A 144,179-nucleotide genomic window follows, 5' to 3' on the forward strand; every position below is an offset into this window, starting at 1 on the left:
GTTTGGAATGTGGGACCCACGCTCCAGAACACTGAGGTCTGGGGCTGACAGTAGTTAGAAAAGTCTAGGAGGTCAGCTCGGTACTTCCTCATCTGCTGAGCCTGGAAGTGGTTAGACAACTCCACTGAAATGGTGGTCAGCCAGGGCTAAGGCAGGGTGCTTCCTCATGGACATTCCTCAAGGCCACCACCCAGTGAAGTCTATGCTATTTTCCCAAACCATGTGGTAGCAAAGGACAGAGCACCAATAGTTTCTTCAAATAGTCTCTCAAGAAGACTAGGAGAGACTTGGTCTACTCCAGATAGAAACTGCTAGCAGGACTGAAAAGAAATGGCCATCCATCAGAGGAGCAGCAGGGGAGAAATATGGTAGCATAGTAATTTAGTCCACATTTTTGTTTGTTTGTGATACCCTTTTGCCACATTAATGGTGGCAGTTTTACAGCTGAGGAAACTGAGGCCTTTAGTGGAGATTTCCTTTCTGCTTTCTCTGCCTCCCCTCAAAATCGGATCACTGAGCTCGTGAGGTTTTGAATTTGCCGCTTTGATCTGCCCCTCCCACCACCGGTACCAAAGTGTCTGACCCCGGAAGGACACACCAGGCCTCTGCAGGGAAAGCAGATAACTTAAAGGAAGCCAAGGCCCACGCTGATTGGCTGAAGCTAATAATCTGTCATAGCCAGCCAATCCCGAAGTTCTGCCGAACAAGGCCGGGTCCCTGCCGCCGGCGGAGGCTGTCCGGAGGCCATCGCAGCAGTCACCTGGTCCCCGCGCGTGTCGCCCGCGCTCGGTGAGTGAGCGCGGCCGCCCGCGGGCGGGGAGGGACAGTCACGCGCTGCGTTGGCTGCGGCCGCTTCGGGCCGAGATGGAGAGGTCGCATCGGGCCCCGGGCGCTGTCCTCGCGAGCGCATGGCCCTTGGCTCGCCCACTGCCCCTGCTGACCGGTGGCCAGTTTCGTGGTCGTGTGATCTCTGTTTCATCATCGAGTTGGGAAAAGTCAGGATACCACTATGGGCAATGCTTAACACTGTAATTGGGGCCAAAGAGCGAGAGATTGGAGATAATTACGGGAACCCTTTTGTGGGATTCAGGCTGAAATTTGCAGGGTTGGGGGAGGTATTGAGAATGACTGTGATTATGCGACTAGTCGTAAATTCAGAAAATGTATTCTCTATTGGGAAATAAATCAGTGCAGAAATCTGACTGTCAGAATCCATGGACTTCTCTAATCTACGTTCCCAGGGGTGACCAGAGGAAAACTATTTGGAATTTGTACAGCCAGCTCTTCTCCAGAAACACACCTTTCTATAGTAATCTGTAGCTCAGCCGAAGCAGAGCTGGAGCATTAAAGACCTTTTGCCAAGATTTAGGACAATCAAAGGAAAAATGAAAACAGAAGGGACTCAAACCAACTTTGTTCGTCCTTTGAGACACATTAGTGTCTAAAGTTGTATAAATAGAAACACGTTTGTTACCCATGATAAAGTGTTGGATTTTTGACGGACTTACCTTATACAAATGAGTGAAGTCAAAGTTATTCTTACTGTGAAGTCACTTTTGTTTATCTGCTGATAAATATTTTGTGGGTGGGAGAGAGAAATCTGAGAATATTCTGAACACCTTAAAGAATGGTGTGAAAGCGACTTCTTAAAGGGTAGGGAAAGAGAGGAGGTTGAAAGTACTGAATTCCATTGAGGGTGAAGGTTATAAGGTGTGGTGAACTCATTTTCAGGCGTGGCCTCCCGGAGGGAAGCTCTTCTTCCTGTGTGGTTTCCATCATTAACCTTTCTACCAGGGAGCATTCCCTAACACATCCAAAGTTCAAGTCCAGACCCAAGACAGCAAGGTTCAGAAAGAGGTAAGTCTGAATTTCAACTTTGCAGAATTTTTCCTTTTCTCTAGATGATTGACATGAAGACTGTCTCTGTGTTTCCGGGAAGATCCCACCCTCTTACAGGGTGCATGGACACTAGAGGACAGTTGTTTACTTTATAAATGTTTGCAGCATATGTAGAAATTCAGTTATCCACTCATATACAGAACAAAAATAAGGAATGGCAAGTGGCCTGAGCCAAAGCTTTTCTTGTATTATATCATTCCTGCTTTGTGCAAACATTTGTGGAGAGTATATGCCATGGAAACTGTCAACATGGATAATGTATTTCTCCTGCAAGTTCTAGTCTGCTGCTGAAGATGACTTACATGGGTCTGTCAAAACTTAGAGAAAGGAGAGAACTGCTAGATCTCTGTATCTCAATGTGACCTCTATCTTTGGTCACCAGGTACTGGAGTGGGATAGTGGCCGATAAAGAGGGAATCCTCATGACCTCCCAGGCCTCTTCTCCCCAGAAAGTAGTCCAGCCTCCTATGCCCAGTTTTGAGGCAATGACTGACCCTGTAATTCCAGGGTATGGCCTTGACCAGAATACAAGGAAGCCACTCAAGAAGCAAGTGTACAATGCATTTATTTAAAAAGTACATTTCCAAGGGTAAAAGTATCCTTTTGAGAACTTTACTACCAACATGGAGAGAGCAAAGGTGAAACTGGAGGAGGGTGACTAAGGGATGTCAGCAGTGGATGGGTGGCAACAAAGGCTATGTAGAAGAGGCACAGGGATCATGATGGGATCGCGGGAAAAATATTGCTATACCAACCTTGAGATGCCCAAATCTTCTTAAAATACAAATGCATGAAGCACAGAGAAATGTGTTCTCAAGATGCACTGGGCGTCTTCTGAATTGTTCCTCCTCAGATACAAGGTTTTATTGTCTACCTGTACAGAAGGTAAGATGGTATCCACCTGGTTCTCAAGACTTATAGTGGGAAGAAAAAATCAGGAAACACCGCACCATATGCTTATAGAGCAGGGAGAGACTTTGGAAATTATATAGTTCAGCCAGCTGGTCTTAGCTGAATAAATGATGGCCAGGCTGATTAAGTATCCTGTAGGTTCTAGCTAGTCAGGATTCACATTGTGTTCCTAGGTCAGAAATATTTTTCATGGTAGCCTACAGCAGTGCATACAAAGATGCACATAGTATATTACTTAATGTCTCCTTACGTTTCTCTACTTTAGGTCAAGATGGGGTTTATATTTTCAAAATCCATTAATGAAAACATGAAAAATCAAAAAGAGTTCATGCTTATGAATGCTAAACTTCAGGTATGTTTTGAAATAATTAAGCTGTTATGTTATTGCAGTGGTTAAAGTTCTACTACATGTACTTTAGCAGTATGTTCTCTGTAACACCCCCACCCCCAAATGAAATGCCTCATCTTTAAAGACAAGATGAAATGAATTACTAATTATCTGGTGAATGGTCTTGTTTAAGTATCCAATCCAGATACTCATCAAAATTTCCACCCTACGGGAAGAGATAATTGCTTAAAGTATATTATAGACAGAATAATACTCCCCCGATACATTCATGTCTTAATTCATAGGACCTGAGAATATGTTAAAAATGTTCTCTTACCCAGTAAAAGGGATCTTAAGATGCAATTATTTAAGGAGTTTGAGATGCAAGGATTATCCTAGATTACTCAGATGGACCATTGTAATTGTAATTGTAATTGTAATCGTAATCGTAATCGTAATCGTAATCGTAATCGTAATTGTAATTGTAAGGGTATTTATAAGGTAAAGAGGGAAGCAAGTGTGTGTGTGTGTGTGTGTGTGTGTGTGTGAATGTGTTAAAGGGGGGAGGGAGGGAGGGAGGGACAGAGAGAGAGAGACTGAAGATGGAGTCAGTCAGGGCCACAAACTAAGGACTGTGGGTAGCCTTTAGAAGGTGGAAAAGGCAAGGAAACAGATTCTCTTCTACATCTTCCAGAGGGGCACAGAACTGCCAGCCTCTTTTGGAGAATAAATTCGTGTTATTTTGAGTCATTAAGGTCCTGATAATTTGTTACAGCAGCAATAGGAAACTAATACAGATTGTGAAAGCTTGACATTGGATTATACAATGGATGGATAGAAGATCAAAGCACAGTAGATTGTTGAATTGCCTAACACAAGTTGAAAAGTATTTTAAAATGTTGTAGGTCAAAATTTAGTGTTAAATCCTTATCAATAAAGGAAATGAAAATCAAAATGACACTAAGATTCCATCTCACCTCAGTCAGAATGGCAACCACCAAGGAAAAAAACAACAACCAATATTGGTGAGAATAGGAATTCTTATACTGTTGGTAGGAATGTAAATTAGTGCAACCACTATAGAAATCAATATGGAGGTTACTCAAAAAACTAAAAATAGCCTGGTGCCAGCAGCTCACACCTATAAACCTAAATACTCAGGAGGATCGAAGTTTGAAGCCAGCCCAGGCAAATAGTTCGAGAGACTCTATCTCAGAAAAAAAAAAAAGAAAAGCAAAAACTCATTACAAAAAAAGGCTGATGAAGTGTCTCAAGGTGCTGCAAAAAAAAAAAAAAATCCAAAAACTAAAAATAGAACCGTCATGTGATTCTGCTATACAATTCCAAAGAAATGTAAGTCTGTACACAATAGAGATACCTACACATAGCAGCACTATTCACAATAGCCAAGCTTTGTAATCAGCTCAGGTGTCCATCAGTTGATGAATGGGTAAAGAAAGTACTATATATTTCTATCTCTGTCTCTATCTGTATCTTTCTATCTATCCATCTACAGCACATGTTCTTTCTTACATGTAGAATCTAGACCTAAAAAAAAAAAATGACAGAAGTGTAAAATGGGAGAATTGTTTTGGAGGGGTGGGAACCATTGGGAGGGTAAAAAGAAAGAATAATGAAACCTATTAAAGTTGTTTGAAAATGGGGTCAATTTGAGGGATAAGGAGGAGCAACAGAAGGGGCCAATTTGATCAAAGTACATTATATGCATAGATGGAAATTTCACAACAAAACCCTTTTGTACAATTACCATACACTAATAAAAAGAGGAAAAAAAACAACAAAAAAATTAAGTGTTAAAAGTTTAACCCAAATTATTTTGCTAAGATTTCAGACAGAGATCACTAGGCCCCTATGGCCCATTATGCCTCTGGGAGTAGAAGTCCTACTCTTGGGCAGTGTACCTAGTGGTTACAAATGAAGACCAAAGTCAAACTGCCTGGATAAATCCCTGCTCCACCCCTGACTAACTGTATGATTTGTGCCTCAGTCTCCTGGTCTGTACACTAGATAATAATATCACCTTCAGAGAAATGTTTTAAGGAGTAAATATACATATTATGTAGAACAAAGTCTGTAGTCTTTAGGAAAACACTTCTCATGGACTGGGGATGTAGCTGAGTGGTGGAGTGCTTGCCCTGGGTTTGATTCCTGGCCAAAACAAAGAAGCCTCTTTTTTTTTTTTTTTTCTTATTTTGTATTAGGTGTTGCTGTTACTGCAATTAAAGACTGATACAAGTGTCCTGTGTGGGGCAAAGATTTTTTCCACATTTTTCATTAGCACATGTTAACTGTACAGTGTGTGGGGTTTCATTGTGATATCTCCTTACATGCGTATAATATACTTTGGTGGTATTCAACTCTTCTGTTACTCTTTCTGAGGATAAAGATTTCTTTTGGGGGAATGGAACAATTTAAAAAATGGGCAACTGAATTATTGTAATAGCAAATATTAGGTACAGGAATCTGCCAAGAATATCACATATTTAAAACATCCTTGTCAAAGATCTTCAGAAACTAGAGGAGTTTTACATCTGTTCCAAATGACCTCAGGGTCTGTGAAGGGTCAGGGATTACTCTACTTTCGAAGCTAACAAGTTAGTCTGTTATAGAGGGTCAGAAGCACCTACACCAGAGACAGATGATTTTATCACTCATAGCACAGCAAACAGTGTGAGCATGGTGTTGATTTAATTCCCCATATCTTCGGAGACTCATGGAGGTGACAAAGACAGGTATGAGCTTAAATGGATGCTATATACTCAGTGGACTTATATTACATTTGAGGAACATTGAGATTGGGGAGTCCCCTGCTTTTGTAGTAAGCTATGAGCAAGGGAAGGAAAGGAGGAGAGAGGGAGTTCCTTTATCTTATCTCTCAAGGATGTTCACTGAAGTACAAGTAAGAAATAGTCCAAGTAAAGATCATTCAGGGCTTTGCATTCTTGACCTACCCAGCAAGAATGTTTGGGGACATTCAAGGACCCTGGTAATAACCTGACTGACCAGAGCCCTAAAAACAGCTTAGAGTTCTGCCCACTGATCGCAGTGACTAGGTTTTACATAGCTGGCACTGAGGTCAAACAGCAGCCGTAACTATTGGTTTTTGGCTTAGATACCAAAGGTGAGCCCACGTATTTAGGGGAATATCTGTGAATCCAGAGCCCTAATGAGTCAGTAGCTTTGTCTTGGATGGGATAAGGTTTTCCCAAGAGGGGCAACTATTGTTCCTTTGTGCAAGACTGAGATGAGGCTTAGGTATGGCCATGCTAGCCATCCACTCAAACACCTTATTTTCAGTTGACCAGCAAATGAGTCTTCTCTTTATAGTTTTTGTGTATTAGACAGCCCATCCCAAAATGGGTACATCATGCCTTGGAGCCACAAGGTCTCCATGGGGCAAACATTTGTTTTTTAGCATGCACTCAGCAACAGGTCAATAACTGATTCCCCTTTTTGGAAGGGATATGTCATTGGTTGAATTGTGTCACCTCAAAATTCATATATTGAAACGCTTAACACGTAGTACCTCAGAATGTTACCTTATCTGGAGATAGGGTCCTTTCAGAGGCAATCAAATTCATATGATTCATTAGGCTGGTTCCTAATCTGATAAGACTGGTGGTGGCCTTAGGAGAAGAAATTTGGACACAGATACATGCATACTGGAAGAATGTACTCTGAATATGGAGGCACTCATCTACAAGCCAAAGAAATAAGCCTGAAACAGAGGGCTCCCTCACAGCAAGGAGCTAACCTTGATTCCAGATTTCTAACCTCCAGAACAGAGACAATACATTTCTGTTTCTTAAACTAGCCAGTTCCTGGTTTCATGTGACTGCCCTTGAACTAATACAGGGAGTATTTAGAGGCTATGTCCAGCAGGTGGTGCCGTTGTACTGGGCAATGACCTCTGCAGGTCAGTTGTGATTTTTCTTCTTTCCTCCTGAGACTTAATAATGTTTTTACAAGACCACCTAGGAGGAGGTCAGGGAATTCATGAGTGGAAGTGATCCTCTTGTCACTATGAGTTTATAATGCAAACATATCACTCATAAATTTCATTATACATTGACATGCAGTGTGGGAGTGTGTGTATGTATGTATGTACATATGTATGTGTACATCCAACAGTATCTTGAATTGGATCAAGGTCCCTATAATTTCCCTTCTCACTGTGAATTTTGCTCAAATTCTGGCAGTTGAATTCAGGTACTCCTTGCCTCATTAGACCAGGAGAACCAAAGAGCTGGAGGACTTTGTGTCTTATGTCATTTGACTCATCCCAGAAAGGACACTGCTTCCTCTTATGTACCCTTGGCTTCTGGAGAAGGGGTCATTCTTTCAAGTTTATCATCTCTTTAAAGATAGATAGAACTGGAGTAAAGCATAGAACAGATTCTGCCTGGAAGCAAGGGGGAAGGGGGGGAGGGTGGAGGCAGGGACAGGAGGGAGAAATGACCCAAACAATGTATGCACATGTGAATAAATGAATAATAAATAAATAAAAATAAAAACAGCATAGAATAGTTGTACAGGGGGTATACATTGTGATGTTTATATACATGCTTACAATATATCTTAATTAGATCCACCCTTTCCATTGTTCTCCCTCATCCTCCTCCCCACTTCTTAGAACAATTTAAACAGGTTTCAATGTTCTATTTTCATACATGAATACAAAATATATCCAACATATTCCATTCCTTCACTCTCTCCTTATGCCCTCTGCCCTCCCACAGGACCCACCCTCAAACAAGACCTTTTTACCTTCCTGTTTTTCAGATTTTCAAAAGTGTGTATTGATAGTTCAAAGTGGTCTTGCCTTGGCACTTCAGACATGTATATTTCATGCTTTAATCAGATTAACCTAGGGAATTATTCTTTTAGTGTTCACTGGTGCCGCCGAGCTGCCCTGCAGTCCTTAGAACCTTGGGCCATTTTTCCTCTTAGCATACCTTTTCTCCATGAGACCAAGTAGTCTTTGGCACCTGTATCCAACAGCGCCATAAATGTTGGAAGCTTCAGAAATAAACCCACACAGCTATAGCCACCCGATTCTTGACACAGGTGCCAAAAATACACATTGGAGAAAAGGCAGGCTGTTTAACAAATGGTGCTGGGAAAACTGGATATCTGCTTCAGAGGACTGAATGTTGACCCCTATCTCTCACCCTGTGCAAAAAAACCAATTCAAAATAAACCAATGACCTTAATGTAAGACCTGAAATTTGAAAACACTAGAGGAAAACAGGGAAAACACTTCAGAAACTATGCATAGGCAATGACTTTTTTGAATAGAATTCCAATTGCTCAGAAAATAAGAGCAAGAATCAACAAATGGGACTGAATCAAATTAAAAATCTTCTGGACATTAAAGGAAATTATTACTACAGTGAAGAGGCAGCTTACAGAATTGGAGGAAATCTTTGCCAGCTGTCCAGCTGACAGGGGATTAATATCCATAAACACCATATTAAACACCAAAAGAACAAATAATCCAATCCTTATTATGAATAGTTTGAAAAGAAGTATAAATGACTAATAAATAGATGAAAAAAAATTCAACATCTTTAGCCCTATAGAAAAATCTGAATCAAAATGACATTGAGAGTCCGTCTCACCCCCAGTTAGAAAGACTACCTCAAGGGAACAACAAATGCAGGGGTGAATAGGGAAGGAACTCTTACACACTGTTGGTAGGAATGTAAATTAGTATAGTCACTATAAAAATCAGTGTGGAGTTTCCTCAAAACACTAAAAAACAGAAGTACCATATGATCCAGCCTATACTATTCCTGGAAATATACCTGAAGGAATCAAAGGCAGCAAACAATAGAGATGCTTGTATACCTGTGTTTATTATGGCACTGCCACAAAGCCCAGTTATAGAATCAGCACTTCAACAGATGAATGGATAAAGAAAATGTGATATAGACACACAATGGAGTTTTATTCAACCATAGAAAAGAACAAATTGTGTCATTGGCTGGACAAAGGATGGAACTGGCGATCATCACATAAAGTGAAATAAGCCAGACTCAGAAAGACAAATATTGCATGTATTCTTTTATATATGGGATCTAGATTTAAAATAAAAAATCATGGAAGTAGAAAGGGGAATATTTGGGAAGAAGAAGGGGACCAGAAGCAGGGGGACAAGAAAGGGTAATGGGATGAGTATGATCAAATATATAAACATGTATGAAAATGTCATGATAAAACCCATTATAATACATAAATAAATCAATAAACACTTCAAAGCAGGAATTTGGCAATTTTGGACTATTATAAAACTACTTATATCATGGCATCACTGTGCTGGAAACAAGGAGATGTATATAACTAAAAATCTCTGTTGTGATTTCCAATGTATTTCTGTAATAAAATGAACATGACACCTTATTCATTTAATAATATTGAGTTCAAAATTAAATGTTGCAAGAAATACCAAAAAAAAAAAAAAAGAAGTTTAGGTCCTTCTTCAGAGTTCCCCAGCACATTCAGATTTCTTCCCTAAATAAGCTGAAGTTGGGATGGGGGAGCAGGGAGAGGGTTCCATTGGCAAGAAATGAGAAAGCACCTTGGTCCCAGTGAGCCAGGCTTTGTATCTATTTTTAGTTTCAAGTGGTCTCCTGTCACTGGACTCAACAAATAAATTTCTAACAGAGCCCAAAGTTCTGTATCCTCATTGCTGACACTGTTTATTTTAGCTTTAGGGACCCCTTGACTCAGCAGCTACCTACACTGCATTGCCTTTGGCTGGCACTGTAGGACTTGCCATTGTCATTCTATCCTTCCCTTCTGCCCCAGAGAACATAACCAAAGCACCATTTGGGCAACTTGTTTCAACCCTACCTTTGTTGCTCAACCTCACTTAACACATAGGACTATGAGGGATCCCCTACTTCACCTTCCCACTTTTACCTCTACCCTGTAGAGAACATCTTCTACCAGATCTCAGGGAGTTTTCTCATATCCACTAACCAAATCGGTGAAGAACGTGTCTTCTTTCCAGAAGACACCTGGTCACCAAACTTTTAGGCTCTGTGAAGCACCTGGGATTTTGCCCTATCTCCAAATTAACAAATTAGCTTGTTACTATTTGACAGATACTGGCGGAAGAGCTTATGACTCACAGCACAGAGCAGCATGCAGCATGTGCCTGATGGTGGCACCAGTTATCCATGCATCCCAAGTTCCGTGGAGGGGATATAGGGAAACCTAGTTGGATGCTGAGATGGATACAATGCTTTGTGGTTTCCTTCCTGCTTACCGAGTGAGTCCACATTGTTGAGGCTAGATTGGACTTCACCTCCTGTCCCAGAAATCCCTAGGACAGAGGAGGATCTTTCAAATGGGATGGGCCATTGGGATAGAGGATGACATGTCTTTGTAAGGGCTCAAAGAAGTTATTTTAAAATGGTGATTGAAGCACCACGTGTAAATGATATATTTAGCTTGTGATGGCATGCCTTTGGGCTATTTTCCTATTTAGTGACATCTCAATGAAAATGGTAAATGAAGAAATGAAGCAAAAAACAAAGGAAAACATTTACTAAAGAAAAATCTAGTAACTAAGATTCTTATCCCAGTGGGTTTTATTTAATTGTTGTTTTTTTATGGTTAAAAAAAGAAAAAAAGTGCTGTAGTCCCAGCATTCAAGAGACCGAGATTGGGAGGATCCCTTGAATCCATATATATGTACATCTATCTATCTATCTATCTATCTATCTATCTATCTATCTATCTATCATCTATCATCTATCTATCTATCTATCTATCTATATGTGTGTGTGTGTCTATAAACAAACTTCAAAACAATAGCAACAACCAAAAAACACAATTCAATAATTCCTTATTATTTTTTTTCCTTTTTCAGGAAAGGGCTAAAATTAAGAATTCAGCTACAACTCTTATACCAGTGGCCAGGTTCTCAAAACTGGTTGTTTATTTTGTTCATCCGTTGAATTTTAATTACTAAAGTCCTTCCCCAAACCAATCTGATCCCTTCCTGGCTGTGTGTGGACACTGTTATTGTTGTTACTTTAAGCTCTGCATGGTCTGGGTTGAGAAACTTTGTCCTTTCCTTCTTTTTCTGTAATGCTCATAATCATAATTGGTGATTGGCAGTGATTTAATGAAATCAATGCAGGAGACAGAACCAAATAAGTTTTCACTTAATAGGAAGTTAATCATGAAATGAATCATTGATCAATCAAATGTTATTAAAGACCTGAAATCAAAAACTTTTATTCTTTAAAAGATGGAGTACAAGCTATAATGATATTTTAAAATACCATTCACACTACTAGCTATAATGATATTTTAAAATCATCAATAATCTTTAATTTCCCAATAGAAATTGCTTTTTTTTAGGCTCTTACTGAGAATGATAGTAAACTGTCAATCCTGCAAAAATGAACACCTTCTTAAACGACTGCTAGATGGCACCCCTGCACTAATTTTGTATCATCTGCATGGCCAGAAAAGCATTTGGATGTCATAAAGTAGAAAGGAAACTGGAAGTGCAAAGTGGAGAGAATAAGAGTACAGATTCCATAGGTCCGTGCTACGCTATGGTGCTATATAAACATAGCAATATGGTCACTGTAAAGACTAGTTGGGCAGTGAGTAAATATTTGTTGTTGGCTGTGTTGAAGCAACAAAATGACAAAAATGAAACAAAGAAAAATATGAGAACCAGACTTTGACCTGTATATATGGTGAGAAAATGATGGCAGACTATATAGCCTCCCTTCATTTTCTGTGAAATCTAACCATAAAGATGAAAGATATGAAGAATTCCAAATGTAATAATAAAAAAGGAACACTTTCAGAACATACTGGGAAGTTTTCTCAGACATTAAAACATTCATTTATCCATTTATATAAATTTCTATGGAGTGCCTCTCAAGTGCTAGATGAATTAGGAGATAAGATACTTTGGTGAATGGCATGATTTCTTCCTTCAAGAAACTCACTCTTGAGCAGGGTGGATAGAGCAACCAACAATTTCAACTCTGTATTAAGAACTGAGAATGCAGTGTTTTGTGAATTAATATTGGCCTAGCTTCAAATGCCACATGACTATGGAGTATCATAGTAAAAAACTCAAGAGTTTTGAGAAAAATACCCCCAAATTTTATGTTACACTAAATTTTACATATACATTGATAACAAGAAAGGTCCAAATATGCAACTATTCAGAAAGTAAGTCAACCAGATGTCATTCAAAATTAACTAAGTATATAATCTTGTCCATTAATAAAAAAATATTAAGACTCACCAGCAAAATCTAACTTGCTAGTATGCATGTAGAGGAGAGGAAAAGGTACAACTTTAAACCAACATTTAAGCAATCTTGTTTCTTCAACCTGATCTTCCTTTGCCTTTTATTCTTTTTGTTGGAAGGTACTTCAAGGCAAATTTTAACTTATCTGTAAATATTTCATTATAAATCTTTAATAGATGTGGACATAACCACATTTTACTAAGTTAATTATCACATAATTCCTCATCTATAATTTCTACCATATAATACTTCACCTCAGTTGCCTCATAATGTCTTTTTACAATTATGTTTGAAATAAGATTCCAAGTGAAGTTTTCACACTATACTTGGTTATTAGGACTCATAAATCTTTCTTAATTTGTAACAATGTCCCTTGCTTTTTACCTGTCAAGCCATTTATTTGTTGAAGAAACCAGGTCATTTGTCCTATGGAAAGTCCCATAGTTTGGATTTGGCTGAAAGAAGAATATTTTTCTTTCCTACATTCTTCTTATAAACTGATAAAATCTAGGGGTTTGATTAAACTCAGGTTCAGCAGTTTTAGTAAGAATCTTTGGTAAATGGTACTGTGTAGTTCCTAATGCATCGTATCATGATGCATCAGGTCTGGCTGTTTTACTGTGAGTGATGTCAACCCAACCCATCCATTAAAAGTTGCAGATTAACCTGTCCATTTTAGGACTTTACTGTTCACTCATGAACATTGCTTAGATCTATTATTTCATTAAAAAATTGGACATACAGATGTAGAAGACTAAAACTAGACCCCTATTGCTCGTCATGCACTAAAATCAATTCAAAATAAATCAGAGATCTTTATGAGACCGGAAACTTTGAAATTGCTACGGGAAAACTCTTGAAGATATAGGCATAGGCAATTAATTCCGGAATAGGATTCTAATGGCCTAGGAAATAAGAGCAAGTATTGACAAATGGGACTTCAGGAAATTAAAAAAACTTTTGCACATTAAAAGAAAAGATTATCAGAATGAAGAGACAGCCTACAGATTAGAAGAAAATATTTGCCAGCTATTCATTAGATAAAGGATTAATATCCAGAATATACAAAGAGCTCAAACAATTAAAACACCAAAAAAAACCAAATAATCCAGTTAATAAACGGGCAAATGAATTGAACAGACAGTTCTCAGGAGTACAAATTGCTAATAAGTATGTGAAGAAATGTTCAACATCCTTAGGTATAAAGAAAATACATATCAAAATGATACTGAGATTTCATCTCACCCCAGTGAGAATAGCAATCATCAAGAAAACAAACAACAAACAATGCTCGTTAGAATGCAAGAAAAAAGAAACCCTCAAACACTGTTGATGGGAATGTAAACTAGTGCAGCCACTATGGAAATCAATATGGAGATTCATAAAAAAACACTGAAAATTGATCTATTGTATGGCCAGCCCTGCCATACCACTACAAAGTAGTGTGAATCAATGTACAAGAGAGGTATCTGCACACCTATGTTTATTGCAGCCCTAGTCACAATAGCCAAGCTGTGGAATCAACCAATGAATGGGTAAAGAAAATGTGGTATATATTCACAATAGAGTGTTATTCAGCCATAAAGAAGAATGAAATTATGCTGTTTGTAGGAAAATGGATGGAATTGGAGATCATCATGTTGAGTGTAATAAGCCAAGCTCAAATAGCCAAACAGCACACATTGTCACTTATGAGTAGAATCTAGACCTTAAGTGATAGCAATACCACTACATCAGTGTATATAGGGTTATTATTAAGCTCTGAGTTTCAAATGAGACAACTCAGACACAGGATACCCAAATTTAGTACAAAGCACCTGCCCCACATAAGCACTCAGCAGTCAGTAATGTGAGCAAACATTCTTTTTGTGTGTGTGGCGGTATTGGAGTTTGAACTCAGGGTTTTTACCCCTTGAGCTTTACCCCCTGCCTTGTGAACAAAACTACTTTTGCTAGAAGTGCCATTCATTTGCTAAATATTTATGGAGCCCCTGATGTATACTAGGATAATTTAGATGAGGAGATATAACACAAACAAAGCTGGCAAAACTCCTCCCTGATGGAGCTACACTCTAGTGGGCCACAGGTAACAAACCAACAAGCCACAGTGTGTTAGTGGTGACAAGTTCTGTGGGGGAACAAAGCAGGGTGGGAGGTTAATCAGAGGAGAATGTGGGTGGGTGAGTGAGAAATGCCATTTTTGGTAAATGGATAGTGAGGGCCTCTCAAGAGGTGACATTTGATCAGAACTTTAACAGAACCGAAAAAAACGAGCCATGTAAAAGTCTAGGAAAGAGTTTCAGGCAGAAGGAAAGTGAGGACAAGAGACTAGGAGTGAGGGAGAACCTGAGGAGAGTTGGAGGAACAGCAGGGGTGGCTGGAGCTCTGGAATGGGGGGAGATGGGAGGAAGAGGAGGCCAGACGCTGCACAGGCTGGTATCCATCATTTCTGTTTTGAAATGGATTCTGAAGTCTGTGGGAAGCCATTAAAGAGTTTTGTGCAGAGGAGTGATGTGACCTGTTTTTTTTTTTTTTTAACAACATAAAATATAATGTGTGTTCATTATATGCTTTTTAAAAAATACATAAAAATCAAAATGGCAAGTTACTATTATGAGAAAGAACATATTAAAGTTGCTTAAACCCTTGTAACTCCCAAAGTCTGTCCTTCTTGTGCCCTCCCATCTGTTTTATTTTGCTTAGATGGAAGCTGTTGCCAACATCTTGAACTAGGAAGGGCTTTGTGTTCTCAGGAAAGCAAAACAGCACAGCACGCGCTTTGTAAGAGGTTTGTGGTGACAAGAAACCCAAAATAGAGCGTAGGTGGTGACATGGCTGGGAGTGCAGCCTGATCTTTTGCTGAAAGCAAAGATGAGGTAGGAAGTGAGAGTTGGCATAGAGCCTAGAGGTGCCTTGAGTGAAAAGAGTGGCATGACTGATCACAAGTTAACGGACGGCATCTGGGCTGCAGGGAGGCGTAGTCTAACTCCAGCAGTTGGATTCCCAGCTGTCATCAACTTACCCTTCTGGGACTCATTTCTGCTGATGACCCACACCCTCCCTATCTGTTCTTAGTCTTTCCATGTTCCACACCCGTAATCATGCTCCTGAGGTTTGTTGTTTTATTGTAGCAAAGTACACACCATGTAAAATTCATCAACCAATAAAGAAATGGGCATGTGAACTAAACAGAACTTTCTCAAAAGAAGAAATTCAAATGGCCAGAAAACACATGAAAAAATGCTCACCATCTCTAGCAATAAAGGAAATGCAAATTAAAACCACACTAAGATTCCACCTCACCCCTGTTAGAATAGCCATCATCAGCAACACCACCAACAACAGGTGTTGGCGAGGATGTGGGGAAAAAGGAACCCTCTTACACTGTTGGTGGAAATGTAGACTAGTACAACCACTCTGGAAAAAAATTTGGAGGCTACTTAAAAAGATGGACATCGATCTACCATTTGATCCAGCAATACCACTCTTGGGGATATACCCAAAAGACTGTTACTCCAGAGGCACCTGCACATCCATGTTTATTGCGGCACTATTCACAATAGCCAAGTTATGGAAACAGCCAAGATGTCCCAGCACTGACGAATGGATTAAGAAAATGTGGTATCTATACACAATGGAATTTTATGCAGCCATGAAGAAGAACGAAATGTTATCATTCGCTGGTAAATGGATGGAATTGGAGAACATCAATCTGAGTGAGGTTAGCCTGGCTCAAAAGACCAAAAATCGTATGTTCTCCCTCATATGTGGACATTAGATCAAGGGCAAACACAACAAGGGGATTGGACTATGAGCACATGATAAAAGCGAGAGCACACAAGGGAGGGGTGAGGATAGGTAAGACACCTAAAAAACTAGCTAGCATTTGTTGCCCTTAACGCAGAGAAACTAAAGCAGATACCTTAAAGCAACTGAGGCCAATAGGAAAAGGAGACCAGGAACTAGAGAAAAGGTTAGATCAAAAAGAATTAACCTAGAAGGTAACACCCACACACAGGAAATCAATGTGAGTCAATGCCCTGTATAGCTATCCTTATCTCAACCAGCAAAAACCCTTGTTCCTTCCTATTATTGCTTATACTCTCTCTACAACAAAATTAGAGATAAGGGCAAAATAGTTTCTGCTGGGTATTGAGGGGGGGAGCGGGAGGGGGTGGAGTGGGTGGTAAGGGAGGGGGTGGGGGCAGGGGGGAGAAATGAACCAAGCCTTGTATGCACATATGAATAATAAAAGAAAAATGAAAAAAAAAAAAAAAAAAAAAAAAAATTCATCATTCTAAAGTGCACTTTAGCATTTGCTACATTTACAATATTGTGCAATCATCACTATTATTTAATTCCATAACATTTGCATCAGCTCCCAAAGGGTCACTCCAAATCCTTCCCTGCCCACCCCAGCCCTTGGTAACCACTAATTTTTTTCTATCTTTATAGATTTCTCTTTATGGACATTTCATACAAATGGAATCATACATGATCTTTTTTTTAACGACTGAATAGCATTCCATTGTATGGATAGATTTCATTTTGTTTTTCTATTGTACTGGTAGGTATTTGGATTGTTTCTGCTATTTGGCTATTGTGAATAGTGCTGCTAAAAACATCCTTGCACAAGCTTTTCTTTGAAAACTTGTTTTTAATTCTTTAGAGTATATGTTTTATACACACACACACACACACACACCTCTAGGAATAGAATTGCCGAGTCATATGAAAATTTTACAATTAGATTAACTTGCTGAAGAATCACCAAATTGTTTTCCACAGTGGCCATTACAGTCGCACCATACATGTAAAAAAGGTTATGATTTCTCCTATCCCCAGCAATAGTTGTTATTCTCTCTTTCGCTTCTGTCCTCTTCCTCCTTCTTCTTTCTCTCCCTTCTCCCTCTCCCTCCTTCCTTTTCTCTTTCCCTCCCTCTCTTCTCCTTCTCCTTCCTCTTATGTTCTAGCCATCTAGTGGATCTGAAGTGGTAGCTTATTGTGGTTAGGTTTAGAATTACCATAATGATTAGAACATTGGTTGTGGGCCATTTCTGTATCTTCTTTGTGGAAATGTCTATTCTCATTCTTTGCCTATTTTTAAATTAGGTTGTCTTTTCATTGTTGAGTTATAAGAGTTTTTTAAAGAATAATATACATTTTTATTTTTATTTATCATACATTAATAACATGAGGGGATTTCATTGTGACAATTCTATACATTGTACCTTGAATGAGTTCATCCCCTCCATTACATTCCTATTCCTCTGTATAACCAGGCTAGCCTTGAACTTACTTTGTAGCCATGCTGGTCTTGAATTTGTGATTCTCCTGCCTCAACCTCCCTAGTCCTGGGACTACATGCCTGGCTCAACTCTTCACCATTTTTAATCCTTTCTTATCCCTATATCTTGAATTCTGGGGTAAACATATGCTTTTCTAGATTTCTCTCCCCACAGCCTTGCAGGATGCTTAGTATTTTAAATGGTTAATCTTGGTGATGGGGCTAGGGAACTAATTTCTCTTTTAGCTCACAGCCATTAATAGGGTTTCCAGATTCCAGTGGGCAGGCTTAGCCCTGAAACACTAGGAAACATCTGTGAGTGTCCCCTACAGAGCAACAGAAGACCAGAGTCATTCTAGAAGGCTCCTGTGAGCTGACCTAAAGGACCTAGGTATATTTCTATATGCCTACCTGTACAAAAAAGATTTGTTTCTCTTTATTCCTTTTGTACTTATGATATTGCAGGATTCTTATGATTTTTACAGAACAAAAATTCCCCATTTAAAATGAGTTTCATAAGTAGCAAGTTGACTTGGAATATGTGGAATATTCCAAAAGAATGAGCACAAATGTAATACGTTACTGAATAGACATTTACTAGAGAAGCAGAGTAATTAGGAGAAAATAGTTCCTTTCTCTAAAGAACTATGCATTAAATCTGATTGACTATAATCTTAAAGTATGTTTTTATTATAATCATTGCATGAAAGTATTTCCTGTTTCCAGTTTATTTTTTTCCAGAGATTTGACATATAATCCAATACTTGGCACTTACTTTACAACTTTTTCCAACTTGTATGCAACCATTATTTTTCTTACTAGAATTTTCAAAAAGTTAAAGATTTAAATAAAACTTTTTGCCCACTTTTAATATATTCTAAGACTGAATCTGATGCAAACCAGAACTCTGAAAATATTCTCTCATGCTGATTCAAATAATGATTTCATATCAATCAGATGACGACTTTGCTGGTTATTTTGTTTTACCCCTCTTACCCCAGCCTAATTCCATCCCCTGCCCTCTACCCTGGTGTGTGTGGGGGTCTGACTCCCAGCACTGCATTTCCCAGGCTTTCTTCCCTCTGGGAGGGACTCAGCCAGTGGAGGCATCTGTAGGAGACTGGAAGACAGGAGAACACTGAGGTTCCCATAGTTTCTAATGCCACTCACTGCTGCTTTCAGGCCTGTCTCTTTCACAGCTCCACCTCTCACGGGGCCCTACTTAATAATATCTCTTCCCCTTTTGTCTTGGATGGTCAAAGTGATAATGACTTCCCATTCTTGTCAGCTGCTGAGTTCCTACCCATCCTTTGTGGTTACCTAAGTCTTGATCACAGTCGTACATGGTTTCTCATTAATTTCTTTTTAGTTAAACTGTTCTCAAACCTACTGTAGTGTACTCTCTATTTTCTGTTGATACCACTCAAAGAAGATAATGAGTGTGTTCATGTTTTTGTATAAACTATTATTTGAAATTTCAAAGGTACTTACATGTATCATGATCACTAGTAGTGTACAATTTTAAGTTAATATGTACTAAATTGCAATTAGGCTTCTGGCAATTGCAGATTTAACATGGAGCCCACAAAACTGCTTCAAATAAATGATAAAATTTTAAATTAACTTTGCTGTAACTGTGGCCTCAATTTAGCTCTCTAAATTAGTAATTTGTTTTTGACTCCGACATTGGGTGTGTGCATGAAATGAAATGAATAGTGTCTATGCTGAACACAGGGAGGAGACCTTGAACTCAAAAATGTTATACAAAGTTTACAACAAACCAGCTGCTTCTTTCAGAAAACTGATGTCCCCTTTCAAATATACACACACACATGTATACACATGGAACCACAGAGAAGGTATAGAACTACAACTCCTGTACATTCCTAGAGAATAAGTGAAGCTAAATACTGTCTTTCAAATGTCATTTTCTCCAGTCATGTAACAATTAACAATATTATATCGAGCCAAAGTAAGTAATGCTGATTTATTGCATTTAAAAGCAGTGAATTACCAGTCTCTAGGTGAAAGCCTCTGCTTAGAAAAAAGAGACAAAATTTTTGTGTTTATTTTTGAAATTTATTTGATATACGAGCCATTTTTAATCTTTCTCTGGGGCACAAACCATAGAACTAGAAGCAAACCATCTCATTTTTCCACTGTGGATCTGCCTTATTCCAAATGCCTTGCAGCAGACAATAGCACTAGAAAAAGTTTCGGTGTGAACAAATTGATACATTTTTGTTTATAGAGAAGCACAATCTAAACCAGCATAGTGTTACATGCTTGTAATTCCACCTACTCAAGGGTCAGAGACAAGAGGATCACAAGTTCGAGGCCAGTCTAGGAAAATGTTAGTGAGACCCTATCTTAAAACAAAATAAAAATACAAGGGCTGAGGCCATAGCTTAAGTGGTAGAATGTCTTGCCTAGCAGGTACAAGGCTCTGGGTTCAATCCAGTACCATAAAAAAGAGAAGCACAATTTGAAACACATTTTTTTCTAGACTTTCCTGTACGTAAGACAGTTATTGCTTTAATTATGATATTTGTATGTCTTTGGTGATATCTGTTAATTTCTGTGTATTAGAGAAGTACTGAATGTACAGACTGAGTAGTGAAATGTAATCATTTATACTTGAAAATGGTAGCCTTGCATGTTAATTTCTGTCACCCAAAAAATAATGAATGAATAAAAATTAACAGGCACAATTAAAGCCAGTAATAATGAGTTTTCTTGTTTTAAAATAAAGTTTTAAAGTAAGAATATTATTATTTTAAAGTCAATTACTACCTTTGTCAACTTAGTTTCTGGGGTTTTGAGGGTAAAGTCTCTCCATATCTCATTTCTTCTATACTTGTCCTTGAACTTACACAGGAATTTGAAAAGCAGTACTTCAAAATGTTTCTGAAGGATGTCAGTAGTACATTATACTGCTTCTGTGTAATTAAGCATGCTGGCATTTTCAATTTCATTTTCTTATTAATTCTTGTGTTAAGGATGAAACCCCAAATAATATTCTGAAACTAATTTATTTACTCAGCATTGACAATATGCCAGGCCCTGTGCTAATGAGGATATAAAGATGAGAAGACAAGGCCAAGAACTTTTGTATTTTCATGTTCTGAAGTACATCAAGTTATTCTATATAGTGCTTTTCTTGGAAGAAATATTTGGATCGTGTTCAGCAACCAAAAACTGCATTCTTCTTGAATCTATTTGGTGAATTAATGACGTTGGTTTATGGTTTACAGGTATAGTTTAAATTTTTTTTCTTTTTTTTTCATTTTTCATTGGCATTGGGGTTTGTTCTCAGAGCCTCACACTTGCCAGGCAGGTGTTCTACCACTTGAGCCATGTCCCCAGCCCTTCAAATATTTACTGAAGAAAATTATTAGGAATATGCAAACCATTATGTTAGGGATTTATTGCATTATTGAAATATGAATATATATATATATGTATATATACATAAAATTTAGGATCTGAACTTTTGTCATATGGACATATCCACTTGATTTTTAAATTATTGTCCATAGCTCAGATGCCAATTTATATTATAATTCTTTTCAGCTGTATATCACAAAATGTATTATACTGAAGACATATTTGTTTTGAAGAAATTTTGAACATGAAGACCTCAAGGTTTTAAAAACCAGATGCAATGGGATTATGGGTGATTTTCTTCTCTTAAAGAACTCTACAATTCTATGTTATAAAATTTGTATTGTATATAAGGAAGCAAAAGCACAGTAAGAGCTGCATACACCATACCTGGTAACTGCTAATCAGCCCACAGGATTTTGATGAACTATTCGTTGCATATATTATAATAAAAACCCAAAGCTCCATAAGGTCTGTTTGGCCCTGGATATTTTAATTTATTTTCTGTTCTGTTGCATATGTTTAGACTTTAGGACATTAAAAAGCAAAGGAAATCTTGTTCAAAGTTTTTAAAACCTTTTAATGTTATTTCCTTTTCAAATAGTGCTTCATTTATATGCCTCTTTAATAATTACAGCACTTAGAACTTTCATTTTTAAAAGCTGTCACAAGTGCTTTTTAAAAATAATACATTAAAACATGATATAATTTCTCCTAAAGTTTTATGGTATAAAATAGGGTGTTTCTGATGCAAACCTCTCTACTGAGAGGCACATGTACTTGCTTTATGCTAGCCATATACTGTCACGGGCTGGGGAGGAGTTGGGGAGAAATGCCAGCATTTTCGTGGTTTCATCAAGACTTTTACGAAAAGTTACAGCATCTAAAGATTAACCACTTAAAAGTCAAATTGTTGTTTGTGGACTTCCTTTACCAAGGGGGCTCAAAGTAGTTCTTGTAAGGAGGGAAGATCATCACTCACTTCATTCAGTTTTCCTTTCTCCAGTAGAAGACTTGAGCTAATTTTGTGGGTTAACAGAATTAATTTTCCCCCTGGATGACTGGATGTGGTCTCTTTAGACAGTTTTGGTATCCCTTCTGTGACTAATGCTTGCTAGTCCTGGAGGGTCTTTGGCATGCTGGAGTTCTGTGACTGTGCTTTGATTTTTCTTTCTCCCTAAATTTGAGCAGCAAGACATTTCTGATGCATTCCCTGTCCCTGGTGTTTCCCCTTTTGATGGCTGTGATCTGGAAATGGGGGAGGATGCAGTTGCTCCCCTATCAGCTTGCCTAAAGTCATAGAGAGAATCTCAGTCTTGGAAGGGACTTTACTATCTGCTCTCATTTTGCTGTCCATCCACTAAATAATCGAATCTCCCTGCTACATGTTCTCTTATGTGGCCCAGGCTCAACTTTAATGCATCCATTCAGATTTTGATTCTTCTGCTACAAAGTTCTTATTTGCGTAGATCTCAACTGTGCCCTCCAGTTATGCCTTGAGTTCTATACCTTCCAGGTTAGTCTTTTTAAAAAAATGTGGAAATAAGAGAAAATAAGAGAGAAGAGGAAGTGCCAAGTGCCTCAGAACTAAGGATAAAGATGGGGAGGAAGCTCATAAACCTTAGCAGCTATGCCAAGTACCACCAACACCAGAAGCAGGCAACATTCTCTGTCTTTGTGCCCCATGAATTCAGTGACAGCAGGGCAGCACCTTGGGCAAATACCTGTAGCTACTGCGCTCCTCCTACTCCTGCCATAGTGGACTTGGTTAAGGAGATACAAGTCCTGTGACTGCCTGACATTACTTCATACCTTCCTTTTTTCATTCACTCATTTACTCATTCAACAGATATTTATTAGCCATCTATTTAGAATGATGAGGATATTGCCATAAACAAACATATTCACTGCCCATACAGGGCCTCCATTTAATAAGGAACACAGACAATGCAAAAATATATAATATTAAGGGAGAACCAGAGCTTTGAAGAAAATTAAAGCTGGTTATGGGGATCAGGAAAGAGCTGTCTCTGAGGAAGAACTGTCTAAGGAGAGACTGTCACCTGAAGTTTTTATCTAATAAAACCATGTGCCAGGTGAAGTAGTGACCAGCCTGGCTGCTTTATTTATCTTACTTGTTGCCACTAATCAGAAGACCATAATTTTGTTTGGTAGCCTTCACATTCATACTTACAACTAAAATATTTATTGTCTAGGTGAAAGTTTACTCATAAAAGAAAATAAGAATGAAATTAAAAATTAAACTTTGACTAAAATAGTGGGTTTTTTGTTTATTCAGAAGAAAAATTCTTATTTTTGCCTTTATTCTTATGAACCACATATCAATTCAGATTTGCAACTTTAAGAATGAGAACCATTCTTTGATCCCTCAACTCCATCTAATATCAAATTCCTGATTTTGATGGGACAAATTATTTCCAATATGTCACTAAAAATTACTCATAGTTGGTTTCCATCTGTACATTAAGATAAATAATGATATGGGTGCAACAAAATAATACTTATGTATTATTTCAGCACTGATTACTCTAAGGCAAAAAAATACTTTCCCTAGGTTTAGCCTTCCTAAAAAGTTCTTTATTTAATATTTTTAGTACCATTTGGAGAGTTGCTATGTCCATTTTTTTAATCAAGAGATTTGGCATCTCTCTAGTACTTAGCACTTACTTTACAACCAATTCTGATTTGTATATAACCATAATTTCTTACTAAAGTGAAAGATGAAAACAGTTAACAACTTAAAATTTGCTATCCACATTTTATCCATTTGAAGATTTTTGGGTTAACCTAAACCAGAATTCTGAAAATATTCTCTCAGTCTGAATCAAATCATCTTTTCATGTAAGTTGGGGAACCACTCTGTTAGTTATTATCTACTTGACACCTTTCCACATCCCCACTTTCTGTTTTTTTATAATTTTTTTTATTAGGAAGTATTCATTACATGGGAGGGATTCATAGTGACAATTCCAATCATGCTTATATTGTACATTAGTTACACCACCTCCATCACCTCTTCCCCTCAACCCCCTTCCCACGCAACTTAAAGCAATTCCAAGAGATTTCTTTGTTCTATTTCCTGTAAGCATATGAAGTCCATCAACCACAGACCCTCATCTTTTTTTTATTCATTTATGCACATGTGCATACATTGTTTGGGTCATTTCTCCCCTCTGCTCCCCCCACCCCCCCTCCCCTCCTCAGTTCCACTCAGGTCCTGTTCTGCCTTTATCACTAGTTTTGTTGAAGAAAAGAGACAAGCATAATAAGGAAGACAAAGTGTTTTTGCTAGTTGAGTTAAGGATAGCTATCCAGAAATATTCCTACATTGCTTTCGTGTACACATGTTATGACCCATGTTGATTCATCTCTAACTGAACTTTACCCTGGTTTCTGATCCCCTTCTCATAATAACCTCTGTTGCTTTAAGGTTTCTGTATTAGTTCCTCTCGAGTGGGGACATCAAACACTTTCATGTTTTGGGTTTTTTACCCATTTCTATATCACCCGTAGTATGTGCTGTCCCCTTGGTCCCAGTCCAGTCACATTGCTGCATTTGCCCTAGATCTAGTGTCCACATATGAGGGAGAACATGATTTTTGGTCTTCTGAGCTTGGCTGACCTCACTCAGAATGATGTTCTCTAGTTCCATCCATTTACCTGCAAGTGATTAGATTTCATTCTTCATGGCTGAGTAAAATTCCATTGTGTACAAGTACCACATTTTCTTGATCCATTCATCAATAGTGGGGCATCTTGGTTGTTTCCAAATTTGGCTATTGTGAATAGTGCTGCAAGAAACATGGGTGTGCAGGTGCCTCTGGAGTAACCTATGTTGTATTCCATTGGGTTTATCCCCAGGAGTGGGATTGCTGGATCATATGGCAGGTCTATGTTTAGATTTTAAGAAGTCTCCAAATTTTTTTCCAGAATAGTTGTACCAGCTTGCATTCCCACCAGCAGTGTATGAGGGTTCCTTTTTCCCCACATTCTTGCCAACACTTGGTGGTGGTGGTGTTTTTGATGATGGCTATTCTAACAGGGGTGAGGTGGAATCTTAGTGTGGTTTGAATTTGCATTTCCTTTGTGGCTAGAGATGGTGAGCATTTTTTCATGTGCTTTTTTGCCATTTGAATTTCTTCTTTTTTTTTTTTTGGGTTTCTTAAAGCATGTCATTTTTTTTTTCCTTTTTCTTTTATTATTCATATGTGCATACAAGGCTTGATTCATTTCTCCCCCCTGCCCCCACCCCCTCCCTTACCACCCACTCCGCCCCCTCCCTCTCCCCCCCCAATACCCAGCAGAAACTATTTTGCCCATATTTCTAATTTTGTTGTAGAGAGAGTATAAGCAATAATAGGAAGGAACAAGGGTTTTTGCTGGTTGAGATAAGGATAGCTATACAGGGCATTGACTCACATTGATTTCCTGTGCGTGGGTGTTACCTTCTAGGTTAATTCTTCTTGAACTAACCTTTTCTCTAGTACCTGTTCCCCTTTTCCTATTGGCTTCAGTTGCTTTTATTGAATTTCTTCTTTTGAGAAAGTTCTATTAAGTTCAGTTGCCCATTTCTTAATTGGTTCACTGTTTTTAGGAGAGTTTAGTTTCTTAAGTTCCCTGTATATTCTGGTTATCAGTCCCTTGTCTGATGTATAGCTGGCGCTCTGTGGGTGGTCTCTTCAGTTTATTTATTTATTTATTTATTTCATTTTTCTTTTATTATTCATATGTGCATACAAGGATTGGTTCATTTCTCCCCACTGCCCCCACCCCCTCCCTTACCACCCACTCGGCCCCCTCCCTCTCCCCCCCCAATACCCAGCAGAAACTATTTTGCCCTTATTTCTAATTTTGTTGTAGAGAGAATATCAGCAATGATAGGAAGGAACAAGGGTTTTTGCTGGTTGAGATAAGGATAGCTATACAGGGCATTGACTCACATTGATTTCCTGTGCGTGGGTGTTACCTTCTAGGTTAATTCTTTTTGATCTAACCTTTTCTCTAGTACCTGTTCCCCTTTTCCTATTGGCCTCAGTTGCTTTAAGGTATCTGCTTTAGTTTCTCTGCGTTAAGGGCAACAAACGCTAGCTAATTTTTTAGGTGTCTTACCTATCCTCACCCCTCCCTTGTGTGCTCTCGCTTTTATCATGTGCTCATAGTCCAATCCCCTTGTTGTGTTTAGAGACCATTTCTTTTTTTGTGCAGAAGCCTTTTAATTTTATGAAGTCCCATTTGTCCATCCTTTTTCTTAGTTGCTGGGCTGCTGGGGTTGTATTGAGGAAGTCTTTGCCTATATCTATTAGTTCCAGAGTGTTTTCTGCTCCTTCCTGTAATAACTTCAGAGTTTCAGGTCTGATATTTAGGTCCTTAATTCATTTTGAGTTAATACTAGTACAGGGTGATAAACATGGATCTAGTTTCAGTTTCTTGCAAATGGATAACCACTTTTCCCAGCAACATTTGTTGAAGAGGCTATCTTTTCTCCATCATATATTTTTGGCACCTTTGTCAAAAATGAGGTAGGTATAGTTGTGTGGATTCATATCTGGATCTTCTATTCTGTTCCACTGGTCTTCATGTCTGTTTTTATGCCAGTATCATGCTGTTTTTATTGCTATTGCTTTGTAATATAGTTTGAAGTCGGGTATTGTGATACCTCCAGCATTGCTTTTTTTGCTGAATATTGCCTTGGCTATTTGTTGTCTCTTGTGTTTCCAAATGAACTTTAGAGTAGATTTTTCAATCTCTGTGATGAAAGTCATTGGGATTTTGATGGGAATTGCATTAAACATGTAGATTGCTTTCGGTAGTATAGCCATTTTTACTGTGTTGATTCTACCGATCCATGAGTACGAGAGGTCTTTCCACCTTCTGTAGTCTTCCTTGATCTCTTTCTTCAGGAGTTTGTAATTCTCCTTGTAAAATTCATTCACATCTTTCATTAAGTTTACTCCTAGGTATTTGATTTTTTTGAGGCTATTGTGAATGGAATTGTTTCCATATATTCCTTCTCAGTTTGTTCGTTATTGGTGTATAGAAAAGCTAATGATTTTTGTAAGTTGATTTTATATCCTGTCACCTTACTGTAGCTGTTTATGGTGTTCATGAGTTTTTGAGTAGAGTTTTTTGGGTCTTTAAGGTATAGGATCATATCATCTGCAAATAAGGATAGTTTGACAGTTTCTTTACCTATTTGTATTCCTTTTGTTTCTTCTTCTTGTCTAATTGCTCTGGCTAGAAATTCCAGTACTATGTTGAATAGGAGTGCGGATAGTGGGCACCCTTGTCTTGTTATTGATTTTAGGGAGAATGGTTTCAGTTTTTCACTGTTAAGTATGATGTTGGCTGTAGGTTTGTCATATATAGCCTTTACAATGTTGAGGTACATTCCTTCTATTCCTAGTTTTCTTAGAGCTTTTATCATGAAGTAGTATTAGATCTTGTCAAAGGCGTTTTCTGCATCTACTGAGATGATCAAGTGGTTTTTGTCTTTGCTTCTATTAATGTGCTGTATTACAGTTACAGATTTGCGTATGTTGAACCATCCCTGCATCCCGGGGATGAAGCCTACTTGGCCATGGTGGATGATCTTTTTGATGTTTTGTTGGATTCAGTTTACCATTATTTTATTAAGGATTTTTGCATCGATATTCATTAAGGAATTGGCCTATAATTCTCTTTTTTGGAGGTGTCTTTGTCTGGTTTTGGGATGAGAGTAATATTGGCTTCATAGAATGAGTTAGGCAGTGTTCCTTCCCTTTCTATTTCATGGAACAGTTTAAGGAGGGTTGGTATTAGTTTTTCTTTGAATGTCTAATAGAATTCAGCAGAGAATCCATCAGGTCCTGGACTTTTCTTTTTTGGGAGACTCTTGATTGCTGCTTCAATTTCTTTTTGTGTTATAGATCTATTCTGGTAATTAATATCTTCTTGGTTCGGTTTTGGTTGGTTGTAAGTTTCTAGAAATCTGTCCATTTTTTCAAGATTTTCAAATTTATTAGAGTATAGGTGCTCAAAGTAGTCTCATGATTTCTTGGATTTCTGTGGTGTACTTGTTGTTATCTCCCTTTTTGCATTTCTGATTTTACTGATTTGGGTTTTTTCTTTCCTCATTTTAGTCAGATTTTCCAGGGGTCTGTCAATCTTGTTTATTTTTTCAAAGAACCAGCTTTTTGTTTCATTGATTCTTTGTATGGTTTTTTATGGTTTCTATTTCATTGATTTCAGCCCTTATTTTAATTATTTCTTTCCTTCTGCTTGTTTTGAGATTTGCTTGTTTTTGTTTTTCTAGGAGTTTGAGCTGTAGTATTAGGTCATTGATTTGAGATCTTTCTGTCCTTTTAATATAAACACTCATGGCTATAAACTTGCCTCTCGGGACCGCCTTTGTTGTGTCCCATGTAGGTTGTGTTTTCATTTTCATTGACTTTCAGGAGCCTTTTAATTTCCTCTTGTATTTCATCAATGACCCATTCATCACTGAGCAACGTGTTGTTCAGTTTCCAATTGTTTGCCTGTTTTTTACTGCTGTCTTTGTTGTTGATTTCTAGTTTTAATGCATTGTGGTTAGATAGAATGCATGGGATTATTTCTGTTTTCTTATATTTGCTGAGGCTTGCTTTGTGTCTAGGATATGATCTATTTTGGAGAAGGTTCCATGGGCTGCTGAGAAGAATGTGTATTGTGCAGAAGTTGGATGAAATATTCTGTAGACATCAGCTAGGTCCATTTGATCTCTGGTATGATTTAGTTCTACGATTTCTTTATTGATTTTTTGTTTGGATGACCTATCTATTGGTGATACGGGAGTATTAATTGTCCTACTATCACTGTGTTGGAGCTTATATATGTTTTTAGGTCCTTCAGAGTACGTTTGATGAAATTGGGTGCATTGACGTTGGGTGCATATAGGTTGATAGTTGTTATTTCCTTTTGGTATATTTCCCCTTTTATTAGTATGGAATGTCCTTCTTTGTCTTGTTTGATCAATGTAGGTTTGAAGTCTACTTTGTCCGAGATAAGTATTGCTACTCCTCCTGTTTTCGGGGACCATTGGCTTAGTAAATCTTCTTCCAGCCTTTCACTTTCAACCAGTGCTTATTTCTGTCAATGAGGTGAGTCTTCTGTAGGCAGCAGATTGTTGGCTCTTTCTTTTTAATCCAGTTTGTCAGACAGTGTCTTTTGATGGGGGAATTGAGTCCATTAACATTCAGTGTTGGTATTGATAAATATGTGGTGATCCCTGTCATATAGTTGTCTTTGTTGATTAAGAGTTTGATTGTGTGCAGCTGAATCAGTGTTACTCTTTACTTTCTTGCCTTTTCTTCTCCCATGGTTTGGTATTGCCTGCTCTTTCATGTTTTGTTTGCTTTCATTTTCTGTGTGCTGATTTCCTTGGAGAATCTTTTGTAGTGGTGGCTTGGTGGTCATATATTGTTTTAATTTCTGCTTATCACGGAAGACTTACTGTTCCATCTATTTTGAATGATAGTTTTGCTGGGTAAAGTATCCTAGAATTGAAGTTTTTATTCAGTGCTTGGAAGATCTCACCCCATGCTCTTCTTGCTTTTAGTGTTTCTGTTGAGAAGTCTGCTGTGATTTTGATGGGTTTACTTTTGTATATTATTTGTTTTTTCTCTCTTACAGCTTTCAATATTCTTTCTGTAGTCTCTGTACTTGTTTTAATGATAATATGTTGTGGGGTAGTTCTATTTTGGTCAGGTCTGTTTGGTGTTCTGGAGGCTTCCTATACCTGAATGGGCATAGTTTTCTCTAGATTTGGGAAATTTTCTATTATTCTTTTGTTGAATGTATTACGCATTCCTTTTGTTTGTGCCTCTTCTCCTTCTTCAATGCCCATGATTCTCAGGTTTGGTTTTTTGATAGAGTTAGTGAGTTCTTGCATTTTCTTTTCACAGGTCTTGAGTCATTTAACTAATAGTTCTTCAGTTTTTCATTTAATTGCCATTTCATCTTCAAGTTCTGAGATTCTGTCTTCTGTTTGTTCTATTCTGCTGGAATGGCCCTCCATTTTGTTTTGTATTTCATCCTGGTGGTCGTGGATCTGGTGGCGCGGCCGAGGGTCAGGTATTCTGGCATGGTGTGGGTCTGGAGGCTGGAGGCTGGTGTGGCTGAGGGGCGGGGATCCTGGTGGTATGTGGATCTGATGCAGCCCAAGAGGCGGGAATCCTGCTGTGCCTGGGTCTGGTGTGGGGCTGTGGCCTGGCGCAGCCCGAGGGGCAGAGAGTCGGGCAGAATGGAACAGCGGCTCTGCAGCCATATGGGGTGAGGATTTGGCAGGCTGGCTGTTCTTTTGTTAGATTGTGGTGTGGAGAAAAGTTCCACAATCTAAGTGTTTAGAGTGCCATGTTTTTGACTCTCCCTGGTGCTTTACCTCAACCAGGTGTGTCTCCAGCTTCTCAGCAGGGTCTCTGGGTCAGGAGCTCATGAGGTCTGTGGCTCTGTCTCCATCACCATCTTGGATCTCCTATATTGAGTTCTCAGACCCTCATCTTTTTTTTTTTCTTTTTTTCTTTTATTATTCATATGTGCATACAAGGCTTGGGTCATTTCTCCCCCCTGCCCCCACCCCCTCCCTTACCACCCACTCCACCCCCTCCCTCTCTCCCCCACCCCCTCAATACCCAGCAGAAACTATTTTGCCCTTATTTCTAATTTTGTTGTAGAGAGAGTATAAGCCATAATAGGAAGGAACAAGGGTTTTTGCTGGTTGAGATAAGGATAGCTATACAGGGCATTGACTCACATTGATTTCCTGTGCGTGGGTGTTACCTTCTAGGTTAATTCTTTTTAATCTAACCTTTTCTCTAGTACCTGTTCCCCTTTTCCTATTGGCCTCAGTTGCTTTAAGGTATCTGCTTTAGTTTCTCTGCATTAAGGGCAACAAATGCTAGCTAGTTTTTTAGGTGTCTTACCTATCCTCACCCCTCCCTTGTGTGCTCTCGCTTTTATCATGTGCTCAAAGTCCAATCCCATTGTTGTGTTTGCCCTTGATCTAATGTCCACGTATGAGGGAGAACATACGATTTTTGGTCTTTTGGGCCAGGCTAACCTCACTCAGAATGATGTTCTCCAATTCCATCCATTTACCAGCGAATGATAACATTTCATTCTTCTTCATGGCTGCATAAAGTTCCATTGTGTATAGATACCACATTTTCTTCATCCATTCGCCAGACCCTCATCTTAATCTCCTTCATTCACCCTCCCCTCTCTCACTAGTAACTCCCCATACCACATGCACACACTGTACCTGTTCTACTTTCATTCTCTATCCTTCCCTGCCCTGTACATACACTGTGGTCCAACCCTCAGCCACTACCTTTCCCAGGTTTTCTTGCCTTCTGGCGTCTGACTGGGCTCAGTCAGTTGGAGGCATTAGCAGGAGACTGGAAGGTCGTAGGATAATGAGGTCAGGTGATGGATCCAGCTGTGGTAGTGGGTTCCTAAGCCATTGCTCTTTTAAGGTTTTCTATAACTCCATTCTTTGCTAGGTCTAGTTAACACTGTTTCCTCTTCTTTCAAACTCTAGCCTATGAGTGTTAGTGGCTTCCTGGTACTGTCACCACTTTAAGTGAAAGTAAAAATGCTGGTTTATTTTATCCATAAGTGGTACATATTGGTCCCTAGATGAAAGCCTCTGATTTAAAAAAAAATTGAGAAACTTTTTATTCATTTGTGAGTCTTATTTGTAGTACTAGAGACATATCTAATCCCTCTCTGGGGTGCAGATCATAAACGTACTATAGATGAACCATTTTAATTACTAGTTCTCTCTATTTCCTAATTGGGCTTCCTTGTTTGATTTATTGTGGATCTATTCTATTTTAATGTCATGCAAAAGACAATAATGTTAGGAAAATTTGAGTGTGAATAAGCTAAGGTAGCTTGATAGCAAAGTATCTAAAACATATTTTTAGCTCCTCTACATTTAAACTTTTATTATCTCAATTATGATTTGCATGTCTTTAGTGGGCTTCTGTTAAATTCCATAACTTGAGCACATAAAGATGTCTGTTGCACAGATTATAAAATGATACATTGAACTTTTGTTCTTGGAAATTACATTTCTAAATGCTCATATCAGACACACACATACACACACACACCATTTAACAGGTACAAGTAAGGGCAGTGACACCAATGTCCCTTCCTTTGAAAATTGTAGTTTTAAAATAAAATGCTACTTTTTAAGCCAATTATTTCAAGATCTTTAACCTGATTTCTGAGATTTTTTTCATGGTAAAGTTTCCCTATTTTCTCTCTTCTCTTATATTTGTCCTTAAACTTAGGCAAGAATTTCAAAAGCAGTACCTTAGAATAGTGCTGGAAAAATATGTTGGAATTACATTACTGTTGCTTGGAAGTGTAATTGAACAGTTAACATTTTCATTTGCTTCTTCTGTTAATATTTCTGTTAAGGATAAAACTCCAAAAAGAATTTTCTAATACTTATTTATTCAGGGCAATATAACAGGCCCTGTGCCAGTTAACTGGAATATAAAAATGAAAAGATAAGATTGAGAAGTTTCATAATATTTATGTGTTCTAACATGGTTCAGGCAATTTTATGTAGTGCTTTTCTTGGAAGAAAAAAATTTGGATCATGTTCAGTAAACAAAATTTTGAATCTACTGGGAAAATTAATGATGTTAGTTTTAGGTTCATGGTTAGGTTTGGTTCAAGTATATTTACTGAATGCAAATAAGAAATAGGGTTTATTATTATGGTAGGATATTATGTTATTTAGGATCCAAATTTTTGTTACATGTGGGCACATTTTGTTTTTTTAATCATTCTACATTGTTTGGATGCCAAAATACAGTGTAAAATAGTTATTTTATGTTATATACTCCATAAGAAAAAAGATTAATTTGAAGACATGTTTGTTTTAAGGAAAATTTGAACATGAAGACCTTAAAGTTTTAAAAGCTATAATGGGGTAAGAGATTATGGGTGACTTCCTTTTCCTGAGAAACTATAATTTTATTTTATGATGTATACAAACAAGCAAACAGCACAGTGAGCTGCAATAATAGACTTCAAACCTTAACATTAACAAATTAACAATTGCTAATTTGTCCACAATGTTTTGCTAAATTTTTCTCTATAGGTATTATAATATTTTATACCACCTTAAGAGCTGATTAGGAATATATTTTTAGTTTTTAAGTAATTATATATTTAAGACTTTCATTTGCCTTTAAGGCTGAGAGTTTTTAAAGACTTCTCAAAGTTTAATTAATTTATAAGTAATATTTTGTTGCTATGTTCTTTTTAATAAACATGCCAATTAGAAATTTCATAATCAAGAACTGTCATTTATAGATGCTGGATACTCAAAACACACAAAGTATGAAGAAAGGAAAAAAAACAACTGCTTTGCCTGTTGTGACAGATAAAAGCAAGAACAAGTAATCCCAAAAACATGGGATATAAAATAAAATGATGATGGCAGTGGTTTTCTCCCTTTCATATGCTTTGTTAGGGAAAAACAACTTAGGGGTAAAATGCCACCCAGCATCATATTGCCACATGGTGCTTCTTTTTTGAAAAATCATATCTAAATATGATATAATTTCCTCCAACACTTTCCAGGGAGAGGGTCCCAAAAGGCACATCAACCTGCTTTATGCTCCTAATATTCTATCATGTGCTGGGTGCAGCTGGGGAGAAGTGTCAGCATGTCCATAGTGTCACCAAAACTCTTATGAAAAGTGAGGTCATCTGAACAGTAATCACTTAAAAATCAAATTGTCCTTCATCAAGGTGACTCAAAGCAGTTGCTGTAAGGAGAGACCAGTGCTTACTTCTCTCAGTTTTCCTTTCCCCAGGTGAAACCTTGTGCTGTTTTCTTGGCTTAACAGAATTAACCTTCTCCTTGGATCACTTTACCTGGTTTTTGGAAATTTCAGTGTCTATATCTTTCTGCAGTAAAAACTGCATTTCTTTTGGAGGGTTTCTGGCATGCTGAAGTTCTGTTCTTCCTAAATGTGAGCCACAAGGCATCTCTGGAGCATTATCTTTGATGTTGCCTGTTTGGGAAGCATCATTGAGGGTGAGGATGCAGCTGGTGTCCTGTTAGTCCACCCAGAGTCAGAGAACCTCACACCTAGGAGGGACCCATTCGCCGTCTGCTCCTGTTTGCTCCCAGTCCACTGGATAGTCAAATCTCATTGCCTGTCCTCAGGTGATATGGTACACGCTCTACTTTATCTCATCCATTCAGAATTTGGTTACTCTGTTACAACATTCCTATTTATACCAATTTCAACTTTGTTATCCTTAAGTTCTATGTTTTCCAGTTCTTTTCTGTATATAAAATTAAATAGAACTGAGAAAGGAGTGACTGAAATCCCTCAGGGGCTTCAGAGCTAGGGATAGAGAGGGAAGAAGCTCACATATCTCAGTGTGTAGGCAGGCACAGCTGACACCAGGGCCAGCCAACACTGCCTGTGTCTTTATTTCCCATAAACTCAGTGAACTTCAGGGTTGCACCTGGGACAGCTAACTGTAGCCACAGTTAGCCACCTCAGCAACAGCAGCTTTTTTAGGGGAATACCTCCAAGTCCCCTCTATTCTGATCCCCCTTTTCATTCTTTTCTTCATTTCTTCATTCAACAAATAGTTGTTGAACATCTATCTAAGCTGGTGAGATACAGAATTGAACTAAGTCACTGATCAAATAGAGCCTACTTTTAATAGGAAAAATAGGAATAAACAAAGAAATATATAATGGGTTCAGATAGATGCTATGATGAACACTGGGGTATGATGTGAGGTTCAAGGAAAAGCATTACTAAAATAGAAGGATTTGGACAAAGACTTGAGTAAAGCAAAGGAGAAGCTATTAACCAGGTGGAAAGAAAAGAGCTAGAATTTCTTTTTTATTCTTACATGCAAGAAAGTACATCACTTCATTCCCTGATGATTGGCTCATCTGTCACCACTAATAGTAAATCCAGAATTGTGTGTCATAGCCCTTGCATTCATTTAACACTAAAATATTTGTGTCCCAGAGTACAGTTTATTCAATAGAGAGCATAAAAATGGAATTAAAATGTAGACTTCTGGTTAAAATTGTGATTTTATTTTATTTTGCTTTAGTAGAAGAATAATCTTATTTTTGCCTTTATTCTTATTGTGAATTATCAATCACTTCAGAATTTATACCACCAAAATTGAGAATTAGTATGTGGTTCCTCAATTCATTTGTAAACAAAGTGTCCAATTTGGCTGAGAAAAATTGTTCCAGTGTTTCTTTTCTGTTTAGAATAATACAATGCTCTCTTCTATGTGTTTCATAGAGACCAGTAATGATAAAAATGCAAGAAAATAATACTTATTTCTACCTAGCCTTCTAGTACAGAGTTACCCAGAGGGGGAAACTATTTTTCTGCTAGGTTTTTGTCTTTCCTATAAATTTATTTCTTTAATATTCTTCATGTTCCTTGGGTAGTTCCTATTTCTAATTTTTCTTGTTAAGAGTTTTGATCTCTATTCTAATACTTAGCATTCACTCTACAACTAATTCAGATTTGTAAATAATCACCATCTCACTTAAAGTTTGAAAAGTTAAGGTTTTAATTTTATTGCCATTCCTTTATACTTTATAAGAATTTTGGAACTGATATAAACAAGAATTGTGAAAATACTCTGTCTTGTTTAATCAAATCATTATTTCACATAAATCAGTTGGGTGACATTGTTATTCTGTGTGACGCCCTCCACATTTCCCTGCCAGATCCATTCCCTGCCCTTCCCTTCCTGTGTCCTGAGCTAACCTTCAGCACTGCATTTCCCAGGCCACCGCCCTCTGGCTTCTGGTTGGGCTCAACTAGTGGAGGCCCCAGTAGGAGACTGGAGATTGGAAGGACAGTGAAGTTCAGTGTGTAGTTCTAGCTGTGGCACTTAGTTCCTACAGCCACAAATCCATATAGACAGGGACACTTTCATAGCTCAGCCCTCACTGGTCCCTGGTTAACACAGTTTTCTTCCCTTTTGCCTTCTAGGCAAGAAAAGTTAGTGGTTTCCTGCTAGCACCCTCCCCTGGGTGCCTCACCATTCTTATGGTTACCTTGAACCCTGTCCACGGACAGTGAATAGTCGCTCCATTAAATTACTCTTGGTTAAACTCTTGAGGGAGTGTTCTCTACTTCTGGGGTTCTCTATTTGCTCAAACAAAATATTGGGTATGTTCATGCTTTTGTTATAAACAATTATGTAAAAATTAACAGGAACCCACTGTCAACTTTCAGTGTCAAAAACATGAAAAAGTTCACTTTTAAGTAAAAGTGAATTAAACTGTAATAAGTCTTCTGACAACTGTAAATTTAGCTTGATGCTCCCCAAAGTGCTTCAAATGCATGCTAATATTACAAATTAAATTCTTAGATCAAACTTTGAATAACTCTGGACTCTGGCTCTTTGAACTACTTGGTAATTAAAAAAAATTCCACATTCAAATAAAATGAGAAGGTTGTATGCTGACCAAAAATAACTGTCAAGAATGTTATGTGGATTTTACAGTATAACATCTGTTTCCATAATAAAATTAATTTCCTCTTTCAGATATAGCTATTGGAACTATAAAGAAATGATAGAACTACAACTCTTGTCAATAGTTGCAGGGTAAATTAAAGTAATAATGTATTTCCAATATCCATTTCTTTTAGCTATATAACAACTGACAAATTTTCATCAAGCTGAAGTAAATAATGGTGATTTATTTCATCCATTGGCAATGTATATTAATTCTTAGGTGAAAGATTCTGCTTTAAAAAACTTGGGTACAATATTTTCTTGTTCATCTGTGAAGTTTATTTGGTATACTGGAGCCATTTCTAATCTTTCTCTAGTGTACAGATCATAGAACAATACTGGAGGCAAACCATCTTAAATTACTAATTCTATTGCTTTATTATGTGTCCTTGTTTGTTCTATAGTGTATTTACCTCATTCCAAATGCCACACAACACATGGTAGTGTTAGACAGCATTTCAGTGTAAACAAATTTATGCAGTTTTCCAAAGAAGCATAAAATAATTGTTTTCCACCTTCTCTATTTATAAATTTATTATCTATTATTTCTTCATGTCTTTGGTGGGCTTCCATTAACTCTCATGACGTGAACTTATAGTGATGTCTTTTTCACAGATTAGCTATTGGAGCAGTAAGCTTGTATACGCAAATGATAGTCTTAAATGCTCAGATCAGTTACCAGCTCCTCTCCCCCATAAAATTAATAGTAATAATTAAAGGCCATCAATAGCAGTTTTCCTTTCCTTAAAAATGAAAATTTAAAGTAAAAATGATATTTTATTCTTTTAAGCAAGTATTTCACACTATTATCTTACTTGGTTTCTAGATTTTTGAAGGTGAAATCTCCAAATACCCCCAATTCTCCTATCCTTGTCCTTACACTGAAGCACAAATTTACAAAGCAATATCTCACAATGTTTCTGGAAAATTGCATTATACTGATGATTATTAAACATGTTGATATTTTCATTTGCTTCTTCATGTTCGTGTTTATGTTAAGGATAGAACTCCAAAGAGAATATTTTAATAGTGACTTATGTACTCAGTGCTTACTAACTAGTTAAAATCTACCAGCTCTTGCACTAGTTATTGACATAAAGATGAAAAGACAAGGTTGGGTGCTTTTATAATATTTATTTATATGTTTTTGTGGTTCAAATAATTTCACATATTTTTCTTGGAAGAAGAATTATTTGGATCATGCTTAACAAACAAAAATTTTGTGTTTTCTTTGTATCTATTTCGTAACTTAGCAATGTTAGTTTTAAGATCATGAGTAGGATCAGTTCAAGTATATGTACCAAAGGCAAGTTACAAATATGGGAGCCACAGGCGAGGGATTTATTTTGTTATGATGATAAAATTATATCACTGTCTGAATTTTTGTTACAGATGGACACATCACTTGATTTTTAAAATCATTGTATGTGACTTGGATGTCAAATTATAGTATAAAATAATTATTTTTAGTTATGCATCCCCAAATTTGCAGCCATATTTGTTTTGAAGAAATTTTGAACACGGAAACCTCAAAACAATTATACTGAGTGAGTGATTATGGAGTTTTTTTCTTCTCTTGGGAAATCTTTCTCAAATTATGTGTTCTTTTCAGTATGTACAAACAAATAAACAACAAGCACAATGAGAAATATAGCTGTAATACCCATGCTTTAAGATTAGCAACTTCTAATCTACCCTAAATTCTATGTCATTCATATTCTATTGTGGGGTGGGTACAGTGAGGGAGAAATGCCAGCACATTCAGATCTTTATCAAACTGAAAACATAGTGCACCTTAATATTAAGTACTTAAAAATTAAATTGTTGTCTGTGAACTTCCTTCATGAGAAGCCTGGTGCCATTTCCTTGGCTTAACAGAGCTGTAAAGCGTTACTTCTGATATATCCCCTTTGCAAATGGTGATGGTGGTGGTGGTGATGGTGGAAAGTGAGAATGCAGCTATTGGCCTATCAGGTCAGAGTCAGAGAATGCCACACTTCCTTCTTGTCTACTCTTTCTCTCCTATTCTCCCTCCCTTCCTTCCTAGGAAGAAGTTGAGACCTAAGTCAAGTAAGGGGAGAGTCTTGTGCAAGATGGAAGGCAGCAAGTGTAGTTACTTTTATCATCTTACATGGAATAAAATACACTAACTCATTCCCTGATGGGTTGGTACATCTGTTACCACTAATAGGAAGCCCTCAGTTTTGTATTATAGCCTTCACATCCATACTTAGCCTAAAATATTTGATTCCAGTGTAGAAGTTTCATAGAGAAAATAAAATTAGGACTTAATTTTAAATTTTAATTTTTTATTATTAAAATTGTGATTTAGTAGAATATCTTTTTCCTTTGATTCTTTTGTAATGTGTGAATCACTTTGAAATGTACAGTATTAAGATGAGAATTATCTTTTCATATATGATAATTTCTTTTTCTCAATCTACACCTTCATTCACTTGCTAGTACAACATGCCCACCCTATATGAATAGAATGTTGCTTATGATACCAGAAAAACGTTACAGAAGCATTCCAACCCATGTGCTGCCATCTTCCATGGGTGTCTTGCAATATCCATTCATTCAACTCACATTTATTGAGCATTTACAGAGTGTTCAACTCCTCTAGAAGCAAGTACAGCAATTCAAACATGACAAAAGCAGCGTCCTCATTCCTCACAATGGGGCAGAATAGTCTGACATCCAAGTCACATGAGGAAAGACTACTCTTTAGGAAATGGAAGGAGGTGATTTTCTCAAGTCCTACACTGATCAGTAGAGACTGACCCTCCAAAGAATATATCGTCACAGACCCTGAGCCATACTCACACAATTAGGGTGGACTTTGGTCCCATACTGGGTCATCGAATGACTGAGCAGCCTGTTAATGCCAGTAGAGGACTTGAAACCATGTGATCATTAAGAGGAGAATGATTTTGTGATCCCTCAACTCACTGTAAAAGAAGATTTATACTTGGACAAGGTAAACTGTTTCAATCTCTGTTGTACTTGTAGTTATCCATAGTTTTTTGTTTGTTTTTATTTTTTATAGTAAAATACATATAACAAATTAGTCATCTAAAATATTTTTAAGTGTCCAGCCCAGAAACATTAAGTACATTCATATTGTTGAACAAAACAATTATCACTGCCTTCTGTTTCCAAAACTTTCATCATCCTAAGCTGAAACTCTGTATCCATTAAGCAATCATTCCCATTTCCCCCTCCCCTCAGCACCTAACAACCACCATCCCACCCTGTGTATCCATGAATTTGACTACTCTATCTCATATGAGTAAAATTCTACAGTGTTTGTCTTTTTTGTGTCTGACTTTCTCTTAGCATAATGTCCTCAAGGTGAATTCATGTTGCAGTGTATGTCAGAATTTCCTTCCTTATTGAAACCACAATGTTCCATTATGTGATATAACACATTTAGTTTATCATCCATCCATCGACGAGTATTGAATTTCTTCCACTTGTTGATTATTGTGAATAGTGTTGCTGTAACCATGAATGTAGAAATGGTCAAGCCTCTATACTTTATCTTTTTTTGGTAACTATCCAATAATGGAATTGCTGGATCATATGGCAGTTCCATTTTATTGTTGTTGTTTTGATGAATAGACATACATAGCAGTTTCACTAGCCAGTATTACACTAGTTAATATTCCCACCAGCAGAGGTCATCATAATCTCATCAACACTTGTTCTGTTTTAACAAGTTAATGATTGTGTGGTACTGGATTGACATGATATCTCACTATGGTAGATTATTGACTTTTATGTTTATTTTATATCCTGTTACACTGGTAGATCTTGGCATTTGTTTATTATCTCAGATTTTCCAGGTGGAATATCATCTACAAATACAAATAGTGTGACTTTTTCTTGTTTTGGAGGGGGAATCTCTTTAATTATATATATAATGATTTTAATAGTGCTGTGGAACAGTTACCATGCACCAAACACTGTTCTAAGAACTGCGTATGCATTGATGTAATCCTCGCAGAACTCCCGTGGGAAATGGATCCTATCATCCCATTGTACAGAGAGTTTTAAAAATGTGCCCAGAATCAGATCAAAATAAATTATAGAGTCATGATTCAAACACAGTCTGTCTGGATTCTCAGTCTGTACTCCTCAGCCACAGACCATTCTATGAAAGTGATGTTCACTTCCCTGAAGTATCGTCCCCTATTTTCCTTCTCTTTCTTCTTTGGCACTGAACTCTTGGAGTTTCTCAGCTCATGTTTCCAATGTACAAATTACCTATGCCAATTTTCACCTGAAATTTCTTTCGATTTTTAAATTCTAGTGTGAATGATTGCCATTTGAAAAAAATTTTTTTCTGTTCTTGTTTTAGGGCATTAAATCTTCAAATCTCCCTGATAGTTACTTATTTTACAAGTTTCACATGTTAATGTAACTACCGTTATTTCTTTAGTAACTAGCTAAAGTTACTAAAGTAACTTTAAGTTTGATAATCCATCTTTCAAATGTTTATGTTTATTCAAACATAGATTCAATGAAATATCTGCTTGTATGGTATATTTCCCCAATCTTTATAGAAATTACTAATTGCTCATCTCGTTTTTTCATTTTTATTAGAATATATTCATTGTACAGTGTGGTTTCATTATGACAATTTTGAATAGACTTACTTAGTACATTGGTTAGATCACCCCCACCACTAACTACTCATCTCTTTTTTTCCCTTTTATTGTTGTGCTGAGTGGGGGTACATTGTGGCATTTACACAGGTTCTTACAATGTATCAAATGTATCATACATAAATTCATCCACTCTACTGTTCTTTATTCCCCCCTCCCCAGATTCCTGGAGTAGTTTCAACAGGTACCATTTTTGCATTTGCATACATGTGTAGACATTTTTTGCATCATATTCACCCTCCTACCCTCTTTCCCCTTCACTGGTGCCAGCCCTCCACCCTGGGCAGGACTTTTTCTGCCCCCCTGTTCTCTGATTTTGTGGAAGAAAAAAGAAAAAATGACATTTTTGCTTGTTTGAGATAAAGGTAGCTACACAGGGATTTTCCTTGTGATATTTCTATGGATATATGTCTTATAACCCTAATTGGTTTATATCCTCTTATTTTCTTCATTCTACCTTAGTCCCTTTCTTATGGTAGTTTCAGTTGGTTTAAGACTTCTATATTCATTCTTGTATAGAGAGTATATCACCCATATTCAAGTTCTTAGTTTTCCTACCCCTCCTGTGTGTGACCTCCCTTTGGTGTGACCAGTGTTTCGTAATAGTGCTACATTTGTATTAGGTCTATATTCCACATATGAAGAGAGAACATGGAGCTTCTGGCCTTCTGAACCTGGCTAACTTCCCTCAAGATAAGCTTTCTGTTTATAGATGCCCTTCTTTGAATATTTGGAAATAAAGTTAACATACAAAGCTGAGCTAAGTCTATGAAGAGCTAGCACTTAGCATTTGAGAAACAGCTTATTCTTTTCTGGAACATCTTCCTTCAATTACCCTCAGCTTCATGACCATGCCAGGTAACCTAGCATCAGTTTGATTTTATGAATAAATAAAGATAAATATTTTTCCTCTTTTTCAGTCCTCTCCTATTTTAAGAAGACAAATTTTTCCTCAAAATGTTCAGTTCCAATCTTGTTCTCACTTATCCCTTAGAGATTGATTGAAAGTAAGAAAAAGGACTGTCTCACAGGATAGTCTTTTAAAAAGGAACCCAAGTTGGGGACCTGTGGCTCATGCCTGTAATCCTAGCTATTTGGGAGGATGAGATTGGGAATCATGGTTCAAGACCAGGTAGACAAAAAGTTAGCAAGACCCTATCTCAATCAATAGCTGGGTATGGTGGAGTGTACCTGTAATTCCGTGTGGACAGGAAGAGTAAAATAGGAGGAGTTTGGTTCAGGATGGCCTGGGCAAAAAGAGAGACTGTCCCCAAAATAACCAGAGCAAAAAGGGCTGGAGTCATGGCTCCAGTGGTAAAGCACCTGCCTAACAAGTGTGAAGCCCTGAGTTCAAACCACAGTACCACAAAATAAAAGCCATTGCCCTGGCCCCTGAGCCAGGCAGTGGAGTTTTCAAGGTACTCGCCTGAGCCCTTCAGCTACTCATATCTGCTGCTTCTTGCACTTTGCCTTCCTTTTCTTCATCGTCTCCAAGAGGTGGGAGGTTGGCATATGTCTTCTTAGAGGGATTTTCATTCTTATATTTCTACACTCTACATTCATTTGTGAGAACTTCTGTTTCTTCCAGGACTTTTGTTCTGATTCTCCACATTCCAGTTTCTCATTTATTTCCTGTGTGACTGAAGTGCATTTTTGCTTTGCAGGTTCTTGTACCACCTCACTGTGGTGAGTTTGCCTTTCCTTTGAGATAATTTTTCTTCCTTCACAAATCATTTTCTTGATTCCAGGGTGATTTACCATCCCTCCTAAGGGTCTCTGAGCACCTGCAGGTCATAGGCTGACAGAAGCTTGTGGAAATGCCACCTGGGTCTCTGGAGCAGAGGACATGGAGCCAGAGCTTGGTGGACAGCAGAGGCTCTGCCAGATTGCAGTTATCTATAGTTATATCTGATTATCCATAGCAGGCTTCCATCCGTTGCTTTTGGACAACAATGATGGAAATGCAGCAAAATAATACTTACTCCCACCCACTCTTCCAGTTCAGAAGTCTCACACAAAAAAGCTGGCATATGGGGCTGTACACCTGTCATCCCAGCTTCATAAGAAGCATAAGTAGGAGGACTGTAGTTTAGGCTGGCTGGGGTAAAAACATGAGATCCTATAAGACCCTACCAGAAAAACAACCAAAGCAAAACGGGCCGTGGGCATGGTTTAAGTGGTAAAACATCTGCCTAGCAAGCGTGAGGCCCTGAGCTCAAATCCCAGTACAAAACCCAAAGTGTTACATTAAAGAATGCACCCTGATGCATTTCTTGATAGTGTCTGACTGAATAGAAAGAAATCCACATCAGTCAATGTTTATGTGAAGATGCCTTGGGAAAATTAAAACTATGCAAATTAGGGCTAAGAAATCACATCTCCATTTGAGTCTTAGTACACATTCCACAAGACAGGCTTCCAAATTATAAAGCTGTTACACAGATCAGAGTACAATGTCAAGTAGTGAATAGAGATCATTATATAAATCATTATAGAGATTTAGAAATCATTATATAAAGGAATGTGTACTATTTAAAGAGGTTCTTTTTATTGTTGTGCTGGGTGGGGGTACATTGTGGCATTTACAAAAGTTCTTACAATGTATCAAATATGTCATACTTGAATTCACCCTCTCCATCATTCTCCTTTATCTTCCCCTACTCCCATTGCTGGAAGGGTTTCAACAGGTATCATTTTTGCATTTACATACATGTGTACACATTTTTGCACCATATTCACTCTTCTAGCCCCTTTCCTCATCACCTCCCCCCTCTCACTGGTACCAACCACCCCCAAGGCAGAACCTGTTCTGCCCTCCTGTCCTCCAATTTTGTAGAAGAAAAAAGAAAAAAAATTAACATTTTTGCTTGTTTGAGATAAAGATATTTCACAGGGAATTTCCTTGTGATATTTCCATGGATATATGTATTATAACCCCAATTGGTTCATCTTCTCTATTTTTCTTAATTCCATCTTAGTCCCTTTCTTATGGTGGTTTCAGCCAGTTTCTGTATTCCTTCTTGCAGAGACAGTATATCAACCATATTCATCTTAGTTTCCTTCTTTTACTCTACCCTTCTGGTATGTGACCTCCTCCTAGTGTGATAAGTTTTTCATAATATTGCTGTAATTGTATTACGTCTATATTTCACATATGAGAGAGAACATGCAGCTTTTGGCCTTCTGAGCCTGGATAACTTCACGTAAGATGCTGTTCTCCAGTTCTGTCCACTTACCCGCAGAGACAAAATTTCATTCTTCTTAGTGGCTGAGTAAAATTCCATTGTGTATAAATACCACATTTTCTTTATCCATTCTTCAGCAGTGGGGCATCTTGGCTGTTTCCACATCTTAGCTATTGTGAATAATGCTGCAATAAACATGGGCGTGCAGGTGCCTTTGTTGTAACCTGACTCACATTCCTTCAGGTATATCCCTAGGAGTGGAATTACTGGATCATATGGCATACTGGATCCTAGTTTTAGTGTTTTAAGGAGCTTCCGTGCTGTTTTCCATAGAGGTTCTTAAGTTTAATGTTTTCTTTCATCTGCTTTTATGTTATTTTCTATTATACGAGTCCATACCTCCCTAGTATGGACTAGTGAATGTTGCTCTTACGTCCTAATTAATTTTTCTCTGTGACTCTTCAAAGTTATCTACAAAGAGAGGGTCATAACTCCTGCCCTGACTTTTAGTGGCATCAGGATGAAGCAGTTGGTTTGATTATACCCTTGGGAATTATAATAAAAAGTTAATATCCAGCTTCAATGTAATGATCACATAGGGAATATTCATTTTTCAGTTTCACATTTCTATATCTTGTATCAGTAACCTTATCTAAGCTTACTAAAAGTCTATCAGCATAACATATTTGTGCTTACACTTAACTACCATTAGTTCTACTGTTTATGAAATTTGAGAAGGCATAAAAATCCCAACTATTGTATACTGTTCCTATTTGAACACAATATTTCTTTAAGTTTATTGTAACAAAATCTTTTACACAGTAAGGAAAATCTTAGTGTAATGTTTTGAGTATGATGTTTTGTTGTCACAATAGTTTATAGAACAAAAATGTCTCAGAATAGCCTTACTACAAGCCTTGTAAAAAAGTGGAGGACATATGAATATTTTTATTAGACTAGCCTTTTTGCTATCAATCTTAGAACTCTTTAAAGTGGAAATCCTTTTGGAACCTACCAATTTAAAAACCCTTAGTTTTACTTCGATTTCTTTTTTTTTTTTGGCAGTACTAGGGTTTGAACTTAGGGCCTCACACTTGCTAGGTAGGTGTGCTACTCAGCCCCAGATATGATTTTTGGAGAAGAGGAGGGGATCAGGAGGAGAGGAAGAGGAAGGCAATGGAAGGGAATGGGGGTAGATATGATCAAAATATGTTATGCACACATATGAAATTGTCACAGTGAAACCCATTACTCTGTATAATTAATATGCACTAATAATAATAAAAGAAAGGAATAGAAACATGAGCATAAACTAGTTAAAAAATCTGGATTCCAAATAAAATAGTAGATTAAAAATTGAGATCATCTATTCTATTATCTATAATTCCCTTTGAGAAAGTATGTATCACCTGTTGCTATGTAAAAGTGAGGTTAATATTGACAGACCTTATTAAAGTATAGAAGAGTGGTGGTACTAAGAGAGTAATGTTAGTGTTTAATACTCTTACCTTACTGAGATTTTGTAGATATATTATGAAACCCACACCTCTCGTGGCCTGCTTGAGCTTGTCCTAGAAACCTAACTGAGGGTGACAGGAGATGCAGAAAGGACAACAGACAGAAGACAAAACATGCATAAAGCTGGGGCCAGGTAGGCTGTGTGCTCGGATGGAGACACACCAGCATCCCCCACCTCCAGTGAATTTATTGTATACAGTAGCGACACGTGGCAGAGAGGCATTTCTCTGGGGAGGGGGCGTGACACCATGATCCTCAGGAACAGGAGGAGCCTGTGACAGCTTCTCTCTGAACATAAACGTCTTAGGAAAAACAGCTGTACTGCATCTTGCCCACTTCTGCAGCTGAGGCTGTGCCAGTCAAGCATGCAATCTATTGGGCATAACTAGGCTTGGTCCCTTCTGCGGTTTGGGGCTGTGCCAAACTCAAACATGCAGCTTATTCAGTACACCTGTCAGCTCCCACCACACACCTTTCACAGCAATTATGTTAAAAATCAGGAGATGTAAGAAATATGTAGACGTTTTCAAATTGTATTTCATACTATTGTGAGATGTCCATTGTTCAAAGCAGCGGTTCTTATTTTTATGTCAATGGAAGGAGGCGATAAAAAAGGATGTTTCCAGCTCCACTCCGCTCTCTGAGGAAGAAGAGGAAAGTTACTGAGTGAAGTCTTATATAATGCTGCAAATAATGCAGAAATTTTAATAAAAGGACATGCCCCTGATACTAATAATAGTTTTTACCGAGTGCTTATTAAATGTCACTCATTAGTCTGAACATTTTATGTATTTATTTCACTTCATGATAATCCAGTAAGGAGATCCAATTATTATTCTCATTTTATAGATAAGGTAACTGAAGGTTGCTGAAGAATCTTACAGTTGGTAGTCATCCAGCTAATCTGTAGTGGGGGCAAGACTCAAAGCAGGTGTCTGACTATAGGATTAGAATATTTGTCTGTTTCTGCTTCAAATGTTTATTCATGAAACATATACAAAAGCAGAGGCATTAACTAATATGAGAATGTGAGTTAACCTTAAATAATTTGGCTTATGAATAACCATGTTTTTATTATACAGTAAGAATAAGGTTACTAGAAAGTGTGTAGAGAAATTTTAAGATAACATATAGAATAAGATGTGAAAATAAAAAGTACTTCTTTCCAGGATTTCTTGTCAATGGCAATTCATTTATGTGAGTATATTAACCTTAAACAACTAATCAGAATTATGATAGTATCTTAGTTGAGAACATCTACTACAACTTGACAAGTATTACTTAATTTATCTTAAGAGCACATCCCTGTAATAGTCCTTAAGAGAGAAAATGATATAGCTATTACTATAATATCTTAATTTTAAGTGGAAAAAACTCAAAGGCACAGAATAATCGAGATTTTTCATGTATGACTAGCATGCTTAAGGCTTGATTTGATTAAACATTAATTCCGCAGTGAGATTTGCTGCCTCACACTTTCCCCATTTGGTTCTTAGTACAAATATCAGCCTAGGATTGTCCAGGTGAGAGTAACATGCCTTCCTCCCACCTCTACACAGTAGCAGTGGGGAAGGGGATGTTTGTCCAAATTACCTGTGGGGCTTTTGCAACCAACACTCCTTCACAGTGGACCTAGTAAGTCACCAGTTCCAGCGTATCTTGGCTTGCTAAAAGTTTGAGGATAATTGAGCTACACAAAGCATGAATAGGATTGAACATATCAGGACACCCGTGGGGCTGTGTGTTTTGTTTCTTCGTTCAACCACAGTGAAGGGACAGCCTTACTCTTTTCAAGGCCACAAAACGTACCTTTGCTTTCTGGAGGACAGTGTCCAGAATCTCTGCCACTGACCACAGGGCGAAGTGGAGAAAGCAGAGCTGCATCTACACCAGTTTATCACTGCTTCTGACCAAAGGCTCTAAGAAACGGTCAATGTGGCATCATCATCTTTGTACCCAAGCGCACAGCTCATTACACGTGACTATTAGCTTTGTGGTATCTTCTGATATGAATCCAAAGTGTGCTACACTCAGAAGAAACATTGTGATAACCTAGACGAAGCTTGTATTGCAGCAGTTTATGACTTCCTTCTCTTATCTGTTTTAACAAACCCCAGTCAATGTTTTTGAGTATCTTGCTTGTTTTCTATTCCACTCTGCAAAACAAAAATGATATAAATTGAAATTTCTTTAAAGATAAGTAATTCTGTGTTGATTTAGTGCAAATCAAAAACATATTCCATAATGGTAGCTTCAAACCAGTGATTTTAGTAATTTTTTTTCTTTTATTCATATGTGCATACAATGTTTGGGTCATTTAGTAATGTTAATGATGCTTTAAATACACACAAATACATATTCTAGGCAAGTTTTTAAGATCTGTTGTGGCCAACATCAGTTCAGCAAAGTATTTTGCTGTCTGTTGGGTTGTGCTATGTATTCTCTAATTTTTCTTCTTAGAAATTCCGCTGCATTTTTCTTTAAAAGGGAGAGACCCAACAGTACAAAAGAATAAGTGTCCCAACTGTTACAATTTTCTGACAGTTGACAATTATGTTAGTAAATAGAACTATAAAAAAGATTTAGTTACCATGTGTGTGTGTGTGTGTGTGTGTGTGTGTGTGTGTGTTTTCAAGACAGGGTATACCCTACTGGCCTTGAACTTGTGATCCTCCTTCCTCATGTTCAGAGATTCTGAGTGCTAGGATTACAGGCTTGTGCCAGCATGCTCAGCAATCTTTGCATATATTCACACCTGTCATTTTTATAACAAATTATGAGATTGGCAATATTATTATTCTCATTTTGTAGATGAGGAAAATAAAGCACAGAAAATTTAAGTAGTACTCCTGTTTCCCCAAAGAGACATTTATCACGGAATTGGGTAGTCTTTAAACTATAAAACAGGCCAAGAAAACAATTCCTCTATGAGCTTCAAGATCAGGGTGATGGAGGGCTAGGCTTGTTCCCTGAAGCTGTTCGAAATGGGGAGAAGATCCTTTCTACTTGCTCATTTTAAGCCAAAATTTCAAGGGCTGAGAAAAGGGCAAAAGAGACAGCCAGTTTGTGACCTTTTCTTTTCTTCAATGCAAAAATGTGACCTCTTGCCAAGAATCATGAGATCATGTATATTTTTATGCATATTCTGTATATATCCTGTGACTATTGAGTGCTTCTTCCTCTGTGTCAGGAGCAGCTTTAGATATTTACTAGTCAACAATAAACTTGCAATGTTTGAGAAGCTCATCTCACCTAATTTCTCAGCACTTTTTTACACAGTTGATCAGTCTTCACTTCCTCCTTGAAAAACACTCCTCAGCTGTCTCTGGGAAATCATGCTTCATGGTTGTCCTCCCACCTCCCTGACCATGCCATACAAATATTTTGTAATGGCCAATAAGCATGCTTGCCTTTTTCTCTTGAAAGAGAACTTTCTCTGTTTTCCAAGGCTTTTGCTATACAAATATCTTTGAAAATACATTCTAGAAGAAAGGTTGTCAGTGCTTTTATTTGCAAGACATACAGAAATGTGAGACACTTGGAGAACTGCCTCTCAATAACATCCGTGTACTTCAGATCACAAATTCAGGCAGCCTTCTTTTCCCTTCCACCACTTCTGTTTTGGGATTTCCTCCTTTCCTATGAGACTTATCACATAGCAGACCCTATTCTTTGTTTTCTGTAAAATAAATACATAGGTACTTCCTCTAAAAGGTCTTTTTTCAACTCAAATAAGCAAGCATATGGAAAGTAAAAGAAAGAGTAAGTTATGAAAGTTGAAGAAATTAAAAAATTCTCATAATAGTAATTTGTTGTTCTAATTTATAGACCTAAAAGCAGGTGTTAAAATGTAACTTTGTACTGTTACATAAATAACCACCATGTCATTTCTTTTCTCAAAAGCTTCTACAGGTTTTCAGTATCAATAGTAACAAGATGTGGAGTACAAAGTCCTGTAGTATCATACTTGATCTGCTCTCCCCATCACATTGCCCCCCATTTGATCTCATCTCTCCATTTGCAGCCTCATTTTTCCTTGATTTGGCTGGTACAGTTGATGTTCTTGTTAAGTAAAGATACGAGCAATGCCAAACATCAGAGGGAAAATTAATTTATATGCCCAAATCGTCATATTTTCATTTGTGAATTTTGGTACTAGGCCTTAGGGGATAGGAAAAAAAATCATATTAATTAGGCACCTTCTTTGTGCCAGGAGTTAGGGTGCATCTTCTAATTCTGTTTATTGTGTGGGTAATGATGGTTATATTTTGCATGATTAGTTAAGAGGTACCTCTAATTGTGTCTCAATTTAATTCATAATAATCTTAGATTTATTCATGACATGCTTATACATGACCAGTCTTCTTTCATAATATATCTATACAGTTTGTTTTTTCTTCCACAGATGATTCAGAATAAATACATACGTTGTCTCCATAGTGGCTAAGTTCTGATATGAATAAAAAATTTAAGTAAGCACTTAGACTTCTCCTGCTGAGTGCAAGTCCCAGACTATCATTATTGTCCTGGTGGGATTTTAGTCTTTATGGCCAATCATTTCTCATGAACGGTAGTATGCACCATTGATTTCTTCCTTTTTTGCTAATAGAACTTCTAAATAGTGGGAGTACAAATTATTTTTATCAACTTTATCTAAAATCTCATAAAGATCACTGATTTATCAGATAGAATTTAAAATTTCCCCAATGCTTTGATACCCATCTGTTGTCATGTACGCTCAGCCCCCTCTCCCAGTATCTCTAGGGCTTTCACTTTTACAGGCTCTCCCTAAATGGTCACCTTTACTTCCATCCCTTTAATCAATAGATACAGACTAGAAATTCCTAACCTACAAGCCTGAGCCTAAAAGTCATCTGCCTCACTGCCAATGAAGCCAGGACCATCAAGACTGGCTCTGCACAATGACTGGCACCTTCAGGAATGGAGCAGTGGAATGTCTCTGTGTAAATGATTGTCTCCACTTATGGACTTCCAAGATCCTAAAAAATGAGCACATCTAAAGAGGAACTCATCATCTTGTGATCACTCTTGCTCTTCCCCTATTGTCTGTCTCAGCAAATGTCACTTGTACTCACCAGCTGATCAAACTAGTATTTGAGGAGTGTATTTGTTTCCTAGGACTGCCTTAACCAACTTGTAGATTTTAAACAGCAGAAGCTTATTCTTTCACAGTTTTGGAGGCCAGAAGTCCAAAAATTAAGGTGTGCCAGCAGGACCATGTCCCCTCCAAAAGATCCAGGGAGAATCCTTTGCTTCTTCCAGCTTCTGTTCCAGGTGTTCCTAGGCTTGTGGTCACATCACTCCAGTATCTGCTCCTTTCTCATATGACTTCTCCTTTTCCCTGTAGGTCTACTCTGTATGTCTTTTTTTAAAAGGTTACTTGTCATTGGATTTAAAAATCCCTGGAATAATCCAGGATGATATCATCTCGAGATGAGCCACATTTCTCCTCCTCTTCTTCTCCTTCTCCTTCTTCCTCTTCCTCTTCTTCCTCTTCTTCTTCTTCTCCTCCTCCTCCTACCCCTCCTCCTCCTTTGACACAGGGTCTCACTGTGTGGCTCAGGCTGGCCTTAAACTCACAATCCTCCTGCATTTGCCTCCTGAGTGCTGGGATTTTAGGCATGTACCACTATACCTGCTCATCTCAAAATTCTTAGCTCAATTACATCTGCGAAGATTCCTTTTCTAAATAAAGTCACATTCTTAGGCTCCAAGGTTAGGATGTGCACATATCTTTTGGGGATGCCACCATTCACCCCATTACAGCCCTTACTCTTTTCCTTTCCTTCTTCCCCTACATTCCAAGTTCCCAACATTTCCTATTGATTGTATGCCTTTTGGAGCTGCTCATTTACTTCTTTCCTTCTCTATTATCCTGCTTCAGTGCAACATCAACTCTGCCTGTCCACTGTGTTAGTAGTTCTACCTGTATTCAGTGCTGTTTCTCTGTATTCTATTCCACACAGAGCAGCAGAGACCTTTTCAGAATGCAGATCTGATGATGTCACTGGTCTGTTTAACAGTCTCTTTGGTGGCTTCTCATGAAGTTCAACATCTTCATCATAGCCTTGAAAATCTGAAGCATCCAGCCTGCCCTCTTTTCTTTGTCACTTTTTGTGTTTTCTTTGGTAACCAACACAGAATTTATTTCATTTCATCAAATTCTCTGTGCTTTCACTTCTCTTCTGGCTTTAACCCATTATGTTCCCTCTGCCTGAAATGTTCTCTAACTGCCCATTCCTCATTTCACCTCCATTTGTCTAGCTAACTTCTCCTACAGGTCTTTTCAGGGTCAACTTCATTTCTTAATGGAGGCTTCCTAGGACCCCTATCTCTGACATGCACCCTCATAGTGCCCTCAAATGTGGCACTCCTCTGCCTCTACTAGATCTTGGTGTCTGTGAAGGAAGGAACTGTCTTCTGCCCATAGCACTCTGAGAGAGCCTAGCTTGTGGTGGGTGCTCTATAAATAAATGGCAAATAAGTAAATATATGAATTGTCTTCAAAAGTACTTTATTTTCCAGTGACATAGGAATAAATTTGAATGCCTCCATTTTGAGAGGAAAAAAAAGAAAGTTATGAAGTTAGTATTTATCCAGGTTGCACATTTTCAGAAGCTTGGAATGACTACTGAGTCTTATGACAGGGCAATTAGGCCAAGGGAGGAGAGCCTTGCACCTGGGAGCTGGTTTAGGGAAGGAGGCTGTGCCTTGGACCAAACTTTCTTTCATGATTGTTGTCGCCCTGCAATTAGGCACAATTCAAAGATCTGCTCGGAAATTTCACTTATTCACTTACTCTGATGGTTTTTTTTTTAGTTTGTATATTTTTAAAAACTACAATGTTTGTTTCAGCTTCCAAACAACAGTCCCACTACACAGGGAAAACAAGCGAGGAGTCTGCTCTCCCTCTTGACTCCAGTTTCATTCCCTTCTGAGAAGTGACCCCTTTAAGCTTGTTTTAATCTTCTCTGTATTTACAGATGTGCATATCAGGATTGGATTCAGATCATTAGAGACCCTAACCCCTGAATAGATTAAGGTATCTCGACAATCCCAAGAGAAACTAAAACTCAGAGTGATATTAGCTATAACATTGATGCAAGAAAATACATTTAAGTTTTTTCTATGATGATTACTGAAATAATTTTTAAAAAATATTAAATTACTTTCCAAATGTTTGCTTTTCTCCTTTTGGGATGTGTTCTTCTTTCTTAGTACCCCAAACATCTGCTTCTTTGCCTATGGGGCACTCTGGCCCTGTGTATTTTATGAAAAATGGGTGGGGTAGGTTTCTGTTTCATTTTTACATACATAGAATCATATAACATATCTGTTCTGCAACTTGATTTTTGTAACCTAATGGTATACAAATACATTTATATCATTGTATTCCATGGCATTACATATAGATCAAATGCCATATCAGGAAACAATCTACCCCTGTATACTTTATACCTGATGGTGTGGTGGTAGTGGTGGGGTAGGTATGTTGTTAAGAGTGTGGGTTTGAATCAGCTTCTTAGGTTTCAAATTCAAGTTCTGCTGCTCAGCGTATGTGACCACAAGAAAGTTATATAAGATGGAGATAATTCATTCAGTGCAAAGTATTTATTGTGTACCTATTTTACTGTGTCATCACTATTCTAGTATTCTAGGTTGTCAAGGTTATAGCAAGTGAACAAAAAAGAAAAATGAACCTTATTCTCGTGGAGCTTACATTCTAGAAGCAGGAGAAAGAGAAAATAAACAAATTTTAAAATTAATTATATAGTATATTTGAAGGTAAAATTCAATAAGCAGTGAAGAGAACAGAGTATATGGTGAATGGAGAACTTGCAATTTTTTAAAAGTGAGATCAAAGAAGTCCTTGTTAAGAAAATGATATTTGGTGATAACAATAACACCCAAATTGTCATAGGGGTTTGTGAGGATTAAATGAGTTAATAAACTAGTACCTGCCACATAATAACTACAACATTCTATGAATATTAGCTCTTGTTTTTTCTTATTGTTTTAAATCCTATACCCACAGCAAGAATGTATCAGAATTTATTTAACCACTCCCTTATTGGTATGCATTTAGTTAGCCTGTGTATTATAAATCTTGTTTATTTATATTGAACAGTTTTATACATGTATCTTTGATCAGATATACAAATATTTCAGTAGATAGTTTCCTCTGTATAAAATTATTGGGAATAAAAGCATGAATATTTTGTGTTGTGTTGTGTTTGTGTCAAATTTTCCTCCAAACTCCTGTCCTCATTGACTTTCTCACCTACAGTGTGTGAGTGTATTTCTCCCCATTCTCTCACCAATGGATGTTAATGATTTTTATCTACAATTTAAAACACAGGCATATTTGTTGCTTAAATTTTATTTTCCTGACTACTAATGGAGTTGAACATTATTTATGCATTTATTTTCTGTTTATATTTATTCTTCTGTTAAATTTTTTTTTTACTGGGTTAATTTATTTTATTGATTTGCATATTCCTTTTATTATTTGTTTCATGTATTTGCATATTTATATCCACATATACAATAGGCTGAAAGTCTAAATTTGTATGCATGTATATGGATGTGGAGTTTATATGTATGTACATGTTTATATATTCATCCACATACGGCTGTTAGTGCTTGAAATGTGACTAGAGCTCTGAGAAAATAAACTTTAAATGTTAGTTAATTTTAATGTAAATATCCAGATATGGCTAGGAACTAACATGTTGAACACACTTCTATAATAACTTTGGATGTACAGAAGGTAGGGCAAATGATCTTTTCTCATCTTGCATATTTTCAATTCTAAGTAGATTTTATAAAGAATTTGTCATTAAAGTAATTCCTGACGGGATTCTGATTAGGATTTATTCATGGGTATTATATTATGTAGTATTTGTAATGTTTTTAATGGTTTCTGGCATATGGGAAATCTTTAATTTTTGTATGTAGATCTTACATGTAATCATCTGTTAAATTACCTTGTTGGTTTTAATAGTATTTTTTTAGTTCATTGTCTTAATTTTTTATAGCTACAATTATTTTCCAATTGTTTAAAATTTCTACTTTTATTTCACTATAGTAAAAATGGTCTTTGTGAGTTCTACTTTGAAAAATATGTTGAGATATTTTATTGTGATATAATACAATGTTCCCTGAATTATATAAAATATTTTTTCTATGTTTATTGAACATAACACGTAAAATGATTGAACTTGTTAATTTAATTGCTCAAGTCTTCAGTATCCCTATATTTTTCTTATCAGATCTGTAAACTTCTGAAAGGGGTAGTTACAATCCTACCATTATTATTTATAGTTTATAAAATTTCCCCTATTCTTCCAACAGTTTTGCTGATAATGTTCAGTTATGTTCTCTAATGTCTAGAGATTCATAAATGTCCTATCTTCTTGATTAATCATACATGCATTTTAATCAATCAGTTTTCACAGATTGAATATATTTCTGAAATCCTGCCCCACCCCTTACAATTTTCTCTCCCACTTAAGGATAGCCACTCTTGACTTCTAACAGTTGAGTTTTGTGTTTAATTTTGTTCTGTGTATCATCAGATCCCTGTGGTTTGTACGCTTTTGTGCTTGGTTTCTTTTGTTCAGCATTGTGAGAGTCATTCATCTTGTATTCAGTGCTATCACTCACTCTGTGGGCTACAATTGTGAGCCATCTAGAGAAACTATGTGGGCAATTTCCCTTTGAGAAACATTCAGGAATGGGGAAAGTGGATTCTAATCACATGGATCACGTTATTTTTCTCTGTCCTGAATTATCCCTTTTTATCTTCCATTCCAGGTGCTCCCTTTATGCGTCTTCTCTATTATACTCCTGCTTTTCCTCAAAAGTCCAATGTCCCTTAGTTGCCTGTTCCTATGTATCATGAAGAACTAGGGGTCTGATAAAAGTAGCTGGCATGGATTTTCTCTGCAGTCTGGGCTTTATGAATGGGCAACGTGTGACAACACGAAGTTGTCCTTTAGGATGGATGAGCAAGAAGTTGTCATAAGAACCCCATAAAAAGCAAACAATTACTGGAGGTAGAGCCTGGAGTTATATTTTAGTCCTGAAAGATGCTTCCTTCTCTTTTTTCTTTCCCCTTTGCCTGTTACTGAAGTCTAGAATTACCTCAGTGGCAGATCTTCTCTCTCTGACCCCATACCTTAAAAACAGGAGCTTCCCCAAGAGATGTTTCACCTTAGGAAAAAAGATTGGCTGAGGACAAGCACAAGCACTTCAGTTCATGGTGGAGGGAGGGGAGCCAATTGTTGTTACATAGGTAGTTATTTAATTATGTACCAAGTTCAGAGCGTCTCCAGCATTCTCATGGCAGAATAGTCCTCCCTGAGTCTATTTTAGGTTGTAGGATCTTCTACTCTGGTGTCACCATTATTCTGACCACATCTGCTTTATCTCTTCTAGAAATTCTTCAAACTTCTGGCTTGTTGATATCACCCTTCCTTAATTTCCAGCACCACGATAGATTTATTCTTTTAAAAAATGTTGTTAGTTTATTTATGAATAGGTAAATACAAAGCAGGAAAAATTAATAGCATATCATCTCTCCTCCCAATAATCCCTACTTACACTTCCCCTTTTTAATATAATCCTTATTAAAAGGGAAGAAAAATTTGTAAACAAAAATATGTAATATATTTGTGTAGAAGTAAGAAAAAAATACCATAGTGTTATCCCAACACAATCATATTTAACATTTATTCTAGTCTTTTTCTATGTTATATTTTTATCTAATTTTTTATTCATTATATTTTTTAACAGTTATCATACTCTTTATAATTTTTTATTATGCTTTTTGCATTTGACACTATGTCTCAGCATTTTCTATTATTGAAGAAAGCATTTACAATGTGGATAGGCATTGTAGAAGCTGGAGATAATTCAAGTTTTGAATATTCCTCTGTTTTATCCACTGTCTTGTGCTTGGAAGTAAAACAGACATCTAACTTTCCAGGTAGGCTGGGTACAGATTCATTCTGAAGTAGAGCTTTGTTTTCTTTCTTTACAAAAAATTCGGAATTTTTGAATAGTTAGTATATGTACAAGAATCAAAATTATGAAAAGACAAGAGGGTATACAGTGAAAAGTTCCATCTACTCCTGTTCTCAGCTACCTTGCTCACCTCCTTAGAAGAATCATTATTACTAGTTTTCTTTTTCTCCCTCTCTTTCTCTTTCTCATTATGCAATCCAGGCTGGCCTCAGATTCAGTCTCTGAAGTAGTAGGATTACAGGCATGTACCACAATGCCCACACCATCTTGTTAAATAGTCTTTCAAAGATGGTCTCTACATACTTACTGCATTTGAATATGAGTGTACACGTGAACGTTGTGTGTATGCACACAAATGATAAGTGGTAGCATACCATACCATCTTCTACATCTTGCTTTTTTCCATTTAACAGTAAATTACAGACTTTTACATTACCAAAGCATATAGTTACATAAGCATGATGATGACAAAAAATAAAGAGGAAGAAGAGGGAAAAAAAGCATTAGTTTTTATTGAGCATCGATGCTAATGGAAAATGAAATTACTAGATCAAAGAGTAGGTGCATTTTAGGTTTAAAAGATGTTTATAAACTCAACTTACTACTTCGACATGCTACTCTCATTAATAATGAAGTCCCCAAAACAACCTCATGAGTTGGTTACTCTTCTGATCCATATTTCTCAGGTAAGCAAGAGTAAGGGATTTCCCCTTGATCCCAAGGGCACGAAGCTAATAAGTGGTGGTATCAGACTCAAATGCAGGCAGTGTGATTGCAAGGCCCACACTCAGCCCCTTCCCCATGCCTCCCCCCTGTGCTGCTTTGTCCAGCCTTTGCCACTCAGTATCCTCAGCATACACATGATACATATCTTATGCAACTTAAACTCTGCTCCCATTAAACACTAACTCCCTATTACCCCAGCCTCTGGAAGCTACCACTATACTTTGTCTCCACCATTTTATCTCTATCTCTATCATCTATATCTATAGTTAGGTAGGTAGGTAGATAAATAGATATCTGTTTGAGTCCCTACTTCCATTGCTTTAAAAATAACTTAGAAGTGGAATTGCTGAATCATGTTAGCTCCTCGTATAATTTTTTGAGAAATCGCTGTGCCATTTTCTACAGCAGCTGCAGTAGTTTACATTCCCACCAGCAATGCACAAGAGCTCTGAATTCTGCATATTCTCACCAACAGTTTATTCTTTTTATTATGATTTTTGCTTACTTTTTTGGGTTGTAGCCATCCTAATGAGTGTGAACTGATAGGTTTTTTTCATTTATAATGTATAAATTCTGTCACTTTTTCTTTATTTTCTTTTTGTGTTAATTGAAAAGGTCTTTGCCTCCCTAAATTTGTACAAGTAGTTTTCAAATTTTGCTCATGTTTATCATTTTACTTAGTACACTTACGGCTTTGAATCATCTGGAATTCATTTTCTATTTGAGTTGCAGTAAAGAGCTAATGGAGTTCTACACTGATAGCCAGTGACCCAGTGTGATTCCTGAAAGCTCATGCATTTTCCTTTCGACAACACTATCTTTTCTTCCACACCCAGGGCCGATAATAAACTACTGTTGTGTTCAATACTTCCTGTGTTGGTTTGCGTGTCAGTATTATCACATTAAGCTTTCAATTTCAGAAAAAGAAGACAATGAGAATAAATAGCTCATAAAATGTACCTCTTTCTTACTTTTGAAACATCTAGGAGGATTTATCTTATAAAACATCTAGGAGGATTGCAAAAGCAAACGTACAGCATAGAGTTTTAATACATTTATGTTTATGCTTCTCTATTTGACCTCTGTTATTGCTTTGGGATTTTATTTAGCCTGTATTAAAGAGGAGTGAGTGTCAGGACAGGAATTGAGCAGCAGCAAGTCTAAGGTTTAGGTTTAAAAGTCACAGGAAGCAGTGGTCATTAGAGCCTAGAAGGTGATGATATTGCCAGAAACTGAGAAGACCAAGGGGAGAAAATGTCTGAGAAGAAAATTTTTGGGCAAAATGAACAAATTCAGGTTTTGAAGGGGGACCCTCTTTAGAAAGGGCTCCAATTCTTGTCCATTCTTCCCTTGTCTCCCAGTTATGGGAAGGGAGCAAGACTTGACTGTTCAGAACTTATCTGGCTTCCTGTTTCACTCCCACTTTGAGCTTAAATGTTAATTTTCTTTTAGACCCAAAGGCTGGACTTAGTCTTTCCCAGGGCTCTTGACTTAGAGGACAGACCCATACTTGTGTAGCATGGTAGAGAAGGCCACACCTCAAGAAATGCTTAGAAAGTTGGGCCTGCAGGACATGGTTATTATTTATATGTTGTGGTTTGACCCAGTTAGTTTTCTGAGGAATTAGATATGGCAATGAAGAGAAGGTCCCATCGGCCTTTGGAGACTTAGTTTCAGAGGGGTGGTCACTGAAATAAAACAAGTGATGGGATGTGAAATGCTGGTGAGAAATTGGAGGAAGTGAGTCTATTAGGCTTTTTCAAAGAGATTTAAACAGATTCAGACCAGTCTGTTTCCCAAGTCAGAGCTCATTATGTGTATCTTTCTAAAATTCTTATATTAATTATATTGAAAGCCAAAGGCTTTTGAGATGGCAATCACATCCTGGTTCAATCTTCCTGTTTTCCATATTGACCAATTATTGCAAATTTGCACATAAAAGGCTTCAAGGTTGGGTTTGGAACAGACAAGCCTGGATTTGAGTCCCAGATCTGTCACTTATTAATTGTGATCTCAGAGAAATCACTCAAACTCTGATCCCCAGTTTCCTTAACAGTAAATGGAGATAATACTTTAGTAGCAGGTAGTATTAATTGGATTGCTCAACTTTCATTTGGCTCCAACTTCCTTATAGCATGCCTGCCTATACAACAGAGGCCAGAAAGTCAAAAGACAAATTTGTCAAACTGCCGTGCACTGACTTTCACATCTGGGTTGGTGCTGCCAAGTCAGTACCCCCGAAGGAATCTTGGGAATTGGAAGCAGTCAGTGTAAAGCTCTGAGAAGACATTGGATCTTCTCATAAGTACTGTAGTAGAGGCAATTGGCATTTTGGGAGTGGTAGATGTAGAGTGTCAGTGGTTCTGAGCATCTGTGAGAGGAGACAGAAGCTGTGGGATTCTCCTAGGAGAGTTCCATGTTCTGCCTGAGCATCTGTCCTGGCTATGTTTTTCCCAGTAGGGTAGAATGCAAACTTACTTCCATGGCTCTCCCCAGAAATTCTTAAGCTACAAAATACCGTGTAATAATTTTTGTTCTGCTCAAACCACTTGTTAAGAGTGCATTCCACTGTCTGAAAATCATAAATTAACGTTGTAGGATTCGTTTTTGGTGGGCTGAGTAGGCCAATATATATATATATATGTATGTATGTGTAACTAGTATAGAACTTAGCACATGGTCAGCCCCATTATCATTTTTATGTGTATCAGCTGCCATAATAAAGTAGAAACACGAATCCTATAATCTCTTAAGAATTTCCTGATTTTATTGCTTTGAAGTGTATTTTGATTCTAAGTGTCTTAGGTCAATAGGTCTCAGAATAGAAGCCTTGTTCTTTGTCGTGTTAGGATTGATGTAGTGGAATAATAACTTAAACAAAGAAGTATGTACTCTTTCAAATGAGTATATTCAAGATAAATGGAAATACCCTTATCGTTTTTACTCAAGTTCTGGAGTCATCTTCAACTTCAGTTAACAGTGTCTACAACATACCAAATAGTGTTAGGAGCTGCAGCTTTGAAGAATTTTTGATAAGGGTTGAGAAGTTCATGGAGTTTTGTTGTTTCTTTCTCAAGCTGTTACCTACTTAATTTGTTGGCATCTTGTGATCTTTTTGGGTAAAGTCCATACATTTTGGAACCATAATTTAGTATAAAAGGGTTTTGCCAAATTGAAATTCTTGTTTTTGCTTATGGCAAACTTCTTACTTATAACAGGATGTTTCTACCTAGGAGTAAGAATGGGTGCAATTATGTTACAACCTTTACTGAAGATATGTAACAAGATGCTGTTTCCAAAGCCTTTAACCTTTTGAATAGCTTATAATTTTGTTTATATTTAATAATTTTTATAAGTAATTGATATAAAGGTACATTTGAAATCTTCAGTTTACTACTCATGCTCTCATCTAGATTCTTCCCAAACTATTTAATGGATATTCACTATTTAAAATATGTGTAGAGCAAGTTAAGGTTAAGTGTCACTTGTCACAGTTTTCATTATGGATGCTTTATTATTTTAGCAATGTGAGTTTATGTTTTGTTTTTACCTGAAGTACTTATTTTGTGTTTTGTTTAGAAGGTAATAAAGAAGTAGACTAATGAGAAATATTCTCATTTCTGATTTTAAAAACCCAAAACTTTTGATGTAGGACATGTAGAATATTTTTTGGTCATTGCCCAATTAAGTAAACAAAAAATAATTATTTTATCACATGGGATTATATTGTACATAAATTAAAAGATAGCTGGAAGCTAAAATCATAGACGTAAACTTATTTTCACCCTTGCGGTTAGCCTAATTATTTCTCAAAGCATAGAGAAGACTACAAACAAAATTAAAACTACAGTGAGGAAAATTTATAAGACAATATATTGGCTTTCTTTGTGCTGCATAAATGTTTCATGTATCCAAGTGAAATTTAATCACTTTATTATTATATTAAGTGGTTTGTGGATCTTTATGTAATTGCCTCTTTGGAAATTCCGAAGATTAACAAATTATTGAGGTCAGTAATTTTGTGTCTATCCTTAATATTTTTTAAACAATGAAGTTGAGGAATGAAAATATGGAAGAAAAAGCAGATATGAAGTTTTATGAAGGTGGTTAAAATGTACTTACTCCTACTATGTGCAATTTTTTTCTAATAAATTAGCTCCCTTTTTATGTTTTGTTTAAAATTGTGGTCCTAATTGTTAACTAGCACCAGGTGGCCTATAGATCTTTAGAGTATTAAGTCATAAATTGTCCTATAATCCAATCTCAAAAGGAACAGAGATAAGAAAATTATTATAAAAAGGTTCTAAAGATCTTTTAAAATAGGATAAATAGTTGAATCTATGATTTGTGTTAAAAACTGTTAAGAGTACCCTCTGTATATGTTCTCATTTCCTTTTGTTTGTTGTTATTAATATCAGTATTGGAAGAGAAGGGTGAAAAAGAATGCAAAAAGAATGCACATTTAAAGAATTTAAAGACATTTAAAGAATGTCGCCAGGCATAGTAGCTCAGACTGGGTGTGGTAGTGGCTCACGCCTATAATCTCAGTTTCTTGGGAGGTGGAGATCAGGAGGATTGAAATTTGAGGCCAAGCTGGATAAAAAATTAGTGAGACCCCCATCTCAATCAACAAGTTGGGCATGGTGGCATGCATCCATCATCCCAGTTACAGAGGCATGAGTAAGAAGGATCACGTTTTGAGGCTAGTCCAGGTCAAAATAACTAAAGCAAAAAAAGGGCTGATACTATGGCCCAAGTAGCCTGGGGAGTGTGAGGCTCTGAACTCAAACCCAATCTTACCCCCCACCATCCAAAAGGATGCCTATTATTAGTAAATTAATAATTATGTTAGTGTAATTTTCCAATTATGGCTATTAAAAGATTGGTGGTCAAGTTTATTAATTTGATTTTTAAAAATATGTATGGATCTAGAACTGTGACTAGCATTTTATGAAGTATGGGGTAATGAAGAAAGTTTTAATTGAGAATTAATATTATGTCTTGATACCCTTCATCAGGACTTTGTGTTCACAGAGAGGGTCTGCATGGATTTTTTTTAACTCTAGGTTCAGAGTTTACTGCAGGTATACAACCTTGCTGATTTTCACAATTTACCTTGAATATTGGGAGACCATTGTTTCTATTCCTATCTGCAGGAGAGCAGAGAGACAGAATTGCTCATAACAATTTTTTAAAATAAACTAAGTTTGAGAGTAGTTTTAGATTTATAGAAAAGGTATACAGAGTTTCTTACTGTACTGCTGTTGCTATTGTTAACGTGTTACATTATCATGATACACTTGTTACAACTAAGAAACTAACATTGGAACATTACTGTTAAATATATATATTTTTTGTTCAAGAACCCCATTTAAGATGACATCTTACATCTTGTCTCTTTAGCTTCTCCCTCCTACCCGCCGCCCTTTCACACTCCACTCATTGAAAGGAAGTACCTAAGACAAGTCCATAAGCACAGGGTGGGAAGCCAAGCTCCACGTTTTCAAAGTGGGAAGGGGAATCTCTACATAGACAATATTAAATTTTTCTGTACAGGATCTCTGTGTCTTCTCCATTTGTATAACCTCATGAATATTTATTTGCTACTTTGTGTTATTTTGCTGGCCAAATTTTTCTAGCTTTGGCCATTGAGACCTCTTTCATATTGGCTCTTATGTCCCTTTGTATATACTCCTTAATTTTTAAAAAAGCATTTCTTTACTTTCGGTATACAATATACTCTAGGCTCATCTTGTTTATTTCCTTCCCCAGTCCTAGGTCAGCCATTTCTCTCTCCAAGGAGCCCTGGTTCCCTTTGTTGGAGAGTAATGCTAGAAACCACAGTCTGGGTGCTAGGTGTGCTTGTTTGTAAGAGGTTGTCACCACTATGTCCTCCCAATGAACAGATCTAGGAAATATATTTCCTGCCAATCTGTATCTGTATCTACAATAAGCTAAATGTGAGTTCAGACTGAGTCGACTCTAATCCAGTACCACATGGTTCATTCTAGTGATTTCCCCTTGCTTGTTTATAATTTCCTTCTCCAATATAAGAAACTTGGTGTCCTACCTTTTGCCATCAACTTACTTGTTTGTTTCTCTCTAGTAGACATGTAAAACAGTTTCAGAATTGTTAACTTGTACCCTATGAGCAACAGCTTTTCCAACTAGAGCACAGTATTTATGCCCAGTTCCCATCTTTCATTTTACAGTTTTCAGTCAAAATCCATTTTCCAGTGATAGATCTTTTCTTTCCTTCTACCCCTTCAGTGAAGTTGTCATACATTTATAATAGAGTTAGTATTTTGTCAAGTCCACTCATTCTATCTTTTGTATCCTCTGTCTTCTTAGCTGATATGTAAAGTTTTTATGTATTGAGGTTCCCTCGGGGCTATAGTTTTACACATTTGGCAAGTTCAGGGTGTCAGGTACTCATCACAACAGTACAATACTCATCAGTCCTGCCACCCTTAAAAAAACTCTCTGCTCACACTCTTTGGGAGTTTCCAGGGGATCCATTTCAAACTGATATTTCAGCTTGATTTTTAGTGTGGGGGGGGGAAGGGAACTAAGCTGTGAATTGGTTCCTTTCAGGCAGTGATTCTCAATCCTGGCTATACACTGGAGTTACCTAGAAATTTTTAAAAAAACTTATACCTGGTCCTACCTCCAAATTCTATTTAACTGATATCACCTAGTTTAATTGATTTGGGGTGTGGGTCTGGGCATTTGGGCTTTGAAAAACTCCTCAGATGGTCAGTGTGAGCTAAGGTACAGAACCACTGATCTTGGGCTCTTGTGTATCTTGTTTGGATCCAGATACCGTTCAATAAAAACACAAATGATTAATTGCTACATTTACATTACTTTGGGAGATATGATGAGTCGTCATGAAAGTTTTGTGAGTAGGTACTATAGTAAGGATGGGGTTCACACACTAAATATTTTTAATTATGTATATAAAAACACATTAATTTTTACTCTGAGCTCTACCACTGAGCTGTATTCCCCAGCCTAAAACTCACTTCTTTGGAAGATTTAATTCAGTTTTTCCCTTTCTCCTTTGCTATTCATATTTTCCTTGGAACAATCTAGGCTTGGGTATAGGCGAGCTCAGGTGGCACAGAGGAGGCATATCTGGCTGAGGGAGGCTTTTCTGCTGATGTTTCTGTTTGATCAATCTGGGCGGTGCCAGGTGATTTTTTTCTGAGGGCATCAGACCTTGTTTCAGGTGAGATTGGCCATTACGTCTGCACTTTGGGGTACTGTGAGATCCATCTGCCTTCCCCATCCACCCCCTGGCTTATGTTTGCTACCCAAGTGTCTGTTATGGGGTTGTCTGACCCTGGGATTCAGTATCTCTCTGGCATGCCACCTGCTTTCAATTTTTAGCTCTTGTGAAATTCTCCAGGTGTCATGGAAACCAACCACGCAGACAATCTCCACACCCCTTGGTCCCTAAGGGAGACTAGAGTGGCCTTTCTTAGGCCTGTTCTATGCTTAGATCTGCCTTGCAATAATTTCTTCTCAACCATTTCAACTATTGTAGATGCCCCACTCAGAATTTTTGACAGGGGGCAGGGTCTCAAATCTTCTATTTGAGAATTCCCCACATCCATCAGGATTTACTTAATATCTTTCTGTGCTTCAACAACCAAGAGGGGCTGAGCCAACTCTCATCTTTTCATCGAAACTTTCCTTCTCCTCTCCCAGGTCTTGCCCACAGTGGAAAGAGGACATGACCTAAAAACTGAGTCACGTTATTACTCTTTCATCATGAATTCTATGCTTGCTGTTTTCTAGCTTTGCTAATGATACACATTTCCTAAATTTTAGAATCTGAAAACCAAAAAGAAAACACACTTTCCTCTCTCAAGAATCAAATAATGGGCTTTCAGTCTGTTGCTTCTCTTGTGTGTTTCCTATAAATCCACTCAGATACTCACTCTCCTTTTGTGTTCTGAGCTGTTAACTGCTTTTTGCTCCAAAGAAGTGAAAGGCACTGACTACAGTGACAAAGGGCTTAACACAAGAAGAAAAAAATGTGGCAAAGAAAAATCTCTATTGGTGTCTCAAAATAACACCCCTTTATTATGTCATGGTGTGAAACAGACCTGATATTCCAAATTAATTTCAATTTGTAGTTGGATGGATCTGAAAGGGAAAATGGATGGAAGGCAAGATGATTTCCATGTAGGTGTTAAGAATAAAGTTCCCTAAAATGTAATCTGTGTTTAAAGACCTATAGATCTTTCCTCACCTGCAGTAGAAAAGCTGAACATGTGCTTGAGGTTTGGATAGACATCCCCAACCTAATGCAATCAAGACCTCAGGAGGCAAAAATAGAGTATCAATATCTATGCTGTATAGATCCCAAGGAGATTTTACTGTCAAAGTGACAGTTGTGAATAGCTGTTCAGAAGGATTTTAGCCAAAGTCTATTGAGATTTAAAAATAAAACAAAGATGAATCAAAGCAACTGAAGAATGAAATCCACTGGAAAATCAGATAATTAACTCTGTTTTCTGAATCAAAAGATGAATAACCACATGTTGTCTTTTGTTTTGTACTCAGCTGGAAAGGCAGTTAGTGATGCAGAATGAGATGAGGGAAAGACAAATGGCTATGCAGATTGCTTGGTCTCGGGAATTCCTCAAATATTTTGGAACTTTTTTTGGCATTTCAACCATCTCTTTAACAGTTGGGTATGTTTGTTATTTACTGTAAGATTTTCTTAAATAATGTGCTTCTTTTTATCTTCACCATAATTATATTGTAATAAAGTTGGCTATGACAGGACTTTGGTCCAAATAAGTACATGTAAACAAAGAAACAAAGAAACCTCTTATAGCTTAGTCCTCAGGGATAACTGTAGAACTAATAACAGTTAATTCTGCTTTTAGTTCCTCAGATTTCTGCTCTCCTCTTCTCTACTTTATAAGTTAGCAAGAGGACACACTTAAAACCAAGAAAGGAGGCCTCTATAGGCTTATCCTTACATTCAGATTTATACTCTGAGTGGTAGCTCTTGATCCTTAACCATGTTTAAAAACAAAAACAAAAACAAAACAGGCATCTGAGTCTTAAAATCAAAGATGAGCAAGTTGTAGACCTTACCCTTGAGAACTGCAGAATCTGATGAGGTGTTCTGAGTAAGGAAATCCTGTTTCCATAGAAGACTCAACTTAATTAAATAGTTTCTTAAATGGATGACATTCTTCCAAAAAGAAGGTATCTGTTCTTTAGTATAGATATATGTATTTGTAGGTTATTTCTTGATATGGGGTCTTTTTTGTTCTTGAAACAGAGCAATAAAACAAAAGAAGCCAGCCTTGCTCTTCCCTATAGTTCCATTAAGCTTTGTCTTCATCTACCAGTATGACTTGGGCTATGGAACTCTTCTGCAAAGAATGAAAAGTAAGTATTTGAAAACCAGAGTTTCTATTTCCTGATTCTTTTTCTGATTCAAGAATCCCCTCCTATGGATCCTTGATTTATTCAGATTCGGATGAATCCTTTCTCCAAGCTTCCAAAGACCATTTCTGTTCCTTCTCCCACAGTGGTATCTGGAGTCAGCTTTTATCATCTCACAAGAATTGATTGTTAAATTTTCAGAAATTTTGCAAACTAGGTGTTAAACACAGTCATTTACAAATACTCAGAACACTTCTATTTTTAATTATTTTTCTATTACACATACTCAGATTATTTGTATCAATTGTATCTGTATGATAGAAATGCAGATACTATATATAGACACAACAAAATATAGCTACAACTTCAACTTTGATGACATCACATTGGTAGGCTGAGGTTAGTCATGGCAGGAGTATTTACATCATGGAAATCTAACATCAACTCAAGGGTTGACTTTTTATTTTGTTGATTGCCTAGACCAGGGGTTAGCAAACTATGGTCTATGGGCTAGCTAGCTATTTTTGAAAATAAAGTTTTATTTGAACACATTCATGGCCATTTATTTATTCATTGTCTATGGCTGCTTTCCAATTACCATGACAGATCTGAGTCATTGAAATGGAAGTGTAAAGTCATACAAGTCTAAAATATGTACTGTATTGCCCTCTAAGAAAGTTTTCCAACTCATGTCTAGACTTAAGAAATTGATGGAAATAATTTTAATAGTGCAGATTAAGTTTATAAGCATTTGCATCTGAAGCCACTATATTCTGAATAACATAAAATTTGAGGAAATATTCCTCTAATATTTAAAAACTATTATCTGGTTTGGCAAAGATGGTTCACATTGTTTTCAAATTAATAAAGTTTCAAGATATATCATCATTGTTTCACTTATGTTCTACATCTTAATGTAAATGAAAACACCAAGCATCATTATGTTAGAATTATACCATCTCATCAACTGCAATTACAGTTTAGCTGTGAGTTCAAGAGTTGAGCAAAAATTGTGAAAGAATTCAGTGAGAATCAGCTTACTATATGGTATTTATGATTAAGAGTATTGTGTGTTTTATTATGTGCTCTATATCTTTTACATAAGTAATTTTAAACTTAGGTGCATTTGTTTTTCTGGAAAGCTGGTTGTTAAATATTCACCAAAATACCACTGCCTTCAAGGGATCCTGACTGTATTGCCCTAAAAAGATGCTGCTGCTGCCACAGAAGCCATTCCTATCCCAGGGAGTTAGGGCTGTCCATTGGTCTAAGATAACCATGTCTTTCAAATTCCTACCACTTCTCTAAGAGTTACGTTCTAAAAAGATCTCAAAGTCCTTTCTTAAGCTTTCAACCCAGAGCACATTGTAAACAGTGCTTTGCTGAACTTCATTTTTACCTTTCTGTCTTTTCCTGGGCCATGAGCCTATCATTCTTCCATCATACTGGTTTGGCATGGGGAAGGAAGAATTTCAGATCTCTCTTCCTTCCCTATTTGGAGTTAAGAAGCAGAACATTTCATTCCCAGGCCTGGGAAGGGGTTATATGTTCTTAAAAATTCTCATTTGAAAATGGAAATGCATTTTCTGCATAGAAACTATGTTAAGATGTCTATTTAGAGCTAGAATTATTGGTATCATAGTATAACCATATAGTTGGTTAAGTAGGGTTTTTTGTGTTTATAGTTTAAAAACTGATTTGCAGCATTATTACTATGGGAAAATGCATTCTGAGTTTGAAAACACTGACCTAGTGATTAACTTTGGAATAAAACTTATTTTAAGCTAGAAACTAACTGTACACACTGATTTACTAATGCTAAATCTTATTCCCATGACCTCCCAAGTCTCATGTTACTTGTCTGCTTAAGAAATTCATTAGTCTAAACTCAACTCTGTCTCATGTTTATGAGGAGATTGGCATTCTCAGTGCCTCATAAAAAACAGTATGTAGCATTAAGAAATGTCAGCTCTATTATATAGCATTTTCTTGTACATATGACTAAAGGAATGCAAGTTTATTTCCTAGGAAAGTTTGTATGTTTGGAAAGTAACTTTATTTCAGGTCTGTAAGTCTAAACATTAAAAATTCGAAGCATATTGTATGAATTTCCTGCTTAAATGCAGCTTCAAAATCCATCAGGAAACATTGCACCAGTCAATTTTAGGTTATTTTTTTCCCCAAAATTTGTAATTCCCATTTGACTGACTCTTACATGGAAAACATCTAGTTGTCCATGTATCTCATGCATTTGTCTCATATCCATGAGGTGATGGACCTGCTAAGTATTCTGATATGATCAATATACATTATATATAAACACACACAAAAATCAACATATATAAATATGTGCCATTGTAAATTGCCACCACAAATGAATACATAAACTAGTGTATTAAAGAGGAGTATTTTAGAAAGCATTTCCTAAATTTCCAAAGCAGGTTTATAAGACATCACATATATAATAATATAATTCTTTACAAAGTTGTTAGTCTTCAACAACAGAAGTTGGTGAGTGTCACTGGGCCCAAGACATTACTGGGTTTTCTAATTGTCATTTGAAAGAGGAATTGTTTATAAAAATTATTTGTAAAAATGTATATCTATGTGTACAGACTAAAGACATTTACTATTATTTTGGGTATTTATAAGTGATTTCAGGTCAAAGAGAAGCTTTCCTGAAACTTAGAATTTTAAGTAGACTTTTTTTTCTCCTATCACCTAATTTATATTAAGTGGCAATAGGAAGGACTGTGTGGACTTTCTCCATCCCCTACCCTTCCAAGAACAATTAATACTGATTATCCTGACTTTGATTCAGGGGGAAAATTACTTAATTTTGATGTTCTTTCTCTCCTAAGTTTTAAAATGCTGTCTTCTGTCAAGAAAAAATTTCTACCATCTGTTTTTTGTTTGTTTGTTTTTGAGGTGCAAAGTGACAGAGTTTTATTAGAAAAGGAAAGAAAAGCAAGAGAAAGAGTAGACTCCCAGTGGGAGTGCCTGGAGGAAAGCAGTCCATGCTCCACATCTGCTTTTTGTTGTTTATTTTTTGTTTTTGAGACAGGATCTTGCTATGTAGCCCAGGCTGGCCTTGAACTTGAGATCCTCCTGCCTTAGCCTCCTAAGTGCTGGAATTACAGTCATGCACCACCACATCCAGCTATGGCCTTGTTGTGGGAATCTCAAACTGAGATACGGACACTGAGGCAGTTTAGCAGGAAGCAATGTTTTATTGTGCTGGCACAGACTCAGTGGACTCATGTCCAAAGGCTAAGCCCAGAGAACAAAGGGGTTCCATCTTATATACTCTTACAAGCAGATTTTCAGAATTCATAGTGTGTGTCTTCTGGGAGGTGCATTACTTCTCCAGAGGAAAACGGGTGAAATGTTTGACTGTGTGACATGGGGACATGGCTCCATACAGTGTCACAGCTTGTCACTAAAAATAGTAATCAGGCTCTCTCACAAAACTTCGATGACTCCTTTGTGGCCTCTCATATTTCTGTACTTTATTTAAGGTGAAGCTGAAGACATATTGGAAACAGAGAAGAGTAAGTTGCAACTACCAAAAGGAATGATCACTTTTGAAGCCCTTGAACAAGTCAGAAGGGAACAGAGCAAATTCTTTATAGAAAAATGAAGCCATGTTTACCCACTGCATCATAAAGCACAGAATTGTTGATTTGGGTCATGGTTTTTACAGTTTTTTAAATGCTCAAGATTTTGATATAATGGATTTTATTTTAAAATGTTAAAATGCAAGATGTGTTTTATTGAACTATTTTATGATAAAATTTATAGCACAACACAAAATCATGGAGGTACTCTAAATAACTTTCGGATTTCTTGAATATACATGTATGTGCTTTGTAATTATCTAAGTGTGAAATTAATAAATTATAGTGTTTTGACATCCTGGAAGCCAATGTCCTGGTATTTGCAACTATGTCACACAAACTTCCTGCATCACATTCAGCTCTCATAGATGTTATTGTTTAGATTTGTCACTTGCATCCTATCCTCACACAATAGAAAACAACCCGTACTAATGACACCCATGTATGTTAATGACAACCATGTATACTGAACTTCCTATGTAGACACTGTTCTGAGTTTTGTGTACATATTCTTATAATCATCCCAGAAAGTTCATGAAGCAGACATCATTTTATAAGTGTGGAAACTGGGCTACAGAAAGAATGAATTACTTGCCCAAAGTCATACATAGGCAGAGCTTGGGTTTGAACCTAGAGAGTTTGGTTCCAGTGGATATACTCTAACAGGCCTTAAAAATGGTGGGCCTTAACTTATACTTACTATGCTATGAGGAGTTGTGAAAGAGAAAAGGTAATAACATTCAAACAATGACTCAGAACATAGCTGGGATAGAGGTAGTAAGTGGGTGGGGGGTTGAATAGGATGCCTACCTTTTCCTCACTGAGAAACCTGTACTCATAAAACAATCCTATTCATACCATTCCTCTAGATGCAAACCCTACATATAACACACTCATTTCAAAGATATTTATTCATACCTATTACGTGCCAGACATCAGTGAATGAGTAGAAAAGTACCCTGCAATTGGTCAGAGAAATATGTCCTAGTGAGGGCTGGGAGAAGAGGAGGGCAACAAATAAACATAGGGATAAACAAGATCACTCTTAACAGTGACAAATGCTTCAGTGAAAACAAAACAGGATAATAATAGAATGATTGAAAGGATGAGATAGGACTACTTGAGATCTGGCACTGCAAATACTGCTTTTCTGAAGAACTGATATTTGAACTGGGATCTGAAAGAAGAACAAGCCCGTTCTATGAAAAGCATGGTGTGGGAGCAGGGAAGGGATCTCTATACAAAGGGAGGAGCTAGAGAAAGGCTGTGAGACTTGGCATGGCCAAAGAATAGAAAGTAAAAAAGAACAGTAGGTGATGAAACTTAAATGTGGGATCAGACATGAATATGATGGGCTCTTACCCTCAAGGAGCTGAGAACATATCAACTTGTGACTTTAATACAATTATAGTTACAGAGAGCCTTGAGCCAAGTCTGGAAGGATGTATAGAAGTTCTGCATGAAGTCAAAGAGATGAAGAGGAAGGGTACTCTAGCAGAAAAAGCAACTTAAAGGCAAGACCATCTATGTCAAATCCACAGAGTTGCTGCTGGTCATTTAGATTGGACCAGGGATTCTTTACCTGGAGGTCTTTTAAAGAAATGAACTTAGTGGTAACAAAGCAACTCCTGAAGGGCCTCAGGTATAATACTAGGGAGGTTTGACACTTTCTTAAGGATGATGTGAACAAAGGAATCCAAATTGTTATTTTACCAAGATTTAGTAGATTAGAGGGGAATGATCCGGAGGTGAAGCAATGAGGAAATGCAACAGTCCACCCAAATTAAGGTGAAAGGCCTGAATTAAGGTTATGCTCTTGAGGATGGATTCAGGAATATAAAAAGAAAGGCTACCAGGAGCAAGAAACTAGTTTGACGACATAGAGGAAAGAGAAGAGAATGTGATTTCCTCATTTAATCTGAATGGAATTGGGTGTAGTGGTACATATCTACAATTCCAGCTACTCAGGAGGCTACTGCAGGATCTTGAACTCAAGTCCAGCCTGGACAATATAGCAATACTATCTAAAGATAAAAGAATAATTTTCATGGATTATCTGAGGCTCCTGGAGAGCATGGCAACAAAGAAGTGATTAGAAAGATTACTTGTGGACTACTTGGATGCCTAAGATTCTTTGTAGACCATGTCAGAATCTGGAGTTACATGGTTTTTTCCCTTAAATTCAATCATGGTATGCAAACTTTCCTGGCATAGTCTAGGCAGGTCTCACCATGTATAGGTTTAAGGTCCCTGCAAGGGGAGGGATTTGGCTGCTGTTCAACATGGCCAGGTCATGTGCCTCCTTTGGACTACCGGGCTCATTTATATGTATTGGCTTCTTGTCTTGGTGTTGACACTGAATTCATTAATAATTATAGTTCTAAAAGCTCTTACTGATAAACACATTCACACACACATATACACTCACTCATACTTTTGTTTGTTCGCAAATGTATAGTGAGGCAAAAATCAAAGCAAAGCTATTAAATAATGATTTTGAAGCACAACTATATTAAAATATAGTCCAATTGTCCTTGGTTATTGCTGATTATTCAAAGCTTTCCCTCTTACTATTATACTATCCTTTTATTGAAATGACAAATATTTCAGCTGTGACACTTGAGCTATCTCTTAATACTTATGTTAATTAAATACTTGTATACATTTATTGTTATTACTAAGTCCTAATTAACCACTAGACATCTGACCTTCCAAATACTTAGACTTACATGAGTTTTGTTTAGTTAGTTTACAATCATCACAAATTTTTGCATTGTTACATTATGAGGAAATAAACATGAGAAAGTATATTAGGAAAAGGATAAGAAGGTAAGGTCTCTTTATGAACAAAGACTTAGAGATTAAAATAATGGTAACTCCACCAAATGTCTTTGTTAGTGATCAGGAATAAAACTGTGGGGAAAAATCTTATACCATTCCATGTGGCTCTCTGTTTCCCAAGACACTGTTTACATAGCCAAAGAAAGCTAGGGGTATAAGGAGTCTTATTCACAATTAAAGGATATAAATATAGGTCCAGAAATTTCTGCAAACTCTCCTTGAAAATCATTTTATCGTAGCAAAAATGCAGTTATGATATTGCAGTACCATTAAAATTCACATTTTAAGGAGAGAACTATGTTCCAGGTGAAGACAAAATGATATATCAGAGTCTAAAACTGCAAAATTATCAAGTCTATATGGTGTTCCACCCAACTTGTTTTGTATTTGGGATAAAGTTGAAAGTTCCTTTACAGTGTGATACTTGTAAAGACCCTATTACCGGTGGGATTCTGAAAATTCTTTTAATGACAAAATATAATGAATGACATTATAGTCAAGAATATTGAGGAGGGAAAGGAAGATCTTTCCCTGACATTGTCAGTCTAGTCTAAGCCTCCATTCTACAGTTGAGAAAATGGAGGCCTTCCATAATTTACCAAAAGTTCTACATTGGGCAATAATAGTTTGTACTAAAAGCTTGGTGTCTTGTACCCCTGCCAAGATTCTTTTCAAGGCAGCAAGTTTCCTGACTCCAAACAGATATTGTCAAAGTCAAAATAAAAAGTGATTTAAAAAAATTGTCACATATGACTGGAGATGTAGCTCAGTGGTAGAGTTCTTACTTAGCATGTGTGAGGCCCTGGGTTAAATTTTCAGTACCACAAAAAAGCAGTTACATGATACACTAAAATCAAACAAAGAAATAAACAAATAGTCATATATGCCCTGCCTCAGTGGCATGGTTTAGAAGAGAATAGGGAGATAGACTCGGATTGCAAAAATAGGGCTGGGATGTAACTTAGTGATAGAGTGCTTGCCTAGAAAATGTGTGAGGCCCTGGGTTCATTTCCTAGCACTGCCAAAAACCAAAACCAGAATGAAAGGGGAAAAACACCAGACTGCAAAAATATAATCTATAACCACTATAGTCTAAATATGAGCCATCTGAAATTGATAATATATTTTATAGGTTTAGAAAATTTTTATATAAGAATGTTCAAATGTGGTATTCTAGAAACACTAGCCAGAACCTAGATACTTTTTCCACTCCATCATTCTTGGAAGAGAATAAACCGATTATTCAGGTGTATTACTGTTTCTTGGCCTTGGGGTGTGCTTTTTTGTAAGAGGATTGGAAATATTCCCTTGGATTTGCCCTTGTGGTTGCCCACAAGAAATTTCAGAAATACTGTGCATATCACTAAATGTCCAATTCTCAGAAAGCAGTTTCTAGTATTTTTCTCAAGGCCAACTATATAGCCACTGATTTTTCTACTGGCAACTCTGGGTCAATCTTGTGGTTTATGAGGACTTGAATGGTACCTGGGCTACAGGCATACCCAGGAGGTCCACACTGGTTGGGAGGAGGGGAGTCAGATAGGTTTGGCAAATAGGTAGGGAGCAAAGGAAGAGCAGTATTTAAGAAGGGAGGAAGCTGACTCAAATACTTCTAACTGTATGAAGAACAAGAATGGTTACCAATTGAGAGGGAAAGATAAGAGGAGACTGAAGGCCAGTCTGGGCAAAAAAAGTTACCAAGACACCGTCTCAAGAACAAGCCAGGAGTGGTTGTACAAGCTGTAATCCTACCAGGTCTAGGTAGGAGTGTGGTCTGAGGCTGGCCTGGGTCAAAACAGGAGACTCTATCTAAAACCAACTAAAACCAAGAGGGCTAGGGGCATGGCTCAAGTGTCAGAGCACTTGCCTAGCAAGCATGAGGCCCTGAGTTCTAACACATTACCTCAAAAATATAATGTTGAGTGAAAAAAGTCAGCATGCAGAGGGATACATTCAGTATGCTAAACTACTGAAACACAGCATGAGTCAAGGAAGTGATATCAAATGAAGTACGAGATATAAGCCTTCACCCTTGACAGTTACCTCTACAAATCAAAACAGCCCTAAGAGGGCCCAAGAGCTCATTAGAGATTCTGCAGCAACACAGTGGTAAAATGAAATAGAGAATATCTCTATAGAAAGGATTGTGAATGAGATCTGCACTCTGAGACAACTGAATGGCTAGGCACAAAGAAGAAAGGTCAGAGGTATCAGCCATGTGCCATGTAGCAGGAACTACTGAATTCTCAAGAAGCTTGCTCTGCAGAGGATGCCAGCATCTTTTGCCGCAAAAGTAACCAAACACCATTTGTTCCTTCCTGGGAACCTCAGATGGGGACCTGACTTCATACTCCCCATCACCTTTTCCAATGCCTTATGCTCCAGCTCCCATGCTGCAACTGCTCCACAGAAGCCCTCAGACACTGAACTCAGTACCATACAGAACTAGTTGTACTCTGGACCCCAGAACCTAGTCTGCTCTGTACACCAGACTCTCCACCCTGACCACAGAGCCCCTGAAACTCTAACTCTGTGCCTTTTTGTGGTTTCATTCTTGGTTCCTTAACTGCTTCACAAATACCTATGTCCCACATACCATTACCAGTGTTGCAGTGGGTGTGCCTGTGTCCCAGGCACCAGTACCATTACTGTCCAAGATGCCAGAAATGTCATCTTCCCACAAGTAACTGTGCTTTAAGATTAATCTCCATGGTCATTGCATGGGTATCCACTCACCGGATTGCTGGTCCCACCATCACTAGGAAATGGCCTACAAGTCAAATACAATGCCAGGGTATATATTCAGCCATAAGTTCCACAGTGGAAGATAAAGAGATTGGCTGGATCTTAGCAGCCATTGCTTCTGAAAACCCTTGCTACTGTGGGCATTCACAGAATTGGCTGCTGAAGATGTCTGCAAGCTTGGTTAACACTGACCTCCTCTGATAGAACTGCATGGAGATTATACATATGAACCCTCACTGATGCCAGAACCACTCACCCTACCCAGCCAGTGTCCTTGCAGCACCCTGTTGGGGAAGATCTTTCTACACTGAAACTAGTTCATAATGGGTAGAGGGATAAGAGTAATAGGGGGGTTGAATATGACCCAGGTCCTATTCACACATACACATTATATGTGTGTATGGAAGTAACACAGTGAAACCCTTTTAATATACACCAATAGCTATAAAAAAGAGACTACTATAAATAATTTTGCTCACATATTGGATAACCTAGAAGAAATAGATAAATTCTTACAAACTAGGAACTCTTAATCATGAAGAAATAGAAAAATCTGAACATACCAATGAGAATGGAGATTGAACCAGTAATTAAAAAGACTGCAATCAAAGGAAAACCCTGAGTTGACAGCTTCTTAGCGTATTCTATCAAACATTTAAAAAATAATTATTAGCAATTATTCTTAAGCTCTTCACAAAAAAACTTATTTTTATGAGGTCAGAATTACCACAATCCCAAAACCAGACAAGGACATTATAAGAAAAGAAAATTATATGTACCTCAATACATTAAACGCCACATATGAGAAGCCCATAGCTAGTATCTTATCCAATGGCAGAAAAGTTGATATCTTTTCCTCTAAGATCAGGAATAAGACAAGGGTGCTCACTCTTACCTCTGCTTTTTAGTGTAGTACTGAAAGGCCTTGCCAGAGTAATTAGGCAAGAGAAAGAAATAAAGGACATCCAAATAAGAAAGGAAGAAGTTAAATTATCTGTTTGCAAATGACATGACCTTATTGGGAAAACCTAAAGACTATATCAAAAAAAGTGTTTGAACTAATAAACAAATTTAGTGGTTGCAAGATCTAATATCAATGTTCAAAAGCCAATAACATTTCTATACATTTACAAACTATGCAAAAAAGAAATCTAGAAAACAATCTTATTTATAACAGCTACAAAACCAAAACCAAAAAAACCTAGAAATAAATTTAATCAAGGCAGTGAAACACTTATACATTGAAAACTACAAAACACTGATGAAAGAATTTGAAGAGGACACAAAAATCAAAGATGTTACCTGCCATGGGTTAGAAGAATTAATATTACAAGTGTCCATATTACTCAGAGTTATCCTTATTAAAATCCCAATGACATTTTTCAAAGAAATAGAAAAATATCCTGAGATTCACATGGAACCATAAAAGCTTTTGAATTTCGGCCAAAGAAATCCTGAACAAAATATCAAAGCTATTTGATCACTACCAGACTTCAAAATATAGGGCAAGCAATGGCTTAAAAGAACCCAGCATGGTAATGTCGTAAAAATAGACATATAGGCCAATGGAACAGAATATAGAATCAGAGATAAACCCATGTGATTATACCCAAATCACTTTTGACAAAAGCACCAAGAACACACATATGATCAAGGACATACTTTTTAGTAAATGGTGTTGAGAAAACTTTCATTCATACAGAAGAATGAAACTAGTCCCCTATCCCTCATCGTATGTAAAAAACAAGCTCAAATGAAGCAACGGGGTGGACTATAACATCATAATGTCAAGTGAAATAAGATAAGCACAGAAAGACAAATATCACATAGTATCACTCATATATAGAATCAGAAAAAGCTAAGCTCAAAAGTAGAGAGCAGAATAGTGGTCAGCGTGCCTTGGGAGGGTAAGAGAAAAGGGGGTTGGGAAAGAGATTGGTTAATAAAGTCATAGCCAGAAGGAATATATTTTGGTGTTCTACTACACAGAGAAAAATATTGTCCTATATAATTCAAAATAACTAGAAAAAATAATTTTAATTTCTCATCACAAAGAAGTGATAAATATTTGAGAAGATGTATAACCTAAGTATTGTGAGCTGATCAATACATAATATAGAAATGTACTGAAACATAAAATTATACCCCATAAAATATGCAATTATTAGCTGAAAGTTCTGAGGCTGCCCCAGGCAAAAATGGAAGACCTTATTTTTGAAAATAACTAAAGCAAATAAGGTCTGGGGAATGGCACAAGTGGTATAACATCTGCCTAGCAAGTAGAAGAATACTGAATTCAAACCCCAGTATTTCCATCATAAACAACGACAACAGAAACTCTAGGGGAACTGAATCAAAGAGGGGATCCACACTTTTGTGAGTTTTAACTCTAGTAACTTGCATTAGATTTCATAGTGAATACTGGAGGAAATTCCTCTCATACTTCCAGCAGCAACAGGAGAAAAGGACCATTTTGAAATAAGCCATAGCATTCTGCTCTTCTTAATAAGATGTGATCTCTGGAAAAACTATTTGACCAGAGCCTAACCCAGGGTTTTACCAGAGCTAAACTGACCTTGGAGGAGAAAAGTGCCCAATCCTGTCTTACTCAAGTCATCCTGTCCATTCAAGGGGGAGAAAAATCCCAAGAATCACTTATGAAGTTCACAATCCAGAGGTACAGGCTACTAAAAGACAAACCTAATCATAGAACTCATTTCCTGCCCCCACAGCTTTCTACCACATTACTAAATGCTTATTTAAAGCAACTCCTTTTACTCATCACAATGTGTCTCGTTCCAACAAAAAATTAAGAGACATATTAAAAGTAAAACAACACAGTTTAAAGACACAGAGAAAACATCAAAACCAGACTCACACATGGCAGCAAAGTTGTAATTATCAGGCTGGGAATTTAAAATAACTATGATCAGTATGTTAAGGATTCTAATAAATAAAGCACACAGCATTCAAGAACAAATGTACAATGTAAGCAGAGATGGAACTCTAAGAAAGAATCAGACATAAATGCTAGAGATTAAAAATGCTGTAACAGAAATGTAGAATGCCTTTGATGGGCTTATTTGTAGACTGGAAACTATTGAGGAAAGACATTGAGCTTGAGGATATCTCAACGGAAATCTCAAAACTAAAAACAAACAGAAAAAATACTGAAAATAAAAGCCAGAAGAGAATACCAAGAATTATGGGACATGTGACAAAAGGCTTAACTTTTGTATAACTGGAATAACAAGAAAAAATGAAACAAATAATTGAACCAATAGTGACAGAATATCTACTACTTAATGTCAGACACCAAAAGCATAGATCAAGGGAGCTTAGAGACTACCAAGGAAGATAAATGACAAAAATACTATATGTTTCTTCCCCCAAGTCAGTTAGGCTCCAATAAACCTACACATGTCAGATTTGAATTACCGAAAATCAAAGATACGGAAAAATCCTAGAGGAAGCCAAAGGAAAAACTACTTTACTAAATAGAGGTACAAAGATAAGAATTACATCTGACTTCTCAGAAATCATGCAAGCAAGAACAGCTTATTAAAATATTCAAAGAACTAAAAGAAAATCCCCACCACCCTAGGCTTCTCTGCCCTTTGAAATTATCCTTCAACAGTGAGGAAAAAATATTTTCTCAGAAAAACAAAAACTGAAGGAACTTGACTCCAATAGACCTATCCTGCAAAAAATGTTAATAATAGCTTTTCAGAGAGAAGAAAAAGGATATAGGTAGAAATTAAGGTGTATATAAAGAAAGGAATCACTTTGAAGAAGAATAAGTGAAAGCAATATAAAATTTTTTTCTTATTCTTAATTGATCTACCAGAACAAGCTGTTAAAAATAATAGCAACAATTTATTGATTATGTATGTTTATACAACCTGCTAAGGTATATTTATTTGTAAGTGAAATGAATTAATTAATGAATGAAAGGATACAAAGGATTGGAGGGAAATTATTTTGTGATTAGGATATACTTGCATTATCTGAAAAGGTGCAATATTATTTGGAAGTGGACTTGAATTAGTTGTAAATGTACATCATGAACTTGTGGGTACTAACTACAGTCAACTGACCTTTGACAAAGAAAGAAAAGCAATATGATGGAAAAAGATATATTTTTCAAAAATGGTGCAAAAGATAACTGGTAAGATCCTGTTATGAAAACAAGTAACTAGGTCTTAAAACTCACCAATAAGAAATTAAATGACTTGATTAAAAGGCTAAAAATTTTAATAGGCACCTCACCTATGTTAGTCAGTTTCACATTATTGAGAAAAAAATAGCTGACGAAAACAACTTAAGGGAGGAATGATTTATTTTGACTCACAGTTTCAGAGTTTACAGTCCAAGGTCAGCTGGATCCGTTGCTTTGGGTCCAAGGTGAAGCAGAATGTCATGGCAATGGGAATGTAGGGTGGAGGAGGCTGCTCACCTCATGATGATTGAAATTAGACAGACAGGAAGGGGCTAGGGACAAGGTGTCTTATACCAGGGCATGTCCTCATTGATTTACCTCCTTTAACTAGGACCTACCTACTACTTCCTACCACCTCCCCATAATGTCATCGTATTATGAATCCATCAAGGGATTAATTCATTGATTAAGTCAGAGACCTAAGAATATAGTCACTTCCCCAAAGCCCAAGAGTTGGCAACTAAGCCTTTAACCCACAAGCCTTCAGGGGACATTTCATATTCAAACGATAACATCACCAAAGAAGATACACAGATGACAAATGTGTGAAAATATGCTCCATATCTTACACCCTCAGGAAAATGTAAACTAAAACAATGATGAGATATATATCTGTTAGGATGGGCAATCCAGAATATTGGCAATACCAAATGTTATTGAGGATGTGGAGCAACAGGAACTCTCATTTACGTCAAGAAGGAGTGTAGAATGCTACAGCCACTTTGGAAGACAATTTGGCAATTCCTTCCCTGAGAAGGGATAGGGAAAAGATCCTGGGAATCATAGAATACATTATGCAGTCTGAATTGAGTTTCCTGTTCCCCTAGGAAGAAAGAGGAAGAGGAGATAGATATGCCATAGTAACATGGGCTTCCAAAGGCACACAAAAAATTCTTTAACTGACTTCAAGGAATAAGGATACTGACAAAAATGCTCATAAAGAATTCCAAAGAATGCTGGAGGTGTGGCACAAGCATCTGCTTAGCAAGCACAAAATCCTGAGTTTAAACCCCAGTACTACCAATCCAAAGAAAGAATCCAAAAGGATGATAAGGGAACTGAATAAGATTAAAGAGAATACAAACAGTTGAACAAAATTAGGAAAACAATTCCTTATATAAGTGAGAAACTAAGCGTAGAGCTAGACATCTTGAAAAAGAACTAAGCTGAAATTCTGGAAATGAACTCAGTAAATCTGAAAAATATAGTTGAGTGTTTGAACTACAGACTAAAAGAAAGAATATCTCAACTTGAAGACAGGTCTTTTTCCCATGCTCATGGATTGGTAGAATCAACATAGTAAAAATGTCGATACTCCCTAAAGTAATCTACATGTTTAATGCAATTCCCATCAAAATTCCAATGACATTCATTAAAGAGATCAAAAATCTACCATGAAATTTATATGGAAACACAGGAAGCCATGAATAGCCAAGGCAATACTCAGTCAAAAGAACAATGCAGGAGGTATCACAAAACCTGACTTCAAACTATATTACAAAGCAATAACAATAAAAACAGCATAGTACTGGCACAAAAACAGACATGAAGACCATTGGAACAGAATAGAGGACCCAGATATGAAGCCACAAAACTATAAACAACTTGTCTTTGACAAAGGAGCTAAAAATATACTATGGAGAAATAGCAGCCTCTTCAACAAAAACTGCTGGGAAAACTGGTTAGCAGTCTGCAAAAAACTGAAACTAGATCCATGTATATCACCCTATACTGAGATTAACTCAAAATGGATCAAGGATCTTAATATCAGACCACAAACTCTAAAGTTGATACAGGAAGGAGTAGGAAATACTCTGGAATTAGTAGGTATAGGTAAGAACTTTCTCAACGAAACCCCAGCAGCACAGCAACTAAGAGATAGCATAGATAAATGGGACCTCATAAAACTAAAAAGCTTCTGTACATCAAAAGAAATGCTCTTTTTTTTTCCTCTACAAGGAAAACTATATACTTCTGAAGAAAGAGATTGAGGAAGACTATAGAAAGTGGAGAGATCTCCCATGCTCATGGATTGGTAGAATCAACATAGTAAAAATGTCGATACTCCCAAAAGTAATCTACATGTTTAATGCAATTCCCATCAAAATTCCAATGACATTCATCAAAGAGATTGAAAAATCTACTGTTAAATTTATATGGAAACACAAGAGGCCACGAATAGCCAAGGCAATACTCAGTCAAAAGAACAATGCAGGAGGTATCACAATACCTGACTTCAAACTATATTACAAAGCAATAATAATAAAAACAGCATGGTACTGGCACAAAAACAGACATGAAGACCAGTGGAACAGAATAGAGGATCCAGATATGAAGCCACACAACTATAAGCAACTTATCTTTGACAAAGGAGCTAAAAATATACGATGGAGAAATAGCAGCCTCTTCAACAAAAACTGCTGGGAAAATCTGAATATCAGACCCCAAACTCTTAAGTTGATACAAGAAAGAGTAGGAAATACTCTGGAGTTAGTAGGTATAGGTAAGAACTTTCTCAATGAAACCCCAGCAGCACAGCAACTAAGAGATAGCATAGATAAATGGGACCTCATAAAACTAAAAAGCTTCTGTTCATCAAAAGAAATGGTCTCTAAACTGAAGAGAACACCCACAGAGTGGGAGAAAATATTTGACAACTATACATCAGACAAAGGACTGATAACCAGAATATACAGGGAACTTAAAAAACTAAATTCTCCCAAAACTAATGAACCAATAAAGAAATGGGCAGGTGAACTAAACAGAACTTTCTCAAAAGAAGAAATTCAAATGGCCAGAAAACACATGAAAAAATGCTCACCATCTCTAGCAATAAAGGAAATGCAAATTAAAACCACACTAAGATTCCACCTCACCCCTGTTAGAATAGCCATCATCAGCAACACCACCAACAACAGGTGTTGGCGAGGATGCGGGGAAAAAGGAACCCTCTTACACTGTTGGTGGGAATGTAAACTAGTACAACTACTCTGGAAAAAAATTTGGAGGCTACTTAAAAAGCTAAACATTGATCTACCATTTGATCTAGCAATACCACTCTTGGGGATATACCCAAAAGACTGTGACACAGGTTACTCCAGAGGCACCTGCACACCCATGTTTATTGCAGCACTATTCACAATAGCCAAGTTATGGAAACAGCCAAGATGCCCCACCACTGACGAATGGATTAAGAAAATGTGCTATCTATACACAATGGAATTTTATGCAGCCATGAAGAAGAACGAAATGTTATCATTTGCTGGTAAATGGATGGAATTGGAGAACATCATTCTGAGTGAGGTTAGCCTGGCCCGAAAGACCAAAAATCATATGTTCTCCCTCATATGTGGACATTAGATCAAGGGCAAACACAACAATGGGATTGGACTTTGAGCACATGATAAAAGCGAGAGCACACAAGGGAGGGGTGAGGATAGGTAAGACACCTAAAAAACTAGCCAGCATTTGTTGCCCTTAACGCAGAGAAACTAAAGCAGATACCTTAAAAGCAACTGAGGCCAATAGGAAAAGGGGAACAGGTACTAGACAAAAGGTTAGATCAAAAAGAATTAACCTAGAAGGTAACACCCACGCACAGGAAATCAATGTGAGTCAATGCCCTGTATAGCTATCCTTATCTCAACCAGCAAAAACCCTTGTTCCTTCCTATTATTGCTTATACTCTCTCTACAACAAAATTAGAAATAAGGGCAAAATAGTTTCTGCTGGGTATTGAGGGGGTAGGGGGGAGAGGGGGGGTGGAGTGGGTGGTAAGGAAGGGGGTGGGGGCAGGGGGGAGAAATGACCCAAGCCTTGTATGCACATATGAATAATAAAATTAAAAAAAAAGACAGGTCTTTTGAAATACTTCAGTGAGGTGAAAAAGAAACAAAATAATAAAGAATGAAGACAGCCTTCAAGACCTTTGAGACATCTTTAAAGAAAGGATGTTTACATTTGTGGGAACCTAAAAGCCAAGAAATAGCACAAAACTTTAAATTCCATGCAACTAAATAATAGTTTAAAAATTCCCCAATATGGAAAGATATGTTCATCCAGGTATAGATGACCCATAAGACCCAAAATAGAATGACTAAAATGTCTCCCGTTATAGCACATTAATCAAACTAAAGTACAAGACAAAAACGGAATTCTAAAAATGGCAAGAGAAGAGTAAGAAGTCGCATATAGGGTTCCCCCATTGGACTAGTGGCAGATTTATAAGGAGCAACCTTATAGATCATCAGGGAATGGAATGATATATTTTAAGTTCTGAAAGAAAATAAAACTGACAACGAAGAATAGCAAAGGTTATCCTTCAGAAAAGAAGGAGAAATAAAAGACCTTCCAAGAAAAACAAAAGCAGAGTCCATCGCCACAAGACTAACTTAACAAAGTATGTTTAAGAGAGTTCTACAACTTAAAGATAAGTACTATCTTGAAAATATAAAACCCAACAGAAGATCAGAAACACAAAAGAGAAACAGAAAAGAATCAAACTTTATAATACATATAACTTCCAAGCCATAATAGTGAATAATAAGAAAACAGAATATTTAAAACAAACAAGAAAATTAACACAATGGTAAGAATAAGTCTTTACCTTCCAATAATAACTTTGGATGTCAATGGATAAAATTCTCCCCATTAAAAGATATAGACTTCCACATGTGAGAGAGAACATGTTACACTTCTTTTCTTGCACCTGGTTTATTACATTTACTAGTACCCTCCAGTGCCACTTATTTTGATATAAATGGCAGGATTTAATTTTTATTTATGACTGAATGATATTTCATTGTGTACATGTATCACATTTCTTTATCTCAGCTATTGTGAAGCATGTACGTAAACATGGGCATGCTGGCTTCATTTCCTTTGGATATAGTCCTGGAAATGGGATAGCTTTATCCCTCCTTTCCCAAATCTAATGAAATGAGATTTTAAAAATCCATAGTATTTTAATATCTCATTATATGGTGGATATAGTTTTAGTTTCTTGAAAAACTTCCATACTGTTCTTCAGAATGATTGTACTAATTTACACTTCCAACCAATGGTGAATGAGAGCTTTAAAGAAAACCGAACTTGTATGCAGAATATGATTACTAAATTGGAAAGGGCAATTGGTAGACAAAGGGAGACTGGATTTGATTAGTGTGCACTTTGTACATGTATTGAAATACCACACCAAACCCAATTAATGTGTAAAATTAACACGTTAATCAAATATAAAATAAAAAGTAGAAACTGTTTTATCAAGGAGGGTACATGGCTGAATTTATAAAAAATGTAATGCCCAATGATATGCTGTTTACAAAAGCTCACTTCACCAGTCTAGAAACAGAATAAAAAAGGATAGAATACCATGCTAATGAAAACCAAAAGCAAGTAGGAGTAGCTATACTTACATCGGACAAAACCTAAAAAGAAAAAAAACCTAAAAAAGAGACAAAGGAGATCACTATATAATGATCAAGAGATCAATTCAACAAGAAGATAAAACAATTATAAGTGTAAACGTACCTAAAGCTGGGGCATCCAATTTTTACAAACACGATTAGATCTAAAGAGAGATAAGCTTCAAACAATAACACTGGGAGACTTAAACAATGGCTACATCATCAGACAAAAAATTAACAAAGAAGCATCAGAATTAAACTATACTATAAATCACATGAACCTAACTAACAGACATTGAAAGACCATTTCATTATCAGCTATAGAACACACATTCTTTTCATTAGCACATGGAACATTCTTTAGAATGAACCGTCCACGTATAAAGAAATTTTTAAAAAATTAAAATCACATTATATATCTTTTCTGACCAAAATGGAATGCAGCTAGAAGTCAAGAATAAAAGAAACTTTACAAATTAGATAATACATGGAGACTGCACAGCATGCTATTGAACAAATCATGGGTCATTAAAGAATTCAAAAGGGAATTTTAGAACTGTCCACTCATCCTTCTTCAACAACAATGACAATAAATTGTACTGTGTTACACTGGTCTGATGATACTCAAATATTACATTGCATGTTTCCCAATATATATTAAAACAATGTAATGATAAACAATAACTTTCAACCTGAAAAGAAAAAAATTCTCAAAGCAAATGAAAATGGAAATACAACATATCAAAAGCTTATGGGATACTATAAAATCAGTGCAGGAGGACATTTGAAGAGACAGCTTATAGAATGTGAGAAAAGTTTTGCTAGCTATACATCTGACAAGGGATTAATAACAAAAATATATTAGGAGCTCAGAAAACTAAACTCTCAAAGAACCAACAACCCACTAAAAAAATGAGCAAATGAACTGAACAGACAATTCATAAAAGAAGTGCAAATGGCCAATGAGCATATGAAGAAATGTTCAACATCGTAAGCCATAAAGGAAATGCAAATCAAAATGACATTGAGATTCCACCTCATCCTCATCAAAATGACTATCATCAATAACACAAACAACAACAAATGCTGGTGAAGATGTGGGGGAGAAGGAACACTTATACACTGCTGGTGAAAATGTAAATTAGTGCAACTGCTATGGAAAGAAATATGGAGGTTCCTCAAAAAACTAAAAATAAACTACCAAATGATCCAGTGATACCACTCCTGGGCACATATCTGAAAGAAAGTGCTCCAGGATAGATTGAGACATTTGCACACCCATGTTTACTGCAGCACTCTTTACAATAGTCAAGCTTTGGAAACAGCTCAGAAGCCCCATGACTGATGAATGGATTAAGAAAATGTGGTATATATACACCATGAAGTTTTATCCAGCCACAAAGAAGAATGAAATTATGTTGTTTGTAGGTAAATGGATGGAATTGGGGAGATCATGTTAAGCAAAGTAAGCCAGGCTCAAAAAGTCAAAGGTCATATGTTTTCCCTCATATGTAGAAGCTAGACTTATAAGTTAAATGTATATTTAAATACATATATATAAGGGAGAGAGAGCAAATTGTATTAGTGAGTTTGTCTGAGGGGTCTATGGGAGGTGGGAAAGGGAAAGAAAATGTTATAGAATAAAAATATTGACACAACCTATTATATATGAATATAATATAATGCACTGTACTGTAAGCTCTTGAATACTAGGGAAGCATGGTGATAGAGAAAGAGTAAGTAACGGGGTGGGGGATGTTAATTTGATTAAAGCACGATATATACAGGCCTGAAATACCAAGGCAAAACTCCCTTGGACCATCAGTATATACTTTTTTTAAAAATGAGGACAGAAGGGTAAAATAGGTCTTTTCAGGAGTGAGTACCAGTGTGTGTGTGGGGGGGGTGGGTATAAGGAAAGGGTGAATGAGGGTGAATATGGTGGATATATTTTATATTCATATATGAAAATAGAAGAATGAAACTTGTTGAAATTGTTTTAAGAAGGGAGGGAGGAGATAAGAGGGAGAACAATGGAGGGGACAAATCTAACTAAGATATATTGTAAGCACATTCGTAAATATCACAATGTATTCTTTTGTACAACTACTATATGCCAATAAAAATTTTTTAAAGAGGGACATTTATAGCAAAATGCTTACTTCGAAAAAAATGAGATTTCAAACAACCTAATTGTGCATCTCAAGGACAATTAGGACCATCCCAGGAAAGCAAGGATAGTGTACTATCTTCAAATCTATAAATATAATACATCAGCAGAATGAATTATAAAAATCATATGATCATCTCAATTGAAATGTAGAAAAAAATTTGAAAAAATTCAGCATATTTCATGATAAACAAAAAATCCTTAGCAAATTAGGTATAAAAGAATCAAATCTCAACATATTAAAGGCTCTATATGACAAGTCAATATCATACTGAATGGGGAAAAGCTGAACACATTTCCTCTAAGACATGAAAAAAGATGAGGATATTTACTCTTAATGCTTTTAATTCAATATAGTTTTAGCCAGAGTAATTAGGAAACAGAAAGAAATACAATTAGGAAGAAAGCAAACAATTAGGAAGGGAGGATCCTTGTTTGCCGATGATAGATTCTATATCTATAGAAAAACCTAAATATTCTTCCAAAAGGCTAATAGAAGAATAAACAATTTAAGTAAATTTGCAGGACATAAAATCAATATGTAAAAATCAACAGCATTTTTATACACCAATAATGAACTTGCTGAAAAGGAATCATAAAATTAATTCTATTCACATCAATAACAAAAACAAAAACTTAGGTATCAAACTCACCAAAGAAGTAAAAGATTTCTACAATGAAAATGACAAAATGCAGAAGAAAGAAATTGGAGATGCCAAAAATGTAAAGATCTCTCATGTTCATGGATTGGAAGAATTAATATTGTTAAAATATCTGTACTACCCAAAGTGATTTTCAGAGTCAATGCAATCCCCATCACAATACCAATGGTGTTCTTCACAGAACTCGAAAAAATAATCCTAAAATTCATATGGAAGCACAAATAGCCAAGGTAATCATCAACAAAAACAACAAAGGTACAGACAATATCAGATATCAAGATATATTACAGAGCTGTAGTAACCAAAATAGCATGGTACTGGCATAAAAACATAAACATAGACCAACTGAATAGGTATAGAATAGATATCCTAGAAATAAACCCACAAATCTATAGCCAACTGATTCTTTTTTTTTTTTTTTGCAAAACACAAAATCTCTATTTACATCTGCATATAACATAACTTTAAGATGAAATATATCATAAATAAAATGTCTACTGTTTGACAAGTATCAACAATTAAAACAAATCAAACTGGAATGAAATACATAAACAAAAATCCAACAAGTTGTACCTCTAATATTTGTACTATTGTCTCAAAGGAAAAATAAAACATACAAAGCCAGTAGTATCCCAATAGTTAATACCAATGGACAAAAAACATTTTGAAGTATAAAGGGCTGTTTTTAAAAACTGATATTTTTATGCATTCAGAAATATAGTTGGAGAGATCTGAAATCCCCAAATTTTAGTGTAATGCATATTGACTTTTTTGCACATAGATTTGGTGATTTTTTAAATACAAGTTTGAACTTCAGGTCTCTATTATTATAATATTTCCCCTTTTAAGATTTACATTTGTAGTCACAGCAAGCTTTCTGTAACACTCACTGGATTAAGCAAAATTGAGTCAATCATCTTATAAATGTGTTAATCTTCAAAAATAGGCTATAAAAGTACAGAACTATGAAAACATCTAGTCTATGTGCATATGGCTCAACTTATGAACAGGAAAACAGGTAACAGCATGCACTTTCCTGATACAAAGCACTTCTCTGCAATGCTAACCCACTGCTCTTCCCTGGACATAGGACTTAAGACGTCTACCAACGACTACTAGAAATATCTCAAGAGACTGAAGGGGGGCAGTGAGAAAGGGGAAGAAAGATGGAGGGAGAGACAAAAAACTAAAACCAAAACAAACAAAAACAAGCAATGGAATCTGTTGCAGCAAAAAAAAAAAATATTTTTAATGTAATCTATGTTTACTGATTTTTAACACTTTCTAATGCATCTTTTAAGAATTCAACAGAGTCTGAGATAATATGCTCATTAAACAACCCTTCTAGATACGCAGGAAATTTTTAGTTGCAATTAGTTTCATTTATGTCAATGATTTCTTTGTTGTGTTCGTTATCTACTCCAATTAGCTCAGTTAAAGTACAGCTATGGAGTAAAATAATTCTAATTTCTAGATTGCTGCTAAATTCAAGAGTCAAGTCAGTATCAGTCAAATGCTAAAGCATTATGAATCTGTTCAAAAATCCCTAAGCAAAGCTGTGTCATAGTTAAAGGCATTGTTTTAAAAAGGGTTTTCATTGAGAGTAGCAATTTCAGAAGCTTCTCAAAATTGAAGCTTATTTGGTAGGTTAACATTCCTGGTAAAAATAATCCATTACTTTGTCTTGTTGAAAAATGTAAATTTTCAGGGATCCATTAATTTTTTACTTTGCTGTGTGGTTTTATAGAGTCTTCACAACTGTTGCGAAGTGGCCACTTTTCCGTGTTATAGAAACAAAAAAATTCAGAGGGATTGCATACATGTTCAGTGCTTGTTGCAGAAGTGGGCTTACCCCACTGTTAACACTTGCAAGCAAATGTAGAAGCCACAGCCTCTACAGGCACAAATAAAAGACATTTAATGCCTTCAAGAACAAGACAATCAATCAAAAACCAAACATTTTTAAATAGAAAAGGTTCATGTATTGGTGCATATACCTGGCAAATGCTGGAGCTGAGATTCCAACCCATGTGTAGTAGATTCCAAAGCCAGGTTTTTTGGTAACACTGTATCCCTTCAATTCAGTTCCAGTTGGAGTTAATTTGAGTAGTAAAGGTTAAAAGATACAGATGAGTATCTCTGAAAGAATCACTGGAGCCACAAAAGTTTTGGCTTCTGAGGCTGTTAAGTGCTAGTCCTGATTTTCCAGTGTCTCTTGCAGGTACCAATATTATGTGTCACAGTTCTGTCCAGTGGAACCCATGCACAAACATAAACATTCTGGCAAAGATTTTGCTTTCCTGACTCAATCACTAAGACTTCTTGCTTCCTCTTCTATTACTGCCTGAAAGAGACACCAAGAAAGGGAGGTGAAGTAGCCATTTGGTCCCATGAGGTCAGGAGTATATAGGACTAGATGCTAATCACGGCTGACGGAAAAGGTGGAAGAGCCTGCTGGCCTCATTCAGAAGCTGAGCAGAGTTGGATGTTTATTCCACAGACCCTTATCAGTCAGTTTAGAGTTTCTTGTTATTCACAGAGAATGTAATCTATTGAGAAAAAGAGAGAGATGCATTTAAAATTTTTTAGTTACCATGAAATGTTGTACATCATGCATATTTATAGGGCACTGTGTGATAAGTGAATATCGTGAACAGAATATGCACTGATCAAATCAGTGTAACTAGTATTTCCCTCTCCATATCATTTCTTTATGCTCAGAGTACTGCAGTGCCTTCTACATGCTTATAAAATATAGTAGTAGATTATTGTGAACCACGGCCACCCTACTGCACTGTGGAATGCTTGAACTTATTTCCTCTGTGTTTTGGTACCAGTTACCCAGTCTCTCTTTACCTTCTCCCCACCTCCCCAGACTCTGGTAATTGCTATTGAGCATCATGGCCTTTTTTTTAAAGCTACCTTATGTGACAGAACATGTGGTTCTTGTCCTTCTGTGTCTGGTTTATTTCACATAACATAATACCTTCCAGTTCCATCCATTTTGCTGCAGATGAAAGGGTTTCATTCTTCTTTATGGGTGAGAAACATTCTTTTGTGTATATACACCACATTTACTTCATTCATCTGTTAGTGGACATGAAGGTTGATTTCTTGGCCATCATGACATATTTTGCATATTGTCAATAGTCCCTTCATAGTCATAGGAATGCAGGTATCTCTTTTGTAGGCTGATTTTCTCTCCACTGAATATATTCCCACAGTAGAACAGTTGGATGACATGGTAAATCTACTTGTAGTTTTTTGAGGAAACTGAAATTCCATGGTATTTCAATAGTGGTTATAGTAATTTACATACCCACCAACAAGGTCTAAGAGTTTCTTTTTCTTCATATCCTTGTCAGCATTTATTATTTTTTGTCTTTTTTATAATAGCTATTCTAACCGAGTTGAGATTATATTTCATTGTAGTTCTCATTTGTGTTTTCCTGATGGGTAATGATACTGACCATTTTATACATTTGTGGCCATTTAAATTTCTTATTTTGAGAAATGTCTATTAAGATTATTTGCTCTTTTTTTTTTTTGGCAGTACTGGGGTTTGAACTCAGGGCTTAATGCTTATTAGCCAGGTGCTCAACTTCTTTGAGTCACTCTGCCAGCCTTCATTTGCTCATTTTTAATTGGATTATTTTGTTGTATTTTTTGAATTGCTTGTATATTCTGGATATTAATCCCTCATCAGATCAATATTTCCAAATATTTTCTCTCATCTTGTCGGTTGTCTCTTCACTCCATTGATTGTTTTCTTTTCTGTGAAGAAACTTCTTAGTTTGATATAATTCCACTTGTCTATTCTTGCTTGTTTCCTATGACTTTGAGATCATAATCCCCCAAAATCATTGCTTATATTGATGCCTTGAGGGATTCCCCCTATGTTTTATTCTAGTAGTTTCATAGTTCCAGGTCCAGTTTTAGGCCTTTGGTACACTTTGTGTTGATTTTTGTATAGGATGAGAGACAGGGGTCAAGTTTCATTCTTCTGCATGTGGACAGCTAATTTTCCCAGCATCATTTATTAAAGACCTGTCCTTTCTCCAGTTCCTCTATATGGTGCCTCATAGATCATGGGTAAAGTGCTCAAAGAATCCTGACTTTTTTTTCCATTTCATTTAATCTCACATTTAAATATTCAGAAAACTGATTATAATCAAACTACCTCCCAGAAGAGTAGAAGGAAAGTTCAATGGAGGTGTGTTAGATATTATAGACATTAGAGTACAACACGAAAGTGGTTTTTCTAGGAATTTTAATTTTAATTTTAATTTTTATTTATTTATTTTTTTAACTTCAGCAAGAAAGAGTATTTATTGGCTCAGGATTCAGGTTAAAGATCATCAATTTTCTCTCTCTTCAACAATTTATCCATGCATCCATTATAAATATATATGTGTATGTATGTATATATATATATATATATATATTTGATATCTATACCAGACACGGCAGTATTTAATCTAAGTATAGTCTTATTTAGGGTAGAAGGTTATGTGGCAAATGTAGTGCTGGGAGACTTTCGGTTGTAAGAAGATAGATGACTTTATTTTTGTTGATGTAATTTAGGGTAATGGCCATGCTTTACTCTGTAACAAAAACGAAAGACTGCAATACAGAGTAACTTCAGTATACAAATGACTTGAGGGTAAGAAAAGAGAAAAACAACTGGAAAGGGGCCAAGGGCAAGAGGGTGGAGTAATGAAGGAAAAATGGGTAAGGTGAACAAGGGCTGAGGAAGAAAATACCATGGAGGTGGGTGGGAAAGGGGTGGAGCCATTGACCCAGCGATAGCCCAGTGGATATAACCGCCTGGTGGGGAAGGCCACCTTAACCCGCGGGGGACACACAGGCACAGGCAGGGGCCATAAGCCACAGCAGCAGCTGTCCCAGAGCAAGGCTGGAAAGCCCAGACAGAGCAGTGGAGACCAGGTTCAGGATGTCGCGCATGTTCTTGGTCCAGCTCCTAGGATTTTGGCTGGTGCTGAGCCAACCTTCCAGCGCGCGCGTCCGGGACGCGTGGTTGATGGAAGTTATTAAAGTCTGCGGCCGCGAATTTGCTCGCACAGTGATCGACGTTTGCGGGCAGACGTCCTTTCAGAGAATGGCTTTGAGTCAGGAAAAGCGGGCTCTGGATGCTGCGCCACCCGCAGGTGAGAGCTTCCCCTCCGCCCACCTTTCCGCGCCTCCCATTGGTTGTTCTAGGGCCGTCGACCAATCAGAAGGAGGGCCTGGCAGCGAGTTGGCGATTTCATTGGCTACCGGCTGAGCGCCCTGGCCGCGTGGTAGCTGGAGCCTGAAGTTCGAACTTCACATTTGTAACTTGATTTTACAGAGAGTGTCACTGGGAATGTCACTAGAGGGAGGGGAAAGCGGGCAGTGACAAACAGCCGCGCGCAAGAGGCACTTAGCAGCGGGCTCAGCGGCGCGGAGACACGAGGGCGCCGTCCAAGAGCTGGTGCTGCCCGCGCGCCAGCACCCCGAGGAAGAGCCAGCAGGACAGACGGCAGGCGGGTGGGGATGGGGCATCCGCGGTGGCGAGGAACGGGACAAAAGTGAGGCGGTGACTAGTGATCAGACCTGCGTGTGCTGCAGACCTGGCCCTGAAAGGGCAGACAGGAGGGGTCTTAGATTAGGACTCGCCTCCTTGTCAAGAAACAAAACAAAACAAAAACAAACAATCAAAAAACCGGGTTTTGCTTATGCCATAGAGGGAGGAGTGTGTCTGCTTAATGCACTTCACGGTGGAAAGTGCCTTAGACGGACACCTTTTTGAGTTGGGTTTTGTAGTTGGGTTTTGCAATTCAATTGAGAGAGGGTGATGGAAGAGAAACAAAAGTGACCCGATGACTGAAGAGAACATGGAAGGGGATCAGAGAGAAGGGAAATCTGCCTTCAGACCATAATAGCTGAAGACCTTATGGTGCCTTTGAGTTGGGGAAACCGCAGTGGATATATTTTTTAAAACACCCGAGGACTGAGTACAGCTGAGATCTGGAATTTTTTTTTTAAACGTTTTTGTTAGTTATAAAGCATTTGTAAAGATGAACTGGATGCTGAGTTAAAGTGGAAAGTCGGGAATAGGCTAGTCAATATGATGTTATGCTACATTCAGAGAGGCGAACTCAATTACCAATGATTAAGTGTTCTACATTTCATACCGTACATGCAATTTATGATAAAACACAACTAAAATTTATAGGCTAAATGAATATGCTGTACATAAGTGACCCTCATGCAAAATCATTGTGCACAATAAATACATTACCTGCTCTTTTATGGGATTTAAAGTATAAGGTTATTTACTTTTCTACATTGTGAGAGATTGATTTATTTAATACCAGTTTTTTATAACTCCTGAATAAAATTGATAGGATACAGCAGTCTAGGAATTTAATGATTCAAACTAAGAAACACTAGATTGCATTTTTTTCATTTTCCAAATATGTAACTAATAATGCTCATATTAAAAAAACATACTCCAATGCAGTGAGAAAAACAGAAAGCTCTCATACATATTAAAGACTTTGAAAAGTTTGTGTGAATTAATGAATATATTAAACAAAGAACTGGAAAGAAGTTTTATATATCAAGATACATATCTATTTTTACATTCTCACTCCACATTTTACGGTGAGTAGTTTCTCACAGTTTATTCTCCAAAACTGTAATTTAAAACTTCTATATAGTAGTCTATGCAATAAAACTGTCATATACACTCATGCCACCCAACAATGTTTATATCAATGATGGACCACATATGGAATGGTGGTCCCATGAGAGTATATTGGAACTTAAAACTTTCTATCACCCAGTGATGTCATAACTCTGGTAAAGTCACAGCAAAGTGCCACTGCAAACTGATGCATGTATAAATGAACCTACTGTACTAGCAATCAGATAAAAGTGTAACAATTTTGCAGTACATAAAACTTGATATTGATGATGAATGACTGTGCTATGGGCTTAAATATTTGCTCCACTGAACTTTTGATTATTATTTTACTTAAAACATTTTTTTTCCTTCTGACTGTCTCTTACTAAAAAAAGGAAAGCAATTTTTTTCTTTGCTTTACTGGGGTCTGAACTTAGGGCCTTGTGTTTGCTAGGCAAATGCTCTACTGCTTGAGTCACATTGCCAGCCCTTGATTGTTATTTTAGAGTGTACTTCCATTTATTCAAAAAATTATTGTAGGCTGGACGCATTGCCTAACCTCTGTAATCCTAGCTACTTGGGAGGCAAAGATTGAGAGGATGCAGCCCATGCAAAAAGTTAGTGAGAGCCCATCTCAACAAACAAGCCAGGTGTTGTGGCACATGTCTGTGTGTATCCCAGTGTAAGTAGGAGGATTGCAGTCCATGCTAGCCTGGGTAAAAAGTGTTCTGTGTATGTTAACAGCAGCTTCACACATTTCTTGTACCAGGCTTTGAACTAAGAACCTCATGCTTGCTAGTCAGGTGCTCTACCCCTTGAGCCATATCTCAGCCCTTTTTTTCTGGTTATTTTTGAGATAGGATCAGACTTTGTTGTCCAGCCAGGCACAGACCACAGTACTATCTTACGCTTCCTGTGTAGTGGGAATGACAGGCATAACACCACCATGCCCAGCTTTTTTGTTGAGAAGGGGTCTCACAAACTTTTTTATCCAGTCTGGCCGGGAACTGCAATCCTCCTGCCCTCAGATGCAGGTCAAGAAAAATTTACTAGCTAGGAATCATTTTGGAATTACATGTCAGCCAGTTGTGATTCATAGGAATTTTCATAACTCTACTGTTGATAGTTATTAGCGAACCACTTTATCCCACAATGTATGCCAAGATGACACTCACTGCATCCCTTTAAAAAATAAGATATATATATTTTTAGCTAGAAGAGGTGTATATAAATGAGGTTTGAGTCCAAAATACAGTGATTAAGAGGTGTGTGTTTGTATAAATTCAGATAGATTAGAATATTATATTTGAGTTTAGACTCCATAAATTAAAAATATTGTGGTTTACAAAATGTTTCAAAATAAGTTTCAAAATAACTTGAAAGACTGCAGACCACACAGCCTATGAATAAACTTAATACAAACAACAACTATTTTGGTTCATTAATTTACTGGATTTAAGAATATAGAAAGTTCTCATGAGATTTTCTTGGCATTAAATAATGCCCCCTCTGGAGAAAGTTTAAGTTACAGCAAGGAGAGGTTTATAATAAGTAAAGTGAATTAAACTTAGAATGTCTTACTGAGGTAAAAAGCCAAAGCTTCTGACATATATCAAATCTGTTATTGCTAATTTAGAACTTGAATGAGAGGGAGCATTAGGAGGAAAGACAAATGGATATAGTATTAGTATTTTTCCTCTGCCAAACTACAGCTGTTGAAGTTTGTTGTTAGTTAAACTGAGGACAATTGAAACTCTTGTGGCAGGACTCCTGAAGTACATCAGTACCAGGACCACCATGTTTGGGTGAAGGGACTCTGTTTTCTCTGAATAGTAGGCCTTGTGCCTTCGTGGTTAACCTCTAATGGTTAATCTGTCTTTCACAAAGACATCTGTATCTTTTGGCTTCTTTGTTTCCATTATTTCATGAGTAATGCCTTATTAAGCTCAAGGATACTTTTGGTATCTATGAAGAAGAGAAGCAGAAATGGATCCAGGTTTACACTATGATTTAAATTTCATTAGTGTTTCTAATTTCTTGGTGTGCTAAAACTCTTCAGTTGTGTAATTGGTAGAGATAAAATTTGGGGGAGGGTTCATGTGACTGAAAAGATTTTTGAGGACAGGAGATGTTTCTTTTTTATTAAAATCTCCTAATTGGCAGTGCCAGGGACATGGAAACATCCAGCAAATATTCAACTGACTGACTGTGAACAAAGAAGAGGGCAGATGTCAGCTGATTCCTGTAGTTCCCAGTCCAGCATTTATATTCAACCAGCATGGTGGCCAGTTTGTCCACAGAACTGGAACAAACATCATGCAAACTTAGTACACAGACACCACAGAAGATACTAATCTTGCCTCTAAGCCTGCGATTTTTATTAGTGTTCTTTTAATCCATTTTTGTCTTTAATGTACAATACTACTTGATATAAACACCCTGGGCAAGAGAGATTGTTAAATAGATTGAAATATACCAGAGATTTATAACCCCTGTTGGTTACACCTGAGCTGAGCTGTTGGAAAATTTGCCTTTTTACATTATCCTGAAGAAGTAACTTGCCTCCATGGAACATTTGATAGCTTAAAATAATGAAAATTCTTTTCAAGGATTACTATCATAACTCAGAAGTTTGTCAGCAATGGTGAAATTTACACAGGTAAAACGTTCATTTGTAATCAAAATGAGTGTTTTCAATGACCAACATGAGTTCAGTAAAATGTCAAAGAATGAAAGTGACTATGATAAAAGCAATGATGAGATGATGAAGAAATGACAGAGGGCCAAATGGAGTAAAGCAGAACCTTGGTAAGATTGTAGTACAATTATAGGTAACTTAGATTATTTAGATCTTAGAGTACTTGCTCATTCTGTTCCAGTGTTTAATTATGTTGAGGAAATGCTTTTCTTTTTGTCTTTACTAACAGTTGTTTTCTTTTGCTCCTTGATGTGAACATTTCTTTTCCCCTTCCCACTTTTTTTTTAACTTAACAGAAATTGTGCCATCCTACACCAACAAAGATGCAAAACCCTTAAATATGATGTTGGAATTCATTCCAAATTTGCCACAGGAGCCAAAGGCAATGCTATCGGAGAGACGGTCATTATTACTAGAGCGGCAGCAAGAGTATGTACCTGTACTAAAGGATTCAAATCTTAGCTTTGAAGAGTTTAAGAAAAATTTTCATAATAGACAAGATGAAGCAGAAGACAGCAGTCCTTCAGAACTAAAATACTTAGGCTTAGACACTCATTCTCGAAAAAAGAGACAGTCTGAAATGTTATTGGGCCAGAGGTGCTGCCAAGTTGGTTGTACCAGAAGATCTATTGCTGAATTTTGCTGAGATGAAGATAATTGTGTATAACACATCCAGAATTCATACATATTCTTAATGACATTTTGCTGATGCCTTTTTCTGCCCCTGCCCCACTATCAGAATATGATAAATCAATTTTAATACTTGTATTTTTCATTTGGTATGAAAGAAATATTCTTTGCATTATTATAGTTTCTGTTAACAATATTTTTATGCAAAACATCTTTTTGTCTTCTTTATTAACAGTCTGATTATATTATTGCCTTTTAATGCTATTCATTTAAAATTACCATTAAAATATTTATCAGTTTAACTGTCCATAATAATTCATCTTACACAATGCCTAACACTAGTTACCTAGAATGGGCCCAAATGCTTTTATTGATATTCTTAAGTTTGATATACATAAAGCCACAAACTTGAACTTTGCTGATGGATTTGGAAAGATTTTGTGTCTTATAATCATGAGATCCAGGTTATCAGGCTGGGGGCCAGAAGGTTCTTGATCTTGTCCGAGAAAGATTCAAGGAGGGACACAGGAGATTTAAGCAAGGGCAGCTTTATTAATGCAAAACAAAGTGAAAGTACACTCTCAAGTGGGAAAAGAGGGCAGGTGCAAAAAGAGGACTTCCTTGAGGTTCTTATGACCTCAACCATTTCTTGGGGTCTGTGGACATGTGGAGGTCGTTATTCCTAGACAACTGGATTGTGCATCCTGACTCCTCCCACTTGTCGGGTGGGTGAGTCTTTGGCCATGATGATCAAACAGGGGTTGTCATTTTCTGCAGGCTATGGAGGCTGTGGGTCAGCAAGATCCTGCTGTGTATCACAAGTCATTCTGTCAACATCAGTGGGGCCAGAATATGATTTTTGGGGAAAGGGTTCTTGGGATTGATTCCAGGACCTCACCCTTCTTAGACAAATGTTCTGCCACTTGAGCTATGCCCCCAGGCTTTTTGTTCTTTGAATGTGTGTTTGAGATAGAATCTCATTAACTCTTCCAGAACTGGGCTTGAACTTGGGACATGATGTGATATTTTTTTTTAATCAATATCCAAGGCACAATTCTTAGCCATCAGAATTCCTAACTTCCTTCCTAATCCCTTGTCATTCCCCCCTTAAGCAGTGTGGACTCTAATATTCTTATAAGGGGGAGGGCTGTAGGTTAATTCTTCAGAAACTACTTTTACTGAACAGGAACAATGGCCCTTTTCTCTTTGCTGTCTATTAGAAGTGATGGCTGAGATTGAGATGGTGGGATAGAACAGTGTGGTAACCTGATCCTGGTTGTTGATGATGCTCATTCTGTGGTATTGGCACACCATCATTTGTAGGTGTTTTTTTTTTTTTTTTGCCAGTACTGGGGTCTGAGCTGAGGGTCTTGGTAAGCAGATATTCTACCATTTGGTAGGGCGGTATTAAACCATGCTTCAATCCCATCATTTGTAGGTGAAACTTTTGAAGCCCAGTCTGATTTGTCAGTTGATGCTGTGGTCACCTATTGCAAGAGGTTCCCTTTGACTGTAACTGGCAGTAGCAGTAATCCATAGAAGCAAGCTCAAGTGTTTAGATGGCAGTTTTATTGGCATATGACTTTCATTTTACAAGACAATGGTGGTGGATTCCTTTCTGGGGCTTTCAACTTTCCCAGGCACAGTTTTCTGCCCTGCCTTAGAGTAGCAAACATTAGTCCCTTTCCATGGGGCAGGCCAAAGATCTGATTCAATTGTAATTGGCTGCACCCATACTAGTCATGCCACCATTGCACTGGTGGCCAATTCTGAAGGGTATGCTGATAGAGTAGCACATGGGGTTCATAGTTGAGCAGGACTATTGGTGACAATTACTTCCACCCATTTTTTTCATTGCATTGTCCCATCTCAATAGTCATCTACAGTTTTCCATTGCCCTCTATGTTTGGGATAATTGCCATGAATTAGGGTCCATTTTGCCTCTGTATCCGCTAGAGCCCATGTGGTGAACATTAGTAGAAGACTGACACACTTATGGTTTAATGTGGCGCCTCTGGTCACCTCATATCAGCCCTTACTTGCACACAACTTTGGCCATCTGTGAGAGGAGGGGCTTGGAGGAGGTTTCTTATCCCATGATGTCCTCTGCTTCTAGTATGGGGGTGGAGGGTGGGGATGGGGAGGAACTGCACACACAATATACATCTCCTCATCTTCCCTTGCTTTGGTGAACTGCTGTTCTGGCTTCAGAGATCTCCATAAACATTCCAAGATGGCACTGGTTTTCCTCACAGTTGAATCTCATCACAATCCTGCATAATCATTCTGCATCATATTTTTTTAGTCTTCTGGTTTTGCCCTTATCTGTTGATTTCCATTTTGTAGATTTGCTTTTAGACAAAACCTTATTTCACGAAACAAAGTCCTTCCTTATCCAGAAAATCTTCTGGATAGTCTTCATCTACAGCTTTATCCCAAATCATACTCCATCATACTGAATCTCAGCACAAACACTATCATAGTACTTCCACGATATACTTTTAGACTCTTGTTTTTGCCCTTACCTGCCTAATTACATTTTTGAATAATCCTTCATTTTAGGACAAAACCAAATTTCATACATATCCTTTCATATAAAAAATGCTTTCTTAGTTTATAACACTTTTATATCTCATATCCTACTTACTTGATCCTTTCTACCTATTTAACCCAAACTACATTCATGATAGAATGAAATAAGTTAAGATCATCTGTCTACACATAGTTGCAGGTTTTATGTATGCACACTTTACTGCCACTTTGATTTTTCATTGGTTGAGACAGGGTCTCTCTAACTTCCCCTCCAACAGGCGCACCACATGCCAGACTATTCTTAAATCACAATGCTCCCACTCTCTCCTTCCTAAATAGTTTTGATTTTAAAAAGGACTTTTTTACACATTTTTCCTTTAGCTTCACATGAGTCTAAAAGTTATAGGATGTTACACTCCAGCTAGGGTTGGTTAAGATAAGAAAACCCCAAATGACCTTGAACACAAAATTATTTTAGTACAAGACAGGAAAGGACGAAGGGAGAGAAAATACACAAATAGCCCATAATCTTCCTTCTATGTTAACCCTATAATTGCAGTTTAGGATATGAAAGGCAAACTGATGGGTAATTATTTAGTCTTTCCAGACACAGAAGAAAGCAATAAATTCTACCGTTGAGGCCTTCCCTCAATATCCATAATTGTGCATGCGTCAGAAAATAAGAGCCCAGGATAAGACGATAAAAACTAAAAATACAGCCCCAGCCCATACTGACGAAGAATCAGGGAAGTTTATTGGATACATCCAGAGTTACCCAGGCCTCCTTCTCTGTGTTGTAGATTGTCCTGGAAAGGACCACAGGGGACCCTTGGAAGCTTCAGTCAGATATAGTCAACAGTTGCCCTTCTGGATTTGATTCCAGATCCCTTTGGAGCTGAGGGCCATCCTGTTTTTAGTGCTTCTTTGTTTGCATATGGTACAGAGTGATTTTGGTAGCTGTCATCCTGAGGACATTCCTTGCTTCAATGCCCAACTGTTTGCAGTTAAAGAAAATCCCTTCACTTGGGGCAATCTTGAAAGTGCTTCCTGAGTGACTTAGAGACATCATAATACCTCAGAAGATGGCTAAAATCTTGACTTGCCTCTTATCAGCTTCTGATTTCTTCTCTCATCTTGTACCCTACATCTTTCCTCCTCTGCTAGATCTTGATTGTTAAAGACCACACAGACTATATCTAATGATTGTGTCAGAGTGGTTTGAGGACCCAGTGCTGACTTTTAGAGCTTCCTTCTAATGTCTGGGACTGACTGCCCATTAAAATGGGTCCCCAGCATAATGTGTCCTTTCTGGGGAAGTGGAGTCAGTATGGGCATGTTTTTTAAATGGTTTCCATGGCCACCTCTTAGCATATGAGCAGGGGAGATTAGAGTTGAATCAATGAGGCTGGTTTGGGCATGGCAGGGTAAATAGGCTTGTGGTTGGGTAGTTGTCCCAGTCTGGGAAGGAACTACATTAGGTGACTGAGCACAAGGTGGCGCCATATCCATGATGCGAAGGGTTTGAGACTCAGTTGTTGATGGGGGCTAAAAGGATAAATTATATCTTCCTAGGGAGCACTGATGGCATATAAAGACCTGTTCACATGGCATCTTGGACCATTTGTTTTACCCTCCACAGAAAAGAGCTAGTTGTAGGGTAGTATTGTGATTTAAATTTCTATTTCAGGACAAATTTCTCTACCCTCTAATCTATGTTGGGACCATGCTACATTACAGAAATGGGCTAGAGCTTTCTTCCTGAGGGAATCTGTGAGAAGTTGCTTCCAAAGTTTGAGAGTGAATCCCAGAAGGGAGTTTGTCAGGATGACTGAGAACCTCCCATGGTATGTAAGAGACAAAAGAGAAAGAGTAGAGTTGAGGTGAAGGGAGCCAATTCTTCCTAGAGAAATCCTGGAAGACTGAAGGAGAAATTCAGTGTTCTGGAATCCTCTAGTTTCTGCATCCTGTATTCTATTCTCCCTGTTGGAGACTCATATCTGTTGATTGAAAACACCCCAGTGTCATTAGAGAAGGAATTTAACTTCAAGAACTCTGCTCTGGTATCTGAGCAAACCTACACTTCCCAAAGTTTGTAGTCAGTCCATGTCAGACTAACTGGGGTGATGTCACATTTTCATGCATAATGTCAAGAGATCAGGTGATATACAAAACAAATCCATGAGAGAAAAATCATTGCTTCCTGGGTACTCTGACAGTAAATAAATTGGAACAAAACATTCAAGTGTGTGGCATGAATCAGGCATTGTCCTCCATAAAAATGTCTGATTACTGTGTAGCAAAAACAATTCCATAATTTCTTCTCCCACCAACATGAAAACAAAATAAGTATGAGACAAACTAGGTAATATAAGATAAGGTGATTGAGATCCATAGAAAACAGTAAAAGAAGCTAGGAAACAGAAAAGATTGAAATTGGCAAAACCCTACAAGGGGACAAGCCACAGTGATTGGATGTGGGTGATAGTCACAGTGTCCCTACATCATTGCATGGAGACTGTGGTGGGTGGAAAGTCCTAAGGCCACTCTGTCTCACTCTATGCCCCATTTATCCTTCATGGGAGTCTTCAAGCAGTGAGGAATCGAGTGATATTTAAGTGGTTAACTCATGCTACAGTGTGCCAGAGTTTGGTTTCCATCTCCAGAAAAAGAAACAATCAATAAGCAGAACAGAGGTGCAGAAATGGACTTATTGAAATCAGGATAAAGTCACCTGCTCCTGGGTAGGGGTTCTCCTTGACCTCCTCTCTGGCTCACCAATTTGGGAGCCAGAAGATTCTTAGTCTTTTCAGAGAAAGACTTCAAGATGGACACAGAGGGAATATAAGCAGGAACAAATTTATTAATGCAAAGCAAAGTGGAAGTACACTCTCAAGTGCAAAGAGAGGGCATACTCAAAAAGAGGGCTTCCCTGAGGTTCCCACAACCTTAATCTTTTATTGGGGTCTGTGGACATGGAGGTAGTTAATTCTGGGCAATTAGGTCATGTGTCATTATCTCCTGAAGACCGGGTTATGTGCCCTTAACTCCTCCCACTTGTCAGTGGTGGAGTCTTTGGCAATGATTATCAGACAGTGGTTGAGATTTTCTGTATGTTTGTGGAGGATGTGGGTTAGCAAGACCCTTCTGTGTGTTGCAAATCATTCTGTCAACATCAGTGGGCTAGGATGTGATTTTTAAAATCAAAATCCAAACCATGGTTCTCAGACATAAGGTCTCCTAATTCCCTGACTAATCCTTATGTCATCACTGAACTACTCATTGCAAACAATCAGGTTGGTCACTTTATCAATTTAAGTTAGTTGAGGACATACAAACTCAAGGATGTTCAAACTGGTTCTACTCCCAGCTCTCGCTTCCAAGAGACAAAAAAAGGCAAATGATATTTTAAAGGAAAAGTGAGTAGACATATACATAAGAGAATAGACAACTGAGTTCATGTTACAGAAAAACTAATTTAGCAAGGAAATAATGGTTTTTGTTTAACATTTTAGAACTTATAAACCATTTTTATAAGCAAAATAACTGAAATGGTATGAAAACTTGTTAGAAAAGTAACTTAGAATAGGTTTTATCTTAGCATTTACCCAGTTCCTTCAAATTATCTACACATACATATTAGACAGCATTTATAGAAAATGTATTAAGTGACAAATTAATAATTTCCATCAAAGTATCTAGTCAGAATTTGAAAGGATTAAGAGACAAATTCCCATATTTCAAATTCCACACATGACTAATCATAACCTGACCTCTAGGATTAACTAAACTCTCACGAAGGCCACTTCGCATACTTCACAAATCGCTATAAAACCTGAGAGACTATAAGCCACCTTGGACAAAGCCAGGAAGGGTGCTGCCTGAAGTGGAACTTTCAACTCATAAGAATGTACAGCCTCAGAGGCAGAAGGACTACTCCTAGACCAGGTCCTAGCCTATGTCCACATCTGCTCCTCCACAAAACCCTTGGAGGCAGGGCTCCTGGAATCAGAGTCTACAATTACTGCTCTGAAGACATGATGACCTTTGATAAAAGATAATCTGTGGTTAACCATCTACTATAAACATTCAACCAGTTAATGTCTTTAATATATCTAATGCTTGTGGTATTAAAATCTATCTAAATGTCATAAGAAACTGTTCATTGTATCTTAATACAATTCTCATATAAAAATTAATGTTTATACATGTGTGTCAGGATAGCGTTGTATGTAAATAACAGAAAATCATAAACATAGCTTAAACAAAGCCGATGGAGTAATCATCAAACACTGCTTAGCCTCTGAATGAGACCAGTAGAGTCTTTCCACTTTTCCAGTCAGCTATATTTAGCATATCCACCTGTCTGTTGATGGGCCCTACCTCATGGCCCCAAGATGGCTGTTTCATCTCCCTTTTTCTGTTTCAGGTAGAAAATGAAGTAATAAGGCTTTGTGACTAGATCGGAAAAAAAGACTTTTTCAGGAGCTACTACTCTCATGCTTTTGTTCTATTGGGCAGAAGCTGTGTCACATGGACAAGAGATGTGAGAAATCACATCTAGCACTTGTAGTCTCCAGAGTTGAGATAATCAAGGGAGAGGGTTCTAAGAAAAGAGATTGGAGTTAAGCTATAGGCACACCAATGTTCTCTGTTCTTGTATCTATAATTACCCCGTGAAAAATATTAATCTTTACCTAATAATCTTCATCATCAACTTAACTCCATGTAGTACTGGATCTTAGGGATACGTGGAGAGGAAAATGACCTCTGGAGTCCAGTAGACATGGGTAGGAATCACAGTCCCAGTATTTATCAGGTATATGCATGGGAAAATTTATTTTTGCCTTAAAAAGTTGTCTTTTTATTTTGTTTTAATGATAAAACAATTATTTTTATTTCTGAATTAATAGCATTTTAAAAAATGTTTAGGTAAAAATATAGTGGAAAGTACAGACTTCCATTTTATCTCCTCACCTCACCTCAGAAACAGTTTTCTTTATTATTAGCATCTTACATTAGAGTGGTGCATTTGCACTGATTTATGAACAAAGATTGATAAAATTATTATTATTAATTCATTCTATAGATTTTGACTCCCTGCTTTCAATTCATTTGAATAAATATTTAGACATGGAATTGCTGAATCACGGGATCATTGTATTTCAACTGTTTGAGGAAAATCACCATGCTGTCATACAGAGGCTTCCCTCTTGTACCCTCCCACCAACAGTGAACAAAGGTTCCAATATCTCTATATCCTTGAGAACATTTGATGTTTTTCTTTTGGGACAATAGCCACCCTAAGAGATGTGAAGTGGTATCTTATTGTGCTTTCTTTTTCTTTTTTGTTCTTTTACTATTATTTTTAATTGACAAAATAATTGTACACCTTTATGGGGTACAACATGCTGTTTTGATATATTTCTACAATGTAGAATTACTAAATCAAAGTAGTTAATGTGTCATTCACCTTGCCATTTTTTTATGGTGAGACATTTGAAGTTTACTGTCTTGGTTATTTTTAAAATATCTAACACATTATATATTTTTTAAGACATAGCCCAGGCTGGCCTCAAACTCATGATCCTCCTGCCTCATCCTCTTTGCCTCGTTGACTATTGGTGTGCCACCATGACCGGCTACCACCCATTATTGTTTTTGACTGTAGTCTCCCTGCTGAGCAACAGATCTCAAAACTTCTTTTAAGCTAGACATCGATCTACCATTTGATCCAGTAATACCACTCTTGGGGATATACCCAAAAGACTGTGACACAGGTTACTCCAGAGGCACCTATACATCCATGTTTATTGCGGCACTATTCACAATAGCCAAGTTATGGAAACAGCCAAGATGCCCCACCACTGATGAATGGATTAAGAAAATGTGGTATCTATACACAATGGAATTTTATGCAGCCATGAAGAAGAACGAAATGTTATCATTCACTGGTAAATGGATGGAATTGGAGAACATAATTCTGAGTGAGGTGAGCCTGGCCCAAAACACCAAAAATCGTATGTTCTCCCTCATATGTGGACATTAGATCAAGGGCAAACACGACAAGGGGATTGGACTTTGAGCACATGATAAAAGTGAGAGCACACAAGGGAGGGGTGAGGATAGGTAAGACACCTAAAAAACTAGCTAGCATTTTTTGCCCTCAATGCAGAGAAACTAAAGCAGATACCCTAAAAGCAACTGAGGCCAATAGGAAAAGGGGAACAGGTACTAGACAAAAGGTTAGATCAAAAAGAATTAACCTAGAAGGAAACACCCACGCACAGGAAATTAATGTGAGTCAACTCCCTGTACAGCTATCCTTATCTCAACCAGCAAAAACCCTTGTTCCTTCCTATTATTGCTTATACTCTCTCTACAACAAAATTAGAAATAAGGGCAAAATAGTTCCTGCTGGGTATTGGGGGGGGAGAGGGAGGGGGCGGAGTGGGTGGTAAGGGAGGGGGTGGGGGCAGGGGGGAGAAATGAACCAAGCCTTGTATGCACATATGAATAATAAAAGAAAAAGAAAAAAAAGTTATAAATCTATGAAATGAAACAAAATTCAGAAATAAACTGTGTCAAAACTGAAAAAAAAAAACTTCTTTTAAGATCACAAACTTTATACACTTTGATCAACAACTTTCCAGTCTTTCTTTCCTTAACCCCAACCCTTAGCTTTTGATAACTATCATTCTTCTTTCTATGTCTATGAATTCAACTTTTTTAGATTCAATGTGTAAGTGAGATCATGTCGCATTTATGTTTTGGTACCTGGTTTATCTCACCTACCATAATGTCATAGTGAATGATGGATTTCTTTCTTTTGTAAGGCTAAGTAACTTTCCATTGTGTGTGTGTATGTGTGTGTGTGTGTGTGTGTGTGTGTGTGTGTGTGTATACACATTTGTATATACCACACTTTATCTATTCATTCATTGATGGACACAGGTTGAATAATGCTGCAATGAACGTGGAACTACAGATATACTTTTTTTTTTTTTTGAGACAGAGTCTCACTACATAGCCTGAACTGGCCTCTAACTCAAGATCTCAGCCTCCAGAGTGCTGGGATTGCAGACTTGTACCACAATAGCCTGCTAGATATCCTTTTGATATACTGAATTTCTTCTCATCCCTTCTTTTATTTTGCAGTACCGGGGCTTGAACTCAGGGCCTACACCTTGAGCTACTTTACCAGCCCTTTTTGTGTTAGATATTTTAGAGATAGGGTCTCATGAACTCTTTTCCTGGTTGGCTTTGAACCATGATCCTCCTGATCTCTGCCTCCTGAGTAGCTAGGATTACAGGTATGTGCCACTTGTGTCCGGCATCTTCTCATCCTTTCTAACACTTAGTATCTTTCATCTTTTTGATAAAAATCATTCTAAGATATGAGATGTGATATTGTGCTTTAAATTTGCATTTTCTTAATGACAAGTTGTACTAAACATTTTTCATGTAACTGTAGGCCATTTATATATCTTCTTGTGAGAAATACCTATCCAGATCCTTTGATCATTTTAAAATCGGGTTATCTAATTTCATGCTATTGAGTTGAGTTCCTTATATATTTTGAGTATTAACTCCATATTGGATGAATGGTTTGCAGATATTTTCTCTCATTTCTTCATTAGTTGTTTCCTTTGTTGTGCAGAAGCTTTTTGGTTTGATGGCATCCCATTGTTCTATTTTGACTTTTATTGCCTATGATTTCAGGAGCATAGCCAAAGAATTTTTTCCCTGAACCAATGTTGGTGAGTTTTTCTCCATCTTATTTTAAGTTCTAATTCATTTTCTTTGATAGTTGAATATGGTGTGAATAAGGGTCTAATTTCATTTTTCCTCATGTGGATAGCCAGTTTTCCAATACCGTTTATTAAATAAACTATCCCTTTCCATTTGATGTTCCTGTCCAAAAATCAATAAGCCATGAGTATGTGTGCTTATATCTGGCCTGTCTATCATGTTCCAGTGGTCAATGTGTTTGTTTTATGCCAGTACTGTACTGTTTTGATTATAATTGCCTTGCAATGTGTTTTGAGAGCATTGAGTGTGATGGCTACAGATTTGCTCTTATTAGTCAGGATTTTTAAATTTTTTTGGCTATTTGGAGTCTTTTGTGGGTCAATATAAATTTCAGGACTTTTTATATATATCTGAAAAATGACATTGGAATTTGTATTAAGACTGTACTAGACCTGTTGATTCAATGGGCAGAATTTTCATTTTAAAAACATTAATTATTTAAATCCATGAAGATGGGTTATCTTTCTATTTATGTGTGTATTCTTTGATTTCATCAGAGTGGTATTGCTTTCATTATGCAGGTCTTTTTTTTTTTTTCTCTCTGGTTACATTGCACCTAAGTATTTTTTTGTTGCTACTGTAAATGGAATAATTTTTAAATTTTCCTTTCTAGATAGTTCATTGTTATAATATATAAATGCTATTGATTTTTGTGTGATTTTGTATCATCCAACTTTATTAAATTGGTCTATCAGTTCTACCAGATTTTTTGGTGGATTATTTAGGGTTTCTAAATACATCACATTATGTCATCAGCAAATAGAAAGAATTTCACTTTTCCAATCCGATTAGAATGCCTTTTATTTCTTTTTCTTTCATAGTTGCTGTTGAATAAAATTGGTGAGAGTGGCATCCTTATTCTGCCCCAATCTTAAAGGAAAGCTTCCAAAATTTCACCATTAGAATGATTTTAGGAGTCTCTACTCCCATTTCATGCATGAGGGACAGGAAATGTTTCCTTTTTTTCCCCATCTCTCCCCACTTTTATCCTGTTATACTAAACATCTTTCCTAATAAACTTTACTAATATTTTTACTACAAAAACAATGATTTAGTTAAAAGTTTGTCACATATATAGTCTTCATTGTGTATGCATCCCCTCCATTCCCAATCAGTTATCAGATTTTTTTTAATCATGAAAGGGTTATGGATTTTGTCAAATGCTTTGTCTGTATATATTGAAATAGTCATTGAATTTTAAGGATAAAATTTATTTTAACATCCTATAAATTCTATAAGACATAGAATGCAAATTTTTATTGAAAAAACTATTTGCAGTTCCCCTGTATTGCTAATGTAAGTGAGATACTTATTTCAGACATTTAAAATTATCTTAATGACAATAGTTAGCTATAATGTGGTCCAGAAATGAGACTATACAATACAGTTTTGGAAACACATGTATTTTTCTGCTGGACACTTATAAATCATACAAAGATGCATATCTATTTTTTAAAATAAAGACTATGAAAACAAAACCAGCTCATCAATTTTTACCAAGATATGACAGAAAATCTTTTATGCAAAAAATAAAAAATGATGCAGAAATAACACTTGCAACTTTGTTTTCTAATGTCTCAGAAATCACATCAATTCTATAAATCACTATTTCCAAACAGAGAACTTTAATTGTTTCTTTCACATCTCTGATTCGCTTACATCAAAATACAGAAAGTGCTCTAAGCACAGTACTTAGAATCCTTACATTTTTAAACAACTTTCTTAATGTAAAGGATAACATTCAAATTGTGTTATATTTCTTACTTAAGTTTATAATACACTAAAATTACTTTACATGGAAGAATTGGTATCATGGCATAATACCTCTGAAATATTCTTTGATACTCAAATACATATTAATGGATATTTCATAGTCCACCTAAATAAATCTAGTATACACCAAGTCATCTAAAAAACACATGGGTAGAGTACTTCTCTGTCTTTTGAGAGGAAGATATTCAGTGTTTGTTATTACTGTCTGAGAAATACATTGACTTTTAAAAACACATGTAAATCACTCATAGTACCTGGTTAATAACATTTGAGAAAAACCTGATACTTCCTTATTTTTTCAGTCTCTACTTTTAAATACAACATTGATTTTATGAAAAAATGAAGGAGGCTGGGATATAGCTCAGTGTTGCAGAACTTGCTTAGCGTGCACAGGCCCTAGGTTCCATCTCCAGAATGGCAAAAATAAAAAAACTTTAAAAAAATGGTTGTCCTTTTATACAATGGGACAGAATTAGGAGATAATACTTCCATACTGGCTATTTCATAGATCTTAAAAATAATTCAGTTCTCCTCATTCTGCCTAGCCTGTAACCTAGCCTGTTTAGGAATAATACTAATTGAGGTCAGAGGGCTGGAGCTGAACGTTCAGAGGTTGAGCACTTGTCTAGCATGAGTGAGCCTTGGGCTTGATCCCCAGCACCACATATGCACAAATAAAAGATAAAATCGCCACTGCAAAAGCTGGGGAATGTAGCTCATTGGTAGTGTGTGCTCAGCATGCATGAGGCCCTGGGTTTGATCCCTAGCACTACATTAAAAGAAGAAAAGAAAAGAAAATCATGCCAGCCACCAGTGGCTCATGCCTGTAATCCTAGCTACTTGGATAGCAGAGATCAGGAGGATCACGGTTCGAAGCCAGCCTGGGGTAATGGCTCTGGAGACCCTATCTTGAAAACACTCAACACAAAAAAGGACTGGTGGAGTGACTCAAGTGGTAGAGCACCTGCCTAGCAAGCATAAAACCCTAAGTTCAAACCCTAGTACCGAAGGAAAAAAAAGAGAAGAAAATCATATTTACAGACTAGGGATGTAGCTTAGTGAAACAGCATGTGCTTGGTATGTGGAAGCACACAACAACAAAAATCATGATTACAATTAAAAGCTTGTAACAGTATACTAAAATTACCAGCAACTTCCTGAACCCCATCATAAAGGTTCTTCTGCTTCCAAAGAATACTTTAAGATGGTCTCAAATAACCTAACTGATTAACCAGCAAGAGCTTAAGAATTTCTTTAAGCTTTAACAGGTAAAATGTTTGTCATAAAAAAGCATTTTAATCACTTTTGATTTGTGACTTAGGAAAAAAAATCAAGTAATTCCAGGCATGGTGGTGCATGCCTGCAATCCCAGGGCTTGGAAAGCTGACACACAAGGATCTAGAGCTCCAGGCCAGCCTGGGCTACACAGCAATACCATATCTCAAAACGCAAGCACACCAAAGACAAAAAATCAAGTACTAAAATATCAGTGGTTCTGGTGACGGGTAAACATTCCCCATCAAGTACTATTTGATCACAATTAAAGTAACATTTTCCACAGATCATAATTTTTTTGAGTTGAGGTGAAAAAACTGCTTCCTAAATTCATGTGTTGTAAAAGCCAAGGCTTGAGAAGGAATGTAGCAAATGTAATTAAGAGATTAGCCACAGTACAGTCCTTTCCAAATTCCATGCTGTCCATAGATATACTTCATAGTCTCCCACATGGCAAGGGGATTTTCAAATTCTGGCAAAACAGTTCCTAATTGCATTCGCCGGCAAGTTACATCAAATGGATGGGATATTGTCTGTGCTGTTGCTCCAGCAATACCACCACAAAGTAAGTTTATGTGAGTTTTCAAAACTAGGACATTAGGATTGTCTGACAAATGTCTTCCAAGAAAGACAGGCGCATGGGAAAGCCCAACACTCTTCAAGATACCAAACGTGAAGAATGAAACATCTGCATATGGAGCCATTCCTAATATAATAGGCATCAAGTCACTGTAAAATCCAAGGAAACCACTTTCTTTTGCATAGATAGTTTTGAATGTGTGAATAATTCCTGTATAGGTATGTTCTCCTTTCACCTGGAATGCTAGAGGTACTCTAACCATGTCAAGTGGGTAAGTACAGATAACTGCAGTCATACCTGCCACAGATCCAGCCATTAATATGTGCACATGACCAGAAACTCCCAGTTTTGTAGTAACAAACGTTTTATAATGCTCAAACACCATAAGCTGGATTGCACCGTAGGGAAAGATTCGAATCATCATTGCACCGTTTCCTTTATACAATCCAAGGTATCCTTCCTTTTGGGGAACAGCACCAAGTGTAGAAAATACTCCTTAATGTTTATAATGGTGATTGTGATCTAGCAATAAAACTTTTACTTGATCCAAAGGAGCAACTGTTGTTTTAGCACAGCATCCAGCAATACCTTGGGCCAGGAAGGAGCACAGTCATCAGGACCAGGCCATGTTGGGAGCCTCGGATGCCAGCCTGCAAACCTCAGGCCAGGACCATGGCTGGTGAGGGCAGTGACAGCCAGCCAAGCACCGTGTGGGCAAGGCGGAAAAAATGTCATTGGATTTTTAAAAAATCTTTCATTCTGTTGTTGTAATATATCACATTTATCTATTTGAATATAAGACATCTTTGCCTTCCAGAGATAAATTCCACTTAATCATGGTCATTAATTCTTTTAATGTATTGTTTAATCAAGTTTGCTAATATTTTGGTGAAGATTTTTACCTTTATGTTCATCAGAGATATTGGCCTAACATTTCTTTTCTTGTAGTGTCTTTGCCTGGATTTGGAATCAGGTTAATGTTGTCCTCATCAAATGAGTTTAGATGCATTTCCTTCACTTAGATTTTTTTCTGGAAGAATTTGTGAATTAACATTAGTTCTGTAAATGTTTGTTTAAAGAAGAAGTGATACCATCTAGTCCTGGACTTTTCTTTGGCAGGAAACTTTTATTATTGATTCAATCTCCTTACTCATTATTGGTCTGTTCAGATTTTCTATTTTTTCATGATTAAATCGTGGTAGGTTGTATGTGTCTAGGACTTTATTTCTTGTAGAATATCCAAAATATTAACATATAATTGTTTATAAAAGTCTTTTAAAACCCTTGTATTTCTGTTGTATCAGCCTCAATGTGTCCTCTTTCATTCTTGGTTTTATTTTTTTTGAGACTTCTCTTTTCACCCCCTTGCTTCTTTAGCTAAGAGCTTGTCAATTCTATCTCTTTAAAAACCCAATTCTTAGCTTTATTAAATTGTTTCTACTTTATATTTCATTTCTGATATCCCCCTTCTGCTCATTTTCAGATTATTTCTTTTCTAGTTATTTGAATTATAAAGTTAGATTGTTCATTTGGGATCTTTCTTCTCTTATAATGTAGGCATTTATCTCAATAAACCTCTCCTTTAGAAATGCCTTTGCTACAGTCTATAAAATTTGGTATATTGCTTTTCCATTTTCATTCACCTCAATGTATTTTCAAAAATTTCTTTTGTGACCCATTGGTCATTTAGAAAAATGTTTCAACATTTCCACATATTTGCATATTTTCCAGGATTTCACCTTGTTAACTGTATTCTACTTTCATGACATTGGAATTCAAAGAGATATTATATATCACTTTAGTCCTCCTAAATTTAAGACTTGTGTAGATTGTGTGCACTTGAAAAGAATGTAGGTTTGTATTCTACGGGTATTGGATGTAATGTTCTATATATGTCTTTTGGTCCATTTGGTCTAAAGTGCAAATCAAGTTTATTGTTTTCTCACTGATTTCCTCTCTACATAATTGGTTGTTGAAAGTGGGATATCCAAGTCCCCTAATATTATTGTGTTGAACTTTATCTCTCCATTCAGATAATTCAGAAAATAAGTTTTATGTATGTAAGTGCTCTAATGTAGGTGCATGTATATCTATAAATTTTTATGTCTTCCTGGTGGATTGGTCAATTTATTATTATGCAATGTCCTTCTTTGTCTCTTTAGATAGTTTTTTACTTAAAGTCTATTTTGTCTAATATATGAATAACTACTTCTGATCCTTTGTAGTTTCCATTTTTGTGGAATACCTTTACCTAGCTCTGGTCTTGCTAGAAAAATGAGTCTTTTGTGGGAAGCATACAGTTACATTCAAGGTCATTACTGATAAATAAGGATATATGCTACTGTCATTTTGTAACTTGTTTTCTGGGTCCTTTGCTTTGTTCTTCCTCTCTTGCTGTTATGCTTTGTAGTTCAATGGATTTCTGTTGTTGTATGCTTTGAATTCTTTTTTCTTCTTTCTTCATGATTTTTTTTTTGAGTCAGGGTCTCACTATGTAGCCCAAGCTGACCTTGAATCCACCATCTTCCTTCTTTAGCCCTCCAAGGTCTGGGATTACAGGCATGTGTCACCATGTCTACCTCAATCCTTTCTTTTTATATTTTGTGTAATTGATATAGTTTTTATGCTTTATGATTACAATGAGGCTTACATAAAACATTTTATCCTTATAATAGGCCATTTAAACTTAAATCACACACAAAATTCCACATCTTTACTACCTCTATATAATTTTGTTGTGAAAATTTACATTTTATAATTTATGTCCAGTAACAATTTGCTATAACTACTGTTGTTTTAGTAGTTTTGTCTTTTAACCCTCATAGCAGTGATAAAATTGCATCACAAACCATCCTTAAATCATGAGAGATTTCTGAGTATAACTATGTATTATTTATACCTTTGAGATTTTTCTTTCATATATATTTGTTATTAACACAGCCTTTAATTTCAGCTTAAAAACTTCCTTTAGCAGTTTCTATAAAACAAACCCAATGGTGATGAATTCCCTTCACTTTTGTTTGGGGAAGTTTGTATGATGTCTTACTTCTGAAGGACATTTCGCTGGCTAAAATATTCTTGGGTGGCAGTTTTTTTTCCCTTCAGCACATTGAATGTATCATCACACGGTTTACAGAGTTTCTGCTTAGATATCTGCTGAAGTCATATTGGAGCTCTCTTGAAAACAATATTTTTTCTTATCTCTTGCTGCTTCAGTATTCTTTCTTGTCTTTGATTTTTGATAATTTGATTATAAAGTTCTTAAGCTCCTTTGTCTATTCAATTTGATTTGAGATCTCTAGCCTTAATTTCAAAATCTGGGGATCTAGAAGACAACCTTGATCTTATCTTTTCTCCAGATTTGTAAATATTTTGTCACTACTTTCTTTAATAAGCTTTTGTCTTTCTTTTATTTTTTTCTTTTATTGTGCAAAAGTTCTTTCATTTGCTTGATGTATCATAATTTCTGTAAATTTTCTTCATTCTTTTTTGTTTTTATTTTTGCTCCTCTAACAGGAAATTTCAAATATCTATCCCAATGATTCTTTCGTCTTCTTTCACAAGTTTGCTGTTGAGCTTTCTATTGAAATTTTCATTTCAGTTATTGTATTCTTTATTTCCAGAATTTCTTTTTTATTGTATTTATTTCTTTGTCAATCTTATTTTATTCATGAGTTGTTTTCCTGATTTCCTTCAATTTTCTACTCATATTCTTTTGGATTTCCCTTCACTTCTTTAAAAGGATTACTCTGAATCCTTTATTGAGCATTGATAGATCTGTATTTCTTCCGGGTCCATTATTGAAGTTTTATTAGTTTCTTTAGTGGCGCCATATTTTCCTGATGTTTCATAATTGTTTTGCCTTTTCATTTTAGGGGATTGCTATCTCTTCTGGACTTTGCAGGTCTTTTGGTCAATGACACACCTTACCTATTTGGTCTAGTCTGGGATTCCAGATGGGCCAACTATTATTAACCCAGCACAAGTAGACATTGGGAGCACATTCTCTGCTGTGCTGGCTCTTTTCCTGTATTCTTAAATTGAAGAATACTGCTGGCTATTTTCTTGAGTTTGAAGGTATTGCTGACTGGACTCTGCACAGCAGAGCAGCTAAGTGGGCTTTATGGTCATCTTGGGTTGCGTAGGGCTTCAGGTTTTCTTCCCTAGCTGGGTAGTATTAATGTCTAGAATCTGTCATTAAGTTGGCTATGTGCTGGGTTTTAAGGCTGGGTTAAACCTCTAGGGACATTTCTCAGTCACACTGGGTGGATAGATCCAGATGTTCTACTACACAGATATCCTTGTTCTTGGGCTTGATTCTATCCCAGGGTAAGTTAGAGCAGACTACTGAGGCTTGAAGTAGTTGCCACTCAACTGCTAGAGTTAGGAAAGGCCAGATGCTCCATTCATGGGTAAGAACAAAACTGAACTTTCCTCCTGCTCTGTGGAAGTCTTTGTGAGAGCAGTAGAGCTTATTTGGATCACCTTTTAGCCACTAGATTTGGGAAGGGCTAGATAACTGTTATACAGATTTATGATGATCTAGACTTGCCCTCCCATGGTGGGAAGGGCTTAAGGAGATTACTGAAGCTGTATGGGAGCTGCTTAGGGACTTGCACTTGGAATAGTTATGGACCATACTTTCTATAGCAGTATGCTGTTGGCTAGTGTCTCTGATATTATACTTCCATTGGCCAGAATGCAGAGCAACCACCAAGATCCTGCATGGTTATCACCATGAGCTCTAGATTTGCTATTTGCTTCTAACTGATCCCAGATGGTCTAGCTCTATCAGAATTCCCAGTGTTTTATGTTTCTCTGTAGGATGTGTGAACTTTTTGCCTGGGCTGTCTTGAGATTCTTCTGATCTATACCTCCTGAGATGGTATGAACCATGGTGCCTGGCCTCAGCTCTCTTTTTTGAAGGTAGAAACCATGCAGAGGTAGAATATTCTATGTTGGTGATGTCCATCTTGGGAGAGGAATGATGACTTCCTATTATTAGTCAAACATGACTCTTCTCAATTCTTCTAACAGGTGTCTCAGCATCACTTCTGAGTTCTACAATACACACAGGGATATCATTGCCTGTGGATATTTTCTAGCTGTGTTTTCTATAGTGGAGATGGAGAATTATTTAAATATCTTGCTGATATCATTCTTATGTTTTAGTTTTGAATTTCTGTAATAATTATTGATGCTGAACATCTTTTCATGTGTTTATTGGCTATCTTCTCTGGGGTAATGCTGGTTCAAATCATTCACCATTTTTAATGGGTTTTTTGTTCTATGTTGTTTTATGTATTCCTGATGTTAGTACTTAGTCTGATACACAATCCACAGTTATATCTTTCAATTTGGTGGGTTGCATTTTTGCTCTGTTGATAGTGTCTTTTGATACACTGAAGATTTTAATTGTGATTTAGTCAAATTTTTTTTTTTGGTTTCCTGGGCTTTTTTGGTATCTTGTCCAAGAATGCATTACCAAACTTAGTGCTGTAGAGCTTTTCCCCTGTGTTTTTAAGAATAAAATGTAATAGCTTTTACTGTTAAACTTAGGTCTTTGATCCATTTTGAGTTAATTATTGTAGCAGACAAGGATGTAATTATGGTAGCAGACAAGGATGCACATTTATCTGTTCACATGTAGATAGTGAGTTTTTTTGCATCATTTATTGAAAATAGTCTCCTTTCTCCATTGAATGGTCTTGTCACCCTTGACAGCAATAGTTATACTATGTAGTTCTTGGGTGTTTTCTGGTTTTGTCCTCTCTTTCTGGATGTATATGTCTTTCTTAATGTAACCACCATACTATTTCTGTGGCTGCGGCTTTGTAGAAAGTTTTGAAACCAGAAAAGGTGTCACTTCTGTTCTTCATTTTAAGATTGGTTATTTGAAGTCCCTGGAAATTCCATATGAGTTTTAGGAAATGATTTTCTATTTTTGCCAAAATACCCCTGGTATTTTGATAGCAGTTGCACTAAAACGTAGACCACTTCAAATAGTATTAACATTTTGACCATATTGAATGTTTTAACCTGCCTTTTTACTGATTTATGCTTTATTCAATTTCTTTCAGCAATGTTTTGCAGTTTTTAGTGTACAAATACCTTGCCTCTTTGGCTAAATATTATAAATGAGAATTTTTGAAAAAATATCCTTTCCAGATTATTTGTTGTTGGTGTATAGAAACACAAGTGATGTGTGTGTGTGTATTTGTGTATTGATTTTGCATACTACAAATCATGCAGCAAACTTTGCTTGATTCATTTATTGGTCTGACCACTTTGTGTGCATACTTATGATCATTGAGGTTTTCAACATCATGTCATAGTGAGTAGAAAACTGTTCATTCTCCTTTCCAATTTGGATGTGTTTTATTCCCTTTTCTTCCTGAATTGCTTTAGCTAGTCTTTCCAGTATTATGTTGAAAAGAAAAAATAGATATGATTGTCTTGTCCTTATCTTAGAGGAAAAGCTTCCAGTATTAGCTATTTTCAACATTGCACTGGACAAGTACATGACCATTCTCAATGTGCTTGCTCTCTCTATGAAATGGAAAAATGGCCATAAGACTATCCATGTAAGGTGTGTGGTACACCTGAGCACTCCACAAATGTGTGTTCCTCTCTCCTTCTCTCTCTCTACTTCATGATTCACTTAGAGGTACTCAATGACTCTTTTGGCTCTTATGCATCAATAAACTAATATCTAAGCAGAATCTATGTCTATTGAATTGAGGACCTTATTTTCTTCTTTTTTCCTATGATGGTGCCTTGTATATATGAGGTATGCCCCAAATTATTGCCTAAACAAATAATTCTTTCCGTTTTGTTCAACTGTTTCTTATCTACAACTATGTTGAAACTGTAATAATTTACTTACCAAATGTAAACAAAAATCACTTGCTAAAATTTTAAAACATTATGCTATACTCAAAAAGAAATTTTCTATTTTTCGTTAAGTAATAAAGTGCTATTAAAGGAAATTACACTCAGAAAAGACAGAAACCAAATACAGTCATAAGCCACATAATGACAGTTCAGTCAACAATGGATAGCATATGTAATGGTAGTCTCATAAGATTAACTTGCCTGCTGACATTAGCACCACCTAGTTTGTGTATGCACACTCTATGATGTTCACGTGGATGAAATTGCCTAATTATGCATTTCACAGTATCTACACCCATGATTAAATGACACATGACCATTTAATTCAGTTGCAAATGGGTCATATAGGCCATTTGTTCATGAGATTTAACTTTCTTTGATATAGAAGATATAAATGAGTCTCTACATAAAACTAATATTTCCAGAATTTGAAAACAAAATCATATAAAAACATAAATGATTTAAAGCTGCCAGAAATGTTTTAAACTAACAGACTTGCATTTTTTGTAAATTACTTTTCCATTTTTATTATATTATTTCAACTTAGTAAAATGAAAGATGTATTTCAAAATGATATTTAATAAAACACAGATTTCAGAAAGGAATTTTAGTATGAAATGGAGAGACAGCTGAAACATTCTTTTAAAATAAATAGTTTGTTTTTTTGGTGGTACTGGAGTTTTAACTTAGGGTTTCATGCTTGCTAGGCACGTGCTGGACCACTTGAGCCACACTTCCATCCCTCTATTTTTCTTCTTTCTATTTTAGTCCTTTTCCTATGATGGTTTCAGCTGGTTTAAGAATTCTATATTCATTCTTGTATAAAAAGTGTGTCAACTACATTCATCTTCCTAGTTTCCTTCCTTTACCCTACCCCTCTTGTATGTGACCTTCCCCTAGTGTGACCAGTTTTTCATAATATTGCTGTTTTTGTATTAGGTCTATTTTTCACATGTGAGGGAAAATATGAGGCTTTTGGTCTTCTGAGCCTGACTAACTTCACTTAAGATGACATTCTCCAGATCCATCCATTTACCTGCTAATGACAAAATTTCATTCTTCTTTGTAACTTAGTAAAATTCCATTGCATATAAATACCACATTTTCTTAATCCATTCATCAATAGTGGGACATCTTGGCTATTCCCATGGCTTAGCTATTGTGAATAATACTACAATAAACATGGGTGCAGGTGCATTTGTTGTAACCTGACTTACATTCCTTTGGGTCTATCCCTAAGAGTGGTATTGCTGGATCATATAACAGTTCTATTTTTAGAACTCATTATTGAGGAGGCTCCATACTGCTTTCCATAGCGATTGTACTAATTTACATTCCCAACAGCAGTGTATGAGGGTTCCTTTTCCCTACCTCCTCACCAACATTTGTTGTTGTTTGTGTTCTTGATGATAGCTATTCTAACCGGAGTGAGATGGAATTTTAATGTGATTTTGATTTCCATTTCCTTTACCAGGGATGTTGAGCATTTCTTCATGTGTTTTTTTAGCCATTTGGACTTCTTCCATTGAAAAAGCTATGTTCAGTTCATTTGCCCATTTCTTCATTGAGTCATTGATTTTATTGGGAGTTTAGTTTTTTGAGCTCCCTGTATATTCTGGTTACTAATCCCCTCGTCAGATGTATAGCTGGAAAAGATTTTCTCCCATTCTGTTTAGAGACCATTTCTTTTGTTGTGCAGAAGCTTTTTAATTTCATGTAGTCCCATTTGTCAATCATTTCTCTTAGTCGCTGAGCTGCTTGAGCTCTACTGAGGAAGTCCTTGCCCATGCCTATTGCTTCCAGTGTATTCTTTACTCTTTCCTGCACTAACTTCAAAGTTTTAGGTCTTATATTAAGGTCCCTAATCCACTTTGAGTTGATGCTTGTGACAAACATGGGTCTAGTTTTAGTTTTCTGCATGTAAATATCCAGTTTTCCCAGCAACATTTGATGAAGAGTCTGTCTTTTCTCCATTGTATATTTTGGGCATCTTTGTCAAAAATTACATGGGCATAGCTGCATGGATTCATATCTGGGTCCTCTATTCTGTTCCTCTGGTCTTCATATCTGTTTTTGTGTCAGTTCCACGCTGTTTTTATTGCTATGGCTCTGAAGTATAGTTTGAAGTCAGGTATTGTGATGCCTTCAGAGTTGCTCTTTTTGCTCAGTATTGCCTTGGCTATTTATGGGTGAACTTTCAGATTGATTTTTCAATCTCTGTTTTTGGAATTTTGATGGGAATTGCATTAAGCATAGATTGTTTTTGGTAATATAGCCTTTCCACAATATTGATTCTACCAATCCATGAGCATGGCAGATCTTTCCATCTTCTATTGTCTTCTTCAATTTCTTTTTTCAGTGGTTTATAGTTTTCCTTGTAGAGGTCTTTCATGTCCTTTGTTTAGCTTGTTTCTAGGTATTTTATTTTTTGAGGCTATTGTAAGTGGAATTATTTCCTCATAATCTTTCTCTGTCTATTCATTGTTGGTGTATAGAAAGGCTACTGATTTTTAAAAATTGATTTTGTATTCTGCTAATTTGCTGATGCTGTTTATGGTGTGTAGGAGGTTTTGGTGGAGTATTTTGGGTATTTTAGGTTTTAGCTCATGCCGTCTGAAAATAGAATGAGTTTGACTCTTTACTTTCCAATTTGTATTCCTTTTATTTCTTCTTCCTATCTTATTGCTCTGGGTAGGAATTCCAAGACTATGTTGAATAAGAGTGAACAAGTCATTCCTGACTTTAGAGGAAATGTTTTCAGTTTTTCCCCATTTAGTATGATGCTGCCTGTAGCCTTGTTGTATATAGCCTTTATTATGTTGAGGTACATTCCTTCTATTCCTAGTTTCATCAGAGCTTTTGTCACAACAGGATGTTGAATTTTGTTAAAGGCTTTTTCTGCATCTATTGAGATGATCATGTGGTTATTGTCTCTGCTTCTGTTAATAATGTTAACAATTATATTTAATGATTTGTGTATGTTGAACCATCCGTTCATCACTGGAATGAAACTGACTTGATTATATATATGCTGTTGAATTCGGTTTGCCAATATTTTGTTGAGGATTTTTGCATCTATGTTCATTAAAGAGATTGGCCTGTAATTCTCTTTTTTGTTGTGTCTTTGTCCAGTTTGTAATGAGTGTAATACTGGCTTCATAGAATGAGTTAGGCAGTGTTTCTTTCTTTTTCATGGAAAAGTTTGAGGAGTGTTGGTGTTAGTTCTTCTTTAAAGGTCTGGTAGAATTCAGCAGTGAATATGTCAGGTTGTGGACTTTTTCTTTTAAGGAGACTACTACTGCTTCAATTTCATTGCTTGTATACATCTATTTAAGTGATTAATATCATCTTAGTTCAATTTTAGGTAGTCATCTGTGTCTAGAAATTTGTCCATTTCTTACAGGTTTTCCAATTTATTTGAATATAGGTTTTCAAAGTAGTTCCTGAATTTCCTTGGTGTTTGTTGCTATTTCCCCTTTTCATTTCTAATTTTATTAATTTGGGTTTTTTCCCTCCTCATTTTAGTCAGAATTTCCAAGGGTTTGTCAATGTTATTTATCTTCTCAAACAACGAGCTTTTTGTTTTGTTGATTGTATGGCGCTTTTTTTTGTCTCTATTTCAGTTTTTTGGCCCTTTCTCTCCTTCTGCTAGTTTTGCTCTTGTGTTTCTAGGAGTTTGAGATGCAACATTAGGTCGCTTATTTGAGATCTTTCTGTGTTTTTAATATATGTACTCATGGCTGTAAACTTTGCTCTTACTTTGCCCCTTTACTGTGTTCCCTCACAACTAGTGTATTGGATATAATCAAGATAGAATACTACAGAATTCTCCTAAGATTCAATTCTTATCCTCTGTCCTCCCTTGTTTCATCTCCTACCCTTAACCCTTGACAAAACGGTTCTATATTTTTATAATTGTTATTTCAAGAATGTTTTATAATGGTTACAGTGTGTAACCTTGTAGGATTGACCAGTTTTGTTGTTGTTGTTGTTTATTAGAAATTCTAGCAAATGCTTTCATCAAACTAAGATTGTTTTTTTCTATCAGCCTAATTCTTGGCTAATTCTCCCAAATTGTTGTGTGTACCAACACTTGGTTGCTTTTTATAGGTAATGACTATACCATGATATGACTGTATCACAGTTTGTTCAACCACTCATTGTATTTTTGATTCACAAATGTAATTTAGAAATGAATAACTTCCAATGAATTAATCCATAGTTGAACTCACTTCCTCCCTAGCATGACTGGTGCTTCCAATCAGTCCCTGGTTCTACCTCCCAAACAAGGCACAAATTCTGGTCAGCAAGTTTCCAGTGTTACAGCACATTTGGTTCCTATGTAAGGCTTTTAATAAAAATTCCAATGTTTGTGTTGCACGTCAAAACAATTAAATCACTGTATCTCTGGTGTCAGTGTCAGGTATTAGTACTTTTAATGTTTCCCTATATCTCCAGTGTGCTGGTAAGTTGACAAAATGCTGTTATAGCCACTGTCCAAAGAGCCTGTTGCAATATCTTTAAGAGTATTTAGTATTCTATACATTGATAAACATACAAATTTATATATACACCAGTTAGCACAAATGAGTCAAATCTTGGAGGACTCAACAGAATCTTATTAAAGCTACTCTTCTCATCACTTGTAAATGCTTGGCCAGCCAATGGGTTATTCAAATGTCTGACACAAACATAAAGATGAAAGGAGGAAGAGAGATGCAGATAAAAGCATTTATTTTCCTTCTCTGTCTCTAACTGTATATGTAGACCAAGTGTCTACCTTGATTCCTTAGGTGTTGCTATCAGAGCTAAAGACCTGAGTGAGAACTATGTAGTTCGTGCACTAGGGAATAGACAGACACATTGGGCAAAGTTAGGCTGTATACAGGAAGAAAGACAAGCACTGAGTTGAGGGCTTAAAAGACTAGGATTGAGGGTGTTACATCAAGATCCTTTGAACAAGGTGGTCTTGTTCAAAGGAGTCTTGGTACTTTGGTGCTAGGACTTCAGGGTTCAAGACACAGTTTATAGGGGAAGTGCTATTAAAGTAATGTCTACCCAAGAATTTCCCACCTTGTGGGAGAGGTTATTTTCTTGAATATTTTGTTAAAAATATTCAAGTAGTATGTGTTTTGCCCATCAGAGAAGGTATTTATAAGTTACTGCCTTAAACATATAGAAACAATCTCCCAGGATCACATGTGGTACCATTTCAAAGCACATGTTGGGTCAATAAGAATCATCAACAAAAACCCTACTTGAAAAATCAATCAAGTTTATATGGGCATAAAAAGCCAAAAGGCAGAGTTATTTTCTCCAATCTGGTTGCTTAAAAAGAATATATTGATAAATAAGGTGTGTTCATTGTGACTCAAGTAGAATGTAGCAAGGCCTGCAGTTTTATGGCCTAAACTGAGAAGATCACCGCTCTGTGGCATCAGAGCTAGGCAGTACAAGGCAGACACTAGAATTATATAGACAGGTAGAGAAGAAGTAGATATAGAAAGAAAATCAGTCCCTTTATTTGTGTCTCTCTTTTTCTCTCTTTGTCCTTTAGCTTGTGTCAGGCATTTGAACGGCCTGGCCATCATTTACAAATGATGGGAAGCTCTAAGAAGAGTCTGTTTGAGTCCTATGAGACTTGACTGACCTGTGATGAGTATGGTCTAAACTGAGAAGGTGCATGAAATAATTTTAGGTGGGGTCAAAGCGAATCATTGTATTGGTTATTATGACAAAGACTGAATAATCATTCTGAAGTCAATATGGTTAAAACCAGTTAATATTAATCTATCATTCACAAAAAGACACAAAAACTTCTTTAGCAGAAAGGATTCACTTTTGACAAAAATTACAAACCTGGGAAACTCTTCCTTTTAGAAAATGAAAATGAAAACACTAGGAACAATTTCTCATGATTTTAATAATCCGCAGGGCTTGTCTTGGACATCAGTAAAGGCATTAAAAATGAGGATTACCATTTGCAATCATTATTCATAGTTGCTATCAGCATTACTATCATTATTATTATCATCTATACAAAGTACATTCATAGCTTTTTCTATACAATTATCTGTACAAAAAACTGTAGTAAATGCCCCAAGGAAATCATATAAACTTCTTTCTTGTGGATGCTGTATCTTCCCCAAGTGTGACTGGCTGTCAGAAATTGTGGCTTTCAGCTCCTCTGGAAAATCAGAAAAGAATTCTGACAAGGTATTTAAAGCTTCTACATCTCTGTGGTTGGAGATTACCAGAAAATCTGTTGGTTGAGAAGCAGGAGAAGACTGATGTGAAAATATATTTATGTTAAGGCAAGTCAGATAAATTTCAATGGTTTTCATACTGAAAAGTGAAAGCACTGACTCAGTATAATGAATCTTCATAGTAGTCCTCTTGAGTGGCCCTCTTAATGTGGTCATTGGTTATCTTCAACTCCCTCCAGGTTTCTCTGTTGTGCCTACCTCTGGCTGTCAAGTGGAAAGGGCACCAAGTGTATCCTTCTAGTGTCTGTTTGTTATGAAAGTATCTTTCTCCTCTCTGGTGGGATTCACACATAGATCTTTTCAATTACACAATTCACAAAGAAAAAGTCAAAACTTGAAGGAATTTCCATTATACGGGGGGCTGAGCATAGGCAGCCAGTGAGATCTGGAGCGGTGTCCCCAGGCTGAACTTTCAGTTTCATGAGAAAATGAAAGCCTCCAGTGCAGAACCATAGGGGAGGTATAGGAGCTCTCACCTGACAGTGGTCTTTCTTGCAGTGCTTCTTTGTCCTGGGCATTTCTGTTTCTTCTCCCAACATACTTGCAGAACATTTCAATTCCATGGAAAGCTTGCTTGTACAAAATAATTCAGTAATATGCATCAAGTCTGTAGTGTACTCACTAGAGATCGGGGTCAGCAGTAGCCAGGCTCCAAGCAAGTAGGACAAGAACAAGTATGACATCCTGGGCCTGTCCTCTCCTGCTCTGGGCCTGTCTACTTTTCTCTGGGGACTGCTGTGACTCTTGCTTACAGATTTGAGCCTGTGTGTCTATCCTGGGCTTCAGGCTGCTTTCTCTACTTGGCTCATCCTGCCTTTTTATAGCCCGTTGAGATATCACTCAGTTCTTAAGCCAGTATTCCCAGCTCCACCCCTTCCCCATCCACCTCCACAGAATTTCCTTCCTCAGCTCTTGTTCAATCTTTCCCCTCTTTTCACACATCCCCACTCTCCACCCTCACATTAATCTTTTACTTTTTCTTGTGCTAGCATCTGAATTGCCTTCTTAACTTTATATTTGTTTCTTTTTGCACAAATATTTTTATGCTCACTGAAATATCTGCAGCCTTTCTGGTGTTTGTGTACTAATCTGCACAAATGAGATTGTCATTATAGAAAATGTAGCTGAAAAAACAAATGTGAACCTGACTTTTAAGCTTACTACCAGAGTTTATCTCAGTTAATTCCTGCTACAAAAGCTTGGGTTTCCCCTGACTCTCCTCACATTGATTTATTGTTCTTCTTCAAACAAATTTGTATAGTGCCTAGTATATCCATTCTTAGTACTGTGTTGTGTGGATTGACTTTTCACAAATGATAGAAAACTGATAATGGTTAAGCCCAGTCCCATGAAAAGTTTGGAAATTCCCAATAACATCATTTTAGGCACCTTTAATAAAGTCTGAAATTCAAATACACTTCCCCATTCATTCTTGGAGAAGTTTAGAATCTTTAGCTTAAAGGGGACTCAAATTTCACTACTTAAATCTGCCTTCCAGAGATCCTGGCAAGGGTGACAAAGTCTGGGGCTCCTAGGGTTGTTGGCAGGGCTTGGAGGGACAGAGATGTCAGGACTCCTTACAGTGATGGAGAGTTAAGCTCTATTACATTCTACTCATTTCTTTCTTCCTTTTGATTTGTTTGGGCAATTAACTGATTACTTTTTTTAAATTTTTAATCACTTATGCAAATAATTTAGTTTGAGATTGTATTCTTTTTTCCTTTCTTTTATTTTATTGTTTTTACATTTACTTATATGTGTAGACGTTGTGCCACCTCCCCCCTCCTCCAGTCCTCACCTCCCCTGCCACACTTCCAGGCAGAACCTGTTCTGTCCTCTTGTTCTCCTATTTTGTTGAACAGAAAACAGGAGATAATAAAAAAGACATAGCATTTTTGCTAGTTTGATATAAAGATAGCTATACACAGAGATTCCTATCATTGCTTCCACGCACTTCTGTATTGCAACCCACATTCGGTTATCTCTGCCAGACTTCTTCACTACTTCCTGGTCCCCTTCCTATAGTGGCCTCTGCAAGTTTAAGATTACTAGATTCACTTCTCTACAGTGAGCACATCAACCCCATTCAAGTTTTAAGCTTCCTTCCCTTTCCCCATTCCTCCTGTGTGCATTCTCCCCTTAGTGTGTGACCCATGTCCATTGATACTACTGCATTTGTTTTGGGTCTATAATCTGCCTATAAGGATGAACATAAGATTTTTGGCCTTCTCAGCCTGGCTAACTTAGGTTAAGATGATGTTCTCCAGTTCCATCCATTTACTTGTGAATGACAAAATTTCATTCTTCTTTGTGGCTGAGTAAAATTCCATTGTGTATAAATACCAAATTTTCTTAATCTATTTGTTGGTAGTGGGGCATCTTGGTTGTTTCTATAGCTTGGCTATTGTGAATAATGCTGAAATAAACACGGGTGTGCAGGTGCCTTTGGAATAACCTGAGTCACATTCCTTTGGGTATATCCCTAGGAGTGGGATTGCTGGATCATATGGCAGATCTATGTTTAGTTTTTTTAAGAAGCCACCATATTGTTTTCCAAAGTGGTTGTACTAGCTTACATTCCCACCAGTAGTGTATGAAGGTTCCTTTTCCCCTGTATCTTCACCAAAATTTGTTGTTGTTGATGTTCTTAATGCTAGCCATTCGAACAGGAGTGAGGTGGAATTTTAGTGTGTTTTTGATTTGCATTTCTTTTATGGCCAGGGATGGTGAGCATTTTTTCATGTGTCTTTTCGCCATTTGGACTTCTTTTGAAAAAGTTCTGTTTAGTTCAGTTGCCTACTTCTTCAATGGTTCATTGATTTTGGGGGAGTTAATTTTTAGTGCTCCCTGTATATTCTGGTTGTCAGTCTTTTGTCTGACATATAGCTAGCAAATATTTTTTGAGATAGTATTTTTTAGAGACTGGATATACTCACAACACAATTTAAAAGGGAAATAAAAGTATGTTTTGCAATCCAAAAATAGGATACTGCTAATGTATATTCTTCCAAAATTATTAAAACATTCACCATAATCTCCTGTGTATTATATGTGTTTTATGAGAAAAAAAGTTTATCAATTTTAAATAACACAATTTTCTTGGCAATAGGCCCCATTAGATAATTACCAAATTCTATGCTGACTTTTTAAATACAAATAGTCCCACAATTTATAGACTTCATTTGTTTGTTCTTAAAATCTAAGCAGCTTAGCTGTGTTCCCTCAAGGATCCTTGAGGACCTGGTATAAGTTAGGATACTTTTAAAGTAAACTAATAAATACTCTTAGATGCAATAAAAGATATGATTTATTTTGTGCAAATTGGAGGAGAGTATTTTCTTCACTCATCAAATGCAAGTCAGCAGGTAAGTGTACCAATAATATATGACTATAGGTAGAGTATGGTTGGGGTCAGGGTCAGTGCTTTTGTATGACCTCAGAATGGAACATGTCCAGTGTCCTGGGGAATTAGCACCCAACATTGAACAATTTGTTCCCATCCATAGTGAGACACACCCACTGTGAAGTCATGCTAATTGGCAATCTGGTGCTAACATCTCAGGTTTCCAGACACATGTTAATGCAAAAACCCCATTAAAATGTCTTTAGAACAATACTCCACACATTAGAAGTAGTTAAAGATGTTGTTGTTTTATTAAAATGAGGAAATTAGATATTTTGCATACTGGGTACTTTGGTTGCCAAGTCAAAGTTGGTACATGGAAAACAATTTGTCAGAACTGTTCCTGTAGGTCACTTAAAAATGTTGGCCACATATTTTGTATCATACATGGAATACAGATCCAAAAGAAAAACATATACACAAAAACAAGCATGGTCATAAACAAACTCAAAAGTAGAACATGTTTGTAACAGTGAAACTACTCTATGTTTCTCGGGGAAAGAAAGAAAAGAGAATGATAGAGCATCAACAATATTGTAAAACATAACATCTGTGAAGGTAGAGGATATAAGGGTAGGCATTGAAAGCTGTTGAAAAAGAGGGATGGGAGGTAAGGGTGTAAGGGAGAGTGATAGAAGGGGTTGAGTGGATCAAAGTAAAGTATACTCACTGCAGGGATGCATTGAGGAATCCCTTTGATACCCCTAACATCCCTCTAATTCCAGGTACTTGAGAGGCAAAGCAGGAGGATTGAGACTTCAAGGACACCTTGGGCTGCATGGTGAGTTTGAGTCTAGGTTGGGTTACATATCAAGATCCTGTCTTAAGAAACTAAAACTTAGAAAAAAAAAAAAAAAAAGCAAAAAGCAAGCCAGAAAGGTTTGGAAAGTTGTATATATGCACCGACATTTTAGAAATAAAATGATATTTTTTATGGATTTGAAAATACCAAGAGTGAAATTCAATTATATTTAAAGGTGTTAAAAACAAAGTTGAGAACTCAAAGGCTCAGCATCTAAGAGAAAGAATGAACAAAGAGCTTCTGCACAGCAAAAGAAGCAGTCATCAGACTCAAAAGACAGACCACAGAATGTGAGAAAATCTTTGCCAAATACTCATCGAATAAGAGACTAATATCCAGAATCTACAGGAACTAAAACAACTCAGCCCCAAAGAATCAACACCCCAGTGAAGAAATGGGCACATGAATTCAATAGGGAATTCTCAAAGGAAGAGGTATAAATGGCCAGTAAATACACAAAGAAGTATTCAACTTCCCTGGTTATAAAAGAAATGCAAATCAAAACAACACTTAGATTTCATTTTTCCCCAGTTAGAAAGGCCATAATCAAGGATAATAACAACAAATGCTGGCAAGGATGTGGTGAAACAGGAACCCTTATACATGGTTGGTGAAAATGCAAATTAGTACAACCACTATGGAAAGTAGTAGGAGATTCCTCAAAAAACTGAAGATAGAACTGCCATACGATCCAATGATATTGCTCCTGGGCTTCTACCCAAAGGAACATAAGTCAGGATACAATAGAGACAATTTTACACTGATGCTCATCGCAGTACTATTCACAATAGCCAAGCTCTGGAAACAACCCAGGTGCCCTACAACTAATGAATGAATCAAGAAAATGTGGTATTTATACACAGTGGAATTTTACTCAGCCATAAGGAATGACATGTGGTTTGAAGGTAAATGGATACAGCTAGAAGACATCATGTTATGTGAAGTAAGCCAGTCTCAGAAAAACCAAGGCCACATGTTTTCTCTCATAAGTGGAAGATAAACCCAAAAGACAAATATATATACAAAACAAGCATAATCATATACAAACTCATAGGTAGAACATGTTTGCAATAGTGGAACTTACACTATGTAACAAAGGGAAAGAAGGAAAGGAAAAGAGAATGATAGAGCACCAATAATATTGTAAAGATTGTAAAGCATAACATCTGTGAAAGTAGACAACATAAAGATGAGTATTGAAAGCTGTTGAAAAATAGGAGGTGGGAGGTAAAGGGATAAGGAAGAGTAATGGGAGGGATTGAATGATCCAAAGCAAAGTACACTCACAGTGGGCATACATTGAGAAACCCCTCTGAACATCAACTCAAATATTAATAATGAAAACCAGGACTATAAAATAGGTGCAGTGTGTAAGGAAGGTACATATGGCAGGGGGAGGGTGAATGAAGGAGATCAAGGTGACTGTATATGGTTGATGGACTTAGTATACCTATATGAAATGGAACACAGAAACCTCTTGCAATTGTTTTAAGTGGGGCAGGAAGGGGTTTGAGGGGACAATGGAGGCAATGTAACTAATGTACAATGTAAGCCTAATCAGAATTGTCATTATGAATCACCTCCTGTAGAATGAATATATCATAATAAAATTTTTTTTAGTAAAACAAGGTTGAAATCACTGCTAAAAATTTTTAAAAAGAAAATTACTTTGGGTGCCCATTGTTTCTGAAAGAAGGGTGTTTTCATGCTTGTGTGGAACTAACATTCTATGTGATGGAGGCCAAAAAGGACAACAGGCCAATTCTTTTTGGAACATTTCATCTAACTGAAACAGAATGAATATCTTATCAACATCTAAATAAAACATAGATCTTGAATTTGAAAAAAAAAACTGATTTAGTGTTCAATTCATAAATTGGCAAAGACCATCTGACTAGCACCAAACAATGGACTTTAACTCAATCAAGAACAATGTGTGAATTTATTTAGATGATCTAAATTGACAGGATCAATAAAAATATTTTGCTATCTTTATATGTATTTGTTGTCTTTATATGTACTTGATAGTAGGCAATGTATACATTGAGTATTTCCATATGTTAATGTGATGAGGATTTTATAATCATTACCAAATTAAAAAATTGATATAACTTATACCACTAATAAAAAACAAGATTTCTATAGCAGAAAAGAATTCTTGATTCATGCTAGTCACAAAAAGATTTGTTTTTATAGATTTCAGAAACAAGTGTTAGTCAATCATAGTAAATGCTGACCTTGAAGATTGTGCTGTAAGTCTCATAGGATGAAAATAAATGTACTGTGCACAATGATCATATAGAGGGGTCACTTATGTAGGATATGCATACAGTTTATCATATAATTGTGTTTTTCACCATTGTCACCTTTATTAAATGGAAAATAATGATTGGCAATTTACCTTGCTTTTCACAACTTCATATGAACTGTTAGACTGAATACAATGGCCTATATCTCATTTTGAAAGCCACTTTGCCTGGCAAAGTTTAAAATTATTCTAGAATTTTAGTGTGTTCAGTTCTAAGAACTTGCTTTTTAAAAACAAACCAACACAACTTCAAAAGCCTTCAAGTAGTAATTAGTAAGATATCCAGTTATGATGATATGAAGGACAAGCTTCTCTTCTTGATCCATTTGAATGCTCTTTAGTCTCCTCCATCCCTTTTCTCATTAGAGTTGCTGGATCAAATTCAAACACTAGAAAGGCAAGGCTTACTCCATGCAATGCTATTTAAAAAAAAAAGTTTTCCATGTCATAGGCCATATACCAGCTTTTAGACAACGAGGACAGTCATTAAAATTGAGGACCTTCCTGTCACCCTGTTCAGGACTGTGACAGAGGACTCACGGTGGTGCTTCCCTTGATTTTGGCTCACAGGAAGGTTGGTTCCCTGCTTGCCACCTCAATGTTTGCTTTCTTCTCAATTGCAAATGCCCTTTCCAGTGCCCTGTCATTCTGCTACCTTTCTGGTGGAGTCCAGGGATGCATTGTACCCAGTGCAATTCTTGGGCACTTCACCTTCTCTATGGCTCCACATTGTATACACTTTACTGTCCTGGACACCAAGAAAAAAGGACTCCAACTGCATCTCTTTCTGCAGCTTTCTCTCCAGAAATAATGTTTGAATATAAGTAACTTACAAAGGAAAATTTCAAAATTTATGCTGTGTTACTAGAAGGCCGGTTCTCTATCCAACATGACAATTCACAAATAATGAGGACAAAGGAAATAAGGTTTATTATTCATCAGATGAGGGGGAGGACATGAAGAGTCCACCTCTCAAATATTTATAGTTCCACTTCGGAGAGAAAATGTCCATTTTTTAAAGGGGAGTTCAGGGGCTCCTTTCAAGTGTGTGACAAAAATGCATGTCCCACAATAGATGGAGGCCTTGGTTTTCCAAGTGCCATGACACCACATTTCTGAGGCTGTATGTTTTGGCTGACAGGTTTACTTTACTCCTCTTGTCAAAGAGAGATAAGGGTAGAAGACTACCTGATTTAATTGAAGAGTAAATGGTATTAACCTTGAGTTCTTCAGCATGCAGACAAAAGAGGGAAAATGTTAATTTGATTTATGAGCAAAGTAAACTGTCCAGAATGTGAGCTGGGTTATACCAAAAGTTTTCCTTTTTGTAGTACTGGTTACATTTTCCTTATTGTCAATTTATTCCTTCCATTTCTATGGAAAAGAAGTGTTGCAATCATATAATTGTTTCTGTCTTTAGTAAATTCGTGGGACCAAGTAAGGTGTTGGTGCTCCTCAGCAAAAGCAGTTTTCAAGCATCCATTACTTATGCTTGAACATTCCTCAATCTTGTGGAAATCGGATGTCAGTCAACCTGGTTTTATAGGTTTATTTTGGCCAGCTAATAAACCAGTACACAAAAGGGTACAAATATCTGACATAAATAAATTCTTTTTTTTTGTTTCTACTATATTGACTAATGTCTCTTACTTCTTTTCTTTTTATTTCTTTTATTCATATGTGGATACAATGTTTGGGTCATTTCTCCCCCCTTCCCCTTACCCCCTTTCTTTCACCCCAACCCCTCTCTCTCCCCTCAACCCCCTCTATACCAGGCAGAAACTATTTTGCCCTTATCTCTAATTCTGTTGAAGACAGAGTATAAGCAATAATAGGAAGGACCAAGGGTTTTTGCTAATTGAGATAAGGATAGCTATGCAGGGAATTTATTTGCATTACTTTCCTGTACATATGTGTTACATTCTAAATTAATTCTTCTCGAACTAACCTTTTCTCTAGTTCCTGGTCCCCTTCTCCTATTGGCTTCTATGACTTTAAAGTTTCTGCATTAGTTCCTTTGCATTGAGGACATCAAATGCTATCTTGTTTTTTTGGGGTTTCTTGCCTATTCTCATACCTCCCTTGTGTGCTCTCACCTCATCATATGATCAAAGCCCAATCCCCTTGTTGTGTTTGCCTTTGATCTAAAGTCCACATATGACAGAGAACATACATTTTTGGTCTACTGAGCCTGGCTAACATTGCTCAAGATGATGTTCTCCAGTTCCATCCATTTATTGTGAATGATAAGATTTCATTCTTCTTCATGGCTGCATAAAATTCCATTGTGTATAATTACCACATTTTCTTAATGCATTCATCCATAGTGGGGCATCTTGGCTGTTTCCATAACTTGGCTATTGTGAATAGTGCTGCAATAAACATGGATGTGCAAGTGCCTTTGGAGTAACCTTGTTGCATTCCTTTGGGTATATCCCCAAGAGTGGTATTGCTGGATCATATGGCAGATTTATGTTTAGAATTTCAAGAATCCTCCAAATTTTTTTCCAGAGTGGTTGTACTAGTTTGCATTCCCACCAGTAGTGTATAAGGGTTCCTTTTTCCCCATATCCCCACTAACACCTGTTGTTGGTGGTGTTGCTAATGATGGCTATTCTAACAGGGGTGAGGTGGAATCTTAGTGTGGTTTTGACTTGCATTTCTTTAATGGCTAGAGATAGTGAGCATTTTTTCATGTTTTTTGTCCATTTGAATTTCTTCTTTTGAGAAAGTTCTGCTTAGTTCACTTGCCCATTTCTTTATTGGTTCATTAATTTTGGAAGAATTTAGTTTTTGAGTTCCCTATATATTCTGGTTATCAATCCTTTGTCTGATTTGTAGTTGGCAAATATTTTCTCCCACTCTGTGGGTGTTCTCTTCAGTTTAGAGACCATTTCTTTTGTTGAGCAGAAGCTTTTTAGTTTTATGAAGTCCCATTTGTCCATCCTTTCTTTTAGTTGCTGAGCTGCTGGGGTTCTATTGAGGAAGTCCTTGCCTATACCTATTAGTTCCAAAGTGTTTCCTACTCTTTTCTGTACCAACTTTAGAGTTTGGGGACTGATATTAAGGTCATTGATCCATTTTGAGTTAATACTGGTATAGGGTGATAGACATTGATCTAGTTTCAGTTTTTTGCAGACTGCTAACTAGCTTTCCCAGCAGTTTTTGTTGAAGAGGCTGTCTTTTCTCCATTGTATATTTTTAGCACCTTCGTCAAAGACAAGTTGGTTACAGTTGTGTGGCTTCATATCTGGGTCCTCTATTCTGTTCCACTGGTCTTCATGTCTCTTTTTGTGCCAGTACCACGCTGTTTTTATTGCTATTGCTTTGTAATATAGTTTGAAGTCAGGTATCGTGATACCTCCAGCATTGTTCTTTTGACTGAGTATTGCCTTGGCTATTCGTGGCCTCTTGTGTTTCCATATAAATTTAACGGTAGATTTTTCAATGTCTTTAATGAATGTCATTGGAATTTTGATGGGAATTGCATTAAACATGTAGATTACTTTAGGGAGTATCGACATTTTTACTATGTTCATTCTACCAATCCATGAGCATGGGAGATCTCTCCACTTTCTATAATCTTCCTCAATCTCTTTCTTCAGAAGTTTATAGTTTTCCTTGTAGAGGTCATTCACATCTTCTGTTAGGTTTACACCTAGGTATTTGATTTCTTTTGAGGCTATTGTAAATGGGATTGTTTTCATACATTCTTTTTCAGTTTGTTCATTATTAGTGTATAGAAATGCTAATGATTTTTCTATGTTGATTTTACATCCTGCTACCTTGCTGTAACTATTGATGATGTCCAGAAGCTTCTGAGTAGAGTTTTTTGGGTCTTTAAGCTATAGGATCATGTCATCTGCAAATAGGGATATTTTGACAATTTCTTTACATATTTGTTTCCTTTTATTCCTTCTTCTTGCCTAATTGCTCTGGCTAGGAATTCCAGTACTATGTTGAATAGGAGTGGAGATAGTGGACATCCTTGTCTGGTTCCTGATTTTAGAGGGAATGGTTTTAATTTTTCTCCATTAAGTATAATGCTGGCTGTAGGTTTGTCATATATAGCTTTTATAATGTTGAGGTACTTTCCTTCTATTCTTAGTTTTCTTAGAGCTTTTATCATGAAATGATGTTGGATCTTATCAAAGGCTTTTTCTGCATCTATTGATATGATCAAGTGGTTTTTGTCTTTGCTTCTGTTAATGTGGTTTATTACATTTATTGATTTTCATATGTTGAACCAGCCCTGCATTCCTGGGATGAAGCCTACTTGGTTGTGGTGAATGATCTTTTTGATGTGTTGTTGAATTCGGTTTGCCATTATTTTGTTGAGGATTTTTGTATCAGTGTTCATTAAGGAGCTTGGCCTATAGTTCTCCTTTTTGGAGGTATCTTTGCCTGGTTTTGGGATAAGTGTAATACTGGCTTCATAAAATGTGTTAGGCAGTTTTCCTTCCCTTTCTATTTCATGGAACAGTTTAAGGATGGTTGGTATTAGTTCTTCTAAAAGGTCTGATAGAATTCAGCAGAGAATCCATCAGGTCCTGGACTTTTCTGTTTTGGGAGACTCTTGATTGCTGCTTCAATTTCATTTTGTGTTACAGATCTATTCAGGTGATTAATGTCCTCTTGGTTCAGTTTTTGATGATCATAAGTATCTGGAAATCTGTCCATTTCTTTAAGATTTTCAAATTTATTTGAATATAGGTTCTCAAAGTAGTCTTTGATGATATCCTGGACTTCCATGGTGTTTGTTGTTATCTTCCCCTTTTGCATTCCTGATTCTACTAATTTGGGCTTTTTCTCTCCTCGTTTTAGTCAGTTTTTCCAGGGGTCTATCAAGCTTGTTTATTTTTTCAAAGAACCAACTTTTTGTTTCATTAATTCTTTGTATTTTTTTTGTTTCTATTTCATTGATTTCAGCTCTTATTTTTATTATTTCTCTCCTTCTATTTGTTTTGGGATTTTCTTGCTCTTGTTTTTCTAGGAGCTTGAGATGTATCATTAATTAGGTCATTGATTTGAGATCTTTCAGTCTTTTTAATATATGCACTCATGGCTATAAACTTTCCTCTCAGGACTGCCTTTGCTGTGTCCCAGAGGTTCTGGTAGGTTGAGTTTTCATTTCCATTGACTTCCAGGAACCTTTTAATTTTCTCTTTTATTTCATGAATGACCCATTATTCATTAAGCAATGAGTTATTCAGTTTCCAGCTGTTTGCATGTTTTTTGTCTTTATTTTTGTTGTTGAGTTCTAGTTTTATTGCATTGTGATCTGATAGAATGCATGGTATAAGTTCTATTTTCTTATATTTGCTGAGGCTTGCTTTGTGCCCTAGGATATGATCTATTTTGGAGAAGGTTCCATGGGCTGCTGAGAAGAATGTATATTGTATAGAAGTTGGATGAAATATTCTGTAGACATCAACTAGGTCCATTTGATCTATGGTATGTTTTAGATCTAGGATTTCTTTATTGATTTTTTGTTTGGATGACCTATCTATTGATGATAATGGGGTGTTAAAGTCTCCCACAACCACTGTGTTGGAGTTAATATATGCTTTTAGGTCCTTCAGGGTATGTTTGATGAAATTGGGTGCATTGACATTGGGTACATATAGGTTGATTACTGTTATTTCCTTTTGGTGTATTTCCCCTTTTATTAGTATGGAATGTCCTTCCTTATCTCGTTTGATCAATGTAGGTTTGAAGCTTACTTTGTCAGAGATAAGTATTGCTACTCCTGCCTGTTTTTGGGGTCCATTGGCTTGGTCAACTTTCTTTCAGCCTTTCATACTAAGCCTATGCTTATTTCTATCGATGAGATGGGTCTCCTGTAAGCAACAAATTGTTGGATCTTCCTTTTTAATCCACTTTGTGAAACGGTGCCTTTTGATGGGGGAATTAAGTCTGTTAACATTAAGTGTTAGTACTGATAGATATGTGGTGATTCTTGTCATTTAGTTGTCTTAGTTGTTTGAAGGTTTGATTGTGTGTACCTAAATCGATGTTACTCAATACTTTCTTGATTTTTCTTTTCCTGTAGTTTGGTACTGCCTGTCCTTTCATGGTTATGTTGGGTTTTACTTTCTGTGTGCAGAATCCCTTAAAGAATCTTTTGCAGTGGTGGCTTTTCATCATATATTGTTTTAGTTTCTGCTTACTATGGAAGATTTTTATTGCTCCATCTATTTTGAATGATAGTTTTGCTGGGTAGAGTATCCTAGGGTTGAAGTTATTTTCATTCAGTGCCCAGAAGATCTCACTCCACGCTCTTCTTACTTTTAATGTTTCTGTTGAGAAGTCTGCTGTGATTTTGATGGGTTTACCTTTGTATGTTATTTGTTTTTTCTCTCTTACAGCTTTCAATATTCTTTCTCTAGTCTCTGTACTTGTTGTTTTAATGATATGTCATGGGGTAGTTCTATTTTGATCAGGTTTGTTTGGTGTTCTGGAGGTTTCTTGTACCTGTATGGGCATAGTTTTCTCTAGATTTGGGAAATTTCTGTAATTATTTTGTTGAATATATCATGCATTCCTCTTGCTTGCACCTCTTCTCCTTCTTCAATGCCTATGATTCTCAGGTTTGGTCTTTTGATGGAGTCAGTAAATTCTTGCATTTTCTTTTCACAGGGCTTGAGTTGTTTAACTAATATTTCTTTGGTTTTTCCTTTAATTACCATTTCATCTTCGAGTTCTGAGATTCTGCCTTCTGATTGTTCTAGTCTTCTGGATTGGCCTTCCATTTTATTTTGCATTTCTGTTTAGTTCTTTTTTCTGAGGTTTTCCATATCTTGAGTCACTTCCTCTTTAATATTGTCTATTTTTGTCCTGAGTTCATTTATCTCTTTATTTATCAAGTTCTTTGTTTCACTTTGGTGTTTATACAGTGCTTCTATAGTTTATTTTATTTGTTCTTGTGCTTTCTCAAATTCTCTATTTTTGCCATCTTGGAATTTCTTGAGTGTCTCCTGCACATTTTGGTTGACCATATCCAGTATCATCTCTATAAAATTCTCATTGATTACTTGCAGGATTTCTTCTTTCAGAGTGTTCTTGTGGGCTTCATTGGGTTCTTTGGCATAGTTTATCTTCATTTTGTTGGAGTCTGGATCTGGGCATCTGTTTTCTTCATTTCCCTCTGGTTCCTGTACTAATTCATCATTGGGGGGAAATGGTTTCCCTCTTTTTTCCATCTTCCCATCATTCTCCTTGCTACTGTAACTGTCCCTGTACTGTGTAATTCAGTATTGTCTAGCTTGTAATAATAACAATGATGATATCTATAGTGGAAGGTTGAGAGGAGAGGGGAAGCAAAGAAGGTAAAGAAAAAGGGAAAACAAAACAGAATCAAAGAAATAAACAGGGAGAGATAGTGTACTAATCAACAGTGAGCTAAACAGGGATTAGAGAGACAAAGAGAGGATTTAAAAAATTTCCCAAGTTCAAATGCAATAAAGTTTCAGCCTTAATAGTTTTGGTGTTAGTCCTTCAGCATTCAGTCCTGGTGCTGTTGTTTGAGTAGTAGTTCTATGGTTGTCTCATCAAAGAGAAAAAAAAGGAGTCTGGAGACAGCTTTGTGAATGTCTATCTGAGGCTACAGCTCACCTGACACCTACTGTCAGCCAGCTGCTGCTGCAGGCTTTATTTATTGCAGATCTCAGGAATGAGCTTTATACTCATGTAACCCCATAGGCTTTGTTTATTTAGAGTTCTCCTGGACGCATGCCCCTTTTTTTCTCTCCAGTATACAGCCCTACCCATCTGTTGCAATTGCTGTCCTTTTTTATTTAGAGTTCTCATGGACAGGTGCCCCTCCCCACTCTCCAGTGGAGCGTGCTACACTTTAGCCGCTGTTGGCCACCTCCTCCTCTCTAAGCACACTGGGAGAGGTGGTGCCACACCTGCCTTCTGCCGGCTTGTTTATTTACAGTTTGCGTGGGGGAGTGCCCTTCCCCCCACTCCAGTTGAGCTTTCCACACGACTGCCACTGTTACAAGCTTTCCCCACTCCAAGCTTTCTGGGTGGGTGCCGCCATTCCTGCCTTCTCCGGCCGGCTTGTTAATTTACAGTTCGCGTGGTAGAGTACCCCTCTCCCGCTCTCTGGAGCTAAGGGTGCCCTGCACTCTTTGTTACGTGTCTTTTTTTTTTTCAGCTGCTTGTTTATTATTCAGTTTTTTTTCTTTTTTCCCTGGGCAGGGGTCAGTCTGTCCAGGGGGTATGCTGATTTGTTCCAGGGAGTACTGTGCTCCACTTATTTGCTCACCTGGTGGTTGCATCTCCCAAGCAGGTTAGGAACTGGCATCTGGCTGAACAGGAGCCCTACTGGTTTCTCTGTTTAATGTGGTGGGAGGATGCTATGCATGGGCTGGGGGTGTGGAGGTGTCAGTTTTGCCTCTTCTTGGTGGTTTTTCCTGCCAGGTGTATCTACAGTGTCTCTCCAAGAGTTTTCTTTAGGAAGCATGCTTTCTGCTTCCTCCTTCTAGTCACCATCTTGGAATCTCCAAGATAAATTGTGTTTCCTGAAGTCCATTTTAAATCTAAGTTTGTCTTTCCTACAAGAGATGTAGCATTTTTAAAATTTTCTGCTTTTTTAAGAAAGCGTATTTTTTGTAAACTTTCAACAGGGATATAAAACAAAACCCAGCATAAGCAAATATTTACAAAGCTAACTTGGTTGTCAGATAATTACTTGTTAGAGTCATTTTCCATGGATTTGATTGTAAATGCTTCAGAAAGATCATAATTGCAGTGACAAAAAACTTAGAAGAGCCAAGATTAAAATTTTAAAAAACACTTAAGCAACTGACAGAAGAGTGTAGTTATTTACAGCACTTTAGAATAGTAAGTATAATTGACAGCATTACATCACACCATTAACTTCTCCCTCTTCCAGTTAAGACCACATGAACACAAACCTGCAAGGGGCTAGCATCACTAGCAGTTTTAATTTGTAAGACACTAGCTTGGTACAGTGTTTTCTTAAACTTTGTATGTTAGAAGGCTTATTTATTTGGAGAATACAAATACATTTAGTACACAAAAGCCAGCAACAATTGGCATCACAGTTTTACACATGCCATGCATACACATTTATTTAGTTTTCTATTCTTAGAGTAAAACTTTAACTGACAAAAATCAAAACCCTAGATCTCCCACCAGTTTGGGGGGACAATGTCAGTGACCCCAAGTAGTCCTACTTTTTAATGCTCAACTGTATTGCATATATATAACAATATTTATTCTGCTATGACAAATAGATATAGCTCACATTCTAAATGGCAGGGCAGCCCAAAAGGCAGGTCTCTCCAGTCTGAATAACACAAACCATAAATAACAGAAATGCCAAAGTCTTATTGACCATTTTTATATGTAAGGGGTTCAGACTTAATGCATCTTAGATAAAAAGAGTATCAGCTGGCCATTTTACATGCATTAAACATACACATTTTAACTCTGTAAACACTTGTACAAGATTCAGATAAAGTTAAAATGTACAGTTCCAAATATCTTTAGTCACAGACACATATACGACACTAACTATACTAGAATCACTTAAACTAAAGGTTTTTTAACTATAATAATGTAGTGGTAATTTTTTTAAAAAAAGACAGACTCTGAAAAGAACTTGTATTCAGTTTATACTGTTTCCTCAGTAGTTAAAACCATGACAAAAATCAATAGAAAACACAAGTGATAAGGATCAAGCAGCTAGTTAGGAAACCTGCTGGCTGAGAACTATGGATTGGATGCTGATAAGGAATCCCATCCTAGACTTCTGGCATTAATAAAATTGATTGTAACACACTTGCTGACCTGAAGCCTCCAGAAACTCCTCCCCCAAAATAATAGCCCCAGTTTAACCACCCATGTCCAAAAATTACCTCCACTTGAGAGTTGATGATGCATAGCCCAGTCTCTGAGAGTTAATGACCCACAACCCACTTTCACAGGACTAACCATCCCCACCTCTACACACTCCAATAAAGGCTTGAGATCTTGGTGATACCCTTGGGGGTGGGGAGTATGGGCCTGAGCACCTCTTGGTTGTATGTTCCAAGCCCTTGCTGAATTGAACAAAGGTGTGGACAAAACACACTGAAGAAGTAAGCACACTGTAGATTTATTGAAAGTGGAATATACTCCCACAGATGGAATAAACCTGAGAGCAGAAGCTTAAGGCCCTAATTCCATGCCAAGGTTGTAATTTAAGGATGAAGCTGAGGCTGGAGGGGTGGTAGCTGAATGGGACATCCCTCTTAAAAATGACAGCAGAATGTTATATAATTTATTTTTAACTGCTGCATGTCCCTACAAATGATGCATTCTGTTTTAATTACATGCAGGAAGCTTCAGGTAGAAGAATGTCTCAAAAAGTCATCTGAGAACAGGTTCCCCAGCCCTCAGTGCATGCTCTAGCTCTAAGACTTTCCCTTTTGCACAAACATCCTTTTTTATCACGACGTAGGGGCTATAGAGTTAACCACAAAAAGGGGGTTTCAAAAATGTTCACAACCAGTGGTCTCCTAAAGGGGCCATAACCTAGGCAGGACTTTAATGTCATTTTTTCTGGTCATTCTCCACCATTCTTGACCAAACTGTACTTCCTTATTCTCCTGCCTCATCAGGATTCTGAATGCAGTGCTCCTTGTTGAGTCTTCCCACCATCCCATGTGGGAGGTGTACCTCTACTTTACAAAAATAAACTTATATTAACCATCACATATGAGCAGCATCAGCACCCCCTGTTCTCAGCTACCAGTTGCTTCTTTGTGTCCTAATAAACTTTTTGCTTCTCCTGCTTGCTTGTCTTAGTAAATTCTTCTACCAACGCACTGTGCCAAAAATCCCCAATAGTTATCTTGACAAAACAAAAACCTCTCCTTTAAACCATATTTTTGCAGTGTTATCAAGAATAGAACAATATTTTTAAGACAAGGTAGCCTTGTTATTTTATTAGAATTTGACATTAGAAAAGTCTTTTAGTTAACTCTGAGATTATAATCAACTTAATCACACATATAAGCTTTTATAAGCCACATGTTTTATATATTTTAAGAATTACTCTGCACTTTACAAACTTTCTGAACCTTTGGTGGGGGGGAGGGTTATCCTTATCCTTCTTTTTCCATTTTTGAACAATCCTTTAGGACGAACCTTACTTTACAATAAACCTTTCTCATCCAAAAACATTTTCTTTTCCCTTTAACTTTCTTTTTCCAAAAAACATATCACCAATACCTTCCTCCATCTTCCCTGTTTTTTTATTCTTTTGTCTCTTCTTTTTAACTTATATTTTGAACTTAGAAAAAAAATTTCTCAATAAAACAATTTTTATGAAAAAACAATATTTTTATGAAAAACCAGATAAAAAGAAATCTTAAACTGTTTCTCTGTATAAAACAATTTATAGAAAGCACAGTTCTTAATAGACCCATATATTTTTAAAGAGAATTAAATCTCAAATTACATTTATGTCAGAATGACACAGATTAAGATTATTTATCCCAAACAACCAAATTCTAAGGTCCCTTCTGCAAGCTGTCGCTTGAGTTTAAAATTTTCCCCTCATCTAAGCTGAGAGGTAATCCCTGAATGCCTACAATT

General features: G+C 36.8%; 2 protein-coding genes and 1 pseudogene across 2 annotated transcripts; 2 read left to right on the top strand and 1 right to left on the bottom strand.

Moving 5' to 3' along the window:
* The first annotated feature begins 633 nt into the window (after nt 1-633).
* Nucleotides 634-71,188, top strand: Plgrkt (plasminogen receptor with a C-terminal lysine). The gene is made up of 6 exons (XM_020159606.2): nt 634-789; nt 1,732-1,857; nt 3,077-3,163; nt 66,428-66,558; nt 67,161-67,270; nt 70,786-71,188. Exons 3-6 carry the CDS (start codon nt 3,083-3,085, stop codon nt 70,905-70,907), a joined length of 444 nt encoding a protein of 147 aa, XP_020015195.2. The 5' UTR covers nt 634-789; nt 1,732-1,857; nt 3,077-3,082; the 3' UTR covers nt 70,908-71,188.
* Nucleotides 71,189-93,759: 22,571 nt separating this feature from the next.
* LOC109692639 (prorelaxin H2) lies at nt 93,760-99,341 on the top strand. Its single transcript, XM_020173386.2, has 2 exons — nt 93,760-94,094; nt 98,591-99,341. Exons 1-2 carry the CDS (start codon nt 93,881-93,883, stop codon nt 98,938-98,940), a joined length of 564 nt encoding a protein of 187 aa, XP_020028975.1. The 5' UTR covers nt 93,760-93,880; the 3' UTR covers nt 98,941-99,341.
* Nucleotides 99,342-112,699: 13,358 nt separating this feature from the next.
* Nucleotides 112,700-113,317, bottom strand: LOC109692640 (solute carrier family 25 member 16 pseudogene; annotated as a pseudogene).
* Between the last annotated feature and the right edge of the window lie 30,862 nt (nt 113,318-144,179).

Source organism: Castor canadensis, chromosome 13 (assembly GCF_047511655.1).
Source record: "Castor canadensis chromosome 13, mCasCan1.hap1v2, whole genome shotgun sequence".
Lineage (NCBI taxonomy): Eukaryota > Metazoa > Chordata > Mammalia > Rodentia > Castoridae > Castor > Castor canadensis.

What these genes read in the sequence shown, in the direction of transcription:
- LOC109692639 (XM_020173386.2), top strand. Translation starts at nt 93,881, where the DNA reads ATGTCGCGCATGTTCTTGGTCCAGCTCCTAGGATTTTGGCTGGTGCTG. An exon ending in GGATGCTGCGCCACCCGCAG is followed by an intron (nt 94,095 to 98,590) that starts GTGAGAGCTTCC and finishes TTAACTTAACAG; the next exon opens with AAATTGTGCCATCCTACACC.
- Plgrkt (XM_020159606.2), top strand. Translation starts at nt 3,083, where the DNA reads ATGGGGTTTATATTTTCAAAATCCATTAATGAAAACATGAAAAATCAA. An exon ending in TTATGAATGCTAAACTTCAG is followed by an intron (nt 3,164 to 66,427) that starts GTATGTTTTGAA and finishes TTTTGTACTCAG; the next exon opens with CTGGAAAGGCAGTTAGTGAT. An exon ending in TCTTCTGCAAAGAATGAAAA is followed by an intron (nt 67,271 to 70,785) that starts GTAAGTATTTGA and finishes ACTTTATTTAAG; the next exon opens with GTGAAGCTGAAGACATATTG.